Genomic DNA, 144,179 nt, shown 5'->3' with positions numbered 1-144,179 from the left:
AGACAGACAATTGTAATCCGGTTTGGAAAAAGAACATTTTATTTGTAAATCCCGGTCTGGCAACCAAACAGTAGGCTCCAGCTATACACATCAATGTGTAAAGCACAGAGAACAAAAGACAGGGATTGCAGCCCAAATAATAAACACACGTTATCTGCCCCACAATAATATTAGCCATGGTCACCAGTCTGGGTGCGTGCAGTAGTGCTCGTGGTGGGTGGTAATTTATTTATCCTGACTGTGGTGAAGTGCTGATCCGGCTTTGTGCTGGCCCAAGGCGACAGCTCCCGATACGTGTTAGCCATCTGGTAGTTTACAAATACAGACAATTACTAACAGACACAAACAAACAAAATACTCACGCATATTCTTAAAACACAGGTTTATTTCAGCAGTGGTTACTGCGTCTCTCCAGGTCCTTCAGGTTCAGGTTCACAAACCAATCAAAGGAACAGATTACAATTCTCTGCCCCCCTTATATGCTGTCACGTATGACCCCTTGGTAAACAAATGCAGCTGCATTACAATCTGCGGCTGCTACAATGCTTCCCTTCCGGGTCGATACTTTCTTGCAATGAAGTCTTGCCTTTTTCCAGACTGATGACTTCCCGACCTGGGGAAAGAACGGTCAAGTCAGCCCGTTTAAAGAACTCTGCCCTTGCTTAGTGCCCTCACAGGTCGGGAGGGAGATTTACAACTAAGGTTCATTATATTTCTGTCACAATCCTGTAGAAATTCATTATGATTAACTGTAGCCAAGCAACTGGAAAGCATTCTTATTGATAGGAGAAAGTTCCAGAGATGGAAGAAGCCAACAGTGCATTTAGGTAGTGAATACAACAAAGACAGTTTGCTTCTCAAATTGCGGACTGTTTGAATTCATAAATGACATGCAAGTATGAATGATAGCTCTTTCTAATGTTAAACAGAAAATAAATAACATTAAAACAATTCTCATCGTGAGCTAGTCAGTGTTTTACCATGTGGTTCTCATTCTGTTTTAGTGGATACCATTTTTAGCTGATAATCGTTCAAGCAACGAGTGGTATACATGCATGTTAAATATGTTTTTTTTTCCCCGGATGTACATCCTGATTGTAAAATCTGTTGTCTAATTTGCATTGTTTCTGCAGCAAAATAAAACCTTTTTAAGGATGAAATCCATCAGAGCTGCTGTGATAAGAATCCAGCTTACATACCTTCCAACAAAAAAACAACCTCCAAATATGCAGGCCCCAAAAATGATTTCTGGAGATATAAAGTATTCAAATATTGCACCCTGTGCACTGGATATATAAATATTAGAATGGGTGCTGCATGATACCAGCTGATATACGCTCCATGGGTGGGCTTACTCTGACCTTGAATGGATGTAAAGTAGTTGATATACTATATTGTTTAATATAAAGTTATAGAAGAATAAATAAACATTATGGTTAATGTACTGTGGCGTCATTTTTACACAATACAAACTATGATACAATCTGATAAAAACTGTATGATACAAAGAAAATAAATGTAGCTGTACCCCTGTACACTGAACAGCACCTTTTCTCTAACTAAACCTTATTAAAAAATAGATCATAAAAAACACCCTTACACTTTTCACAGAGGGGGTGTCTTGGGAAAAAGTTGTCTTCACTTTCACTAAAACCACCTATAATGTTAAAAACAACAGCGTGCAAAAATATCCTGAATGCACATTGGATGCTATTCTATAGACAATTAATCATGTGCACCTACTGGTTATGACAGTATGTACCAGATTTTCAAATTCCATCTTTTCTATCAAATTACCTCTTGAGCACAGCTGCTGGGAAGATGTTTTATAAACTAAGGGCCTCTCAGCAGCTTATCAGGCTCCTTCTCACCTTCAGCCTGCCACCCTTGATTTCACCTCAATCCCACCTGTGTGCAGGGAAAGGGGGGCCAGCCCGCTATGTTATCAGCCTGTCATCTGCATTCCTTCAGGCCCTGCGCTGATTGGGCTGTGGGATAAATAAATATAAATGAATGTTTATCGTTATCTGCTAGTTTACCCTCAGCTGCGCAATATCAGCCTCATCTGCTTTGTTTTGTTTTTTGTTTTTTTCTCGCTACGATGAGATTCTCTGTCAGCAGCGTCAGCAGAATGAAAGGTGAGGGGAAAAGAAATCATGAAATAATACGGCTCACTGCTGCTTCCTCGAAGAAGAAGAAGAAGAAGAAGAAGAAGAAGAAGAAGAAGAAGAAGAAGAAGAAAAAGTATCTAAAAAGGCAAGCTCCAAGCACAGGACAAAAAACTTAGGCAATCGTATCTTGCTGTTTCATTTGTTTTCACGCCCTCGGTTGAATCTCTCACCAATTTTTTGTACCAATTTAAACCATGTTTTACTTTAATGTAAAACAATGCAAAATAAAATTAGCATACGTAATTAATGGCTCATAAAAATTCCAGAGAACTGCTTTGAAAAAAACAAATAGTTTAAAGAGATTTAGCACATGGAAATTCATAAAAAAGCATAATAGTCCGTCGCGTATCAGACTGCGATGGTGCCAGACTAAGGGTGGATATGTAAAAAGCCAGGTGAATTAATCCTTTTTGAAATACCATTATACACAGCTAACAATTACTATATTCGCACAATTACTGTTTTGCGATTCAGCTTTTATTAGGGAGCTCTTCTTGTTGTCGTTTTCCTGTAGAGCAGACACTCTCTTTGATGTAAGCAAACCAAGCTTTTGCTCAGCGCCCATCTGTGTAGCCACAGCAGTGCAATTGCCTCGAGCGGTGACGCAGGCATTTTTTTGAGTGATCAGTGATCACCGGGTGAGCCTTTCTCCTCAACTGGTTGCTTAGCAACACGTCTCCTGTTACCCGTCCCAGCTGCTTTCACAAAGCAAGGCACACAGCCATGTAAGAATCAGTGATGGTTGCTTGGGGTCAGGAAAATATTTATTCAGAGTAAGAAGCATTGCACATCCATGTTTGATGAGGATATTGTGTTTAAAATAATGTTCATGCTAAAATTGTATATACAATCCTAAATGATTGAAATTACTGGAAATATTAAACAAAATGAAGATAAGCTCTGTTTTGTTAAACTTCCACACCTATGCATATTGCATATTCACTTTAAGAGGAGACAGACTTGTGACAGAGGGTAGGAGACTCTTAATTACACAGAGAGCGTTGAGGGTATGGAATGGGTTACCTTGTCATGTTGTTGATGCTGACTCACTTGGAAACTTTAAGACCTGACTTGACAAAGTTTTGAGATCAATCAGCTACTAGGTACTGGGCGAGCATGGCTGGGCTGAACGGCCTCCTCTCGTTTTGTTCTGAGAAACAGCTTTAAAATACAGTATTACAGAACACACGTCAGCGTGTTATTAGCCTAAATCAAGTGAGGGTTAACCTATTTGTGAGAAAACAGTCAGTTCTGTGAGTAAATCCATCAGAAGCGAGGATAGGGGCACTTTGACTTGCTTGAGCTCCTGGTGAGAAGAAACAGTCCAGCACGCAGGTAGATGATGTGCGTGTGCACCACAGTGAGGTCCAGGTGCTCACAATAAACACCTTGGCTTCGCTCTCAGGCTGCAGTTGGCTGCAGTTACGCCTCATGAACTCACAGCCACCTGCTATCAATAAACGACTTTTGTTTTCCTTTCTCTGAGCTCTTCTGATAGAGCTCAACGTGTTCTGACTCTGCCTATTAGGAAAACAATGCTGAAAGCTAACATCTAAGGAATTCTTAAAAATGTGTCCAAGTACTGAAATTCCCTTGCTGTCCACTGTACCTATAAGACACATGGGCAGCACATTGCATTCTGTGTCTCTATTTACATAGTAGTGTAGTTACTTAGTAAATACATGAGTATGTACACATAATTACAATGTTATTATGCATCGTTACAATGTACTTGATGTGTAAATGTTTTTGCATGGTACATGTAAGTACACAGTTGAATAAGAAAAGGGTTAGGGTTAGGGTTGGGGTTATAGCATGCAAAAAGATTTTCACATAAACTGCATAATGCATAATCACTCAATCAATCAATCAATCTTTAATATAACGCCTTTCAAGAATACAAATAAATATTACAAAAAAATAACAATAAGCAGTAAAAATGAACAACAGAATAAAAACTAAACACTACAACAGTAAAACAAGAAGAAAGGGTGCAAACATTTTAAGATATAGAACCTAGATTACAAAAATGTGTTTGTAATCTAGTTTTAAAGGCAGCAACAGTGGGAGCTTTCCTTACAGGGCTAGCCAGGTCATTCCATAATATAGAGCTTTTATAGCTGAATGCTCTACCACCTGTGGTTTTGGGAATAGTAAGTAAGAATTTGTCCTTCCTTTCAGGAAATAAACTGTGTGAACAATAAATATTAAAGTTAATAATAATTCACTTTTGGAGTGAAACGCTTTGGGAATGTAGCCCATGGTACTGTAATGATTATATATTGGAGCTCTGCGTTGAGTGTGGATTCTTACAGTGAGTGGGGTTGGACACACAATAAGTTGTTAATTAGCTTATGCAGTAATTTCAGAACCTTTTAAAAAGTATATATATATATATATATATATATATATATATATATATATATATATATATATATGAATGTATTGTATTTTCAGAGCTGGAACTAAATACCAGATGCTAAAGACCTCAAACGTATTGTGCTATACAGCAGGTTGCTGTAACTCTACAGCTATGGCCATGGATTTAAATTTTCGTAGAGGAGGGGAGCTCTGTGCTGTCAAAATGTATTATAATATCATGTCATAGGGACAGAGAGACAACAGTGACAGTAAGCAGAGTTGTCTGTATCAGAAGTTCACCAATAACCTGACAAAATAAGTACAGAAACATTGTGTTGATGTAATAAATATGCCTATTTTGCTGTAAAAAATATATTACTAGTACTGCAATGATTAGGGTTCGGGTTAGGATTAGGGTTGGGGTTGGGCTTTGGGCTATGGTTGAGGTTTGGGTTTGGGTTGGGGTTGGGACTGGGGTTGGGGTTACGGTTGGGGTTGAGGCTAGTGTTGGGGTTTTGGTTAGGGTTCAGGGTTGGGGTTGGGGTTTTGGGCATTCATTGCGTCTATGAGGGACATCTGGTCATGTGGATGGTAATCATAAACTTTCCACCTCCACACAGAGAAGAATTCCTCGAATGGATTGAGAAAAGGAGAGTACGGAGGGAGAAATTGCATCATCATTCGTGGGTGGGCTGCAAACCATTCAGTAACCAGACGGGAGTGGTGGAAAGCAACATTGTCCCATATGATGACAAAGCGGGACATGTCATGCCTCACCAGCCCTCTCTCTTCTGGTGGTACCACTCTCTGGTGCATCAAGAAATGTGAGGAGACATTCTGTGTTGTGTGGACCAACTGTAGGGATGTGGCAAAGAACACCATCGCTGGAGATAGCGGCACACATGGTGATGTTTGCATCCCTTTGCCCTGGCACATTTACAGTGGACCTCTTACCAATGAGGTTCCTCCCTCATCTCCTTACTTTTCAAAGGTTGAAGCTGGCTTCATCCACATAAATGAATGTATGGGGTGTTGCATTTGCTTCAAGCTCCATTATTCTCTAAGATAAAAATACAATAGAAACACAGTATTTATGTATACATAAAGTAAATACTTTATAAAATATTCCAGCTGCATGCAATGCAATGTTTTACTGTAAGAAAAGGAATTACAGTGACAAACCCTTACCTGTACATACTGGAGTCTCCTTCACGCTGTCACTGTTTCTTTGGAATTGGACCTTGTAAAGTTGTTTCATTCCCTCTTTGTGTCTTTTAAGGACCTGATCAATAGTGGCCAAACTCACACTGTTGACATTTGAGAACATGTTGTGATCGTGAAAGACTGCTATCTGGATCTCTCGGAATCTTATGGAATTGTTGGCAAAAACCATATCCACTATGGCAGCCTCCTGTGCCGCAGTGAAGACTTTACCTCTGCCACCAGCGTGTGGTTGTCTTTGAATTCTATCAATACAGTAAATATGTACAAACTGTGACATTTTGATGGTCACATGAAGGGCATTGACAGAACAACTGTTTTACACATACATTGTACTGTATACAGTAAAGTAATACTGAAATACAGTGTGGTATAGCATTGTAACTTACCTATTCTCATTCTTGAATATTCTTACTATTGATGCTACTGTTAATCTACTGAGATTGGGCTGGACCATGATTTGACATTAATTTCATCTGAAACATTAGGTCTTTGTATTCCCCTTTGAGCTACTCCACCACCATGCATCTGAAATCCTCTTCCTCTATTGGCCCCTCTACATCTCCTTTGTCCTTGCCCTCACCCTCGGCCTCTTACTTGGTTCATTCTTGCAAACAGCAACTCAGAGGTGACCTCTTTTATGCACGAATAAGGACTGATTGCTAATTTAACAATTGTGCAAAGAAGTTTTGCACATGTGCAGAAGAGCTTTACATTCATGGGAGTAATTTGTATCCGCTGTGACCAAATGTTTTAATTTTGTTTGACATGATTTACTCAACTGAGTTTTGCGTCTTTTGTAGAGAGTTGTGTTTACTGTTTTGCAAAAATGTGCTTAGCATTTGCATTATGTGTGAAAGCAATGAAAAATGACTTACTGTTTTGCAAAAAAAGAATTCTATTGTGCTCATTAGGTTATGATGGAGATCAAGTGGACCCCAATTTCATTAAATGTGTCTTAGCAATTGAGAAAAACTGTAATCACTTCTAGCAAATAAACCATACTATGTCTGATCTATCTGCTTAAATTTCCCATATGAATGTATGAGACAGTCACTTTGCGGTTTTCCATTGCTTTACCGTGGTTTGCCATGATTTTTCAATATGCAATATCATAGCTTATTATACTGATATGCGTTAACTACAATAAACTTTTATAAAAGATAAAACATCTTTATAGATGAGGTGCACTTGCTTTAAAAAAAGATTTGAATACCATTCATTGGCTTTATTTGTATTTTTACCCTTCCCCTGATCATTGTATAATTGGAAGATATTTTTATGTGCATGTCACAGCAGGTCATGCCCAGAATCTGCAAGCCTAAAATAGCATTAAAACAGAGAATTTACAAAATAAAATTAAAAAAGCGAGAGAAACAAAATTGGCAATTCTGATCCTCATGGTCATCTAAGAACAGAGCTAAAATCCAACACTTCACATTAATGATATAAAACAAATATCCAGTCAAAATGTTTAGCAGATTACATTTTCAAAATACTGGTAATACATCTACAATCGGCTACCCTACACGCCCACATTTCCCATACATAATGGTAGAAGAAGAAGAAGAAGAAGAAGAAGAAGAAGAAGAGAAGGTTTATGTCTTACCAATCCTTCTTCTTCTTCTTCCAGAATTCCAGTCCTAAATCTAAGAATACATACAATGCCTGTATATAAATATACACAGGTACATATGTATGTTGCCTGTATATAAATTCCACAGGGACAGTGCAAGGCTCTCTCCAGCAGAATGCTGTTGTATGTTTGTTATTGTGGATCTGGTGCACTGGTTCAATAAATTTCTCAGTAGATGCTTATCTACCTGGCAGCTTTGGAACTTTTCTGTAAGTTTTCTGCAAGCTGATGTTAAGCTCCTTGTTTGTCTTTGAACACATTTGTGGAACCAGCAGGTTTTTTTCTTATTTTTTCCTTTTGAATCAAATCTTGTCCTATGAATCAGGGTGAAGAGATTGTATTTCAACTCTATACACGGGCACTAAAGCCTGGTGGTGAGGTCAGTATCCTGAAGAAATAATATAGGAGACCACTGGCAAGAATTCCTTAGCTATGCTAATTGACTACATTTTGGGTCACAGATGTTCTTGGCAGGTACAGTACCAATGGTAGATGCTACTTAACACTAGTGTAACAAGATTATATCTGATCTTACTGCCAAGGGACTGAAAAGTCTAAGTTTAAAGCAATCAGCTATCCGATCACCAAACAGGAAGTTTACAAAAGTGCACAGGATAAAAATATCTTTCTGTGCTTTACAATTCTCTTTGTTATTATTATTATTATTATTATTATTATTGTTATTATTATTATATTTTTTTAAAGAGCTGTGTTTTTTTTTTACTCTGCTTATAAAATAATACCATTATAAAGTGTTATAATTTTAAGAGTCATCTGCAAATGTTAAATAAATGGAATCACGTTTAATAACACTGAATGAAGAGGTCTCTAACACGTCGTATGCTTTTTTTTAAAGAAGTTTTTAACCGTACTACGTTTTGGCCACGCACCTGCTACAGAGCGATGAATGTGCTTGATGTGTGCGTGCGGGAATTTGGAGTGTGTTTTGTACTGGGTTCATATAGCAGTAAACTGACACAAGAAAATGCTCATGAAATAGTGTGTGTGTGTGTGTGTGTATCTGTGTGTGTGTGCGTATGTGTGTGTGTGCATGTGTGTGTGTGTGTGTGCGTGTGTGCGTGTGTGTGTGTGTGTGATAAACACCCCGTGTCTCCTTCTAGCGTATCTTCCCGCACTGGATGTGTGATTACCAGGTTCAAGAAATAAACTTTATGGAAAGTAAGATGAAAGTAAGAAAATAAAATACCAGTAAAAGATTGTTTCAGGCAAAAACAATGAGAAAAATGTATTTCTTTCTCCCAAAAATATGTCATCTGTTATTGATTTTGTGTCTCCATAGTTTCCTAAGCCACATAAAAAAGTGGCAGAGAAAAGAATTTCCACGACTCGTGAGTAAGTGAATAAAGATGTAATAGATATTGTACGCCACACTTGGGTGGTTTGCTGCTCACAATTTGCTGTGGTTTTACCCCATGCTGTTGAAAGCCAATCAATCTCCAATTTATGCCACTGTCAGTCCACATTTCACAAAGATTTGGCAAAAGGAGGGATTATTGGATATAGGAGCAGGGATTCAGTGAGCCAGATGACACTGGTAAACAAGAAACACTGGCATGAGAATGACTCTGCTGGAACAGACACCATTGCACAGCACTGCTGAGCTAAAGAGAGGAAACACCGCGGTGAGGACGACCCTGCTGGAACAGACATCAGTGCACAGCACTGCTGAGCTAACGATAGGAAACATGGGGGGTGAGGACGACCCTGCTGGAACAGACACCAGCGCACAGCGCTGCTGAGCTAAAGAGAGGAAACACTGCGGTGAGGATGACCCTGCTGGAACAGACACCAGCGCACAGCACTGCTGAGCTAACGATAGGAAACACGGGGGTGAGGATGACCCTGCTGGAACAGACACCAGCGCACAGCACTGCTGAGCTAATGATAGGAAACACCGCAGTGAGGACGACCCTGCTGGAACAGACACAAGCGCACAGCACTGCTGAGCTAACGATAGGAAACACAGGCGAAAGGGGACGACCCTGCTGGAACAGACAACAGCGCACAGCACTGCTGAGCTAACGATGCATACTGTTGTGATGCTCAGTGACAGCTGTAAAGCATGTCAGCCATTACGGGGAGCAGCTAGTTTGGAAGAAAGGCCTAAGAGGGGTGGGGCAATTTTACTCTCCTGGTGAAATGACCAAGAAAGTGCAACAAGACTTTCTGAAAGCAAGGCATACAAACAGGGATTTATTTAACCTAGTGCAGTACCAGATATTATAAAATCAAACATTTGCTGTAACAGATTATTGTCAAAACTACACATTTCTGACCTGTACAATGAATGGATGCCAGTGGAATTTAAAACGTAGAGAACTATTTTGATAGCTATGTCATAGATGGACGAATTCCTGTCAGAAAAAAAAGGTCAAATAAAATTTAGTTGATGGAATAATATCCCAAGCTTGTCTGCAATTGAATTAAAAGCAAGAAAGAGTTGAGGTGAGGTAGGAACATATCTTAGTTTTACAACATTGGAATTTGTATGGGACATCTCACTCACTTTAACACAGAGATTCAATCAATGTATTTGGAAAACTGGGAAATGTACCTCCTAGCAGCCTGTGTGTCTCGTGTGATGCGTGACTCCTATTACCTTACTAAGAGGAATCAGAGGACGTCGAGGTCCAAGCTGAAAACACCACTACTTTGTATGTTTCCTAAAAACAATATGACTTCAAAAATCAAATGTACCTTTCCTACAAAGTGACACAAACAAAGTGAATACCCATGCATTTTGCTGGAGAATTCACAGGGAGCATTGGCTCTGGTGCTCCCATGTGTTATGGAGGGACTGGGTTACCTAACCAAGATACACTGGCTCCTACTGGCCAGAAGCTCAACGCAGAGACCTGCAGAGCTGGTTTTTATCCTCCAGGCGGCGGTAGCTCGTCGACAAAGGCTATGATCGGGTGGGATCAGAGGATGCCCGCTGACCTTCAGGTCTCCTGAGCTGTTGTGGGGATTGCTGTGAACATAATATGACACAAATTGGGAAGATAAAATGGGTAAAATAATTGGGTAAGTCAATCTTATTGTGATCTGATCTTAAATCATACTTACCACCACTACCCAATCATGGTCAGCCATTTTGATAACCCCCAGTTATAGCACAGGGATTTCATTGTCATAACCCCCAGTTATACCACAGGGATTTCATTGTCATAACCCCCAGTTATACCACAGGGATTTCATTGTCATAACCCCCAGTTATAGCACAGGGATTTCATTGTCATAACCCCCAGTTATACCACAGGGATCTCACTGTCATAACCCCCAGTTATAGCACAGGGATTTCATTGTCATAACCCCCAGTTATACCACAGGGATTTCATTGTCATAACCCCCAGTTATACCACAGGGATTTCATTGTCATAACCCCCAGTTATACCACAGGGATTTCATTGTCATAACCCCCAGTTATACCACAGGGATCTCACTGTCATAACCCCCAGTTATAGCACAGGGATTTCATTGTCATAACCCCCAGTTATACCACAGGGATTTCATTGTCATAACCCCCAGTTATACCACAGGGATTTCATTGTCATAACCCCCAGTTATACCACAGGGATCTCACTGTCATAACCCCCAGTTATACCACAGGGATTTCATTGTCATAACCCCCAGTTATACCACAGGGATCTCACTGTCATAACCCCCAGTTATAGCACAGGGATTTCATTGTCATAACCCCCAGTTATACCACAGGGATTTCATTGTCATAACCCCCAGTTATACCACAGGGATTTCATTGTCATAACCCCAAGTTATATCACAGGGATTTCATGCTTTTTAGGAGAAAGGTATTTTAGCCACGTTACTGGTTTTAGACCAACGGATGCCTGAAATCATGGTTATGCTTTTATTTAAATAAGACCAAATGAAAACCAAATGTACTGTAATATAAAGCTTTGCCATATGAATAATTATACTGTGTTGAAACGATAATACAGAAAAAAAAGAAATGTGTCCACCAGACCCAGTTTGTGCTACATAGATGAGAGATGTAGCCCCCCAAATCTACGGATATTGACAAAAAAAAAAAAAAAACTTCAGAACTCAGAGAACATATCTGCTCACACCAAACAGACCCTCAGAAGAAGGCTATATGCAACAGCCAAAGTTATAAATGGACACATACTGTAACGTGTGCACGTATAACTTCCCCTCACTGTATCTTATTTATATTGTTTTACCTTGGTCTAGGATGATAACACACAAGTCCTGCAATCGTATTGTTCCGTTTCATTTCTGTTCAGGTATAAGGTAGCCTGTAGTATTATAACATAGTAAATGGTACTGTACTATATTTTACAGTATTGCAACGTTAGTTCTTACAGTGTAGGTTTTGTTAACACACATCTAAGGTAATGTCAATGTTTCTCTGCAGGATCCAAACAGGATCAAGCAATGATTGATGTGCTCTTGTTTGTGAATTTCAGAGACTCGTTAGCAATATTCTTATAATTATGATTACTGTTACTTTTAATTAGACATGTTATAAACCTGGCAGGAGCATACCGAGACAGCAGGTGGTAAGTGAAATTTCTGGGGTATGGCAACAATATGCGTTTATTTATTTATTTATGCACTGTATTTAAACAGCGGTCAGAATATTTCCATGTGTATTTCCTTGTGTGGCACAGGGTAAGAGGAGTTAGAATGAGGTACTGCACGCAAAGGAAAAGTCACCAGCTCTGTAAGAGCTCATACAAGCAAAGCTGGCTCTTTTGTACAGGGGTTAAAGTAAACAAAGGCTACAAAACAATACCATACATGTCCTGCATTCACATCCGTTTTATAGTTCTCAAATGTGCAGTTTTGAAAGAAATCTATTTTAGCAAGTGGTTTTGAATAGCAGCAATGCGCACGTGTACAGCTTCAGTCACCAGCATGAGATTTGTTTAGAGCAGGGCTTAGCTGTGATGTATCATGTTTAACATCTGGCAGACATTTGCTGCCTTATTTTCCTGAAAATTAAGCATTAAAATACCAAATGTATTTGTTTATTCAAGAATATTTATTCAATGAGACACTGAGAGAGAATGGAGACATTTCAACATATTTACCTGATATCTAACTGACAAGCAACTTCTCTGTCAGGTGGTCGGGGAGAAGCGATTTGCTGATAGTAGCACACAGATTTGCTAGCCCACACCAAATATGAATCCTGCTTTATTTGCAATTCTATTTCCATGCCTGGATTTATTACTAACAAATCAAAAGTTTAGCATTGTATACCAGTGTAAAAACAGTGTAGTAAAGCACAGTAAAATGTTAGGAATCGCTTGGTTCTGTATTTCGGAGATTCTTTCCTAAACGTCATTGTCTAATTAAGATAAAAGTTTTGAAGGAAAGCTTTTGGAGTGTGAAGCGGTTCTTTGGTTTAAGTTGTATAGCCCAGGATTTGTGGAACTCCATTCCAATGAATTGTGTGAGCGGTCTCCCTGTATAAGTTTCCCATGGTAAACCTGTGTGCTAATGTTACAGTTTCCTCCCATGCTTTTCTCATGGCTATACTATGCATTTACCATTGTTGACATGTTTTTTTTTTATATTCTTTAACATATGTCTGCTACCTATGCTTAACTTTTGAAACGCTTCATTACAATCTGCTATGCTTTTATGGTGGGAAACTTTTATAAGGGCTGTCTCTAAGCAAAATGGAAACATGGCAAAGCACAGTTACATTCTCATGTCATAATTTGAGTTTGGGCTGTATTCAGATTTCAGTTTTTCCTGATCATATTTTGCAAACCTACATACATTGTTATGTTGGCTGATGTTCGGGTCATTCCATTTTAAATCATCCATTCTGCCCACCGACTTAAATATCACATTTTAAAATAAAAATACATGTCTGCTATAACATTTAGAAATACTGAAAGAAGGTGAAAAAATTATGTTTTGGATTATGTGTCAGCAGCGACCATTTCAAGAGCCACAAAGCAGGAATTACTGACTAGAAACTGGCCATCAGCAGACAATTATCTTGCAGGTAATAACCACTAATGACAGTATTAGTGGCACATCACTCATATAACATAAACACTGGTCCAACTTGTAAACAGACACAAGTTTTCAATTAAAAAGCACTTATTTATGTCGTTAGTCCATAAGGTTTGTCATAGGAGGTCATTTTGGCAAACGCTTAAACAAGCTAAATGAATATAACCGTAACCCCGACCCCGTTCACATGATCCCAAGTTACTGGGCCGGTGACCCCTCCACAAACTGATTCATTAATTACCTCATTCTTTACAAAAGCTGCCCAAGCCGTGCATTCCTCAGTGGAAACTACAACCCCCCAAATACCTGATAATGAATGATTATATCATTAACCCAATGTGTTTAAAGACATGAAGCAGAGAATCAAGCATGTGCATAATGTAATACAAATCCAGGGCTAAAAGAAATCAAAGTGTATGGCACTGCAAGAGCTATACTTTACAATGACCATGGCCCTGCTGTGTGTTTGATTTACACCAGGACCAGGTGTACAGAAACATCATTAGAGCACAAGCAGCAATGCAACTCCCACCTACCAACAAGGGCTGCAGGTCTGGAGTCAATCAAAATGATGGCACCACCATATCCATTACAAAGTACATGGCGCTATAAACTTTGCAAAAATCCCTTTGCTACACACCCCAAAATGCTAAGGTAATATTAAAAGAAACTAAAGAAGAACTGACAAAAACACATTCTGATAGGTGTATATTATATTTAACTGCATGCTAAATCCATGGATGAAAACGGTCTGGTTTGGCACAGGATCTTTTGAATGAGGAGAGCCTGCAATCGGTTGTGATCCCTCAACACCGTGCCCACACCTACCTGCAGAACCCCCCCCCAGCTCGGCTCACCTGTCAGCAGCACAGAGCTGATGACAGCGAGCATGCACCTTCACACAGCTCCTAATCAGGATGAAATTAAACCCTGATCTGTCATTACATTCTGAAGCCTTGGATTAAGTCACTGGCGAAAGGTGTTGCTTATCTCTCTGAAGCACATGTGCGAGAGGATAATCTGATCTCTATAGCTGATCTTTATGATTGCTTTTCAAATGTGCCTTTCTGTGCTTTTTTTTTTTTTTTTGCGGTTCTGGGATATTCTTCCAGCATGTTCAGTGTAGAACAGGCTGTGGTGACCTGAGTGTGTTGTAATAAATTCATGTACACACTGAAGAAGGTATTAGCCCGAAACACTAGTCCCTTTTGATGTTATGGATGATTTATGTACAGTCTTGAAAGAACTGCTCATTGCAAGAAAAAGCAGATCCTCCTAATATCTCTGACATGCTGCATTCTTATCCAATGTTAAGGAACACAATGTTATTCCAGTACCATCCATAACAATTAAACACTCAATAAAGCGACATTTAAGAAACACTAAAGGAAATCCAATAAATTCAATGACAAATGTTTCAACTAGAAGCCTTTCTCAATGCCTTCAATCTTTATATCCAATACACTGAAGAAGGCACTAGCAATTAATGTAGCAGTTAATGTAGGGTCTGCCCCTCATTCGAAATGTTCATCGTTGTGAGTCGCAGCACACTAGTAAACCTAAGTTGTTCATCTTGAAGGCTTATCCAAGTTTAATTGTGCCATCATCAGCAATACTGCAGCTTGCTCTAGAAGGCTGATAAGATGACTTGTTTTACTCGTGGAAGCCACTGTGCTTAGGCTCCATCATCCCCTCCTCTGATGCAGGGACCATGCTCTCCCGCCTACCCAAGCTGATTGGCTGTAGCCAGGCAATATTATACCAAGGATGGGGGATCCTATTGTAGATTTTATTGGCCTTCAAGAGTGAGTCATGTGGCTAGGAACCTTGGTGAGACAAAACATTTTAAAAATAAGTTTCAAGGGTGACGATAAACAGAAGGAAAACAGAACGGGGAACAACATGAATAGCATGTTGGTAAGAGAATAACTTATACCTGTAAACCAGAGATATTATACTTTTACTACTGCAGTAACATTTCTTTTGTTAGGCAGTATTACTGCCTACTGTAATTAAGGGTACTAAAAAGCTGATGTCTGCAAAAATATTCAAGTCCTTTTTGTTAAGGCAGACCGCCTCCATGTTTTTGAGTACAGGTAATGCAGTAATTCGTCCAGGTACTGTTTGATTTACCTGCCCTCAGGCCAGCCTGACACCAAACCATCTGCTTGTCTAAGGCTAGAGAACACACCCATAAATTCAGAGTAACCACAGATATGCACCAAGCCTGTTAGCACTGGAGTCTTAAAAAAGGACTCGTCTCAATTATGGGACTACATTTAAACTCTGGTACTTCCATTGAATCCAAAAACTAAAATACAACGAAATGACAAAATCCTTCTAAAATTCTGGCTAAAACATGAGTTCCAAATAGTTGACAGTCTTCCTCCACCCTGTTTATTAGTATAATGTATTCTTACTATGACCTCAGAGGAAATCTAATTTCATTAAGTAACGTATAGACAAAGAGAACGCCATCGCCAAAAACACCAGGAAAAGACTTGGATAAAACTCCTGTGGTTAACCACATCCTAGTCCAACCAGTTGACTTTAATAGTGCCTGCACTTTATTTTCAATGCATTGTAATTACTGGGTAATTATTGCCCTGATTTACCTTTAATTACAGGAAGGCTTGCTCTCTGCACACTGCGCGCCTATCTGGTTCTGATTAGACACTGTGCAAAGCTTTTTTCATTACTAGTTTTCTCACTCACATTAATGTGACATTTTATCTTTCTCGCAGGCAGCCATGGACAGGCCTGCGAGGTCTAAAATAGTCACTGGCGTTGTGAGACTTTACAGGAATGAGATAGAAGCCATACATTGAATGTCTAATAATAATAATAATAATAATAATAATAATAATAATAATAATAACTGAAGGACAAACCAAAGAATATACAGTACCCCTTGTTAAGTCACTCAGCTCAGGTTCACCACTAATCCCAGCAAGTTAGTGTCTAATCATAGTATAAACTTTCAGTAACTGTAATGCTGCAAAACATTTTAAAGTACTGTATTACAGTGTTTCAGACCGTACACCTAGTTATGAGATTTACCATTGTATTGAGTTAACCCAAAAGAAACATCAGCAATATAAGATGCTAAACTCAAATACAAAACAGACAAAATGTTTAAACAGTGATTGCTTTTGTAAATAGACTAGAAGATGAACACACATACCAGGGTTTTTTTTTTTTTTTTTTTACTGGTTCATCATTTGCAAACTATCGTTCTCGCCTGGAAGACAAAAAGGTACTGGATCTGGGATCCACTGGGTTTTTCAGCACTAAAACAAAACACTGCATTAGAATTCAACTTTGGTATCTTTTGCTAGGTATATTTAACAGTGTGTGAGCGTACTGATGCTGAGTGCCCTGGCTGTGTTGAGCACTGGCTTTGTATCCAAGCCATGCAAAATCTTTCAGAAACCCTGAGAGATAAAAGCCAGAGCCCTCGTAATGGTTTTTGGGCGCTTTTGTTTTTCTTATTAGACTAATTATGGGATTCCAGCACCTGTGTTTCCTATCTTTTAAACTGCCATTATCAGCTACAGGTCAAGGTAAGGTCACTGAGAGAGCAGAGGTGATGAGCGAGGGTGTGGCCTTAGGAAAGTGGGCTTTCTGTCAGACTCTTCTTGAAATCTCACATTGCACATCCTTGTCAGGTAACACTCCTTCCTATGTCTAGACTGTCTCCTTTTGTGAGGGACACCTTCCTCTAAGAATATGAATCATGACTGGATCCACAGATGCAGTCTGCTGTGTTATAGTCCTTATAAACACCTGGAGTGTCAGAGAATAAACGTGCCTGTCCTTTTTGGCGTGATATTTCTCTTCTGCAAGTTCATCAATTCCCTAGCCACTTAACTTCCAAACATTCCTAACAGAGTTGTCTCTCCAGTACCAAGCAACACTATTACAGAGTCATTCATCTGCACAGCCCCCAGATTCTACCATGCACTTTGTGTATTTTCATTCACTATGTACACATGCAGAGTTCTGTAAGAAGCACACGTTGCAGTGAGCACTTATATTAATTTTAAACAAGCATGCTAGGTTAAAGATAGTTTTAAGTTTGCTTTTCTTACTTTCCTACGTCAATTTTACTTTCCTCAGCAATGTCTTCGGGGTCACAGCATATCACTGGCTGCTAAGCAGTTATCAGGGGAAGCATTTGGCTGGTTAACGACAGGAAAGGTAGAACTATAAGAAGCAAAGTCAGGTTGACAACGGTCTCAGCCAGTGCCTTCTTCATTATGCTCTGTGATAGTCTTCATGTGCTCTGATTGAGCGTTTAGAAGTTATGCTCTCTTTTAAAACTGCACAAGCAAATGAAAGAGCAGGACAGGTAAGATTGTGGGAACATTTCATCAGCCAGAAACTGATGCTATTGTACAAAAACACGAAGATATTGCACGCAAACTGCAGTCAAAGCTGTTTGATATCACCTCTGTTAGTGTCACCCTCCCTTATGAACATACTGACGTGTGCCAGAATATAATGGGTGATAATATCACTTTGATTATTACCACAATCTGCCTACTGTGGAACTCATTTTTCAGTCACGTAACTAATTCCTGACTGCAACCCAGTTATTGATCAGGAGAACTGTCCACACAGCAACCCACTAACTGAACTGAAGATCAACAGGAGACCTCTGAGCATCGAATGTTACCGAGCTACTGAACCTCAGAGGCAAAGCACAGCCTGGGAACTCTGTGCCTGGAAGCCTCCAGATGATTTTCTTCCCTAACTCAAAGGCCAATGCAGCGCTCCCCATGGATCCCCAGTCAATACAGGCAACCCAACACGTGCAGAACTCTAACCCCTCTCACACGACTCACCCTGCACTCCGAGCAGCACTGCTTTTAGGTGATGATGACCCTTATTTAATTTCTTTTATTTAGTGACCATTTATTTTACCCCCTATTTTTGCCCCAGTTTAGAATGCTGTTCCCTCAGTAAAAAGGTTCAGGAGGCATCCTCTGATCCCACGACCAAGCCAATGCCCTCTTTACATCCAGGCTCAAGAGCAGATGTCCGTGAGGTACCAGCCTCTGGAGGACAAAGGCCAGGCCTGCAGGTATCCACTTCACACCCGGCCTACAAGGTTCAAACATATACATATTGTATATTGGATCATATAGGACGAATTATCTTATACCACTCGCTTTGCTTACTTAATAGCGAAAAAATAACATTCTAGTAAAAGAGAACGAGAATCATGTCATAAAACACTGACTAGCTCACAGTGAGAATTGTTTTCACATTATTTATTTTCTGTTTACTAGCAATGGCTGTAAACTTTGATTTGTATGGCTGGGTTGACTTGGCACTGGCTCCTTCCTCTGTTGAGGTTCCTTCCCTGAAATTTCCGACCATCAACGAGGACCGTTGCTGGTTGCCAGGTTATAGTTACTCAAAACAGCTTTCTCCAAAATAAACCAACTTAAATGAGTTTACATTTCTAAGATACATGTGGTATAAATAGGATAGCTGAGTCCAGGTTATTAGGTAAGATATTTATCTAATTCATTTTGTCATCGCTAGCATAATCCTATTTGGCGTAGACTGCCTAAAGGTTTCCCCCAGTAGAAACAGCACAGTGTAATAAAGCACAGTTAAAGCATAGGTAAGCATTGTAAAGTCCAGGGTGGTATGGTAAGCATGTTAAAAAACATGGCAAACCTTTATAAAGGCTGCAGTTAGTAGCTGTATCTGTTCCCCTGAATGATATGAGTTATTTGCACAGGGGTGCTGGATGGCTGCAGTGTGGAGAGCTCAAATTACAAGGGGGAGTCAGTGAGTGTGTGTGGATGTGCATCTCAGATGCTGGTTCCCTGGTATGCAGCCTTGTTCTCAGCATGAACCTCATTCTCTGATAACATCAGACCCAATTAGCCATACAAAAACAAGCAACTGATCCGATGAGCCTACTGGCAGGAATGGAGCTTTTGGCATCCTTACATATTTTTGGGTTGCAGCAAGTGCCTAATGGACTATTATATTTACATTGTAAGTAGCTTTCTGTCAAGTTCATCCCTTGTGTCCTGCGGATTAGAAAGGGGAGGGGGGGAGGGGGGAGAGAGACATGATCTCCACAGCTTTTTGGAGTCACGACATTGACAAAGTGTTGTATATCTGAGAAGGAATGAATAACACAGTACTCCAAGAGCATACAGGTTTTCTGCAGGGGGTTATAAAAGTTCTCGAGAAAGTGAAAGTTCAGGGCTACGTGTCTACAACAAGCAAGTGCAAGCTCTTTCCCATGCTGCTTGTTTCTGAGGGCATTTTTTTGGCCTAAGAATAGCATTGAGGACCTACCTGTGCGCCTCCAATTACAACCTCTACAAATACAGTAATATTGTTTCTGTTATTAAAATGTATGTATATATTTAAAGAGCCAGTATCTTGTCCATGGAAGTTATAACAATACCTGTAAGATGTATTGAACCTTGCTGTGGTGTCTCCTATCTTCTTGGACCACTTTCAGTACTTTTTCGGCATTATGAATTGTTTTGAGCACCTCCGTTTGATCCTGAAGCTTGGCTGACTTGGTCCTGTCCTGGAATTAGCATACTTATTCTTTCAGGTCAGGTAATAGCTGGCTCACCACACTCAGAAGTCAGTCCATGCACCTGTTCTTCTCATTCCAGAGTTCCCTCAAGCTCAGTTACACGCAGGAGCTGCTCAGGTTGCTAGGTTATGGTCTGCCTGGCGTTACATGCAACAGTGTCATCTGGGATGAATGAACTCAATGGCTTTTGGTTTTAGACATGTTTCATTAATGTATTTCAAACACCATTAAAATGTAATTTTTAAATGTATGTAAAATGCGCCCTGGAATGGTCATTGTAAGCAACAAATGAGACACCAAGACTGCTCTGGTTGTGATCTGATGTGTTTGGTTGTCCTCTCATGTTCTAATCATTCAGGCATTGTGTGTAGGCTGTTTGTTCATTCATTCATTCATTTTTTATTGTTTTACAGTAACATCACTGTAATAATAGAGGGTAAAAAAATTGAATTTTTAAAATATCAACAATCTGAAAAATGGCCCTAAAAGTATTTTTCTGTATATTGTGGCAGCAAGAAATAAAAAAGAACAGTGTTTCACTTTTCTTTATTGATAAATATGTATTATTATTATTATTATTATTATTATTATTATTATTATTATTATTATTATTATTATTATTATTAGGGCTACAACTTTATAATTAACTGTCACTTTGACTAGCATATATGTAGACTAGATATTATCATTTATATATTTTTTTGTCTTTTATTCTCGACTGTGATCAGGACCATGAGTATTGAAAACTCGTCACTTAATAAATAACTGGCAAATATTTCTAATAAACATGATTCAAAGAACTTATATGATTACTGGTATCATTTTAGAAATAAGCTAACATGAGTGTCATTCTTCTCCACTGACAAGGTGGCAGTATTTGAATGACAGGTTACTTGTATTGCAGTGAGCAGGTACATTGTGATTCCTGAAGTCTTTTAAAAGCAAGTCGGTGTTACTTCAAGTTGCACTTTGATTGCTGGGATTTTATTTCCAGGATGTAAGTTGAAAATGCACAAAGGATTCGCTCAGGTGTCTGTCTGTATACAGTATGTGTCAATCTGTAAGTCACATTTTAGCATACATCTGGAAACCTGTTCATTAAATTGTGGTGAAACTTGGTATTAACACAATTTAACCTAAATTATTGAGGTGCTCAAATTATTGTGATATATGGGAGGGGTCTGTCCGTGTCTCTGCCCGTCTGTATGTCACACTTACCTGTCTGCATTAATTTGGACAATTGCTTAACAAATCGTGTTGAAGCATTTTACAGCTGATTCCTATTCTATTCTGTACTTTCTGTTTGATGTTTGAATTAGGATGCAATCCGTGATATCTTTTTCACTGCTTCCCCTCACGTGAACTTGCCTCGTTTACATACATTTGTTGTTTTAAAATAGCGTGTCAGCTTTGGTGTTATGTTTAACATATCTTCCTCGCGATGACATTTTAGTTGTTGTGCTCTTTCTGCATATAGCGCTGCTCTCACACTTTCTTGGTGCCGCTCTGTCAGACATCGTCACTCACGTTCGCGCCGCGGCACAACTGGTACAAGTGGCACGTGACTTGATCGCAGGTCAAGTGAGTCACATAATCAGGCAGTCGCTGCTTCTCCAGTGCAATACGACTTGGTTAAACAGCCCTGTTGTTCCGATCCACACAGCCACACGCTGTTTATTTATTTTAGATATTGTATTATAAATTATATATTTTTTGGGGGGGGGCACCTCAGAATTTGAGGCCCTGGGCTGCAGCCCCTAAAGCCCTTGCTTTAACAAATCTGTCATCACATCTGTCACCGTACTGATAACTCTAATTTTGAATGTACAGCTGTAGCGGAAGGGATACTTTGTGTTGTGGTTTTATTTTCGATATACAGCTGTGTTTCTGTCTGCTCAAAGTGCCGGCCTTCAGACAACTGTGTTCGCAAGTCACTGAACCCCTTCACTGGTTTACATTTCCAGAGATCTTAACAATGCTGGCATTATGTTCATTTTTTTTCTCTTGAAAATTAAGTTTTGAAATTGTGCGGTAACGCAGTGTGCTTGGTAAAGGGTTTAAAGTTAATGAAAGTCATTTTGGGCACTTTTACTAAAACGTTTGAACATTTTTGATAGAATTTGATGGACTTTCCATTTCAATTTCAGTAACTAAGGTCCGGTAAGCAGATTTTCTTGACAGACTAGACTTTCAGGGTGTTCAAATAATGCCTAGGGGCGTGCCCACGAGGCGAAGCCAAGTTAAACCGCCTAGGTGTGCCGGTTTTGCACTACATTTGAACACCCTGGAGTGTATTATTGTGCTTATAAAATGGCACCATCCACACCCCCCTTAGTGTTGTGAAGTAAATCAGGCGGAGGGGCTCTGAAAGTTGCAAGCTCTGCTGGTGTGGTGCTGTTCGCACAGGTTGGAACACGTGTAACCCAATGAGATTTCTCCCTCTGTTCTTGCCATTTTATAAACTAGTATTCCATGGTCACATGTAGGGGTGTATTGTGTATCGATTTCTTTACAGGATATATAGTATTGCAATGGAGGTATGTATTGTAATGATCTGTATGTTTGTGTTGTACTGTAATTCCTGTTGTTGTACTGTGATTCCTGCTGTAATTGTGTTCCCTTCCCTCTCTGTATTTCCCGCTGCTTACTTTGTCTATGTAATCCTGGCCTGTGCAGGAGCATGTTCTGTGTATTCCCTGTGATTGGTCCTGTCTCTCTGTATTAGTCTTGTAGTGCATGGTCGGTTTCTCCCCTGTGATTGGTCCTCTGTTGTCTGTGTCAGTCGTGGTGTGTGTGGTCTCTTTCTTCCCTGTGATCGGTCCTATCTGTGAGTGACTGTGTGTGCACGTGTTCCACGTGTTCCCATTGGCTGAAAGTGTGCAGCTGAGAACCAATGGGAAGTGTAAGCTCCGGTACCCTATTAGAATAAAGGGGCGGGGCTAAAGTTATAGTAAGGCAGTGCACCGCCATTTTAGGGTTGTTGTTGTCGTTCTGGTTGCATGTGTGCTGAATAAAGCTTTGAAAAGTGTATCTCCTGTCTCTCATTTGTTTTATGAAAAAAGACAAAAAGCACAACATAGCTTATTGTAGTTCACCTAATGGTTCTTGAATGAAGAATACATTTTTATAGTGGGTATGAATACATACTCTCCCTTTCTCATTACATTTTTGTTTTTAAACAAAATAGTCCATCATTAAATGATTATTTAATCTTATAGGCATCATGCCTATCATGACTATCACATGTGAATACCTGAACAATGCAATGTGAATCATTACACCTCCAGTCACATATCCCTCACTATCAACTGAGACAGGCTTCCTGGCTGCCTATTGACAGTGCTGTGGTAGGGGGGGGTTATATTATTTTGTCCAATCCCTAAATGTAGACAAACAGAAAATGCATGAAACTGACATGGTAAAAGAGGTGCAAAGTTTGATGCATGAAGAGTTGAAGGGAGAGCCATCATTCTCAACTGATCCTCTTATCTCGCATGGTATAACCACCCTAATCTTATCTTCTCATCTCTTTTAATTCCTCTGGTTATCATTTCACCTTCCCCAAGAGCTCCCAGTCATAAATCAGCTTGTTTTCATCATTAGAGCAGTTTTAGAAACTCTTTTGGAGGCAGACAGGCTTGTGAAACAGGAAGTACTAGAAGGACAACTGTCTTCCGGGCATTAATGAAAAATAAGGTATCAAGTGATACGTCAGTGAATTTAATTACGATACCATTTTCACAAATATTTAAATTTGGAAACAATACCATACAATTTTAATACTGGAACGCTTGTTATTGATTTTTTGTAAAAATTAGAAAAAAAAACTACAGCTTTAAAGAGTAAATAGCGGGGCTCCGAAAAATACAACGTTACACATCCCCACGTGCTGCTAAAACTGTTTCAATATAGCGTTATACGTCCCCGCGTGCAGCTACAACTGTTTAAATATAGCGTTATACGTCCCCGCGTGCAGCTATAACTGTTTAAATAACGTGTCTGTCATTTTTCTTTTCATTAACATCCTGACAACTTTTTACACTTACCTTTTAAACTTTGTTTCAAGCTCTTTTCAAAATGTTATTGTTCAAATTATGTTTAATCGCTGTTCCAAATCGACCTTCCGGGAAATACGTTAACACAGTAGTCATGTACGTGACCCTTTTTATGCTTGAATGTTGTCTGTCAATCATCAACTATGGCCAAAAGACCGTCATTGACCTCCTACTGTCCTCAATGGCATCGCACACGATTTGCACTCATTTTGCTTCATAAAGTCGAATGAACCGTGTTGAATAATGTTACATTACCGCTTTGTAGTTTCCATATACTTAATGAAAAACTGACACCATTCAAAAATGGAGCATTTTAACATGGATTACTGTACTACTATTATGGCTTTTGGAAGACATTAGCAATATCATTTTCTTTGATTGCCTGATGTTAAATGAAATATCTATATTATGTTCAAAGAGTATTTTTAAAAATGTTTTTTTATGTCTCAATCCTAAAAGTGATGCAAAATCTTTGGCCATAGCTGTAGACTAAATGCAATGCAACAAGCGAAATGTGCAGGGATGCAACAAAATGAATAAAACCTATACGTTTGATAAGTACCTTTCACCTTGGGAGACACTGGAGCGACGCAAAGTAAATAGGATCGAATCCTATTTTTGGGAATTTTGTCACACAACAACTAGGGAATTGAGCAATTACAGAACAGCTTCAATGCACGGTGTCCACCAAGATGAAGCAGTGTCCAAAATGATGGAGGAAAAATAATACCCAGAGCTGTATGACAAAGATCATTGCAATTAAAAAGATACAGAGATGAAAGATAATATATGGGAGGCACTGGATAAGCCTGGTACGTATGATGTATTGCCATATATGTTGAAATACCGCTCGAGATGAAGCTCATAATTTCCACATCATATTGATGAATATGTACCAGTCTTGATCACAGTTTTGTCAATAGCAATTTTTTTTATTGTTTTATTGATCTGGCAGTTTTCCAATCTGTCACATCTTTAGATGTCTATGATCATGTATAAAGTATAAAAAATAGCATTGTGTCTATACGTTCAATCTATTTATTTAAATTTAGTAGAGCAAATAAAGTTAAAAAAACAGAGAATAGTTTTTGCGGCAACACAGCAGCCACAATATCAACTAGTCTCCTGTTTGAATGACGACTTGAAGAAATCAAACAACTGGATGCAGTCTGGTTACTTTCAGCAACGTTATTTCAGCATAACAACACAGAACGGTGCTCTCTTCTCTGCAAAGCCAGGAAGGAGGCTTTCAAAAAACGTTGTGAACACACACTGTGAACAACTTACTGAATAAACAGCACAATCGGGATTAACACATTTCTTTTTATTCTTTAAAATGTTTTACAAACAGTTCACAAACCATGTCCGCTTTTGTGTACAAGGCAGAACAGATTTTTTTTAGTATTGAGGTATTATTTAGGCTATTGGAAATACCTCAGGGATAATGAAGCCTGAAGGCTACCAGACCACAGATGGAATCCTGAGCATTACTTGTGGAATGTTGAGGAAAAAGTTTGTATTCATTAGCAATTCATTCTCTAATAGCAATAGAACCTCAAGCAGAGGGCTTTGCTGTCTGGTAAATCCCTTCTCATTATGTTAAGCCCTCGTCTTTGGCTCAGGACATTTATCAGAACTAGACGGGCCTATCCAGACGGTAAAGCCCTCTTCAGGTTCTATTGCGTAAATGGAATTCTATTTTAAAGCATTGATAAGTGATATGGATGACCTCCTTTATCCAACAGCACAAACTCTCACACTTCCAGCTCTAACAGCCTTCTTACCAGGGTGGGTCAAATCAGGTCAACAGGTCGTAAAATGTCACCTTCAAGGTTAATATGGACAGTAAATTTTACTGTAAACTCGCTGTGTGGGCGACTAAGTATTTACTGTACTTACAATAGACCTTTGTCTCCTACTCAGCCTGTACGTGTCCACTGTAAACTCATCTCCCTTTCTAGATTCGTCAGCCTGTGCATGTCCACTGTAAACTCATCTCCCTTTCTAGATTCGTCAGCCTGTGCATGTCCACTGTAAACTCATCTCCCTTTCTAGATTCGTCAGCCTGTGCATGTCCACTGTAAACTCATCTCCCTTTCTAGATTCGTCAGCCTGTGCATGTCCACTGTAAACTCATCTCCCTTTCTAGATTCGTCAGCCTGTGCATGTCCACTGTAAACTCATCTCCCTTTCTAGATTCGTCAGCCTGTGCATGTCCACTGTAAACTCATCTCCCTTTCTAGATTCGTCAGCCTGTGCATGTCCACTGTAAACTCATTTCCCTTTCTAGATTCGTCAGCCTGTGCATGTCCACTGTAAACTCATCTACATTGCAGCATCGCCAGCCAATGTGTGTCCATAAACTCATCTACATTGTTAGACAAGCGAATTGGCTATGCGGTGGTATTGGAGTATGAGCTTCTCCAGAGCTGTGTGGAGATGCTGCAGTGTAGAGGGGAATGGCTATGCAGTGGTATTGGAGTATGAGCTTCTCCAGAGCTGTGTGGAGATGCTGCAGTGTAGAGGGGAATGGCTATGCAGTGGTATTGGAGTATGAGCTTCTCCAGAGCTGTGTGGAGATGCTGCAGTGTAGAGGGGAATGGCTATGCAGTGGGGTTGGAGTATGAGCTTCTCCAGAGCTGTGTGGAGATGCTGCAGTGTAGAGGGGAATGGCTATGCGGTGGTATTGGAGTATGAGCTTCTCCAGAGCTGTGTGGAGATGCTGCAGTGTAGAGGGGAATGGCTATGCAGTGGTATTGGAGTATGAGCTTCTCCAGAGCTGTGTGGAGATGCTGCAGTGTAGAGGGGAATGGCTATGCGGTGGTATTGGAGTATGAGCTTCTCCAGAGCTGTGTGGAGATGCTGCAGTGTAGAGGGGAATGGCTATGCGGTGGTATTGGAGTATGAGCTTCTCCAGAGCTGTGTGGAGATGCTGCAGTGTAGAGGGGAATGGCTATGCAGTGGGGTTGGAGTATGAGCTTCTCCAGAGCTGTGTAGAGATGCTGCAGTGTAGAGGGGAATGGCTATGCAGTGGTATTGGAGTATGAGCTTCTCCAGAGCTGTGTAGAGATGCTGCAGTGTAGAGGGGAATGGCTATGCAGTGGTATTGGAGTATGAGCTTCTCCAGAGCTGTGTAGAGATGCTGCAGTGTAGAGGGGAATGGCTATGCAGTGGGGTTGGAGGATGAGCTTCTCCAGAGCTGTGTAGAGATGCTGCAGTGTAGAGGGGAATGGCTATGCAGTGGTATTGGAGTATGAGCTTCTCCAGAGCTGTGTGGAGATGCTGCAGTGTAGAGGGGAATGGCTATGCAGTGGGGTTGGAGTATGAGCTTCTCCAGAGCTGTGTGGAGATGCTGCAGTGTAGAGGGGAATGGCTATGCAGTGGTATTGGAGTATGAGCTTCTCCAGAGCTGTGTGGAGATGCTGCAGTGTAGAGGGGAATGGCTATGCAGTGGGGTTGGAGTATGAGCTTCTCCAGAGCTGTGTGGAGATGCTGCAGTGTAGAGGGGAATGGCTATGCAGTGGTATTGGAGTATGAGCTTCTCCAGAGCTGTGTGGAGATGCTGCAGTGTAGAGGGGAATGGCTATGCAGTGGTATTGGAGTATGAGCTTCTCCAGAGCTGTGTGGAGATGCTGCAGTGTAGAGGGGAATGGCTATGCAGTGGGGTTGGAGTATGAGCTTCTCCAGAGCTGTGTGGAGATGCTGCAGTGTAGAGGGGAATGGCTATGCAGTGGTATTGGAGTATGAGCTTTTCCAGAGCTGTGTGGAGATGTTGCAGTGTAGAGGGGAATGGCTATGCAGTGGGGTTGGAGTATGAGCTTCTCCAGAGCTGTGTGGAGATGCTGCAGTGTAGAGGGGAATGGCTATGCAGTGGTATTGGAGTATGAGCTTCTCCAGAGCTGTGTGGAGATGCTGCAGTGTAGAGGGGAATGGCTATGCAGTGGTATTGGAGTATGAGCTTCTCCAGAGCTGTGTGGAGATGCTGCAGTGTAGAGGGGAATGGCTATGCAGTGGTATTGGAGTATGAGCTTCTCCAGAGCTGTGTGGAGATGCTGCAGTGTAGAGGGGAATGGCTATGCAGTGGTATTGGAATATGAGCTTCTCCAGAGCTGTGTGGAGATGCTGCAGTGTAGAGGGGAATGGCTATGCAGTGGGGTTGGAGGATGAGCTTCTCCAGAGCTGTGTGGAGATGCTGCAGTGTAGAGGGGAATGACTATGCAGTGGGGTTGGAGTATGAGCTTCTCCAGAGCTGTGTGGAGATGCTGCAGTGTAGAGGGGAATGGTTATGCAGTGGTATTGGAGTATGAGCTTTTCCAGAGCTGTGTGGAGATGCTGCAGTGTAGAGGGGAATGGCTAGGCAGTGGGGTTGGAGTCTGAGCTCCTGAGCTGCTGCGGAAAGGGAACAATCGAAATTGAGGTGGAAAACAGGAGCAAATTCAAAACAAAGAACAATGAGCATTGCATTCTTCATTCCACAAATACAGAGATAGTTAACAGATCAATGTGTGAATGTGAAGACATTTTGTAACAACAGTGTATTTGACCCTCATTTTTTTATAGCGTAAATGAAATACCCATTTACTGACATGTTGTGGTTTTGCAAAGTAAATGCCGGTACATTAAGTCTTCACCATTTCGTAATAAGCTGCCAGAGGTAAGATGAAGAGCTGCCTTACACACCCGCATTAGCCTTGTAAGCAGCTGGCAGCCTGAAGCACCAAACCGACACCTGCTTTTAAATGTTTATAAAGATGCCCCTATACTCAGCTTGATAGCTGGCTGCCTCAATTTACAAAAATGAAAAAGATGATGTTGTTACATGAATCAATGGAGATTCTCAAGCTAAGTGTAATGTATTTGTTTCATAAGTGTCTGACAAAAGTTGAGCAGTGATCAACTGCAATCCCTGATAGATCAGGCATTTTATTCTACTTCTTGATTATTCGACTGTTTGCTAGCAATGGCCAAACCATACATTCAGAGTAATCACATATTATCAGACCATGGGGGTCCCCAAGTGAGTCATCTGGTTCAAGAGCAGCCGCATGGTGTGCTGGGTCTGTCATACAGTGCAGGTTTGCAAAGGGAGCGTCACATTGGCTTTGGCATTCCCGTTGGTTAGGGAGACAAAACCAGCAGGGACTGTTTCTCCTCATTGTGTTACAGTGAACCTTGCTGGCCAGACACCCAGTGAACTTAAAGGCAGACACCTGCAGGGCTGGCCTTTGTCCTCCAGATGTTGGTAGCTCGCTGTCATCCACTCCTGAGTTCCTGGGTGAAAAAAGGAGGCTTGGTGGTCCAGTGGTTAAAGAAAGGGGCTTGATACCAGGAGGTTCCTGGTTCAAATCCTGGCTCAGTTATTAACTCACTGTGTTTGACCCTGAGCAAGTCACTTAACCTCTTTGTACTCTGTCCTTCGGATGAGATGTAAAACCAAGGTCCTATTGTAAATGACTTGCATTTCGTGGGTCAGACTAGCACATTGACATTAAAACCTCCAGTCCTGAAACAGTCATTGTACACCCTGAAAATAAAACATACACTCCATTCATCGACGGGTTCTTAATTCAAGTTGTAAGTGATATCATTTTAAATGATGTTTTCTTTTTCTTTTATTGATTCGAAATGTAATTGTAACAATTTAGGTCAGATTAATCATTGTCCAAAATCCTCTTATGAAACCTAGGACCTATGTAAAAGAAAATAAAAACAGCTACATTGGTATCATTTAAAATGATATAATGTGCAACTTGAAATAAGAACCCATCAGTGAATGGAGTGTACTGTCCATGCAATCTGAACTATACAACAAGAGCGTCTTGTGCTGATAACTGCGCAGATGGGAGGACTCTAGTCTTGTGCTGATAACTGTGCAGATGTTGAGGACTCTAGTCCTATGCTGCACTGAGGCTGGGAACTAGACAAGATAGGCTTTAAATCCAATATTCCATATAGATTTTGTTTTGTGGGTTGTACAATGACAGTCACGGGTCTGTGGGTTGTAATGTTCATGTGTGGGTTGCTTGGGTGGTCTGTAATGGATCCTGTATTTATATTCTACTGCTTGATTATTCTACTGTTGACTAGCAACAGCTTGGCCAAACAAATTATATGTTCAGAGTAATTGCATAGTATATCTTTGTTGCATAACGCAGTCAGTAACTTTGTAAATTGCTAGTTAAACACTCAGTTTAAACAAAAAGGTTGCCATCAAAAAGGCTTCCTCGATTTTATGTATATTTACGTTAATAACTGTTTAGAAAATCTACAGCTATAAACAAACATGGAGGAGCTGACAGGTAAGACTCACGGCTGTGTTTGGCATTGCACTTCAGTCACATGCTGACTGAATGGAAGCCATTATTAGAAGCATACAACCCACGCACTCTACGCTTTGCACCACAGGCTGTATTTATTTGTAGTTTTTCAATGTAGTCTCCATTATGGAACTACAAGCTCCAGAATATATTGCATCTCAGGCTAAACTCTAGGCCGGTGTATTGTAAATATGGTGCCTCACTGTGTTCCAGGCCTTTTTAAAATAATTATTCTCAATTGTGTTTAGATAAGGAGGCATTTTATTTAAAGCTTTTGAATGATGAGAGGTTCTCCATAAAAAAAGCAGCATTATAAAGCTGAAGCAGTTTTGTGAAATACTTTACTGAATATCTTGGCATGCCTTAATAGATCCCCTCATCAAATATATGTCATTATTTTAATGGGCAAGCTGTCTCACAAGAGCAGTGATACCCCAACATGTTACACAGTTTCAAGAACGACTGTGTGAGGAACCTATTAGATCCCTTTATTTATTAAATATCTTGGTAACCCTCAATAGTATTTGCCTCATTTTCAAAAATAAACACATCCATACATTTGAGCGTGATAAGTCGATATGCCCTCCAATGATGGTTATCAAACAGCCAGAGCAACCTGAGTTTGGAATGCCATCTAGTGGACAAGCAGAACATTACAGATTCACTTTTGTCACACATATCATAAGAAAACATAGTACTCTATATTGCAGTTACAGAAATTCCAAAAAACACATGCAAAGATGATTTAGGATTGTGTTGTATACTTTGCATGTATGTATTTTGGTATTTATTTAATAAATCAAATTAGGTTTATCATTGGAAGATCCTCCCCAGTGTTACCCAGCTACCCTGCTAGGATGTGGGAGGGCAGTTCAGTCTCCATGCCCATCCAACCCTTGGCTTGTCTTAAGAGTGGATTTGATTGGACGCCAGGGTTGTCACTCCAGCCAAAGTTAGAATAAAGCCTAAAGGAAAGGAACTGCCCGTTACACAGAGTATTACCACAGCTATCACAGTGCAGTGTATCACACACTGCCCGTTACACAGAGTATTACCACAGCTATCACAGTGCAGTGTATCACACACTGCCCGTTACACAGAGTATTACCACAGCTATCACAGTGCAGTGTATCACACACTGCCCGTTACACAGAGTATTACCACAGCTATCACAGTGCAGTGTATCACACACTGCCCGTTACACAGAGTATTGCCACAGCTATCACAGTTACACAGAGTATCACACACTGCCCGTTACAGAGTATTGCCACAGCTATCACAGTTACACAGAGTATTACACACTGCCCGTTACACAGAGTATTACCACAGCTATCACAGTTACACAGAGTATCACACACTGCCCGTTACAGAGTATTGCCACAGCTATCACAGTTACACAGAGTATTACACACTGCCCGTTACACAGAGTATTACCACAGCTATCACAGTTACACAGAGTATCACACACTGCCCGTTACAGAGTATTGCCACAGCTATCACAGTTACACAGAGTATTACACACTGCCCGTTACAGAGTATTACCACAGCTATCACAGTGCAGTGTATCACACACTGCCCGTTACAGAGTATTGCCACAGCTATCACAGTTACACAGAGTATTACACACTGCCCGTTAACAGAGTATTACCACAGCTATCACAGTTACACAGAGTATTACACACTGCCCGTTACACAGAGTATTACCACAGCTATCACAGTTACACAGAGTATTACACACTGCCCGTTACACAGAGTATTACCACAGCTATCACAGTTACACAGAGTATTACACACTGCCCGTTACAGAGTATTGCCACAGCTATCACAGTTACACAGAGTATTACACACTGCCCGTTACAGAGTATTGCCACAGCTATCACAGTTACACAGAGTATTACACACTGCCCGTTACACAGAGTATTACCACAGCTATCACAGTTACACAGAGTATTACACACTGCCCGTTACAGAGTATTACCACAGCTATCACAGTGCAGTGTATCACACACTGCCCGTTACAGAGTATTGCCACAGCTATCACAGTTACACAGAGTATTACACACTGCCCGTTACACAGAGTATTACCACAGCTATCACAGTTGCTTCAGGCCATTCAAATTATTTTTCTAGACTGCACATACAAAACACGGTACCCACTTTTTTATTCATGTTGCTACGAAATAGAAACAGGAGGGCAAGTTTGTTCCAGTTGTGTCATGTTTTAATTTAATGAACATTATATTACATCTTTACAGTGATTTTTTGGACAGATTAATGAGCATAGCACCAGATTGCAACTTTGTTGAAACCAAATCCACACAGGTCCTAGGAACCCGTAATTGAAAATGGTATTTTGATTGTTTTTAAATAGACAAGCAGCCACTGAGGGTTATTGTAATGCTCTAAACAGAGGAGACCTAGATACTCCCTTTCCATCTTCAGGTTACTCATTCAAAACTGTCTGTCTGCCACACTCTACATGGTGAACGTGATAATTGCGTTGATTTTGCTCCAGACGTTTAGCACACACTTCCTGCCCCCTAGAGACGTTTCAGATATAATTTGGCTAGAATCTGATAAACTCTCGATTTTATACAGAGATGTGTAACCTTTCAGGTACTATGTGATTATTATGCAATTCCAAGGCCGCTCTGTATGTGTGTGCTCTGGTCATTGCATTTAGTTAATAAACTATCAGGGTACCAAGACATTTATCCTTATAAATGTTTACCACGATACATTTGCACAGTCATTTAACAGTTTTCCCATGTTTTTCCTATGGTTTACTATTGCATGAATTTATCATAGTTTACCATGGTTTGCCATGCTTTTTAATATGCTTTAACATACATGTACCTCTCTGGGCTTTACATTGTTTGACTATGCTTTACCATGATTTCAATGGGATTTATTACACTTTGTTGTGCTTTTACTGTGGGACACTTTTATAAGGGTATACTTGTCACAATATAGATCTGTAAATGACCTCTCCCCCCACCTCTCATCTACAGACATTATCTATCTAGAGACCCAAGCAGTGTATAATGTAATTTCTTTGTTTTAAGTCCTTTAAAGGTATAGTTCAATTCATTTCACATTTTGAAGCAATTTTAAATAGCTCAGTCCTCCTAAACCACACAGTGCTGCTGTTTTCAAGCCTGCCAGCTCCTCTGCCAGCTCTCCAAACCTGCCAGCGTACATTATACCCCAAGTCAAACCCTGGAGTAACTGGGGCGTCCACTTCAATTACGGTTGTTTGGTCTTTCAGCGCTCCCGTCGACGTCAATGCTCCTGGGACCTGCATTTGCAATGTTTTCGCTGTGTCAATAAATATGAGGTTAGCAGAGTTAGAGAGAGGGTATCTGCACTGGGCAGGAGGACGTGCAGCCCCTTGGGGAACCTTGTTGGAGGTACAGCTTCTGGGCTGTTTATCCAGTGAAGCAGGTGCTCCAGCCTCCAGCAGAGGTGCATACAAGCTCCATCTGAAGTGAATTGAGGCTCCATACAGGATGAAATATAGATCTGAATTTTATTGAGGCTCCCCGCAAGATGAAATACAGATCTGAAGTGAATTGAGGCTCCACACAAGATGAAATATAGATCTGTAGTAAATTGAGGCTCCATAAAATAAAAGGCTTTCTTTTATGTAGTTAAATAACACATAGGTTCAAATGCCATGGTAATTGCTTTTCCCCTTGCTGCTTCACGGTGTTGGCGATCATTCTGTGTGGTTCTGGGCTCTGTATACTCAGCTATTCTTATTTTCCTTTTACCTGGCTTTGAGACTGCATTGAGCCTGTCGAAACTGAGACTGAACACCCTTTCACATTTCATTCAAATCATGTGACACTATGACCTTTCAACTTTGCAAGCCCCACCTACTCTACATTAATATATACAAAGACAGCGGGCAGGGCTGGCAGTTGACAGGCCACAATCGCATCACTTGAGGAATGGTGTTCAGTGCCAGGCACCTAGAAAAAATGGTCAGAACTCAATATTGGACCACCAGCACCCAGAAGCACTCTGTATGATTGCAGGCATCCTAAAATAGTAAGAGAAATATCCCAATGACATTTGAAGATCCTTTCATTAAATCCATTAGATTAAAAGCACTACCTTATTACACTACCTTTCTGTGTGTAATGAGCTATATTATAATGGTAGGACACTGCAGGTATCAGTGTGATAATTCCACAGCAGCAAACACCTTGCTTGTCTTATAGCAATAAACATGTGCAAGGCAAACTTCATACTCTCATGCACATTTACTGTGGTAGCTTTTTCAAGAGGATAGAACTCTGCAATAGCATGCACTGTACAGTGTTCTATGTGCAGTTGGTTCTGCAGCTTTTACTACTGTGTGGTAGCACTATCCAGTTGGACAGAATGCATGCATTACAGCGCACAATCCTGCTCAATGAAATGTATGGGGGTAGTACAGGTACTGTGTTAACTGACAGGGCTTAGTAGAAATCAGTTTACAGAAACATAATTCGCCAACAGACAGGGTGCCACAGAACTGCCTCCAGTTGTTTGTCCTTAAGACTCATTTTTGTTTAAACATCTGAGCAATTATCACCTAACCTAGTGTCTGCGTCTTACAAACATTGCGTGTTGTCTGAGACATGTACACTACTGTGAGCTCCTAAGTGCTGCCCGGCCAGTGCCAAAAAAAACATAAATAATGAAAAGCAGCTCCTGGTTAGTTGCACAAAAGCCTGGGACTCGCCAACATGCACACACTGGACTCCTGTCATCCAGGGCTGAAAGAGCGCCTCTGTTCGTCCCCTTGTTCCCAGGGGACTGGAGGGGGAGGAGGAACATACCCAGCAAGTCATCTTGTATTTGAACACCAGCTCTGGGGAGCAAAACCGAAGAAATAACAGGTAAAGATTTATTGCTGGAGTGTTTATTTATGAAAAAAGATGCCGTATTGCTAGGTCGAGGAATATTTTCGCAAAATCTCTAAAATGAGAACCTTCTTTACCACACACACATACCTGCGAAACATCTGGCTTTTTAAAGAAGTGCAGATCTTGTAAGGTAATGCCCTGGCAGTCTCTGCACAGGGATTGTATTATCCAGCTCTCGGCAATAGGAAACACCTGTGTGGCAGTGCAAAAGCCCTGCTTGCGTAAATAAGTGTAAGGTTGGCAGTGATGGGGTTAAATCTGTCCCTGCTAACAATCACAGGTGTGGCCTTTGGGGAAGCACACACTTGTGAGTAAATGAGCAGTCAGTAATACGGCATCCCTGACATGCATTCAGTAATACAGTGCAGGGCTGCTTCTCCCTGTTTCAAGGCAGCATAGCGGACAGATTTGAAGGGTTGATAGTAGGCACTCAGTTAGCAGGTGTTTCTGGATCCAAGACTACACAAGTCCCCCAACTCCCCTGACGGACTGACACAACGTGGTAGATGCTATAAGGTGCCGGAAGGTTCATCCATTCAGTTATACAGTAAATATTTCGTCCAAGTTCATCTCAAACATGCTCAATCACATTCAGATCCGGGCATTGTGGTGCCCATAGAACTCTCTGTCAGTCTCCTCTAACTATGTGGTTATTGACAGGAAAGAAAACCAATGAAGCAGAGGGGACAATTTCATCCTCCCAATGAAATGACCCAGAAAATGCAAGACAGTCTAAAAGCATGGTTAGCAAACAGAGATCTCTTTAACTTAGTGTAGTACCAAGTGTCATGTTTTCAAAACTGCACATCTGAGACTATAATGAATGGATGAGCATGGCAGAAAAAATGCATGGCACTATCTTGTTGGCTATAATTATTTGAATTCAATCAGTGTTGGCAAATATTTTGTATTTCAGAGCCGTTCTTTATGCTGTGCTGTACATAATCATTAACTGAAACCAATGTGCATATTTCTCCTACCTGGTATGTATTTTAAATGTAAAAAATTAATCTAGTGTTGAAATCCGACCAAATAATTTAAATAATCCTGCCAACCATAACTTCAACACTAGTCTTGCTGTACAATCAATCATGTGCTGCTCTATGCTTCCCCCTGCTGCCAAATAAACTGTATTACATGCAATTGTTTTAATCTATGACTCTCTGCTTTCTGAACTGTTATATTCACTTTTAGTCATTTTATGTCTATTTCCTAACTTACTACACTTGCACCAATCAGAAAAATAAACATAAATACATTATTAACAAGTCTATTATGTAAAGTGAGGTATCATCTTTATCTTCAAATATATCGTTGCATGTCCCAATGCGTTTTAAACAACGGTTTACATAAAATACCTGTCATTTTTCTTTTCCTTAAGATCCTGGCAACTTTTTACACTTAGAACTTTAAACTCTTTCAAAGCTCTTTTCAGAATGGCTGCTCTAGTGCACTGATCGTGTCAGGATTAGTGCCCACATTGTCAAACAGGTAACACAGCAATAACAATCCTTGATGTAGTACAGAACAGAAAAGCCACGACATTTGTTGTTATATTTTGTTTTTGTTTTTTTTTGTTTTTTCGCTCTTACTGCAGTGATTTAGAGGTCAGATCTCAAAACAGAGTGCACTAGAGCAGACATTTTGAAAAGAGCATTGAAACAAATGTTAAAGTTATGAGTATGAGTTGTAGCAGCATGTGGAGATGTATAACGCTGTATTTAAACAGTTGTAGCAGTACGTGGGGACGTATAAAGTTGTATTTTGTGGAGCTCTGCTACTTACTCTTTAAGTTGAGTTCTGAGATCAATCAGCTCCTATGAACCGGATGAGCACTGATGGGCCAAATGGCCTCCGCTTGTCCTGCCTTTCCAGAAAGTGTTAGGTGTGTTCGTATCGCAGCTTGTAATGGATCTCCTCCTAGTGGCTGATGAGTTAACAACACTGACATCAGCATGAGACCCGTACTTACCTCTCGACTGCAGAGCTTGCTCTTTAGTTGAATGGCAAGCTGTCTGTCTTTGAACTGTATGGTTTGCCCATGCCTTTCCATTCAATTCAATGTACTGAGGTACCAATGCATTACAAGCTCCCTAGGCATATCTGCTCTTGTGGTTCTGTTTCACGGTGGAATCCCTTTTGCAAACATTAGGAAATGGCAAGGCCCCCATGGTAAATGGAAAGTGTCACATCATCGCTGGGTTGCTGTACTGGTTAAGAGGACTGTTGCCAACTCCTTCTTTAAAGCATTCTTTGTTGTGTGCATCTCCAATTTTTAACAACATTGTTGATCAAAAGTTATTGCAAACTATCCTCTGGGCAAAATGCATATCACGAGCATAAAGGAGATAATCTACCAAGGTAGGTTCAGTGGTCCAGAATATTCTTAATAAATTGAACCCATTTGCCCATTAATCCGCTTGGTGGATGCGCCACTGCCCGGCAATCTGGACAAAAGCAACAGGCTTAAATCTTGTTTAAATCAAGGGGTAGCTTCAAGCTGAACCAAAGCACAGTGGCTAATTCAGGAGGCCCGGGCCTGCTTGTTCAGCTTGCCCAGGCTCATGCGGTCAGCTGTGAGGATGAAGTCCTGCACACTGGCAGGTATTAGGTAGAGCCCTGGATTATTAAACTAACAATCCCCCCGCCGCAGTGCCACGAACTCTGCAGTGCAGCACGAGAAGGCCTCACTTCAGAGTTTATTTTGGGATTAGTTCAGGGCTATTTTTAGACAGCAACGCTCAATATTATGCTAGGTTTTGGCTGAGAAGGTTACACAGTTATGTACTGATTGAAATAACATTATAAAATATTCAGTGCAGCCCTGAGGAGAGAGTGGTAAAGGCACAGGACACACAGCTCACCTGACATGACCTCCAGCAGACATCTTCTAAATGGTGTTAGTCTTTTCTGGCGGTCTAGTAGAACTATCTCCAGACCAAGCTTTTATAAAATATGTTTTGTGACCTGCACCTGCCCAAGAGTATTAGATAAGTATCAGCAAAGCTGGCGAAATAAATACATATCAGAGTGAATGTAGCATTCAGAGGAATGGGATTGATCCAAACATGTGGAACTGATCTATAGATACTGCATGGCTCACCTAGTAAAAGCACCATCGCATGAAGAGCAGGGTGAGGAATGTGACTGTGGTTCGAGTCCTGTTTGCTTTGCCCAGGCGCCCACATTGAGCACTGGCCTCCGCTCTGTCGCGGGTTAGGGAGAGGAATTGGCCTCTGATAGTTCTCCAGTTCACCTCAAGTCAGGTGCCCGGCTGATCTTCATTTCTCACTTGATCCGCACATCAGTGCCAGTGCACACCTTTCACAGTACAACTTGATGTTTCCAGACCAGAGGCACAGCAGTACAGGATTCCACAATACAACTTGCTTTACCATCACTGATAAAGTTTTTAAAGAGAGGTTTTGCATTAAAAAGTTTGTGTTTAAATGATGTGTATTACACACACTGAAGCACCATGACACCCTTTGGCTGCATTTTACAGCACAGAAGTATTACACACAGTAGATAGCATGCAACTTAGAATGAAGAGTTGAATTGCAACACTCAGTCTGTGGGCACTTTCAATACAAACTGCAGGATCTTCCAATTCACCTCCAGCACCTACACGCAGCACGGCCTCAAGAAACCTTTACTGTTCAGGAGAAGATGAAGAAACACAGAGCAGGCAAGCTGGCCAAGAAGGATTAACTTGTAGTTTTTACTTTCTGACATTTCTCAATACTAAGCTCTGAGAATCTACGCCCCTATTTGTAAACCAATGTGAAATGTTGGTATTTGTAAACCTGTCATTTTTAATATAATTTCTCTCTCTCTCTCTCTCTCTCTCTCTCTCTCTCTCTCTCTCTCTCTCTCTCTCTCTCTCTCTCTCTCTCTATATATATATATATATATATATATATATATATATATATATAATTGTGACCTACAATCACTTTAACTATAGCATGGAGCATTGAAGACTTTGAGAAAAAGTCTCTGGTCGAAACATTTGTCATTACATGTGCTTCATTGTCAGCACTGTTAGGTGTTTAATAGTTATGGATGATATATCTACAGTAGGGCATCTCCCGATCCACTCAATAAAGACGAAACAACAGCTACCTGTAATACTGTACCTCTCACACACCGCTTTCTTTTCTCTCTGCAATCAACACAAAACTATTCTGAAGGGTTTACAGAGCAAACGGAAACCTCAGGTACCATGTGCACATGAAATAAAGGACTGAAGACTTGAGAAACACTTCTGGTTAATACTGTATGTTTGTCATTGGATTTATTCAGTATTTCTAAATAGCGATAGAGAAAGATGTGTATGCATTTTACACTGTGCTGCATATTCTACATAGGAGACTACACTACAGTGCAGGGCTCTGGTAAATATCATTGAGTGCTGTTTCCAAAGAAGACAGATCCCTCTGAACCCATCCTGACTGCTGGCTAGCTGCTCGTGTGTCTTTAGCTTGTCCTGCAGAGTTCACGTTGCTTGAGGCCGCTGTGCGAGCGGGGCGATGGATGGGAGGAGCTTCAGTCTGTTTTACTTAGGATCAGCAGTTCCTTTCTGGTTATCATTACAGAGCAAGTGCATCCTTACATGTTGAGAAGGAATCCAGTTCAGCACACTGGTATGTGACATAATACATTCCAAGCACATTGTTTTATAAAAAAAAAATAAAAAAAAAAAAAAACATTTTCTTTATAAAAAGAACATCAATTTTCCGGCTGCTATTTTTTTTTCTTTTTAAGTAAAACTGCTTCTATACATATTTCTTGAACGGCCTCAGAAATCAAATGACCATGTTTTTAATACGTCTCAAACAGAGCAAGCACTGTGCTTCTGTTTTGAGAAATCCAGGCTCCACCACATAGGTATGTTGTTTATTTAAACCTCGTTCTACAGGTCAAGAAAAAAAGAGTTTTTAAGGGAAATAAAATACACCAAAAATATATACATATAGCATTGGCCATCATCCCATCTGTATCTCATATCATAGGGGACACACAGATAATGAGATAATATCATGCAGCTGTGAGAGCTGTAGCTGCATATACAGGATAAGGACAGCATGCAAATTAAACCAAGAAGTGTGCAGATCTTGTGCCAGTCCCTTAACACTTAAGGCCTTATCTATATTTAAAAAACTTTCACTTTAATTACACTGGTATTTGTGAGGAATGTTCAAGTATAGTCCACTAGGAAACAAGTCCACTGTCCTAACTGCAGCAATTCCACACATCAGCTCCGGAGAACTAAAGGTCAGTGGGTGTCCTCCGATCCCACATCCAAGCCAACTGCCTCTTCACCCCCAAGAACTCTAGAGCAGATGCCAGCTACCGGCCCGTAGAGGAAAAAGGCCAGCCATGCATGTGTCCGCTTGAGCTCAGGGGAGCCAGGACAGTAAGGGTTGCTTCCCTCATCCAAGCCAATACAACTTTCTCTGAGAAACACCACAATGACCTGAAACCCCTCCCTGACTGTATGATTCCCCTGCACACCACACTGACCTGAAACCCCTCCCTGACTGTATGATTCCCCTGCACACAACACTGACCTGAAACCCCTCCCTCACTGTGATTCCCCTGCACACCACACTGACCTGAAACCCCTCCCTGACTGTATGATTCCCTGCACACCACACTGACCTGAAACCCCTCCCTGACTGTATGATTCCCCTGCACACCACTGCTGACCACCACGCTGACCTGAAACCCCCCCCTGACTGTATGATTCCCCTGCACACAACACTGACCTGAAACCCCTCCCTGACTGCATGATTCCCCTGCACACCACACTGACCTGAAACCCCTCCCTGACTGTATGATTCCCCTGCACACCACGCTGACCTGAAACCCCTCCCTGACTGTATGATTCCCCTGCACACCATGCTGACCTGAACCCCCCCCGAATGTACGATTCCCCTGCACACAACACTGACCTGAAACCCCTCCCTGACTGCATGATTCCCCTGCACACCATGCTGACCTGAAACCCCCCCCCAACTGTATGATTCGCCAGCACACCACACTGACCTCAAACCCCTCCCTGACTGTATGATTCCCCTGCACACCACACTGACCTGAAACCCCTCCCTGACTGTATGATTCCCCTGCACACCACACTGACCTGAAACCCCTCCCTCACTGTGATTCTCCTGCACACCACACTGACCTGAAACCCCTCCCTCACTGTATGATTCCCCTGCACACCACACTGACCTGAAACCCCTCCCTGACTGTATGATTCCCCTGCACACCACGCTGACCTGAACGCCTCCCTCACTGTATGATTCTCCTGCACACCACACTGACCTGAAACCCCACCCTGAATGTATGATTCCCCTGCACACCACACTGACCTGAAACACCTCCCTCGCTATGATTCCCCTACACATCACGTTGACCTGAAACCCCTCCTTCACTGTATGATTCCCCTGCACACCACGCTGACCTGAAACCCCCCCCTGACTGTATGATTCCCCTGCACACCACACTGACCTGAAACCCCTCCCTCACTGTGATTCTCCTGCACACCACACTGACCTGAAACCCCTCCCTCACTATGATTCTCCTGCACACCACGCTGACCTGAAATCCCTCCCTGGTATGATTCCCCTACACACCACACTGACCTGAAACCCCTCCCTGGCTGTATGATTCCCCTGCACACCAAAATGACCGTACCTTTACCAGGGGAGCCACTTGGGGAGCTGGAATAGAACCCTCCTTAATTAGATTTTAAAATAAATGCAGGTTGAATGGCTTCACCTATATCAAAACGTTTTACATGAATGTAATATCTTTTTGATTCGTCTGTGCTGTTTTAAATGAACATTGAAGCGCAGGACAGTCAAACATAAGACATTTGGGTCTAGCTTTCAGCACTCTGTTGATTTCCTCTCATTCATTTCCTGTTCTCTCACCCCCACTTGCTCATGTTGGTGCAGATCAGGTAAATATTAACATTTTTAACCAACCTGGAATGTGGAAGGGAAGGGAGTTGCAATAAACAGTTTGTTATTGGTATTACACATTTCGGTTACACTAGACTAAAAGATCATTTATTTTTAAAGTCTTGTAAGTGGGTAGGTTGCATGTGTGCCGATCATTTGGTTTCTCAGTAACACACATTTCCAATAGGGGATTAGTTTTGTTCACAAACTGTGTTTTATCATCGTGGTAGTGTAGCCCGGAACACTCTACACACCAGCCAGCAAACAGTCTGTATACTCCCCAGGCAACTTGTGTGGCAAGGGGGTCCTCTTGTGTTCAATAATGGAACTTCAATGGCTTCTGAGGCATCAAAACTGACCCAGCAATGTAAAAAACCCTGGAATCCAGACTGGGAATTTCAGCTGAGGGAAGGACTGCTCCTGGATCACAGATCTTCATTGCACTCCTGCACCCTCTGAATACGTTAATTACATACCGTGTGTGTCAGTCTCATGTTAATCCAGGCAGAACAAGGACAACAATGGTTCCTAATCCTTGCCTGGGGTCTGTGTCTGCACAGCAGAGGCCTCGTGCAAAGGGATTCTCCCCAATAGATCAATCTCTTCTGTCAAGCGACCACACAGAAAGTGCTATCACCAGTAGTGAAGCAGTGGCTCCAGGCATTGGGCTTTCACCTCAGGGTGCCAGGGCTGGAATCTGGTTTAGTTCTCAAGTGAAATTAGTTGAACAGTCTCAAAAAGAGAGGTCGGAGATTGAATGGACATGGAACTGAACTGCTTTCTCACCCCCTAAATGGAAGGCTGGTCTCTGCAAATAAAAATGTAAGGATATCATTGTTTATTATTGGTTATTTTTAGGCTCCTCATAACAAAATCAAGGTCCCTTATACACTGATCATGTCTGTCCGTCCTTCTGTCACACTCTGCATAGTGAACACGATAACTGCCTTGCTTTTGCAGGTCAGCTATAATACAATAAACTCTCAATTGTATACAATACCTTTTTTATGTCTTCATTGAAAAGGCTCCAGGTGGAATTTTTTTCATTGAGTTTAAGTTTCTTTTAATCTAAATTCAGCACGGTCGAGTTTTTACTAGTTATGGATACTTTCATTTTTTAACATTCAAGTAGACATTTCCCTAGTCCTTCGTATTGTAATCAATGTGATTCACCCAGTGTAAGGCGCACAGACGTAGACAGCCTACATTCAAAGTTTACTAGCAGTACTCTCAATAACATTGTTTCATCACAAACTAGCTTCAAATGTGATTTTATTTATTTATTCACCCTGCCTTTGTCTTTTTATGATGTTTGCATCATTGAGAGTAGTTACCAAGTTATTGCTCTTCTCTATAGCTGTCTTTACATTGCTTTGAACTTGTTTTGAGCTTGTCTAGAGAATCCTAACTGCCTGGTACTGGAGTCTTGGTTTGCTGGCCTAATCTACTCTATGGATATAGAGAGAGTGAACGATGGGAGTGGGGGCTGGAAGATGAATTGAGTAGAAGTCTGTCCAGTCCTAGCCAGTTAGAATAGTCTAGAAAGGTAAAGCCAGATACAAAGAAAATGATAAGAAGTCATTATTGGATCAGCAGAACCCACAATCTCAGCAGAATTACAAACATCCTAAACCAGCAAGGGAACGATGAACACACACATCAAATAACATTTGAAGCTCCCTGCTCTTAATTAGTAGTCAAACACCTGTTCTTTTTACAAAACTAGATCCAAACAACCAAACGATATCATTTTCTACTTTGCAAGAAAAAAAAATAATGAAATTCATTAAAGACTGGAGTAAACACACAATAAAATATAGTTTCAGAAACTGTGTTGTTAAAACATACAGTGAAACTAGATTTTTCAAATAAGCAGACCAGGAGTCAGCAGAGCCTCTTACTTGTTTACTGCAGATAGGGCCAGAAACACTGCTTACCTGTTTACAGAAGGGAAAGATAGTTTACTCCAGACAGTTCCAGAAACTTCTCCCAGAGACACTACTTAGACCAAAACAAAGATATCAGCACTTGAAATGTGTACAGTACATGTTTCTCTAAAGTATGAAACTGTAAGCATGCACACATTCCCTGGCTGTTTGTGTGGGGGGATGTTACAGAGTCCAGTGTCCAGGTGACAGGAGCGTCCAGCAAAGCGGTCTTATCTCCATCCAACACTCGTGCCTGGGAGAACCAAAGCTGTCTGTGTGCAGCCATCAATACTGTCATGGTAGTCAGCCTCTTGTGGGAGAGATTCGAGACGGCAGAGGTGGACCTCTTTACCTCACAGTAGTCGACACATTGTCCCCTATGGGTTTCCACACATGAAGAAGGAGGACCTCTGGGGATAGAGGCAACGGCACACCTGTGGCCAGCACGTCTACTGTATACATTTCCGCAGCTTGCGCTGCTCTGCTGTGCTTGAAGAAGATCAGACAAGACCAGGCCAGGATGCTCCTATAGCCCTTCTGGCCCAAGAGAGCCTCGTTCTCCTCTCTGATGCAGCTCCTGGGCGGCCAGCCGTGAGACCGGCTCAGCCAGGTGCAGAGCACTCTGTGGCACCCCAACCCATCAAGCCTGCAGCTCTGGGCTTGGCCCTGAACAGTTGCATTTGAGCCATCTAGGGTTATCAAACAAAGTGATTGATACCTTACAAAACGATAGGGCAGCCTCTATTCATTCCCAATATGGGTACAAGTGGGGTGTGTTCCAGACGTGTTGTTTGCCTCATGGGTTCGAACCCACAACATACTCTATGACAGTTATACTGCAATTTTTACAGGACATTTTTGACGAGGGTGAAATCCTCCTCTACCATAAAGGTCTATTTGGCAACCATTAGGCCACCAGTGAAGGATTTAATTCCTCGCTGGAGGTTAAATGCAGTGCTTAATGTATTCAGCTGAGCTAAAATTTTAGTTTTTAAAGACAGTTTTCTTGCTTGCAATCACCTCTTCTAAGCGGGTGAGTGAAATGCAAGCATTTTCAATTTCAAAAGCTTCTCTAATTTTTTCAGAGGCCAGAACGAAGGTCACCCTTCATACTAACCCATCTCGGTGTTCCACATAAATCAGGCTTTCCATTACCCTCCTTTCCACTCTGACAAGGAGCGCCAGCTCCATACGCTTTGCCCAGTGCGGGTGTTAGCATGTTATGTGGAGAGAACTAAAAGCTAGAGGCAGTCGGAACTGTTTGTTTGTTACAGGGCCCCGTCCCAGGAACAGGCTCTGTCTGAACAGGTTCTGTCCAGATGGTTAGCAGGCACAGTACAGACTGCATACGAACTGGGCAGAGATGCTTACTGGCCATTCCACCAGGGGTCAGGTGACTTCATGGGATTGCCACGGTGCTTCTATCCAGGACACATGCAGTGCAGCAATGTGGGCTTTCTCCCATATGTTTGCCAGGTTGAATGTCGTGGACCCGCAGAATCCTGGATTTGGCACAAGAGTACTGAGGGTGGCTTCCCAGTCTACCCTCACACAATGTAACATTAGAGATGAGTCCATCTTAATGTTTTGTTTTTTTTCAGTAAGGAACATTACTGTGACACAAGCTTGCAATTGGGATGTAAAACAAGTCCTTGCGACAGCTTGGGTATACTCATCCATTTGTGATGGTTAATATTCCCTACCTGAATGGGAACGTTATTATTATAACCATGGTTTCCTGAAATTTCTTGAGGTAATACAGCTGTAATTGGACACAACTACAACCAATCAAGTTCATACTTCAAGTTCTCTTAAGGACTCTCAAGATGATTTGTGTTTCATCATGTTTTAAAATTAAAAGGCATGTTTGCTATAATGTGTGTCTTTTGAAAGTGCATATTTGAGAGCTATATAGTGAATTAAAGTGCATGAAATAATTCTGTCAGCTGTAACCACTTTTAAAGCAGACAGAACTGAATACCTTCGGTGCTTAACTGGCTAAAGGGAAACACATTCCAAATCATTGTAATAAATATACCTTTAAATCAAAATAACTGACACATATTTTTTAAATACAATAATATTTTATAAAAAGGCTCAGTTTTAATGCTTTATTATTAAAGGGGTGTTTTAACAGACGTTGCCCTCTAGTCAAATCTGTCTTGGGCCACACAAGTGACTGAGATCATCTTCAGCACTAGGCAGCATGGTGATTTATCATGCCTGCAGTTACTGAGTCATTGCTGTACTACACATGCTATTGTGCTGTGATTACATCTTTGTGTAAAAAAAATGTGTAGGTTAAGATATATCATGTTTTTAGGTTACTTTTCTGGATTTTTTCATTTAATTCCCAATGAACCTCTTAATTTTTTAAACACATATATATTATATATATATTATTATATATATATATATATATATATATATATAGACAAATTATTGGCATTTTAAATTTGAAATATACTGATCAAAAATGTTTAAGAATATAACACGTAAATACATTTATGTAAATACAATATAGTGCTATATGGGAAACACCTGGGTGCATTTGGGGGTTGTGTAAATGGAATGATTGGGCAAGTGTTTGTAATTAGTGTCATGTGTGTGTGTATATAAGCCTGTTTGTGTGTGTTGGCGGTGGGTAAAGTAGCAGTCTGTTTGTGAGATCTGTGTGTTTAAACTGCGTTACTGGTTGCTTTTATTTATTGTGATGAACAGGTGAATCTTCATTTTTGCATTATCTCTTTGTGTTGCAGTTACGGCTTGTGTAACAGGTTGTGTTGTGTGATACACTGCCGGTATGGATTCTGTCTTGTCCCGTCGGTGAGATAAGATGAGGTTAAAAGTTCTTAAACAACGAATACAGAGGAGCCCGGCTCTTTTACCCTGTTACACTTGCCTATTAAAACCTGTGGGATCACTGGTGGGTTGGCTTTTGCAGCTACTTCTAAACTACACGCATACATCTGGGGGACACCAATCTTCCCAGAAAACTAGCTGGTTTTATTTTCCAGACTTCAATCCTACTGCTGAAATACAAAATGATAATTTAGGTATCCCTGCAGGGAATGAGAATACCAAAACACAGCACAAACACACGTTCAGGCAAGGGTTAATTGTCCTGAATAAAAATACAAGAACAGCCGCAGTAAGTTTAAATTATGGTTCTAGCTCTTTAAGACTTCCAGAATAAGGCGGAATTGAGATGTAATTTAATATAGCTAGTAAAACTGTCGCCAGTGTTTATCCAAAGGTACTTGACTGGTTGTTTTGGCTTTAAAGAGTAATAAAAGCAGGAATTTATGGAGTGCAAATAACCCTCTTCCTGTCAAGAGCTCTGATAGGAAGCAGGCTCTCTGTTTCCTTCTGTCTTCATCGCATGCTCTGTCTTTCTCCTTCCACCTGAATTCAGCTCATACAGGAACAGTACATATATCTCTGGCAAGCAACTGGAACTGAAGAGCAAGTCCTGAACAGAGGAGAGAGCAGCTTAACAGTGAGTGTAATTGACATTAGAACCACCCAGCCGTCTTAAAAAGGGACAGTTTAAAAATAAACGAATAAATAAATAAATCAAGCAACTTACACTACAAAACCAGAAATTAACAGGCATTTAGTCCTTTTGAGTTACGTTGTTTCACTCTTGCTGTTATTGATGTCACAGAACCCCTGGCTATGTATCACTAAGTGACTTTCTATCTGCTCTGCTGGGAGCTTGGCTCAGTTGTTAAGGCTCTTGCTTGGGGGAGAGTGAGGTAGGGTTGGTGCTTCAAGCCCAGCTGTTGCAGTGCTATCAGTGTCCTAAGCCTCAGCTCTCTGGTCTGTGGTTTGAACCTCGGTTCCTGCTGGATTGTTACAATAGAAATAGTATAACTTGGCCCAACTGTAACTCTGCAAGATTCTTTACTCAGCATATTTTAGCTTTCCACATGAACAGCAGTTATAGCTTATTGGTGTACTGGCTCTTCGATGTTGTAATCATATTTTTAAACAGAATATCATGCAATGTAAATCTACTGTTCATTGCGGTCTTGCAAGTGGTTTTTATGTATGACTTCTGGCTGCCAACCCCACAGCATTTGGCAGCTGGCCTTGTCCATTAGTCTGCCACCTTCTTCATTATCTTCTTCATCTGCAGCCTCTATGATTCAGACTTTGGCTAAAGAGCACAGCACCTTAGTCTTTACCACAGCTGTCATGATCCACAGACATGAGCCTCCTTGTTTCGCATACAAAATTTCGATGCTGCATTTGGCGAGACTGGGCAACTGCATAGCTGGCAATCTATACCCAAGAATCGTCCCTCTAGAAACAGTGGCTTTGGATGTGTCAGCATTGGATTACAGCAAAGAACCTTTAAAAGCAGTGCAGTACTGCAGGGGCTCCCAAACTTGCTGTCCAATGCGTTTCTTTGAGTTCAGCAGTGTGGCTTAAATTATGTTTTTCTCCCCAATTTATAATATCTACTTACGTTCCCTCTGCAATCCTCACAGTCGCTCAGGAAAACTGACACTCAGTGGACCTCCTCCAATCGCATCACAAAGCCAAAGACTCTTTACACCCAGTAACTTGAGTGCTGATGCCGACGAGCTACAGGCCCCTGGAGTACAAAGGCCAGCCCTGCAGGTATCTGCTTTGAGCTCACAGGATGCCTGGTCAGTAATGTCTACTGTAGTGTGGTGAAGAGAAACAATACCTGCCCGATTTGCCTCCCTAACCCAGAGGAGCACCAGTGCAATGCTCCCTCTGCATCCCCAGCGCGGAGCGGCTACATTACTCACCCTGCAATCCACACAGTCGTGTCTGTACCAGGTGACCCGGTCAGGAACCCCTTACAAATAAATTCTACTTCCTATCTACCTCCAGTCCAAGCCAGCAGAGTATAGACAGCATCTAAGAATGCACACTCTGCTACAGTCGTCCCATGTAAACAGCTTGGGGGAGTTGTATTTTTCTAATTGAAAAACCCAAGGGAACAGCAAACATCACTAGATAACCGCAAGTTAGTGATGTTGGCCATCAACTGCATGTTAAATAGCTCTAACTAGAAACACATGTGCTCGGCCCTCTGACTTTCTCATGCAATCAGCCCACAGTGCTGTGCCTTCAAACCCCAAGTTGACCTTTTATCCAAGTGGTGACATGAGCTCCCCCAGACCTCAAGCCAAACGTCTGCTCTGCCGAGTCCCAGATCCCTGCTTCTCACTCGCAGGACCAACATGTTGTTATCATTGTTACACTGAGTGCAAGTCAGATACAAAATAAAGAGAACAAACTATATTAATATTGGTATTAGTATCTGCAGCCTGTAAAGCAGGGAGCAGTATATTAAAAGATGCATCCATTGTCCATACTCCACAACTCCCAAACTCAGTAGGTTAGGGGCATTTTTAAACAGGTAGACTAAGGCACATTTTAATCATACTGCTTTTAAGTTTCATTTTCTTAAAACATCAATACAAGTTGCCATTATCTTGGCAGGCAATTAGAGGGTGATTTTATTTATTTATTTATTTATTACTCAAAACAACCATGATTTAAAATGTAGATCAATCCCAAACTAACTCACACAAATTCTGTAACAGTTATTTTGTTTTCTAATTTGATAACTTTTTTATCATTGTAAGTGACTTTACTGTACATGGAGTGCAAAGGAAATGTTTAGATTATAATTTATCCTTTATTTTCATTTCAATGTGGAACTATAGTGACACCTTGTGGATAATCCCTAGACATGTCACCATTATTTTAGGTTTAATTTAAAAACAACTAACAAAAAGGGAAAGATTTGTAGAAATAATGGTTTATACCATACTAGTAATTTCAGTTATACACCTTCAAAAACAAGCCAAACAGATTAGCAAAACTCTGGTTAGTTCATTATACATTTCTAAACCTAGACCAGGGATTAATATTTAGTATGATAAACATTTTGGTTACCATCATCATAATGACTATTACTTAATAAAACAGAAAGTAATGTTTTTGTGACTCCCTTGTTTCAGTTGCTCACTGGTAATTACAGAAGACATTAATGTGATAAGTTGTAGCTGGTGTGTAGGCTATTGAGAAAGAAACTTCTTCTAGAAATTCACATAAAGTAATGTGTCAAAACACTACTTGAAAAAATGGCTTTTTTGGAGAAACTGACATGGAGTTTTGGACTCTATCATTTCACTCTAATCAGTACATTAAATTTCCTTGCAGGGAAGAAAAGCAGATTGCAGTAAAAAGGGAATTGCATTCAATTGTTGGGTTCCCCAACACAATTGGTGCTATAGACTATACTCATGCACAATTAAAGCACCAAGACTGAATTAATTTAATTTCGTCAACAGAAAACAGTATCATTCAATTAATGTGCAGCTTATATCTGATGTAGCACTCCACAAAAGCCTGGACCAATCCATAACAAGTGAGAATAAGCATGAAGTGTAAGTCAGTTCTGTTGTTTACTGGAAGCCAGTGTAATGACCACTAAACTGGAGATGTGAACAGGTAGAATTGTTATGTTCAGAGATACTGGCTGCAGCACTTTTTAAATGCAACCTTTTTGAGTTTGATATCTGGAACACAATAACCAACCCTTAAGATTGATGTCTTCACGTAACAGCATTGGCACCAAGCCTGTTGAGCAAATTAAAGTGCTTGGTGGTTTAAGAGGAGTCTGCTGGACACAAGAGCGTCTTTGCAATTCTGCAAACATGAGCAAGTCAGATCTTGCTTCCCCTCACACTCGAGTTGCGTCTGTAGGACCAGCAAGTGTGCCAGTTATTTAGTGTGTGTTACCTCTCCCTCTCCAGAGGAACTCAATTACAGTACATGTAGAGCATGCTTCTTAAAGCAATGACTCAGAGGGGACATCAGCTCAAAAAGCAACAATATTGTATTGTAATATTTTAACAGGATCGACGCCTTGTTTTTTGTTCACCCTTCTTTAAACTCTGGTTTTATAAATTAGGAGACAATGACACTGGCTACAGTCAGGGGTGGTGCCAGAAAAGACATTCCATCACAAAACACCCAATCCTGACAGTCCTCTCCTCAAAACAGCCCTGTCCAGTAAAGGAGTTTTAGCCATTAGCAGATTTGCAAATGCTATAGTAGTTAGCTGTAAATTATATCTTCAACCCTTTTGGAGCAACAAAACAGAAGTACACAACAAATAATTAGTGAGACACTTTTTAGCTCCATGTTCACTAGCATGGTGTAGAAACAGGTGGCCAATGAGATCCAGGAGGATTCCCCAGCGCTGTAAACATTCCCTTAAAATCCAGCATTGGCTTATCCCAGGAAGGCATCTGTTGATTAAACTAACTCTGCCGTTTCAAGTTGCAGCTGCCTGTAACAGTTGGTGCAAGGACCTTTAATGTGTTTAAAAGTTTTCAGTTTGAAGCCCATCACGTTACCTAGCAGTGTTAGAACACTTTTCAAAGGGTAGGGCATCTGATGCTGTTGTATATTTTTCCTTTTTGCTCGACTAAGGGCTGATGCCCACTATAGCAGCTCAATGCAAGCTTAACCTCTTCTCACTGCAGTAAGGTGATGTTGGCTTCATACCGGGGTTAAACCTTCAGAGGAGGTTCAGCGCAATCTTGGAATATGTATGCACAGAGGATATTGTACTCTGGTTATTAATCTGCAGCATATCTAACAGATACCCGTTTAGCAAGAGGAAAGCCCTGCAGTGCATTCTCAGTGTGAACACACACACACACACACACACACAGAACCTGCTCTGCACTTACACAGGGAGTCACATAATCAATACTAATTACAGGGATATCGATTCATGGTTTACAATCTCAAAATCACAAATAACTCAAAAAAAAAAAAAAAAAAAAAACAGCAATGTTACCAATGGTTTCCTTGACTGGATTCAGCTTTGTCTTTTAAATACTAATACTTGCACACTTTACAATGAAAAGGCCATTAAGATAAGTTTAATATTTTTGAAAAGAATGCATATACAAGAACTGAGACAAAAAAACAACAAAGCTTTGGTTTAATACCAAAGAGGTTACAAGATAAAGTTTGTGAAAGGTGAAAGTTCCTTTATAAAATGGAAAACAGCTCAAAAGTAAAAATCTAAAGTTTTGGTAAAAATGCATAACACTGGAGTCTACAACAGCAACTTTACCTGTTTACATCATTATTATTATTAATATTAAAATGTAACCACAGGAACCGGAGGTTGCACGCATGCATTATAACAAGTACTGGCAAATCCCCATCTGGTCCCAGTTACCACATTAGAATACCACTTGTTGCATCAATACTGAAGTTTCACCGCTGTGCAAAATACATCCGATTCCCCCTCCCTCGTCAACTTAAATACTCTTTGTTATCGTTTCATTGCTTTTTTGTTAGGTTTGCAAAATTCTACAATAGTTTCACAGACGAACAAAAATAAACGGCATTCAAAATTTCCATGCACTTCATTAAAATCGTATTTATTCAGCAAGTAAAGGTAAGGAACTACTATAACTAAAACCCAAGCCTACACACCTCCTGGATCAGTTGAGGAATATAGAAGTGCTTATGCGCTTGCTGGGCACAGCACTATCCTGCAAGGGAAGACAGTGTTGAACACCACTGATCTGTTCTCAAGCTCAGCTTAACACTGTGCAAGCCTCCTTTACAGTGACTTGTTCCAATCTTACCACTGTTCAACAGTTGAATACCAATCAGTCTACAGGGTATCGAGCACAGAGGAGAGGCAGGCTAAGACCTCTTCAAAAAAAGCCAAACTTATATCAGATGGCAAGAATGGATTCACTACCCCACTTTTATTTTTCTTTTAAATCATCTCACTCTTAATTGGTCAAATTTAAAAGGCTAGTTTTCTGCTGTATATGCTTCAGTCCCTGGTCATTCCAATGTGGCACTTAGGATCAATATCACAAATTAAAAAAAACTGTTGCAAAGGATTGAATCACTGCAGGCGGCTCTTAAAATAAAAACTGAAAATAAAATAAAAATAGTTCAGATCAGTGTACCTGATATAAATCATTAACAAGAATATATCTGGACCACTACAATGTTACATTAAAAAGAAGAGGGTTGTATGGGTAGGCTAATTGTCACACTTCTTGTGCGTGAAGGGCAATTTTTCATCTTTATTGCAGAATAAATCTGAGTTGTTCATTTTTAAACATTGCTTAGATTAAAAAGCTGAGCACAGCTTCGCAGGGAAGGGAGAGGAGGAAGGGAGGCGCTCATAGCAGCACACACTTGCGCTTCTTCTTGGGCTCCGGCGGTTCCAGGGCTGCCAATATCGCCTCGTCAAACACATTCTTTAGTCCTTTCTGAAAACAAGCGGGAGAGAAAAAAGCGTGGACTCATTTGTTAAATTAAAAAAATCAAATAAAAAAAGGGGGAAACAAACTCAAAAGAAAATAAATTAAATAAAAATACTGCCTATTTAGATTTTCCTCATTCTTTCAATTTCCAGTTTTCAACACTCAGATATGGCATGTTGAAATACGGATGCAACTAAAGCACTCTAGAGGAGTAAAGAATTAATCCATTACTGCACTGATGAAGACTAAATTAGCCATTAGCTATAGTGGCATCTGGATCAGTGTGTAATTTATTTATATCATCTTAAATGAAATGGTTAATTCTGTATTTTAGATTAATCAATAAATCACATCAGATGGTTTTGCATGACCACCTGTTGCATAATATCAGATGCAGTATGTTTCTCTACATGCCATTAATGACACCTCATTTATCAAGACTTGATAATGATTACATCATGAGAATGTGCTTCGAGTGTGAATACACTACCTCTCGGTGCTTCTACTACTTTGCTGAAATAAGATGAACATTTCAAGGACAAGCATGCTAAACAGAAATAAATAATAAAGACAGACAGGTAGGTGATCATTGCAATTAAACAAACAAGAAAGTGGAGGTTCTGTAAACAATTACCGTCTGGGTTTCAAAATAAAATAGACGACAATCCAGCAATGTGAAAAGGAATCAAGATTAGCGCGTGCCCATTCAGAGATACACAGCAAGCATACTTTTCTACTGTTGTTGGTATGCAATTGTTGTACCTAGAATTCTGGAAATGTTTTAATTTGTCACAATGGTACAAAAATATTTAGAAATACTTCGTACTTCAAATGCCATTATGAACGGAAAACTAGCACTTTCCATATGCAGACTAAATGAACGTTTCTTTACCAGAAATTGCGTATTCCTTGAACCCATAACACCATGTACCTTTACACAAGCAGTTAGGGATGCAACACTTCATGGTTACAAAAGGCATGTGTACTACTAGCAGAGTGACCACCAGTACCCAGACTGGAGAAATTGTTTTTAATAATGCCATGTTCAGATCATCAATGAAAGTACAATGTGGATATTGCATTACTAAACACATAGAACATGAAATGATGCACAAAGTTGTTATTGGAACGCAGTGAACAGGATTTTTTTTATCTGTCAACATTTAAATGCAATTTATCAATAGCTACAAACTCGTTCGAAACACTGGTAATCTCAACACAAATGTTCAAACACATCTGGGGTTATAAATTGAGTGAGACAACCTAACATGCAGATAGAAATAGATATATTTGCAAAGGAGGCCAATGGCTCCTTTGGGTTCAAAGTCTATTTAATGCTGTGCAGCAGATATGAACAAGACAGTGGGAGTCGCAAAAATAACCCCTTTTATTCAAATCACTAAACACTTGCAGAGCAACAGAGTAACAAGAAAAAGAAGGATTTTTAGTTTTCCTTTATTCAGTTCACAAATAATTTCACAAGTTTAAACTGGCGTTTCACTGTTTGAGATCTCATTTTGAACCAAAAAAGCACCCAAGCCTATGGCAAGTTAAGCAGTCCAAGGTCCAGCAGGGATAGAAAGAACATTCTACGTAACATTAGTAGCAGTACAAAAAACAAACCGGGATATAAAGGTATCGGAAATAGTCTAGAAAAGTTTTCTCAGATGTAATCTGGTGCAGAATAAAGCTTCCCTTAGACCCCTGTCAAAGCTCTAAGAGAATATCCTCAGTTTTCTTCTAAAGTGAAACATTAACTCCCAAGTACTACTTTATGACACCTTCTTTAGACCAAAGACCATTAAAGCGCTGATGTAGAGAAGGTGTTTTCAAAGGGGAATAACGGCAAATGGCCATATCAGGGATGACGTACGAATGGAGATACTGGTCCTTAGAGAAAGACAAAAGTATACACATTTACATAAAGCAAGCTTGCTCATAAGGTTATGATAGCAGGACACAGGAATTTTAAAACGTCGTCATTTCGTTTTTATTGTACGTTAGTCATTTCTACAGAAGTAAAGGGAAAAGAAGAAGCAGCAGAGAGGGGAATGAGACACTGTTTTAGACTATACAGCACTTCCGCTTTCGCTGCGTTTCAGGCGGCTCGAGGGCAGCTAGGATAGCCTCGTCAAATACATTCTTCAGACCTCTCTACAAAGACAGAGGGGGAGAGAACAGCACCAAGGTTAGAGGTCAAAGCAAACAGGTTAGTGAGCAAGCAAATGCAACAAAGCACTTCATGATGCATCTGAATAACTGGGAGCAGACTACAGCTGGACAGCAGCAGCGACCAGATGGACTGGCTGCTTGGAGTGGGGGGGTGGGTACAACACGACAACAACACAAAACATGAAGGTGCTGCATCCCTTTTCAAGTGTAAAGCCCAATCACTATCTTTAACGTTTCACCATTAACTCTTAGCAGCTTAGAAAGAACAAAATCCAGAAGTACCGATATGGTTAGACTGGCAAGTTGTTACTTTAATTCATATAAAATATCACCTTCATTGTAAATGGCTTTGCAAACCTATTTCATACTGCATTACACAGGTTTCAATACAGTGCTTTGCTAGATCCAATATAATGGGTGGCTTGTTTAAGGAAACACCCTGGCTATTCATGTAATCTGTACTACATTTCCTAAACATTAACCCTTATGGATAAATGTGTCCAGCCGAAAAACACAAACCAAGAAGTAGTGATACAGCACCTTCAGACAATCCAGTATTTTATTGCCTTAGAGCAGTCTGGGCAGGAAGCCTTGCACTGGTATTTGAGTAAAAATTTCATTCAATACCCATTTGTTGCAAAGGACCAAAAAAATCCTGTGTTACAATCAATTTCAAGGCAACCAGAATACAATATTGCGAGAATTTACTGATGAGTCGCACCTACTTCCCAAAATGACTGTATTGTTATAAATTTAAATATACTAGATTTAGTTTAGATTTAGTGTCAAATATGGTTGCTCCCTCACCCAGTCTATTGTATGTTCACAGATGAATGTCTGGATCTATGCAACACATCAGCACCCAGTTATTCAGGCAGCACTACAAGTACCAAGCATGCCAGTTGACTAACTTGAAGGAATATTAGTTTAAAAATAATTTTAAAAAAAGAGGATTTCTCTAACCCCTAAAATTGCAAGTACACTTGTACTGTTAATTTATACATTGTATAAGTTGTCTGACAATTGGGAAAATTCAGGTCATTTGCTCCAAAATGTCGTTTTCTGTCCAACATGTCGTGCCCCACCCCATCGTAAATCAGAAAATAAAGGTGTTTGGAGAACTGATTTGTGAATTCCCCTCTGTCAATTATTATTAATTAGCAAACACCCTTACCCGAGGCGACTTACAATTGAATACAAAAAATGTATAAAGAATTATACTACAATTAAAAGCAAGAAACAAAATACAATGACTTCAGTCCTAATAAGAGCAATGTTCACATCTCCTACAGAGCAGAAATTAAGATTAACAAGGCTGTTATCCTTTTTAATGCAGACAGGTTTCTACTATAAAAAGGTTTGGATAGAAAAGTTCTCATTACAATCCTGGTTTATTTTAGAAGGGCTTGGCGTGTGATAAAGGCCATCCACGTTTAAACCAAGCTCCACCCAACTCTTAGTTCAATCATTTAGCTATCTCTGCAAATGAAAAGACTATTTGAGACTACTGATCCTATGAAGCACTTCCAGTTGCCACAGTGCTCACACATCAATGCCCTTTCCATGAAGCACTGAAATGAGTGACCAGTACAAAAAACATGCATTATCCTTGCAGATGAAAGTGGAGATGCTGAAAGTAGTGTATAATACACCACTGTACTAGAAAAAGAATGCTGTTGCTGTAGATTAACATTCCCGCAAATACTATCTAACTTTCTAAAAAAAAAAAAAAAAAAAAAAACAGAATACAGGTCTATAAACAGCAAAGTGTGGATGCAAGTCGTCAGTGTTTCTGATTTGCTCAATACCCTGAGGTTGCGGACGCCTTGCTTTTGCGGTTTAAAAATGCCTGTTATTTGAATGGGACATGCAGATTTTAAGTTGCAATGTATACTTACATGTATTTTCAATACAATGCACATTACTTTTAAATGTATAATACCTTCCACTGTACTATAATTTGATTTCAGGTGTTACTGTAACTTCAATAAAAACTGACACTATGAATTTGGCTAAGACTCCTGATGATTTTTTTTTTTGCCAGTCCCTTGAAATTCACATTAATGAGAGTTGACCATACAGAGAAACATTTAAATTTCAAAAAATACCAATATTTGGGTTAACACAACACATGCATAAAATAAACATGAAAGTAACCACATATCCGAATGGTCAAAACGAGGAAAATCCATGCAGTATATTGAAGTCTAGTAACACCAGGAAGTGAGTGTTACAGCACACATGCCTTTTTGTAACTCATGTTCCTTAAAATGTTATTACAGTTGCATCACCCAGCTTATCAATTACTATGACTCACCACAATAAACCAAATTAGAACTGCTAAAACTATATAGATAATAAAACTTACAAAATATTCCAGTGTGATGATATTGCCAAAGTAAATCAATGCAGTGTTTATTTGTGCGATGACATTTCCATTGTAAAGGCACGGAAAGCACCTTTCAATCTGATTTACTAGATGCTGGAATCAGAAGCAAGCAGAACGCTCATCTTCCATAGTGCCTGGGATTCACCGATTTATAGTCTAGTACTTTAACCCATGTAACTGTATTAGTGAATATAATGTTATACCTCCACTTTCTTGTTTTTCAACCAATGCACTTTTTCACAACTTAATGCTTAACTGCTTTACAGACAGATCTGTTACTGTGGCTTTGTATCAAGTTATATTTATCAAGTAAAGATTTTAAACCGGTTTTAGAGATGTTGTCAAGGTAGGCTAGTGGGTCTTCCAATTGTTCACTCAATTAAATTTGTCAGAAGCCAGTCTGCACATCATTTACTGTCTGAACCTCAAACCCCTCTGGACTCGAACGAGTTCTGGTTTAGCTTCAGGGAGTGTTTCTGCACAGAATGCTGGATGGAATATCCAGTTATCACATTCCATTAGTCAGGGCAAACAGATTCCAGCTCACTGGCTTGTTTCTCATGGCTGAGGAGCCACACTTCTCTACATGGCTTGTTTGGAGTTGCTTTGCAAGTAGCCACGCTTCCCCACTCACCTGCGTGAGGGCAGAGCACTCCACGTATTTGACTGCCTTCAGGTCCCGGGCCAGTTTCTCTGCAGTCTCGGGAGTGATGGGCTTCTGTTTGTTCTTGGCGAGTTTCTCGATTGTTGACGGGTCGTCTCTCAGGTCAATCTGCGTCCCAACCAGCAGGAATGGAGTCTTTGGACAGTGGTGAGTGATCTCTGGTACCCACTGTTACGGAGCAAAACAAAAAATCACATTTTTGACATTCCACTAAAAACGGGAAAATGCAAACAAGACTCAAACAAGACAAAAATTTGCTTGGGTAACTTTCTCTTTTGCAAATGCATTTCTGAAATACCATGGATGTGTCAATGGAAGTTTAAAACATACTACACAAGAAGCAATAGATACAAGTTGACATTTGCAATTTGATGGTTCAATACAGACAAAAAATATATGTACATTAAAATTGCAATACAATAGAGCACTGCCAAGTAACTCCTTGTCTAGTGATGCTTACACACTGAAATACATTAAAAGCAAAACAGAGAGACAAACCTTTTCTTTAACATTTTCAAAAGAAGAAGGTGAAACGACAGAGAAACAGACTAGAAACACATCTGTCTGAGGATAACTCAGAGGTCGCAACCTATCGTAATCCTCCTGACCTGAAAAAGAAAAGATAAAAGTAGTTGGTTTCTGGAGAGGTGCTATTTGGCCCCATCAATGTCCGGTTCCTAGAACATTGTGGAGGCTGGCCTGAGTTTTAGCTTTTGCTTACATAAACCTACACTAGCTGACATTACAAGATTAGAACGGTCTCATCAGAAACCATTTTAAAATACTGTCAAACAGCTGTCACTTTGAAGCCAACTTCATAAACCATGAGCTGCAGTACTACTCAGACGTGGGGCACCAGGACAATAAAATAAGTCTCTCAATACATATGAATCTTTCTACATTGTTTCTAATTGTGTAAGACAGGTATGAATGAGACAATAACACTATTGCTTATTTTTAACCCAGTTAAAAAGATGTGTGTAATAATGCATGTCCCGTTCCCTTGACTGCACAAATGCAGTTCAGTGGTACGTTTTTTTTTTTTTTTTATTTTGGTCAAAAACAGCCGAGAGTCAATATAAAACCAAACCGATCATAACAGACTTGCATCCCTACAAATAAAATACAAAACAAGCCAGATCTGTACCAATGGCAGCTGTGCTTTGCAGGGTTAGTGTATCCTTCAAGCTACTTTACATTTCTGGCATATCAACAAATTATGTCAACTACTCCATTGTCTTGCCCTTAGTCCACATTCGTAGTTTTATGCATTGAGATTATCAGCATCCACCAGCTGAGTTCTGAAATCCTGGAATAGAGGAATTTCCTGAACAGCTTGCAATAGTACAGGGTGGGACGAGGTGACGGGAAACTTACTCCACGGCTCGTAAAGACCTTTCTTTGCACATCAAAATCAAAACCACACTGAAAACGAGGATGCAGATAGCCTGAGAACACATGAAGACATTTGCTGCTTTGTTTTAACTTTTAAAGCTTTTAAGACTTCTTGAAAAATGTTTTTATTTAAATGTATTTAATACAGCTTTTAGTAGTGCTATAATTAAAAAGGCAAATTCTGTATGACCCTTTCCACTACTACTGATGGTGTTCCTTACAATCACCACTGATTATCAAACCTGACCAGGTAACGACCTCTACAAGAATGCAGAGCAAGGTGATCAAATATTTTGATCTTGTTTTGTTGAAAGATATCTTGTTTACAAGAGAAAGATTACAGGGAGTATCAGAGCTTATTTTATTTCATGTTACTCTCCATTTTCAACAATACAGCATGCCTTAAAAAGCTAATCAGACTCCCTGTAGTGAGCACACTTTAACTTTGCTGCAACAAATAAGTGGAGCACTGCTTTCCTGACATGGGCGTCTATGGAGAACCTCTTTGTAAACATCCCACAAAAAGGGAATACCCTTCCAGGATTCTGTATCCATTCCCTGACCCAGACTGCTTGTCTATCAATTAATATAGCAACGAAAGCTGTACAACTGGAAAAAAGCTGCTTCAAAACAGTGAGCGAGCGCCTGTCCAGTGCACTTCACTCTCTTCATCTCAAACCCAACAGGTTACACAGAATACGGTTAGTTCAAACATGCAGTTTCCACATTCCCTTGCTTGCACAAATCCAGCTCCGTTTCAAATTCTTTAATTTCTGCTTTAACAAAAAATTGCTTGCCAAAAACAGCTGAAAGAGTTGACAAAAACCTGAACCGATCATAAGCGACTTGCCTTCCTAAGCCACCGCGTTTCCTGATCAATGCATGTTCCCTTCCCTTATACAAGCCAGTTAATATTGCAACATACCTGCAGTATCAAATAATCCTAGGGTGTATGGTTCACCACCAATCATAACCGTTACAGCATAATTATCAAAGACCTAGAGAAGGGGAGAAAAAAATAACATTCAGATATAGGAGGGCCACTCGGCAAACCTAGGACAGCATGATAATTTTGGTCTACATAGTAACAAGTGGCCTTTAAGAACGATGTCTTGGGGGTACTTGACTAATAGCCTATACCACAAATCTCATTAAGACCACACACCATTAGCCTCCTGAAATGTGCTACAAGCCTACAAGATATCAACAGCTAAGGCTGGGAATAAAAGAATCTGCAACAAATGTTGCAATGCAAGTCTACTGCCCAATAACTGCTGGTCAGGCTCTTATACAGCAATGCCTCTCAATTACCAGTAACTGCTGGATGTAGAGCTTTTACTTGATGTCAGACATTTGCTTTGCAGGGGAGGAAGGAAATTAAACTGGCAAGTAGTGTCCCTCCCCCAGTCTTAAATTAAAAGTAGGTGTTCTATAATTTTAGGAGCACATTCTTAAAAGCAACCTAGTTTCAGGATGCAAGGTTTAGACTATTCTCACCAGAATACAAAATAAACCCCTTAAAGAATTAAAACAGACTTACCGTTGGTACGTATTCCGATGGGAATTTGTTGGTTGTATACGAAATTAAGAGACATGTTTTACCAACAGCACCATCCCCCACTACAACACACTTAATCGTCTGCATAGCTGCTCTCTGTTAGAATCCACTGTTCTCATTCAACAAGATCTGAAACAAAGAGAGGCAGTTTATTAACGTGACTCCATTTTCAGTTAACAAAACTGTGTGTTTCACATGGCAAGGCAGAGATTCTTGAGGATCTCAGTGTATTGGATATTCTGATATTAACCAGCATACTGTCAATGAAAAGTGCCCAAAAGAAAGAATGCAATTCATTACTCTATTATATGCTGGGGTGCCTGAGGGGACTGTCCCCCGCCTGCTGCACCCTTTCCTACGATAACTTTCCTTCTTCAGTCCGATAATCTCCCTAATAAAGACTTCCAAGTGATTTGAATAATGGCTTGTACTGAGAATTTTACACGCACACACAAATATACACGCACATTTTAAATACCTCAATTAGGAAGTACTACATTAGTTGCACATTTAGTTTTACATAACCACCTGACAAAAAAGGTTCCCCATTTAAAGTATTTACACATGTTCACTACTAGCCAGCACTCCAGATAAGGTTTTGGGAAAGATTTCCAGTCAGATTTCAAGGTGAATAAACCTGGCTTGTTTTGTGCTGATGTCATGTTCATACCTTCTGCAGATGCTAAGTCCGTCAGCTCAGCGACTGCCCAAACATTCGCAAAGTACCAGCTAGCGTGGGATGTGGCCTCAACTTGCAAAAATTGTGCTTCATCATCCAGGGACATTAAACTTAATCAGAAACCAGAACTGCTATGCATCATATTCCACATGTAAAGTGTGTATACCGAGAATTGTTTATGCTGATTTTTACTGATGTTTAAATTAAAAACACATTTATTTATATATATTTTATATATATTTTTTAATATATATATATATATATATATATATATATATATATATATATATATATATATATACACACACTTTAACAAAAGGCCTGCCTGCACATATTATATACTTTTAAAGAAACTATAATAGTTTTCCTGGATTGATCACCTTGCTATAGCAATATAAAAGCAACCAGACTCTCTCCAAACACAGAATATTGTATTTTATATAGATTTACCTTCCAAAAATTCAGTTGACAGATAGTTCAATTAGTAGGTTAGGTTGAGGGGGACTAAGACAGAACAGAGTAATCCAGTGGCTTCGTCACAAGCACGCACTGCAAGAATCAACTGTACCTTCCTTCTCCATTGTATTGAAACCCAGATGCATAGGTCACGTGTTTCTGGCAATTCCCAGGCAGGCTACAAGCTGTCCTGTCATTTCTCTAGCTACCGCATGCAGTTTCCTCATAATTGAGAAGCCGAGAACCACCAAAAGTAAAAGCTTGATAACATGCAAGCTGTGGAGCAAAATTGCCATGTGTACTCACTGTGCATTAAATTCAAATATCATACGTAATTCATATTTTTTCAGTGTGTAAAACACCCTTTAAAGCAGCTTATCTGGAGCCAAATATGGTCTATCAAAAGCATTGTTACACATTCAAAATAAACTGTGTAGTGTTCATACTCAAACTACACTGTGAATCAATTTCACGGACTTTAGTTTTACTTTCATTTTTGTTTCGCATCCAGTATAGATATCTCTAGCGCTCAGTAAAACTGCAGTTGATACAGAAAACACAAAATATTCCCCAAAAAACAAAATCACAACGTACCCGACTCTAAAGACATGCAGCACATGAAAAATGTTAGGGGTCATTTATTGTGCCCCCTAGCCGCTTCTCAAACTGCATGTTGAAATGTTGAGCCTTAAGCTCTTAATGTTCTGTACAGTGCAACTTAAACACTGCTGAATCAACTGGGCCCATTCAAAACAGCTTGACAACAGAGCAACTGCTTTAAGACTTGCTATTAACTGACACCCAGCGATGGCATTGGGTCAGTGGGTTTGACTTTCAACGGGTCAAGCAGCAGCAGATCAGAACATCAAGTTTCAGAAATTACAGCACCTTTACAGACAATTTCTAAAAAGAAATTACAATTTAAATAGTACATTTCTGTTTATTACTGACTACCATCATTGTCTAAGAAAATGAATGTGCTCTCTGTACTATACTGCAATTCATGAGTCACAACATCTCCAATGATCTGATCATTCCTGCTAAAGTAAAATACAGAATGCAATATATTAAATGTTTTTAAATAATGCTGTTATATATTGATAAAGGGATGGCAGATGTGTGGGGAGTGTATCTGAAATGACAGGCAGCTGCTGCAGAGGCGTGTCACACAAACACATGGAGGCAATCTGCATGCAAAACTATAAAAGTGAAAGTACCATAACTACTAGGATTTCATTTCAGGTTTAAAAATAAAACGAAGGACTGATCCATATTGCTGTTAAAAACACCACATAAGGGAGTGGAGATTTTGTTGCCTGGGGGCTGGATCAAGCACTTTAAAAATCCACATTTATACATTTAAAAAAGGTGTACAGGCCTACATATTCGGCTTTCATATCGTTTGGTTATTTTTTTTTAGATGCAAACCCCTATTCTGTATTTCAGCAGGTCTTTGCAGTTGACTTCTATGGTTTGCAGGATACTCGGAGAGTCAGTCTTGTTGCAACACTAACACCACTCCTGCAGAGCAGACACTACGTTCTGGTGTTGATGATATTAGCCAAGTCAATAATGCAGTGCCACTCAATCAGATTTCATTTTATACTGAATCTACATGTTTCCATTGCGTATCCTGCTGTGCACTACACAGTGCTTCTCAATCCTGGTCCTCGGGGACCCCTGTCTCTTCTGGTTTTAATTCCAGCTGAGCTCTCAGTTACTTAACTAAACCCTTCAATGAACTGATAATTTGCATAATTAGGCCTTTAATTGTTTTCTGCTATTAAACAGTTGGAGATTTCAGATCAACTATAAAATGTTTTAAGTAGTTTGAAATCTGCAACTTTTTAGGAGCTGAGCAATTAAAAAGAGCTTAAAAGGCTAAAAACTTGTTGAAATGAATACAAATTAAAACATAGATCCGTTAAGAAACTGCACCTGTAAACTCGCAGACACGAGACAGTCCACTGGAATTCCAAAAAACACAAACCTTTTAAGACAATGAAATGGTTTAAGGGTAGAAGGCCTCAGCCTGAGCAGCCTATTGTAAATACAAAGACAACAATGCAATACATTTAACCAGCTTGGGATATTAACACAGCTTTACACCACTTTATTCTGGAAATATACCGAAAGCCCAGTAGACCAGGAACTATGATTAATCTAAACAAACGCAAGCAAGCCATAGAAGCTGTCAGGATGTGACAATTGGGAGAAGTCCTAAATTCACAATGAAATGAACAGCTTGCAAACACCTTATGGTATTACAAACTCTCCCTTTAAAACCCAGAGGTCATAATCTCAGCAGGGAGGAAGGTTTCCATGAATCAAGCAGGAATTAATTAAAATCAATGTCGTAATCAGCATTAAATTAACAGAATCCATCATCATTCTCAAAGTGAGTGCATTACCTCAGCTATGCTTCCAGAGCTGGAGATCCTAGTCACATTCAACTTGGCAATTTCACAATAGTTACTTGGCATGAAAATCTCCTGCCAAAAACACAAGTTCCCTTTTAGACCGTATGCAGGAACCATTGGTAGACTGCACACATCTATCACTATTCAGCCAGTCTCTGCAGAGCTAGGAATCAGGTCCTAATCAGGGTACATCTTTAGAATGAAGGTTGATTAAATGTGGACTCAAGGCTACCTGGTGTTCTCCGTGAATAGTACAACGTGTGTAGCATGTAGGGATGGGAATTTTTAAACGTTTATAACTAAGGAAGTGATTAAACGTTGAATAATATGCTAGACGTATAACCGGTCATGTGACAAATGTCACCAAACGCACATTTTTTATGTATTAATTTTAGTAATTTCTCATCAGTGGTTCGTCATGTATCCAACTGCTCTAGTGCCAGCCACTGTAAGGGCAGATATTATAAAAAGGGGTTTGGCAATTGCCTCCTAGTAACTTCTAATTGGTGAAACACAGACTGACACTGGGGTGGGTTATACTCTTGGTCGATCTGGCGCTTCATTGCTACACTCATGCTGTAGTAGGCGTGGTACAGTATCAATTCCACAGCTTAGAAAGTTGATGACCAACTTTTTTTCGGAGTCTGTTATATATTTAATAAAATATATAAAAGGAACAAGGCAAAGCCATGTTTGGAAGCAGTTTGAGAAACTGGATGAGAAAACCATTGTATGTAAAACTATGCCAAATAAAACTGCCGTACCACAAAAACACAAGTTCAATGCTTCACCATTTGAAATGTAAACATTCAGAATTACCATGGATGGAGTTACTGATGGCAGTAAAAAGCAAACATCCACAACATTTGCTATAGATTGGGCCAAAGAGGGCGTGATCTTGTTATCCCCTATGAGGACAGTGCATGTGAATCGTGAATGCAGCAGTTTTGAAATCCGTGTAAGATTAGCCCAATACTGTACCTACACGTAAAACAATAACAGCATGATGCAGCTGTTCATACAACACTTTTAAAAGGGAGAAAAAGTTGCGATTACCACAGACTCATGAACCCCCCCCCCCCCCCCCCCCCCCCCCCCCAATTTTCCCGCAGGCAGAAGGCTTTTTTCACTTGAAATTGTTCTGTGTGATTTTGGACCGAATGGCCGTTTATGTTTAGTACGATTTTGAATACTGTACGTTATTCAGTAATTATTGACCATATACATTTAACTGCACAAGGTAGCAAACGTTACATTCATTACTTTATATCAGTGGTGGCGGCAGGATTTAATTCCTGGCTGGGCCCCAAATTTTCACAGACGGGCCGTTTATGACAACGACATAAACGTAATGATGTAATTACCAACATGCGCACTGAGGACACTCTATACTGTCAGAAATAGCACTGTGTTCTCCAACTTTTGACAGTCGGACATCCGATTTACCACCAACAGGCATAGCAGCACAAATTCCGTAACGTTAGCGAGCTAGAAGTCACTCTCACACAAAGAAAATGAGTTTCCGACAAAAGCTCTCAAATGTGTCTTCGTCTTTCAAAAGTGAGTTTAAATTTAAAAAGCTCTCACACAGTGACTAAAAGTGAATGTCAATACTTCCCTTTGAGCTTTAGAAAAGTGTCAATTATATGGGAACAAAAACAAAACAGGAATAGAGGCATGAGTTGAGCATAACATACATCTCAGCTGCATCAGTCAACCGAATTAAAATTGATAAAACTAAAACATAGGAACTTACGTTACTGGCGCATTTGTTGATCGTCGGTTCGTTTTTTTTTTTTACAAAAGTTGTCGGGACATAGCTAATGCGCAAGACAAAAACATAGCTCTGGTTTACTGCAAAGTTGGGTAAACGTTCTGTATTATATTTCTTAGCAGACACCCTTATCCAGGGCGACTTACAACTGTTACAAGATATCACATTATTTTGTACAAACAATTACCCATTTATACAGTATAAACAACTAAACCGCAGCTGCACAAGCTGGTTGCAATGAAAGAAAAGTTCCTGTACGTTTGCTGCTGATGCGCTTAACCTCGATACTATACTATCGAAGACGCAAGATCTCATATCTCAGCCGCCGAATCACCAATCTTTTTTTCATAACCATGACAACGGTACTGGGGTGGGTGGGACGGATATATATTTTTTTAACCACGAGGATGAACTAGGCTCACCGAAACTTTTTAATCGTCAAATCGCTCCATAATTGGGTAGGCTCATAGTAAAATGGGTGGGCCCAGGCCCCTCAGGCCCAAGCGTGGCACCGCCCCTGCTTCGTATATTACCTGACTGTGCGTTAGACTTGCATTTAAAATAGAACTTGTGGCAACGCTTGGGAGGTTTAGGAACACTAGCACAGTATGTAGAGGAGTGGCGTTTGATTAGAGTACTCAAATTTTCAAAATATCACCTCTACTATCAAAAGAGCAAACTTTTAAATCTGAGGCTGACTTTTTAATAAGTCACTGTGCTCTTTTACAATTCCAAAATATTGTGTTATTTTATTGCTGGTGAAGGAAAAGATTGGCAGTGGGGATGTGTGGCTGCTCCCACAGATGCAGTGGGAGAATGGAGAGACCCTGAGAGAGACTGCAGAGCGTGCCCTTACCACTCTCACAGGTAACAGCATCAAAGCCACGTTCCTTGGAAATGCTCCCTGTGCAGTTTACAAGTTCAGAATACAATATAAAGAGAGTGTGTGTGTGTATGTAGATATAGTTTAGACATTTAAACGTTCATAAAAATGAACCAAAAACACATCTCTGTTAGCGTGGTGGTATTTAGATAGAAGCAGAGAAGGTGGTACTTACAACTGTACAGTTACAGGGGAAGCAATCAAGTAAACAAATAGCATTTCCGATTTCCATCTCCATGCCCTCCCAGATCTATTCACTTACAATAGACTGTTTCCAAAACTATGCATGGTGGTCAAAAGCTATGCTTTGACTTGTTGTGCTCTTTTACATTGTTCCCATTCACAATTTTCACAGAGGCCTGATAAGAACTGATCTTAACCAGGGAATCTCCTTTGTTCCACATTGCCTACAGTGTCAAGCACATGCAGATTGAAGCCTCCATTCTAAACAAAGCGCCCACACCTCCTCCCTCTTCCTGGTTTCCTGTCACTAGCTGTGTTTGGTTTCCTTTCTGCTGCGCTGCCTAGAGATGCTCTGCAGACCTCTGCTGCAATGAGACAACAGCTCGCTAGAAACGGGGGAATCACACTGCTTCCTTCCACAATCAAACTGCACAAACACAAATCCAACCTCATCTGTGCATATAAACCGCACACCAAAAACACAAGCTTAAAGCAATTCAACAAACCAATGTCATTGCACATTTAAATAATGACAATAAAAAAAAAGCTGCAGGCCAATTAACAATTGAGATTCAAAACGCAATGATAACTATTTGAACAGCTTGACAAAGCGAAGGCAATCCTTCCACCACGTCAATTAAATCTGTTTTGATTTAATATTGAATAACGCTTAGACGGATTAGTACTCTGTTTCCTAGCCAGCAATAAAAAAATAAGCCCTTCAGTTTAACAGACTGCCATCAAATGCACAATTAGGCAAAAATGCAAGTAATGGCATCCAAACTGGCTGTCAGCCACCATGTTCACTTCTGGTCCCAATTCACCCCAAGTGTATATGCTCCATTAAGCTTAGAAAGAAAGAAAACAAAGTTAGATAGGGCACTGTTTTTAAAATAGACAAGTTAACCTACAAAATTGGGACAAACATGTTCTATTTTCACTATTTGGCCTGAATGCACCAAATCTCAGAGCTGAAGTACAGTGATTGGTTCGGTCTAACATTGGATAATGGTACTTTAAATCAGGCTAGATTACTTCTGTTGACTGTGCTGTCTGCTAAGGGACATCCGAAGCAGTACAATGTATGAACTAAGCTTTAATGTCTGATGTGGACGTCATTCATTACATGCTACATAATTAGAGCTGTGACAAAATATCCACAGCCAAAGGCAAGGGGCAGGGTAGTGTTGTAACATTTCCTATCATTGATTACTGGCTGAATAAATCAAATATGTAACATTTCTTAATGTGTCTATGAAAGTGGACTTCTTTATCTCCATATCAATATGTTCTACCACAAGCCTTAGAACTTTATAAATGTCTAAACTACAGGTCAGGTGAACGGGAGGAGGCTGTTTAGCCTATCTCAGCATGTCAGCTTGTTAATTGCGGATGTCAAAATTGTCTTAAAGGATCCAAATGATTCTACTGTGTGAAGGAGTGTTTTCTTCCCTCTGTCCCAAGTCTATCTCCACTTAATTTTGAACTGTGTCCTAGGATCCTGATTTCCAACTCCTTTTAGGATTTTAAGGCTTTCAAAATCATGTCCTCCCTAATTCTTTATTCTAGGCCAAAAAGATGAAGTTATTCAGCCCACCTTCAATCCTTTAAGCCTAGGGATTAGTCTGATTGCTTTGACTCTCTCCAGGGTCATAAAGTCCCTTTGGTACCGACAAAAACTGAAAGCAGTATTCCAAGTATGGTCTCAGTAGTGCATTATACAGCCTCACCATAATTTCACTGAATATATCCAAGCATTCCGTTTGCCTTTTTGATTGCTTTCCTGCACTATCTGGTTGACGAAAGCTATGAGTCTATTACAACACCACTGCCTTTTTGATAAGCCTGTTCTAGTTGACACAGAGTTTAATTTGCCACATTTCTGCCCAGTTCTCTATGCAGTCTAGATCTTTTTTGGATTTGACTGAAAGTGTGTCACTCACCCCAAGCTTTGAGTCTTCAAATTTGACAAGTAATCTCATTCAAAAACACACACCACAATCTTCAACAATCCCAAAGCATGAGTATACAAAACACTAATACACAAACAATAGTGCAGAAATGTCAGCAAACCCATAAGCCTATACAGCCTCTTCTCAGACCATAAAATAAGTTAACAGAATCTGTCAACCCCTTTGCAACCAACATGAGAAGGCTAAAAAAACAACCACAAGGATTGTTACTTCCTTTCTAAACCACATTATATTCTTGACCACAATTTTAACAGGGAGACCCATTTCCCCCACAGTGTTGTGTGCTTCCTCTAAATTTAATCCAAGCAAAAAAAACACAAGCTTCTTTAGATCCTTAACCTCCAAAAAAGAAATAACTGACCGTTTCATTTCAGGCAAGCAAATACAGTACTGCCCCTTTGTCAGGCACAATGGGTTAGAAAGCATGGTCCTAGCTCCCATTTGCCCCATAAAGCCATTACAGGAGCACTTTTACGCTTGTTAGAAGGAGCAACACAAATAGCATGGTCCTGTAACTACAGCATTATAGGGGATAGCCTATATCTCCAGCAAAGGGCACTGTAATAAGGGGCAGTTGCTTCTTGTTCCTCAGTATCGATGAGAGGAAATAAAACTATTACAGGAGAATGTCACAGTGCACACTTTCACAATCAACTTATAACTGACTGGTTACCAACTAAACTCACTGCCTTTTTTAATCTCTCATATGTATGAAATATGTACTTTAAATATTTTATATGTGAAAAACGTTGAGGACTTGAATGTTTTTAATATGTATTTAAACAAAATGTTGAAAATAGAAATTAACAGGAATAAAAAAAAAGACTTAAAAGTTCAAAACATGTTTCATTGTGACATTTCTGCTGGTAAAAAATCATCAAAAAATGAAACAAACTATTGAAAAAAGGACTAACAAAAAACCCCCACAAAAACAGCTGTTAGAAAAAGAGGCTTGAGGGAGTTCACCTTAATTACAATACCACTTTCAGCAACAGGACTATTTCTGTGCAGCATTGCACAACATAAGCAACTTCATCGTTGCCCATTGCAGAAATAGGACATCGCAGTCTGACACCACTTTGTGCAATGGGCGTGCAATGCATTGGGATTTCACACTTCATCCAGGATAAAGGGGTGAATCCAGGGCTGAAACACACACTGCCAACATGTCTCTTGCTGTAGGTATGCCTGTCGTGGTACTACTGTGTTAGGTATGCAGTATTATAAAAACATAGGCAAAAGTTGAGCATGTTAGAGAAATTTGATAAATTCATCATCCCCCCCAAAAAATCTTCATAACTAAGGTTTAAAGCAGACAATTATTGTTACATATTTTTAATTTAAATGTCATCAAAATTGGCAAGCAACATTTTGACAACTACCTGCCCACCGATGTGTCTGCACTTCCAAACCAGTGACATTCTTCCCCTGCCAGGGCACTTCACTGAAAATGACAAAGCCTGATCCTCATTCCCTGTCTTCACCGGACGTTAGGGACAGTGCGATATGGCAGGTATAATTATTGCCGATAACTGCATTAGGGCTGTGTTATATTACTAAGGCTGTAATGGGCAATGTTGTAACGGAAGTAATAAAGTAAGTTTTAATAAAGTTGTTTTCACTAGTGATACTGCAAGTTATCATTCAGCTGCATCTGCTTTATAGCCTGAATATTAATTGTATTATTATTTCCAATACATTTGAATTTATTTCTATCACATATCGATACTTAAATTCCAGCTACAGTTTTTTAAAAATCTATGGACTACTGCATTCATTTTTATATTGCTGTGTGTTCATGGTAGGGAGGGAGGAGAAACGCTAGGGCTTTATGTAGGTGCTCAATTAATTGTACCTTGGGCTCAAGGCTTGGCTGGTACTCCTATTGTTCTGTGCTGTAGATACCTGTTGGCAACAGACTGTGGCTTTAGCAACAGGATTACTTCTTCTGCTGCTGTATTCACACAAACAATAAAGAAGTCTGGATTAATTTAAAATGTGTCAACCTACTTTAAGTCTATTACAAAAATTAGACCACTTTTTACGTGGTGGTTTGTTTGGCACTGCAGCATATACTAGGGCTACTGATTTTCCTTTCACGGACAGAATCGCAGAATTAGGTATCTTGAATGGAATTTTGCTAAATTCTCCTCGCAACTCAAATTTTTCTGCTGCTTTTTTTTTTGTTTGTTTGTTTTATTTTTCACTACATCCAGACAAGTTGAGTTTACTCATCATGTGACTTCACTCTCGTGTTCAGCTGAAACTCAACATGGCAGCTGCACCAAAGAAAAAAAAAAAAAAAGCTATATTTTAACCAAAAAAAAAGGTAAACATTTTCTGATTATCTACATGAGGACGGTGGGATACTATACTGCACGTTCTGCTGTCATTCGATTGATCATGTACAAGTCAATACCATTAAAGATCATATTGACAGTCAAACACAGAACAAGAAAGCAAAAAAAGACGACAATAATAAAATGGCAAAGCGCTGCATTCTTATATACTGAAACATCTAAAAAAAGGAGCGCTACTTCAATCACAATTGGGTGATACACAGCAGTGAACCTGTGTAGCAAGGAGTCATTCAACACATCTTTTTTTATCAAAGTGTTTCATATTTTATCCTGGTTCTTGTAATACCAGTAAAACGCTAAACTTCATTTGTGGAGTAATGCAAACAGGATTACTCTCACATGACATTGCTAACTGTTACTAAACTGTTTCATATTTATTGTAATGCCAGAAATAAACTAAACACCTTTGTAGACTGTACTGCAGTGTTAGTGGAAGACTGTACATGCAATTCTCATCTGGACATTTGTTTTCTGAACTTCCGTAACATTAAGTTTTCCTGGTTATTTTAATACCAGCAATGAGCCAAGCTTGGTTTACAAACATTGACATGTTTGAAGTGTCTTCAGGTGCTTTACTTACTATTACAGCAACAACACTGATTCAAAATCTTGACTAATACAAAATAAATTGTGGCAATATTTATTTATTTACTTATTTTAACAATCAATTCTGGGGAAAAAACGTGATTGGTCATTTTTGAAAATGTTATTCCCCCAGAATGGAAAATCAGTTGCTCTATACACCTACATTATGTTTTAGATGTAGGACAGCAGTATTTAATTTAAAAATCACCCTTTCCATCAGTCCAGCTACTAGTTCACATGTTACTCTGCACCCATTAGCCCCCCCCCCCCCCAATACCTTCTCAGTGCCAGACAGAATACAATTAATTCTCCCAATTCCACTGTACTTCCTAATTGAAAACACTGCTGCAAATATACAAACGAGAGAAAGAAAACACACTTTCATTTAGCCGATTTGAGAAAAATAAATAAGTAATAATTCCCCACATGAGCAATTTAGTCCATGTGTAGTTAACGTGCTTAAGCGAGTTTTACTGAAAATGCAGTCAAGAAAAAACAAGGAAGAACAGCGATTCCAGCTAATGTAAAACATGAGATTTGTCTTTATCACAAGAAAAATGCGAACGCTTCCAGGGATTGCATAATTCAGCGTGTGTTTAAAAGGCATACACTGTCTCTTGGTCGTTCAACTACTTATCTTTCTTTTAAGACAGTGGAAGTCCCCAGTCAGTTTATCCACTGACACAGCAACACAGGAGAGGAAACTACAGAGATTTAAATGTCGCAAAATCAATTTTAATAAATGTCACGGGGAAGGCTGCGAGTGTGGATGATGCAGTTGTGACTGATGGTCGTAGAGTTTTAAAAATGGTTCTCAGTAGCTATGATCTGTATACTATTTACAGCATGGACGAGTCGGGACTTTTTTTTTTTTTTTTTTTTTTTTTAGAACGGAACCGAATGCAACCCTCGCTACCGGTCCAGTTTCCAGAAAGAAGAAAAACAAGCAAAGCCTTACAGTAGCTTTGTGTGTGAATGCAGGGAGCGAAAAATAACCGACGGTACCGGCCACAGTGCCCAAGCTGCTTGAGGCAATGCCTCTCAAACTACAGTAAAAGTTGCCTGCAAACTCACCCATCATTGCCGCTGGAGTCCGTCGGCACCAGCACATCTGATCTACAACCCATTCACAAACTTGCTCAGCACCATCTGGCCCGTTCTGTCACAATTCAATTTAATTCTGTCTAATTCTCTTAATTCTTAATTCTCTTGACCTGCGAGAAAATGACTCAATCATAATGTATTATTGCCATTCTTTTTACTGTGAACCTCCCAGCACTAAGCCCCGAGAAAGACGTACTGTATCATTGGTTAATGAAGTACAAACAGGAGAGAGGGATGCCGTTAGACTGAGATCAATATGACAGCGGTTCCAGGAATTTAATCACTTGTGTTCACTAGCAGTGTCACTGTGACTTTTTCCATCTGTGAGCACCATGCCAACTAAAAAACAAACGAAAGGAGGAAGAAAAGCCGTCTTAAGCAGCCCTTTTCACCCTGGAAGAAAATGGTGAAAACAGGAAAATTCATCAAATATCATCTAACATATTGTTAGATGAGAAAAAGGACCTATGTGGTACACTGGAAAGCATAGACAGGTATTTAAAGCAACATAAATATGAAAGTTCAATTTATACAGACTTTTTCAAGCTATTCTAAACAGCTACAACTGATGACACAAAAATCTACACCAAAGCGTGCATAAGAAGCCAGTAATCATATTTCAGTTTCTGGCGACATGGATAAATGACTCAACATCCTCTATCTTGCCATCAGAATCCTCAATACAATCAGAGGCTTATTATGCACACTTCGGTGTAGTTTATACCTTATATTATTCAATTGTATCTATAATAATATATGCACCTATATATACACACATTTACATTTAAGTCTGTTTGAAAACAGACTTAAAACTTAAAAACTTAAAACTTGTCCAGCATTCTACTCAATATTCAGAGAGTGAGGCTATGGACATGGAAATACTTCAAACAGTAACAATATACTGCAGTGAACTTGTACACAGTTTAATAAACAGTTTCAAATCTCTCTCTCTCTCTTTTATACCGTTTCAATTCTGGATACTGTTTTTTCTGGATCCTTTGCCAACATTGTATTAATTTTGCTGTTGGGTTGAATTGTGTATAACGCTACTGTATAGAAATAATGTTCTGAATTAAAATACTTCTGGTAAAATAGCGTAGTACTGACAAAACCAGCTACAGTGCATCTAAGTGGTAGCCTGCTTATTTTAAAACACAGTATTTCAGCTATGTATTTTTTCCTGGAAACAATCACATTTACGCAACATTCTTCACTGCCACATTAGTCAAAACTTTACAGGTTTGTATATGCAAGTGCTGACTATTGCTATATTATGAAAGAGAAGGATCACAATTATCACACCGGAAATGTCCAATAGTTTAATCTAGGGTGGGACAATATTGAACATACTGAAAAACCCCAGGGTGCGGGATAAAAAACTAAAATCGCAACACTGCAATTATGGCAGTGTTTAAAATACAGCAGAACCTCGCTAAACCGAGGACAGGTTACCTGGGATAAAGTTTACACTGCTCGGTTTTAAATGCATTTCCCTTTTCACTAAAATACCAATTTCTGCAAAGTGTTCTTTGTACACATTACAAATGACTGTACAGTACACAAATAGTAAACTCAAATCTGGTGCATTTATCTATAGGCTACTGTAAATAACAGTAACACAATAAATCACTCTGTACACATTTACTGTAGAATTTGAAAATACGATTTTTAAAAAGATACTGCACACAGAAATAATAAATCAATCAATAGAAGTTTACAGTGTACGCGTGGCTGCAAGAAAGAACACATCACAACAAAGCAATTGGGACAATTGGACAAGCGGTTCTAAGTGTACATACATGCACATGGCACGCCTGCCTGCGCATTGTGCGGGACACACACTCACAGCACAGGATAACTAGCAGGCCAAGACGTGCACTAGAAAAACACACGCATATTCCTGTTGAGAACCGAGGCTTGCCTCTGACTCGTGTTCTTACAAAGCAGCACCAAGAACAATGGACGTCAAACAAATACATCATTATCCAAGGGATGAAATCACCAGAGATGGGGATAACCAGTAACAGAAGTGGAAAAACGTGATGAAACTTAGCTTTAACATTATATAGATAAGTGACTCATTGTATTGGATTGTGAGGATAAAGGGAGGTGTCCATCTGTATGTCACACTACATTTTCACATCACTCTTGAGAAGGCAAGTTTTTTCCACATTTTAATATACTTTAGGAAGACAAACTGTTTTTAATATTTAGAGCAAGGTGACAATACAGCATTCATGCATACAGTTCTGATTGCATTTTTTTTTTTTCTGGTAGCAAAGATCTGTGGAAACATTGTTGCTGTCCACTCATGTGGCAAGCAGTCTATTTCCATCCCCATCACTTCTGGAGGAAGGGAAGTTAATGATGGCCAAATGGGTAACGTGCATTAATAATCCAAATCAAAAGAACAATAAGGTCCTTGTTGGAAAACATGGACTGAGAATGGATTAGCAGTTTGCTACGCATGTGGACTGGCAGAGCTATAGTGGTGTTCTTTTCTGAAAAGAGACTAATATTGCAGATAGCAGACTGTTTGGTTCAAATTGCATGTACTGCTAACAATTGATACAGACGTTGCGTCTACAAGCTTCTTGCCCAGCACTGACTGCAAGCTAACAAGACACACACAATAAATTTAATATATGGTAACAGAATAATGTGTTGTACCTTTGCTATTGGTTAAGTGTCAGAGAAAGAGGAGGTGGACCATTGATACAGAAGGGTATTTAATGTCATGCAAAAATTGTAAGGACGAGTATTCTGTTTGTCCTGTACCTGGAACCAGACTCCCTGCATATTTCAACAAACCTAACAATTGATTGAAGAAAAGGACTCTGTGCATTTTCTTGAATCTACTTACTCACCATCCTTTTTTTTCAAGTTACATCAGTCCGCCTGTGGGAAACAACTGGCTTATAAAAGCCCTATCCAAGGCTTTTAACAACATAAGGGGATAATCTCTTGTCGGTACTAAAGGAAGAGATGGAAAGAGAGTAAAGAATGAGCAGCAATGAAACAAAGCCTAAAGAGAAGCAGAGTTTGAGGTCCCTTTCAACTGCTCACATGCTGTCCCTGCTAGTGGCAGAAACTGGCACTCCTACCTGGGTCCTGACCCAGGTTCTGGCTACCCGGGTCACAATCCTGCAGTGTGAAACCACATACCTATGTCATACATCAGGATGTGGGTCGACACACTTTGATGCGGGTTGAGCAAGACAAAATGCATGATGGTGGTTCGTAAGTCGCCGAAATAAACAGCCAAGTCTGCGTGAAGGTTTCACTTCCGCAAGTATCATCGGTTTATTCTGTTCAGCCATATTTTTGTTGCTTGACACAGCATGTGTCAGATTGCAGCAGGGATGAAGAAAGATTTGCTCTAATCAACATTTGGGTCGATGGTTCAATCAATTGAAGCTTGGATGGAAGAACCATAACAAGCTGCTTCCAGGGCATTGACACGCGCATTGTGTACTTGCATCTGTCATCCAGGTCAGCCCTGCTTTATCAAAAGCCATGTGCAAATCACGTAGCAGACCCGGGCAGAGCATTCCAGCGTGAAAGGGGCTTTAGAATGTTTGTGTTTGGAGGTCCAGAAAACCCTTCCAATATTAATCCTTTGTTGGAAGTGCCACAGAAAGAGAAATGGAAAAAAAAAACCTGCATACTATTTCCAATAAACCTATCCTGGGAATTCCAAATAAGGAACACAAATTGACCTACCAGTACCAACTCTTTGAATAAAGATGAAGGGCCCTTTCTTTCTGTACTGTAAGCAATACAAGCTCTGAGGTTACTGCCAAGGGACTTAAACAAGGTCAAGGCAATTCAGCAGTTACAAAACAAAACAGTACACTATTTTGGATAAACAGAAGCTATCCCATTACAATGTACATGTTAAATGTTTCAGGGAGTAAATCTTGGTCAAATTTGCTTAGTTAACCAACAGCAGTGGTAGATATTTTTACTCCTCACTAACCACAATGTTTTGCCAATAACCATGTTTTCCACTTTCACACAGACTTGCCGCTCTCAACACGTTACACTAAAACTGGCACAAAAAACAAAAAAAATGGCAAATAAATACAAACAGCTATGTTACAAAGCACCCATGGGCTCAAAGTCTCAAACATGTTGTATATGTGATATTAGAAACCCAAGTGACTAGAGATAAAACAAGGAACTTTCCTCGCTGCACACCAAAATTAAAAAAGAGAGGCGCAGAAAGATATCGCTATTTTACCACACTGCAATGAAAAGTAGTCACTCTGATCTGATAACTGTACTCTTTACTGCGAACAGACTTTGAAACAAGGTGTCCATCATAATCACAACACAGTAATTACCGGTATATATGTTATTTAGGCATACGTTGTTTAATTAATAGTTAGTGTATCCTCATATTCCACGCATCCTAAAATCATTGCCCTTAAATTCTGTACAAAAAATATCCCAACACTAATACAGTGAAAAGACTGTAATAAACCTACAGGAAGGGAAGTTGCGAAATGCTTGGATGACAACAGCCGTTATAATGACAGGTCAGCAAAATGACTCGCCCCAATTACTTAGCAATAAAACATAAAATATAACACTAAGAAACATTACGTAAAGATTTAGTCCTTGCGACACTCCCCCTTTCTTACTGTTCAAGCAAAGTAACACCTTGAAATGGCTTGTCATTGTACACAGCTGAACTGAATTACTACCAGGATTACCAGACCCCTTTTCAATGTGATCGGTTAGCTACCTACATTGATTATCCTTCACATGCTCGGGCTGCAGCAGTTGCACTATATGCAGCAGACCGACAGTGACATGTCGTGCAATTCCTTTTTTCAATACCACCATCTTCTCACCGGATGCTCAGTGGTTTCATGAGATATACATTCATTACACTACATAGTCCTCCACTGATTAGTAAAAAAAAAAAATGATGAATTCTTGCATTGCATTTCACATATTGCATTTGCCGTTTTGTGGTACAATTTCAATTTCTCGGCAGTTTGTGAGTGTTGTGCTAGTCTGTGCTCCTTCCTCCCATCCTCTCTACTCAGCGCAGTAATAGACTCGCCATTCCGTCTGTACCGAGAGACAAAACAGACTGCATCGGATATAAAAAAAACTATAAACAAACTTCACTATAATCATTAGCAGGCCATTGACAAGCCAATGAACTCCTTTGTAACAGCTATTCCATTCAATGTTGAAATGCACTTCCTCCCAGTCATACACATTTACAACAGGGGACTCCGACTCGAACCAAAAACACAACCAACCCCACCTCGGGTCACATCGCAAGCAAACCGTACAGCGGCGAACGCCTTCTGCATTGATATACGCTAAGACGCGTGATTACGGTAAGCAGGGTGTGAAACCGAGCATTATTCTCAGAATATTTGCATTGATTTTCCACCCCGGTTTTCTTACCGTATCGTTCCGCTGTTTGGGTGTCTGTGCCGGGCGTTGGCAGCTTGGCGCTCGGGGTTTCTCAATCAGAACTACAGGGGCACGCAAAGCTCGCACGTTGCGTCAGATTTCCGCGCATCATATGCTCGTCCACGTAGTTTGGGTACTGGCTATATGTGTTTGTTTTTTTTTAATCTATCTATAAAGCTTTAATCTGTGTGTGTTTTTATGATTAACACAGTTTGAACAAAACCCGCAAACATTTTTGGCACGAAGTCAAATTCCAGTAATAATACATACTTCGTATATTGCAACAGGTCACCAACATTTCTGGAGCAAAATGGGTTTTATGGGTCTGATTAGGCAAATATTTTGGTCCCAAATATTTATGGCTTTACAGTATTTACAATGTAATCCAAGTGACAACCCGCTGTTATTTTTCTAACATTATATAATTAAATACTGTATAGAATTATATTTTTAAAAAAATACAGTACATTAAAACCTTTTTTTTTTTTAGTTGGGATCGCCAGTAAAGAAAAATACAATTTGAATGTATACACATGAACATGAAGAATAAAGGAAACAGACTGTATTCTTAATAGGACCATTCTGAAATGTCTACTTTCTGCTACACTGCTCTTATTTATTACAGGTGATGTATTCTTTACATTAAAGGGAAAGAAATAGCAGGTTTTACTGTGAGTGAGACACGCTTAAGCATGTCATCTAATTACAGTCACAGTAACCACTTGCAATGGATCTATTTGCATCTGGGAGCCATATTCCTGTGTAAAATGATAATTATGTCACAATCATGTCACATTTCTGTATACAGTAAGAATACTCTGGTTCTTCATGGTTTAGTTTAGCCTTCTGTGAACTTAGCTATATCAGAAAGCAGCCTTGTTTAACAGTTCAGTTTGTTTACAGTCCCCAAAGATTGTTTTAGTATTAGCAACAGAAGCTATCTCTCCACTTCAAAACAGCTGAGTCTGTGAGAAAAACAGACACAAATACAGCAGCTGATTACAGAGACTCGCAAGCTGGATTTGAACTCGGAAGCAAATAGACACTCAACATTTTTGGCAAAATTGAAAGTTTGGTACGTTGCCTACCAATTTTTCAAAATTATAAACACTTGAACTGAAATGTATTTAAATATTTCAGGGGGCAAACTGCTTTTTCCAAATGGTGTTATATGGTGGAACTCACACTTAGTTTGCTGCCTGTACAGAGTGCAGCTCTGAAGACACGAGTCTCTGTCTGTTAGGTTTGCACAACTCCAGTGTGATAATACAGGAGACACCTAGAGATGAGATGAGCTGATATATATATATATATATATATATATATATATATATATATATATATATGTGTGTGTGTGTGTATATATATATATATATATATATATATATATATATATATATATATATATATATATATATATATATATATAAATATATCATAGACCAGCTTGTCATTTTCTAATGCTGTCACTTTGTATTATAACAAATAAGCTACATCCACTGTACATATAGGCATGTAATTGTATACAGTATGTTGGCAGAAACCCTCAAAAGAATTACAGTCTTATTAAGTGCAGTTGGGTGTACATGATTCCCTATATTATCATTTGTAATGTTTTTTTATTACTTGAGTAGGGACCTTAAATGTAATCTTCACATTTACTGGCCTCTAAGCATTAATGTTTCCAAGGATTTTGTGTGGTTCAGTTTAAATATTGTATTATTTCCAAAAGCTGCTCTTCAGGACTGTTACCAGCTAGACTTTTACCAGAGATTTAACATTGGCTAAGAGCAAGCACCATCTTGTGAACTAGTACTGTGTATTGACAGTAATGCCACACTAGATAGCGCTGTCTCTTAACCCTGTACAGACACTTTACTGATCCAGCCTGTGTTACTATAGTGAAAAATAATCTGGCAACGACAATTTCAGAGCTGCACCTGGAAAATTAAACAAAGCACAATATTGAAATTGCTATAAGAATTGCTCAGACTGAGGTCAGTGATAGAAATCTACATCCATGTAATTTGAAGCTGTTCTAAAAAAACATACTTAAGATTTCTATAGAACAAAGTGCTATTCTAGGATTGTGTATTTTTGGGTATGACATCTAAAGAACAACGAAGAATCCTGTTAGGCAGCAGTAATATACCTAGTATATTGCAGGATGTATCATTTACAGCTCATGAGCAAGTCATACATCAACATCGCAAATGTTACTGTATACAGTACGTCAACCTATGTAAATAATAGTATACTGCAGAAAACGTCATACATCTTTTAAATAGCTTCAGAGAAGCACGGTATAAACATGTATAGTACACTATTTATACGCGTATTGACCTACTTTCTGTTTCAGTCATCTTTAGATTTGACCCCACTGGAGGGCGTTCAGGAGCAATGTGGAAACATAGCGACAGGGTACTGGTCATGTGACACGGTTTTGTCATCACATGACCGCGAATGGAGGAACTAAAGAATGTAACAAAATATTAATAAGGTAAAGTGACAATAAAATATTTAAATAATACCGCATATTGCTATATTATATGTAACTTTTATCATGTATATTTTGTGACGATATTTTATAAGCAAAAATTCACAGCGGCATAATGTAAAAGGAGCAGGAAAAACGTACATTGCTTGTTTTTCGGTGCTGTAGAAAAGTAAACACTTTTAACAAGTCATGCATGGCTTTTGAAAAGTACATTTTGTAGGAATCATAATGTAAATATTACAGGGTCTAGGGTTGTACAAAAAACCGTGACCTCTGAACGGAATGGCCTTGCTAAAAGTTTAAACCCTCTTTAGAAATCCCTATATTCATCCAATAGGAAACACTGACAATGAATCACTATATTGACAATCAATTCATATTATGCGCCTATTGCAGTAATATTTGGACTTTACCACGGAAATACTTTAAATAGAAAGGAATATTAGTAGCTAACCAGTGTACAACCAGTGAAGACTCAGTCCATGCACTCAGGCCATGCATCACAATCATCCACAATGTATTAATTGGTTTAATTTTGCGGTTGATAACGCAAGTCATGATAATACACTGCTGCTATCTGACCTCGGTAGCACTGTGCACAGACACACAGGTGCATTGAGGGATGACAGAACTAGTAATACCGTTATGAATTTCACCCCCAAAAGTTGCAAAGTGCAAAGAATTTGGGGCATATGAACTCTCTATAGCTAAATATGAATGAAAACAGATATTGTGGTTCTTGAGAAAACCTTGCTTAGCAGGAAACCAATATTTTATACAGAAAAAAAACCCAGCTGTCATCATTGATTCATTGTCCATATTGTGTTTTTATTTTTATTTTTTTACAAACTGTGCTTTGAGAAGTAAAGCAGTTTGATTGCCTCTTTGCAGGGAGACTCAGCAATGGCAGCACCAAACCCTGAAGGCTGGCCCCAGAGAGTAGCAGCGTTCTCCTGCAGCCCCAGCCATTTCCTCTCCAGCACCACTCCAGAGGACTTCCTCTCTGACCTGCTCCAGGACCTCAAGGATGACAAGGTTGGCGAGAGCACAAAGGTAACGAGGCCCTTTCAGACTCACCTGACACCTAACAGAACATCAGCCTATAAGATGTCTCCAGATTCATCACAAAGTTCACTAGAATCGGGCGTGCACAGATAACAACAAAAAACTGTGCTTGAGAGGCTGGAGTTGTTTTTCTTGTTTTTTACCATGGTCTAAAAACCTATATACACAGAACACATTCTATCACATTTGTGTCATTTGAAGAATGCTGACTGTAGCCCTATAAAAAGTGCAATATTTGTCTTTTTGAGTCCTATTAATTTCACCAATCTGCTATGGCAAGCCGCGCAGTTAGGGTTACCATATGAATCCATGTACACTAGAACAGTTCAGGCTTTTCAGCTCACATCGCCATGGAATCTGGTATGTTTTACTTGTCTCAGGTATGGGTGCTTTGTTAAATTCATCAGTGCTCTGCATCGCTGAGTTGGAAGTGTTGTCACTTGGTGCTCATCGGTGCGGGGAATTTAACAGCAGTTTGATGAATCAGCTTAGCTGATAATAATATAGAAAGGTTGCTGCTGCGGCATACAAGGCTGTGGTTGACCTGTGAGAGCTGAACGCTTATTGGGACGAAGGTTTAGTTATCTTTAACAGACTAATTAGGAGCTAGCTTGCTGTTACATTAAAATGTAGAAAGCAGTTTGCCTGCAACTGTAAGTAGTTATAAATATGAATTTATTAATGGATACACTTTCAAATACAGTTCGCCCACTTTTCGTTAGCTTTGTAACATATTTGTTTGAAGTATAAAAGGACAGATAACATACACGATAAAAATAATAATCTGTTCTCTCTCTCATATCGAATTCTTGTACGACACCAGCTCAGTCGGCTACTCTGGATAAGTTGGCAAATGTGATATTGTTTATCAATATGTTTATTAGCGCTGTTATATATTTATTAAAAATACACAACTCCATACCCATTTGCAAAAGATTTGGCGTCTATGAATCTACAATTGCATTGATAGTAGTATCTCTGTACAAGACAAACTTCCACAGTGGGAGCAGGCATTCTGGTTTTGCTGCAGTTTACAGACTCTCTACCCCAATGTATCTGCTGCTTCAGCGATGATGCACCGGTGAATTTAACAGCAGTTAATTGAGAAGCACCTGGTGAATTTAGCAACGTTTTGGTGAATCCACTTTACATCGGTGCATGCAGCAGAATTTAACAATGCACCCTACCTTTCACAGCAGGACTACACTTACCAGAATGCACTGGGGTGTGAGTTGAAAAGCCTGAACTGACCTTTTTTACTTGGAGTCCAATGATACCCGTATGTGCAGTTCCTCTCACATTTTTACCTAGAGGTAATATCAAAGAACACATCCATTGTTTTCCAGAACCCCAGTGTAAAATCCCACACTTGTTGATACCTTATTACAGTAATGGAAAGGCTGTAGTTTGCAGATGAAAACCTGCACATCCCACCCTGCCAATAACAATAAACGCGCAAAATGAGCCCAATGAAAAAACTGAGCTGGCTTTATTTCATCAACATAAGCACTGTTTGAGTGTTTTACATTTGAAATAAATATTAAACAGCTAATACAACTACTATGCTATCCTGGTATAGCAATACCGTAAGAACTCCAAGCTCTCAATGTATTTTAATTTTGAACAATACCTTGCCACGAAGAAACTGGGGCATACATTAACAAATTAAGATTCTTGTCTGTGGCCGTGGCAGTTGTGGTTAATGTATAATGTCTCCTAAAGCAATGCCTTGTCTGACCCATGTCAATATGTCCAATGAAATTAGGAAACAGCAGTATTGTAGTTTAGACTTTTCTAGTTAACTTTAGCCAAAATGTATAATTAACAACCTAATGAAAACATCAGTAAACTGTCTATACATTATACGAAATCGTGAGATTAAAAAAAACTCATGTACGCTTGCAGAGACATGCTTTTTATTGCTAATATTGCTAAAAATACAAACACAAGTTTATTTTATATTATGATACAACAAACCCTTTACCAATCATTGTCAGTCTCACCCTATTCCATTGATTGGCGTTTAGGTACCAAGTGCTATTTGCATGCTACATTTAGATAGATTAAGATTGGCCACCCGTTTTGCATTATTTTGAGATTTGCGTCAGAGGATCATTGCATTTTGACTGTGTGATTACTTACACTATTATTAATGCATTTTTAAAATGGAAACTCTAGCTTTGACCAATCAGATGAGTGGTTTGGGATTGCATAATACGTCATGTGGATGAAAACTTGATGAGTGTGATTAATCTCTTCTACTACTTCATCACACACATAAGCAACAAGAAAACATGTTAATCCCAAATTACATTAAAACATTTTAGCCTGGTTTTATTTGGTGCATGTTAGGCGTAACACAGTTACCTTGATATTTAATTCTGTAAGGGGAAAAATAAAGCTTTCAGAAACATAAGCTAATTTTTTTTAAAGCATAATAAAGGGTTGCAGTACTAAATTACCACATCTTTCATTGGCGTTTATTTAAAATGTAACTAAGAAATCTCAAACACAGAGTGAAGCAACACATGTCCCTTTCAATTGTGTGACCTTTAAATCAGCTCACTATTCATGAATGACAAGGTAGCGTTGAGATGATGGGAAACACACTGTTGCACAGCACAATTCTTCCTGTTTCTTTCCAGGTCCGTAAATAATAATATTTTCTTTAATAATTGAACTGCATATCATTTAGTTTGAAATTCTTCCTCTTTGTCTCATAATCACTGGAATTCCAATCCATAATTGATGGCCAGTTTGGCTGTATTGGTAGGGCCATGATTTACTGTAGAAACCAGTGCCGCTTACACTGTTTTATGTGTGTCCACCAATTTTGCGGTATCGCCCCTCACCGCTCCCCGCTAGCAGTGCCGCGCCGCTCGGGTGTGTCCTAGGCTTAACTCAAGCAGTGAGCAGCAATGTCAAGTGCGCGTCGCTCTTCCAATCAAAGCTATAGCACCACATTAGTTGAGCAGTTCACAACAGAGTACCATTATCTTTGCTGTATTCAGAATAAAATGACACATCAAATAGCAACCTAAATATTCTACATTTGTTTAATTCTAACAAATAATAGCATTAATAAAATAATCTGAATATAATCAGTTCATGATGTTATGTTGTTATTTTATAATTATTTCTACAGTCACACTTAAATATTCTCTATCACACTTTTCTCTCTTTTTATATTGCAGGTATTAATGCTAGGCCCACTGCAGGAGCATCCAACTATCCTGTGCCCATCCCAGCAAGTGGGAGAGCAGACAGCAGCCACTTTACTGGGCGTGTTCTCTCAAATGGCTCACACGCCCAAATATGTGAATCTCAAGTGCCACCTGATGCTATCCATCGCCACCGTGATAATATCCACCTCTGTTGTGAAGCAAGGGGTTAAAGTCGCTGAGGGCTTTCTAGATCTCTTGTTTCAGACAGCACAGGATACAAATGATCAAAAGCATGGTGGGATGTTTAGACCCTTGAGAGCCATGGCGTGTGATTGCCTTAGAGAAGTGGAAACCTGCTGCCCAGGGCTGCTTTCCCATAAGCTGGAGGCTCTTTATTCCCTGAAGCAGCAGGAGATTACACCTTTGCACCAAGCATACACCCTCCTGTATGGAGTGGCCCTAAGGAATGCGGTGCATTGCCTGACTTTGCAGAAAGATGTGATGGATGGAGATCTAAAGAAGCTATTAGCAAGCAATGAAGGGTTTGCCTGGAAGACAACAGAAAAACCGCTGGAGCTGGTTCCATTGACAACAATGAGTCGGATCCCTGTTCTTCCTTCCAACGTGGAAACCAAAGAGTTGAAATCAGTTGTTTCCTTGCTCTTAGAGGAGTGCTATCTGCTCACCCCAGTGACACAGGCCGCTTTGCTTCGGGAACTGACTCAGGTGGTCTCCATGGTCCAGTCCTTGTCTCCGGCCATCTTCAAGTCTCAGCTTCTTCGTCTCTTTGGGACCATGGAGATCTCCCTTCTGCACTCCACGTTGCAGATGAAAGGGACCTTCACAGACAGCCTCTTCACAGCCGAGGATGAGAACTTTCTTCTGAAGCGGCTCGTGGGCATGGCCCAACACCCACTGCTGTCCACCCCACAGAAGCTCTTTTATATTGAATGTATCCTCCACTTCCCAGAGAACCGTCCTATCTCCTCCAATGGGGAGGAGAGCTTGCCTGTGTTGGTGACCCCTCGAATGGCTGCCTCCCTTTTCCCCACCGTCTTTAATGACAGCAGGACCATGCTGTCCCGCTTAAACATCCTCAGTCTGGTCTACCTAGAAGCTGATGAAGAGGAAGGAATCGACTACATCTTTGACCACCTAATGGCTCTCCATAAAATTGTTGACCACCATGGCACCAGAGAAATGACCACCACCTTTTTCAGAGCAGTCTACATCTTTATGCAGAATTTTTACCTCAATGAAAGGTACACAAGAGACTTGATAGAAAGTCTTTCTGAGCTCTACCGAAGGCACTACACCTTAGCCCCTAACCTGATCAACCTGGTGGACTCTACCCAGAAGCTTTTGGAGGACTCCAGCTGGCCAACTGACTTGCTGAAGGCCCTACAAGTGTTGATTGTTGAGCTCCCTCTACAGCAGTTGATCCACCAAAGCCTGTACTGGCACCTGAAGGTCTTAGGCAGGGTGGCCAAAGAGGAACAGGCTTCTCAGAGGAGCACTGTGCGCTTCCTGCTCAATCTTCTCATTAACTCCAGTCTTTGTGGATTGGGAGACTGGAGGATTGGCAATGCTCTTCTCTCGGTCTGCCGAAACTTGCTTCAGCACCCTAACCTGGATCATGTCTTTATCGAGTTGGCAGACCTTCTTCAATTCATGATGCACAGCTTCGAGGATGTAGACATCCAAGATCATGCTCGCTTCTATTACACCCTGCTGACAAACCTTTCCAAGGAGAAGCTCTCAGGGGTTCTGAATATGGGAACAGTTGGGAGTCAAGCAAAAATTAGGTCCTTGTCATCTATCATGGCTGAAAGCGAAGAGCTGTCCAGCTGTTTAACTGTCCATAGAACCAGGCAGCCAGTGCTGAAGCTTGTCAAACTTTCTGAAGATAATATTAGTAAATTTGTTCATTTGAACAGTGGACCAGAGGACAGTACTCCTGATGTAGACCTATTGAAGGTTTATCAAAACCAGTTCTTGAACCCTGACTTTGCCTCTGTGGTAATTTTGAAATATAATCTAACTTTTGCAGGTGAAGTTGATGCATTATACCATAAACTGTTTTGTATATGTTTGCATTTTGAGCAGACAGACTCTAATTACGAGCGAGTTAGCGATGTCAGTGTGCCGTGCCTCATCTACGACAGGAAGCCTTGTGTGGTTTCCTTGACTCTCAAGCCTTGGAGGCCCTATCCAACAGTTCTTCACGCCAGTGCAATATTTACCACGGAGGATGGTCTTTCTTGGCACACCCAGCTGGATCCAATTCCTATAGGCTTCCCAGACTTGTTTCTGCCCCTCCCTGTGCCTGTCCACTGGTCTCAGGGTTCCAGAGAGCAGCTCTTTCACCAACTCTGGAATTCTCTGAGTCCAGAAGAGTCCAGCCCATCTGCCACAAGCTTGTTCTGCTTTGAAGTAGGCGAGAGGTCTCTGAAGGAGGTGATCGAGTCCAGTTTTCATCAATACCTGGTTTCTAAGGAAGCGAATCCTGAATCTTACAAGGTTCTGCTGTTCCTACCCCCTCAGTTTTATGTTTTGCTGAAGATCGAAAATTCAGAGGATGCAGCCAGTGTCAGTATCATAACTGACAACTGGAAGCTTTTGCCTTTTATAAACTCCTACATTAAGTGCATCACAGATTATAGTGCTGACAGTACACAATAATTAGACGTGTAACAATACACTGATGTCACAATATGTATCACAATATGCAGTTTGCAGTACGATGTATCACATATATATCGTGATGTATCACGATATATATGATGGGCTACTTGTATGATGCTTAATAAGATTAAATGAGCATTTAATGATGGACTCTTGTTAAAATACAAAAATGTAATAATTTAGCACGGATGTAGTCATATCAACTAAAAAACACACTTGTTCTTCATTCAAGAACCACTTGTTGAAATACAATGAACTATGTTGTTGCTTTTTTGGTCTTGCATTTCTGTTGTGGTACAGCATATCATGTAAATAAAGTATCACCATTTATCAATACAAAATTAGTCATTACATCCCTAACAATAACCAGTTCTGATCATGTGGTAACATCTGCACTTGTGGACCTCACTGGTGGGCTGAAAATTGAGCACCGTTTTAAAAGGAGAATTCACATGACTACACAGAGTCGATTCTGTGATATTGGCTATGCTTGTTGGATAGTAACAGGGCTAGGATGCATTTGTGAATTGTAAAAATTAATGTAAAAAAATTAAATGCTTCTCCGTATAAATAAAGGAAATCAATTTACCTGCAAAACTAGAAATCTTGTGTTTTAAGTAGCCATCTACAATTTATGTCACCTTTACATTCACGCTAAAGAATCAAGAAGTGCAGTTAACATTTATTGACTGATGAAATACAATTTTAAGTTGCGGCAGTATGTCCACTGTTTTGTCATTTCAAATATTTTCACAAAACAAATGTTAAACTTTAAAGCTAGTGTTCAGTGCAAATGCATGTCATGAAAAACCACGTGTAGGTGAAAAACGCTATTAAGTCGTTATTAAAAAATATATAAACTTGACATTTTCAGTCCAGTAAAATAAAGGGCTTTACATTATCTTTGTAAGTAAGAAATTGCAATGTCCAGTGTGAGAAAACAACACCAAATAAAATCCAAAAGCAGCAGTATAGCGTTCAAATCTTCAATACAAAGAAAGGCCTGAGTTACAAGCTCTTGCTGTGTCAGACTGCAGAGTCATTATCATCTGATCCGAAATCGCTGAACTCCACGTCTTCGTCGTCTGAATCTTCAGCATTGATGATGCAGGAATTGTCTGAATCATTAATGCACAGAGCAGCTACTTCTAAGCAGTTCTTACAGGTGAGCTGCGATATTTCCCCTCAGGTATTTTAAGTTGGAAGTTGGGAGGGGGCGTGATTGTTCAAACCAGGGCGTTGACTCGGCAGAATCAGGTATATATTTCTTTCTACATGGCTGTTTTTTTTAATCATTTAAACCATATGTGTTGAGCAAGACTTGCTATTTTTATTATCCAATTATATGGACTGTCTAAGATGGGTTGGTGATAAGTGTACACAGTTGAAGTGGAGACTACTTTGACCAGATTGCAGAGATTATTTGTTATAATTTACTAGTTGTTTTTTATATTATTGTGATATGGGGTGCTTGGGTACAGTATAATGAGATCAGCTAAGTCTCGCCACTAATCTTTAACTACCTAATATTACCTTAGGTAAGGTAGCTCCAGATCAGTGCTAATCAGGGTTTATGAAACCAGCCTGTAATTCGTGTTTAAACTGAACCAGTCCTCTTTACCATGCCACACACTACCTTTGTAGAAAACACTGATGGGTTTGTTTTCTTTTCTGCTTACAAGAGCAAACTGAAAAAGACACCTTATGCAATGCCGCTGTGTCAATATGACAGACTGTAATGCTACTGTGTCAATGTGACACCTTGTAATGCTACTGTGTCAATGTGCCATCTTGCAATACTACTGTGTCAATATGACACCTTGCAATGCTACTGCACCAGTGTGACACATTGTAAAGCAACTTGGTAGAGGGAGGCAACAAGACTGTGGGACTACTGCCACATGCCATTAAGGTAAAGACTGAGTATACTGTACGTCCCCACGTGTTGCTACAACTGTTTAAATAACATACCTGTCATTTTTCTTTTCATTGTTAACATCCTGACAATTTTTTACACTTACAACGATAGTTTGTTTCAAAGCTCTTTTCAAAATGTCTGCTCTAGTGCACTGGGGTTTGAGATCTGTCTTCTAAATCACTGCAGGAAGAGCGATTTACTTTAAAATCATGGATCGTTATTGCTGTGTTACCTGTTTTACAATGTGGGCAACAATCCTGACGCTATAAGTGCACTAGAGCTGACATTTTGAAGTATAACAAAATTGTCAGGATGTTAACAATGAAAAGAAATGACAGGTACGTTTTTTAAACAGCTGTAGCAAAACGTGTAACGCTACATTTTATTGAACCCCGCTATTTACTCTTTAATTAAAGCTTAATAAGAACCTTTTTCAATAGGAATAAATCGACAAGAAAACATTAAAAACAACAGAATGTAGTCAACCTTCAACTCAGCCACTCTTTATTTTTCACATCTGTACTTTAAAGCATAAGGAACGTATTTATTATTAATTATTAATTATTAGGCATTCCTCTGCATTTAGTTATAAGACTTTCTGTGAGAAGCATTTATAATATGTTTTTAAACTGTTTATTTTAATTACTTAAAATATACTTGGTATCTTAATTACTACATTTAAAAACATTTAACAATACAGTAACCCCCACAAAAAAATATGGACTTCTTTTCTGTCATATTTATAATAATAATTTGAATAGATTATTTCATAAATCCATTGCACACATTGCAAAAAAATGTGGTACAGTAAACTGGCATGTGTGCTTGTACCTATGGATAAAAAGAAATACAATAAAAGGTAAAGTAAGAACCATTCCTTCTGTATCCAGTTGAATCCATTGCAAAGTCTGTCTGTTCTTGGTGCCCGGGGGAGGTTCACTGTGTGAGCCCCTGGAAGTTGGGCTCATTACAGGAGGGCAGGGCTGTCTGCTGGCTCAGCAGCTTGTCTAGGATGCTGATCTCAGAGTCCCTTTTCTCAACCTCATCAGAGGGGGTCCAGGACATGTCAAACTGCAGCTTATAAGCACCAAGGAATTTGTGTGGGCAGCTGGAACCCCAATCCTAGAGAGAAATACAAACACAGCACATGGAAAAAAATAAACCTCTGTGTAACGTAAAGCTTGAAAAATCATTAATGAGATCAAGAGAACGTGTGCATGACTGAAATGGATTGAAGTTGAAACTCATAGCTGAAATGCAACACATGGGAAGACAAAAGCACCTTTCATACACCAGTAACAGCTAAAACTAGAGAACGTGTCAAGTGAGAAATCCTAGATTTTGTCTCAATTTGATTCACTTTTTTCAATAACATACATATCTCTCTGCCAAGGACATAAATTACACATGACACACTTTATCATCATGTAGTAGATAGAAAACAACAAATATGACTGCATAATTTTAACTCGTTTTGTTGACATGGTCTTTAATGTATAGCTTTCAATAATCCACAATGGGAAGACCAATTCCAAAAATACAGCTACAAGTTACACTATAGATGGACCTTTATTTACCTTCGGGGAGAGGATGGAGAAATATCGTTGACCGGACTCCCGCATGTACAGATAATACATGTTTCCTGGTTTCTTGACAACATTGCAGGCAGCATGGTGAAGTTCAGCATCTTTCTTAGCATCTTCTAGAACCTGTAACACACACACACAATTGGTTTGGTGTGTAAAGACCTGACCACACATGAAATGTACTCAGAGGGATGGTACAATGTTCAGAGGATTCTGCTAAAGCAGCTTTGCAAGACTGCTCTCAATTGATCTCAACGATGGTGGAACACAATACCACCCTTGTTTAAATAATAAAGGCTAATTTTGTTGTTGAAAATATTTTAGGTACATTTGTACATCATTTTAAAAGAATACAGAAATGGCTTTTGATTTGTTGCATCATGGATCCGCAACTCCTTTGAATGTGAAATCTGACTACAAACTCTATGAGTTTTCAGTCATGTACTTGCTTGGTTTACTACTGTATCATCCACATCTCCAAATAGTGAAATGTTTATAGTGCTGATCCCTTATAAAAGTGTACCACAGTGAAAACATAGCAAAGTATAATATAGCACAGTAAAGGTATAGTAAAGCGCAGAGAGGTATGCTAAAGCATATTGTAAAACATTACGGTAAATGCAGATTATTACAATGGGAAAACTGCACAGTTACTGTGGTAATCTTTGATAAATGGTGCATTGATGGATCAGCTGTTTTGAAAAAAGATGCATCAGTGGTAACAAAGCAAGCATTGCTCCAGCCCTACATGCAACTGAATTCAGTGCACTCCACCTGTGAACAGGTAAACACCTACTGAAAGAGCAGCCCCTCCCAGCAGCAGGACCCCAGAAGAACGTTGCTTCATCTCTTAATCCCACACTGCTGTAAATCTGGATGCAAGACACATATAACTGGAGGAAATAGCACCTCTTACATAAAGCCAACAACAGAATAGTACTTTTTAAAACAGCAGACCCCATACCTTCCTAGCTTGCTCCTGCAAGTACTGAATTTGTTCAGCTATTACTGTCAGTCTGTTGCTTGCATTGGCTCGAATAAATTCATCTGCCTGCAAAACAGGAACAGAGAGATCAGTCAAGCATTATAAGAAACAGAAAGTCACTCATGTGTCCAGCAAAGTTACACACTTATATCCGAGTCGATTTAATTTAGTAATTCATAATATGTCCCGTACCCAGTCCTGTCTTGTTATTGTGTTATGAGCAAGTGATCAAGCCCGTGCTAAATCTGCTCTGAACTCGATGAGCTAAACTGTTTTGCCTCCTTGTTGCCTGGATCTCTCCCAGCAGGCAGTTTCAGATCCAGGGAGATTTACTGGTTACTGGTTGGACAACTTGTGTAATAACTCTGACCTGTAGCCAGATTACTGGTACCTGATAGCTTTCATTAAGCTCCCACATATAATTGCAAAAATGATGCACACAAAAAAAAAAAAAACACACACATGAAAAAGTCAAGGTTAACTGTATTTTTAGGCTGTATTTGACTGCGTATGTAACTATGGGTCACACATAAATCCCACCTAGGTCATATATTTATAAAGACTTTCTGAAATTAATTTATCAGTTGCCTACAAGGGTGTTAGTTTACTTTTAACGTCCAAAACGTTTAACCTTTAGTATTAAACATGTAAGCTTAGTAACCAATCAGAAACGTCATAATAAGAAGCCCTCTATCACGCTGTATACATTTCTGCAACGTGTGTTTGGGTATAACAAAGACACAGCATTGAATTGTATATGAAAAAAAGTGAAGAAATATAGAATGTGAAAGTGACAGTGTACACTTAATACTTGTTAACACCAAGGCAAAATTATAAATGTTTAATACTCTTAAACCCTAAACTATTCCACCCCTGCTTTCAGTGAGTGTGGCTCACAGTCTGGTCGGTGCTCCTACCTTCTGTACTTGTTGTGCCAGTGCCACCAGGTCCATTGGGTCCCCCACCCGGTTGGTTTGGTAAGAGCTCACCAGCTGAAGACCCGATGGATTGGCATTGCTCTCCACCAGGGCAACTTCAAGAAGAATCAGAGACAGGCAGGACACAGTGGGTTAACAGAAGGGTATGCAAACCTGTTTTTAAACAGAAGACTTTCTCGTCCCCAGAGCTGCAGGCTGTGCAATGGTTAACCCAGGCACACATCCATACACATGGAATCTCTGACCTGACACCAATGCAATGCACCCCAGGCATGCAGACTGTGCTTTTGGGTTTCGGTAAGGTAGGAAACCACAAATCCCATTAATGTAAGTGTAAAGAATTACACAGTATCTACAGTGACAATCAACCACCGTTTTTTATTAAATAAATATCTATCTTGGTCTTCAAATAATAAATATATACAAACTGCTGTGGAAAAGTCTTAGACATGTTGCACTTTTCTACTCTGATGCATTATAAGCACCAACAATTTACTCAAAGCATCCACTAGTGTTTTCTACTATTATAGCAACCTTGACTTGCATAAAGAAGGAAAAACACTTGAGTGAAGAAATAGCTCGTATCACTTGATTTTCAATCTGTGGTATCCGAAGCATAAATCAACAAGTACAGAGAAACATCATCTGTAATTGACAAATCCTGAACTGCAAGACCCAAAAAGCTGTCTAACAAGGATGAGAAATACTTGAAAAGAACATCCTAAAGAAACAGAGCTTTGACAAGCGTTGAACTGACAACAGAACTGGCAGAAGGCACAGGCGTTGTTGTCCATTCATCAACAGTCCAAAACACCTTTGACCATCGTTCCACAGTCCAATTCTGTGTTCTTGTGCATGTTGTAGCCTTTTAGTCTTGTTCCCCTTTCTTAACAGAGGTATTCTTACTGCAACACATCCTTTAAGTCCTGATTTCAAGAGTGATTTTCATATGGTTGATTTGATGGACAACAACACCTGTGCCTTCTGCCAGTTCTGTTGTCAATTCAACACTTGTCTTCTTTCTGTTCCTTAAGGATATTATCTTCAAGTATTGCTCATCCTTGTTAGACAGCTTTTTGGGTCTTCCATTCCTGGGTTTGTCAATTACAGGTGATGATTCTCTGTACTTGCTGATTATGCTTCAAATTCCACAGATTGAAAATCAAGTGATGCAAGCCTATATATATATATATATATATATATATATATATATATATATAATATATATATATATATATATATATATATATATATATATATGTGTGTGTGTGTGTGTGTGTGTGTGTGTGTGTGTGTGTGTGTGTGTGTATTTGATTTACAGTGTTAAAAGTTTGTTTTTGTTTGTTTTTTAACCTGACCAGGGAATACCATGACTCCATGTTCACAGGGACAGTTCGGGCTTTTCAAGTCACACCGCAATGCATTATGGTATGTTTTACCGGTCTCGGACCCGACTAAGCAGCAGTACTACACTTACCAGAATGCATTGCGCGTTAAAAAGCCTGAACTGTGCCAGAGAACGTCATAGGGTAACCCTAAACATGTCTGTGGCATGAAAAAAACCGGACATGGATTCGGACCCAGCTAATAAACGCAGACATTTGAAAAAGTTTTTCATAATACACTTCATAGTTTACCCATTTTCATTTCTCTAAACTAATTTATACTAATATGTCATGAAATCTAGCGCACCAACATGTGCCAAAATACCCCCGAATGCAGGTAATGTCTGTCGGGATTGAAACAATAAAAGCCTCCAACGGTTCACTCACTCACTCTCTCATTCCTTGCGTTTAGAAACTGATACTAAGAGTGAAAACACAGCACTAACCAGCTGATAGATAATGAAAGACACAATCGTGAATACCAAATCGTACTTAAATATTCAAAACAGTACTTAATTCAACAATATCGACTGCCTTTAAAAACTGATCAGCGTTGACCTCGTCCCCGGTCGATCCGCGTTTGCTAGACTGAGGGTGCCACGGCACGATTGCATAACCAGAATTCACTTCCATTAGCTAATCTCACCTCAACACTGCACTACAGTATAGCCAAGATCAGTAAAACATGCATTTTGCATTACCAGTCGTAGTATGTGTTGTCGACTTCTTTGGTACACTAACGTTGTTGTCCTTGTCCGTTTCCATGTTCATCGTTACAGAACTTGAAATAAATATACAAAAAGTAAAAATCTTCTTATACCAGCACTGGTGAGCAGCGATGTAATGACAGCTGCCAAAATACTGTACACATTTCTCACATGGGCGTTATTACAGGGGTCCTTCGCGAAGACGTTCTTCGTTTTGCCTGAAGACAAACCAATGTTCGTCTGTATAGTAATGTTCTATTATGATTTTATATTGCACGTATAATTCAAGTTATTAATCTGAACTTGGCATTAACTTGCACAGCTCTAATCCAAGTGTATGTTGTTGGCATAGGTCGGGGTTCTGGGTGAAGTGTTACCCTGGACACCTATACCTGTGAACAATTGTTAGAAAGTTACACAAGCGCTTATTTAATGCAATGCACCGTACTTAATGCGAGGGCTACACTGGGCAAGTATGTGAAAGTACTGAGACGTTGAAAAAAACAGACACTAAAATAATACTGTACCAACCCAGTATTATTTCAATACAATCTGACTGCCAAGAAAAAGAACACTGTGTTGATGTTGTTTGCTATAAAGTACTGGGATGGTCAGTGTTCGGAGCAGGTTTAAATACTAATACAGGTGTTAAGAGCAGGTTAGATGTCCAATGGTCGTTCTGTTTTGATGGGAGAATATGTGCACTTATCATGTCACTTAACTTGATTTGCCGGCATATTATAGGAGATTCAATAGCGCGCCACCTGGTGGGGAAACCAGCGATAGCACGCTTCAGTAAAATCACAGAAGCGGACTGTAAATAGGGGCTAAATTGAGACAACGAATCTCATTTGTTCTAGTCGTGAATGGCAAATTCCCACAAACTGTGATGTGACTAATCTAAAGCAGCAAACGTGTAACTTTTTTCAAAGCTGATTTAAGTCCAAGGCCAAGCCTAAATGCTGTGCAAGAAGTTTAACTTTACATACATATTTCAAAGAATGTCAAAGTCCTGTATAAGATAGACTTAGCAACTCCCAACTCTAAATCAGTGTTTGGTGTGAATCCCCATTATTAACAGTGGATAATAGCAATGTATTACAGGTATATGCATGAGTTACACACAGTGGCATCCTGATTACTATTATTATTATTATTATTATTATTATTATTATTATTATTATTATTATTTGGCTGACGCCCTATTTCGCTTTGAGTGAAAGGGAGGTAACACTGTTGTAATATTATTGCAAGTGTTTTACATAGTTATTCAGTTTGCATAGTTATATAAATAAACCAGTTTCTGTTACATTGTGTATTTTATCTCTAAACTGAAGACATTTTCTTGCTTCACGTGCTGGCTATACTTATTCATATATAAACAAATACACATCGTTGAGTGCAGTTCAGATTAGTTTAGTAGCTTGTTTGTGTTTTGCGTTGCACAGAAGTTTAAAGGGAGTGTTCGGAGGGTCTCCGCTAACTCCACCTCCTGCAATCGGAGCGTGTCCCACGGCAGGGCTGAGAGTTTAGGATTCCTCCACAGTGTAGACGATACTAACCCAGTGGAACGCTGCAGATCTCTCACCAGCGCGGCCCGATTCATCACCATGTTCTGGTTCCTTGGCACACTCCTTCTCGCCGTCTCCCAGCTTCCAAAGTCCGCTGCCGACATACAGCTGAACAGCAATGCCCCGTTAGAGCCCTATGATTTGCTGTACGACAACGCGATCGAGGCTTATTACACCGGAGACTGGAAATCGGTCATCTTGAACATGGAGCGAGCACTGCGAAACAAGGGGGCACTCCGCCGGGCGAAGGCACACTGTTGTCTCCTTTGCGCCAACCAGACCAGCTTCGGTGAACCTCTCCCGGGCTTGGGCATGGCTCTGCCAGGGATGGGACCAGTTGAAGACCTCGGCTTTTTCCAAAAAGTGGTCAGAAGGGCCGCGTGCATACATGAGTGTGAGATGGAGAAAGTGGGGCCCGCATCTCTCCACAAAGTCAGCGAGGAAGTGGCCCTGGAGTTTAGGAAGAGGAGCCCTTATAATTACCTCCAAGTGGCTTATTTTAAGGTAGGTAACTTAAAACCAAGTCAAAATGCATTTATTATGCAATAAATGCAACCCAGTGTACATTTTAAATAAAAATGTACCAGCCTGGTGTTTCACAGATAACTTTATTTAAAGCATTATTAATTTCAGTATGCAAGCTGCAAAATCAGTTCCAGGCATATTCTCACTCCACACCGTTTGACGCAGATGCTATTGTTATCTCGATCCAACGAGATTACAAATGAAAAAGTATCATTTTAAATTAAAATGTAACTTTCTTTTCAATGAAACGTTTCCACAGTTTTATTGTTAATGCAACTGTACAGCACGGATTATTTGTGCCACAGACACTAAAAAGATACAAGAGTTGTAGGAAATAAAAGTGCACACGGTTAACTTGTTCAGATGCACTGCAGCAAAGGGCTCTTCTTGGAAGAGTGCAATAGTGATGTTTCCAGATATATGACGTGCAGTTTCGGCCCTGGGTTATATATATTTGCCGAATGTCTGCTAACTGTACGAGTACAGTAATATGTTTACACTGTACAGGAAGACACTCAAAGTTGTGAAAATACACAAGTACATTATGAAAACAATGGTATGCACTGGTGTTTGTATAATAAAACAAAAAAAATAAATAACAAAAATATCCTTCTGCATGGTAGCATATTTTACACTACAATAAGCTTGCAGTTTTATGCATAAACGGTTCGTTTTCCAATTTCTTTACCATTATTAAAAGTTTAAACGCGTTTGTCACACTATGTCGAGCTGGTAAACACTGAGATAACACCCCAACCCCCACACCTATGATTTTAAAGAGTCCTTCCCCCGCGAGTCCGCTGCCACGTAGTGAGCGCAACACTGCTGGCTGCTCGTTTTCCCAGTCTTCCAAGGAGGAGACAGCTGCTCCTTTGTGTCCATCAATGCATGCAGGCAGGGCACTATATTACAGTACAGTACAGTACCTATATTTTAATTAACTGCATGTCCAAAAATAACGTGAACAAACATTTTACAGATGTTCGGGTTGTTTTGTTAGTGGTTTGCATGAAAACGTTTTACTTACAGCTGTGACCAAAAGTTCCACCTCTGATAATTATCGAATTTAGCTTCATAAAGTTACATTAACATATCGAACTACACACCGCTACCACATACATAGCGGACACCTGTCAAAAATGAAGAACAAAAAAAACACATTTTGAAATCTAACATGAAATACTGTATTACTATTATGGCTTCTAGTAGACTTTTGCGGTATAAATTTGTCTTCCATTACATGATGTTAAATAAAATATCCAAATTATGTTTAAGTAGTTATTTTCAAAGTATGCCACAATCCTAAATTTCTATGTGATGCAAAACTTTTAGCCACAGCTGTGGTAGACTTAAAAACCAAAACTTTAAAATCCAAACACCCCCATGTAATGAGGGAACCATATGACCTTTGACCTTATGTCAACTGTAAAATATGTTTTTAAGTGGATGGAGTGCACCACACCATGCTTCAGACCCATTCATCTGACAAAGATGATATACAGCATTGACACTCCTTTGCATTATTCAAACAGGCTGTGTTTATCGACTGGTCTTGTGTGATGATAATAAACATCCTGTATATTAACCTGTGTTGAGAATGGTTTGTCAGGTGACATGACTTCCGAGGGATATAAATAGGGGCTCATCTCATGAGCATTGAGCTGATAATGGAGTTGCCTGTTTGGGTGTTGGGGAGAATCTAGAATTCTATTAAACAAGACTGCATTGAAGGACTTGTCTCTGAGACCTTTCCTACATTATGAGAATAATTGAGAGTGAACCAATTGAAATAACCAGAAAGTTCAAACCCTGTTAAGTATAGCTGATCTGGGTAACTAAGGCAGAAACAAACAGATCTCTAACAGGTAGCATATATGTATAGGGCATCACACCTTTATAAAAAAGCTTTGACACTCCAATAAAAGAGCATTAAACTCAGTAACAGAACTGCATCCTTTAATATTTGGCAACAGACAATGCACAACTCTGTAGCAGAGAGATGATCCAACTGGTCTCTAATAGAAGCAGAACTCAGTGCATGCCCTCTTCCCTCAGATTAACAAGCTGGAGAAGGCTGTCGCTGCTGCCAACACGTTCTACATTGCTAACCCCGAGCACGAGGAGATGAGGCAGAACCTGGAGTACTACAAGATGATGGCAGGAGTGCAGGAGTCCAACTTCAAGGACCTGGAAGCAAAGCCACACATGGTGAGACACAAAGGCAACAAGACAGAGACCTGGAACGTGATCACAGCTGTAAGCCGCGAGGTTACGTGTTCACGTCCAGCCCTTGCCTCTTACAGCCACAGAATGAATCTGTCTGGGTAAATCAGTGTCTTCACATTCTATCCCCGAAGTTCAGGATCTGCTCCTCAGTTCTAGTGTCTTTGTCATTTTTATATCTAAAGAAGGCTGTATCTATCAGTCAGCATTTTAAAATGTAAGAGCCAGCACCATCTAGTGGTCTACCACTTTGTTATTGGTTTGCTGGCAAGGACCAAGCTGTAGGTAAAAATAAAATAAAAAAGACATCAAAGGCAAATGAAGACACCTTTTAGATGCGATACGCTGCCCCAGTGATCAGTTTTACTGGCACATTCCTATACATTTCCACTGGACTCCAGTATCCTATGAAACACTTGGCTGCCTTCCTGCTGCTCGTGCTTGAAGCTGGTGTGGGTGTTTAATGATGCTTGCCTACGTTTGGAATTGCCTTGGCTAGTATTGACACACAAGAGGACAGGACACAGTAAAAAAAAAAAAAACTTAACATACTGCTTGAAATGAATTATAAGTTGATCAAACTAACTTCCCTGCAGCGTAGTCCTGAAACTTTCCTCAAACTTACCGGGCAAATTGAACCATGGCTATCCCTAATGTTCAGACTCACGGATAGCCACTGTAACCCCACCCTTACCTCAGTGAGTGCACTGTACTGATGTGCAGTACAATAATACAGTACAGTGGCACAATGGCTAGCCTCCCCCCAATCAAATCTGTATTCGGTATAATAGTGATTAGGGCTGTGCTGAAACCTTTTACGAGCAGTTACCTTTAAGAAATTTGAAGTTGTTAGGTATTAATTAAATGGAATAAAATGTGTTAATTTCTCTACAGAAAACAATGCGATCCCTCGCTGTCCCTTTTTTGCACAATTATTGTGTATCAATCAATAACACTGGCAGTGTTATTTAATATAGAACCTGTCGTGATCAAACTCATTTATATTCTATAAGCGATTATTTGTCTTACCTTTTTTATCCTTTTGATCTGAAATTTTTTTTTCCCCCACTTTCCTTTGTTTCCTTAGGCCCGTGTCATTTCTGCAGTGAATTGTGGGATTGTATTCCTGGGCAAGGTTTTATCTCTGATTAAACATGAGAAAGAAATGCATATCCCAGTTTCCACAGCGGTAGCTCAGCTAGGGTGAAGTCATGGTTACGTGACGAATCAGTTGCATTTGCTAGTTTTGCAACATATCTTCATTGTAAATTTATGGCCTTGGTAGGGAGAAAAAATGTCAGTGCCCCGGATGAGAGGAACATGTGCTTCCGATGGGCAGCTTTTCCTGTTCTGAAATCAATGCATTAATAAATAGGTGTGTTTTAATTTATTTAATACCTGCTGACACATACTTCTTAAAGGTAACTCTGTGTAAAGTACGAGTATCAGCACAGCTCTAGTACTGACTCCCTTTCTTTCAAGTTGCATTTGTGTAGAGTTGGACATTGTGAATCTTGTAATAGATGAATTTTGCTCCAAGCCGTCTTTATTATTTCGATTAAACACCAGTAACCCCACGCTTTGGCAGATATAGTGTACTGTACACAACTATAGCAGTGTGATTGTGCTTGCAGTCCGTGCCCCAAGATTTTGGACATTTTGCTACCGTCCAAAAGTTTGCAAACTTCATCATTTCCAAACAAGTGTTGGATCGACCTGCCCCCCTAAATTCTATTACTGAATTGTTTGATTCAAGTTTTATACAATTAACGATTTTCTGTGGGTTTTTTCTTTAAAAATAACAGACTTAAGCTAACTCAGTTCCTTATTTTTGTATAGTTTGCGCTGAAATATTTTGTGCTGGGGCCAATCTTAAATAACGCATAAAAAAAATAATAAAAAAAGTCAAAGTTACTGAATAGATGAATGTGAAATCAGCAGTCATTGTTGTCGGTACTTCTTTTGCTGCAGTGCCACTCGATGCCTCTGTCTGTCTTCAATCACAGTTGATTTTTGTGTTTTCACATGCAGGAGGAGTTCCGGCAGGGGGTGAAGCTTTACAGTGACGATCAGTTCCAGCCCGCGATCGAGCCCTTCGAGAGGGCCCTGGAGGCCTACTTCTCAGCTGACCTGGAGTGCCGTGCGATCTGCGAGGGGGCCTACGACTATGACGGCTACAACTACCTGGAGTACAGTGCAGACCTGTTCCAGGCAATCACAGGTACACAGTGCAGACCTGTTCCAGGCAATCACAGGTACACAGTGCAGACATCTTCTACACAATCACAGGTACACAGTGCAGACCTCTTCTACACAATCACAGGTACACAGTGCAGACCTCTTCTACACAATCACAGGTACACAGTGCAGACCTCTTCTACGCAATCACAGGTACACAGTGCAGACCTCTTCTACGCAATCACAGGTACACAGTGCAGACCTCTTCTACGCAATCACAGGTACACAGTACAGACCTCTTCTACACAATCACAGGTACACAGTGTTCAATGTGTTGATAATTAATTACGCACGACATTTATACATAACTACAATGTTGATACTTAAAATAAGTAAATTAATAAATAGTACCTCTTTTTTAAAATGTGTTTTTATTAAAGTCTAGGTTTTTAATCAGACTCTTGTTCTTGTAATAGTAAGTAAAGCACATGAAGACACTTGCTGGCATTACAATAAATCATATTAAACAGTTTACCAGTTGGTGAAACTTGGTATTGACATTAATAAGCCTAAGTTAATGGATTGTATTCAAGTCTGGGGCTCTGGGAATGTCTGTCCGTACGATTGTTCATCTGTATGTCACACTTTCATTATTGCATATATCTGTAAAGTGGCTTGTTAAATTGTGATCAATAAAATTAGAAGCTGGAAAAAGCATAGCAATCTCTCTCTCTCTCTCTCTCTCTCTCTCTCTCTCTCTCTCTCTCTCTCTCTCTCTCTCTCTCTCAGATCACTACATTCAGGTGCTGAACTGCAAACAGAACTGTGCTGTGGAGCTGGCTACCAGGCCCGGCCAGGACAAACCCATTGAGGACTTCCTCCCTGCACACTTCAACTACCTGCAGTTTGCCTATTACAACAGTGAGTGGCCATTCCTGTACAGTAACACAATGGGACTGCCCTGCTGCTCCATAGTCTTGTCAAAATATATTTTCTAGTGGTAATGTAAAATCTGACCCTACACACATATTCAGTTATATTATACTATTACACTTCTGTGTAATTTTCAATTAATATTGGAGACTGCATTTCTTTATAGGCAGAATACAAATGAGACATGCACACATCTTTAATTCATTTAATTCTACAATCTGACAGGTTGAGACAGGAGTGATAGCTGTGGAATAACCTCTATCTGCATACGTTCCCTGTTCTTTCATGCATTCCTAATTGAACTGCTCTCTTGAACTGACCTCTATAGACAAGATAAGATGTTTTTTCATACATGATTTAGAATGTGATTTCTTTGATCTGAATGTTTTGCAATAAAGTGTTTGTGAAAACTAGTCCGTGCACATGCAGAGGGTCCTCAAAACACTTAAAACACAGTACCTGAAACCATCAAATAGAATCGCTTAATCAAATATCTGTGGAAAAGTTTATCGGAATACAGCAAAGTGCAATCCGACACGTCTTATAAATTTTAGTGAAGACTGGTGCAAAATCAAGGCTGTTGTCATATTCACCATGCAGTGTGTGACAGACAGACAGATACACGGACACAGTCAGCACATAAGCATCCCCAGGTTTGCATGAGGAGCCTAAAAACTACAAATTTGAACCAAGTCCCCATTGGTTTGGCTGAAACGTATCCATTCCTGTTTCAGGTGAGAAGTATGAAAAAGCCATTGAATGTGCAAAAACCTACCTCCTCTTCCGACCCAATGATGATGTGATGATTCAGAACCTGGCTTACTACTCGGCAGTGCTGGGGGAGCAGAGGGCTGCAACAATCGCTGCTAGAGAGGTAGGCTGTTCATAGCAACCAGGGCAAGACCAAGAGCTCTGCTGAGCAATGCTGCAGAACCAACTCCACCTGCACCACAGTGCAGCACTGTGACAATGTTACTGTAACCTTCATTATTACATCTGGGTAATATCTTTCCATTTATTTATATTGCATTATTTCAAGCAAAGTTACTGATTTTTTAAATGTATTTTTATAAACCCTGTCTAGTTACTACTATATATTTTATTTGGGCCTGAAAAACTTGAAATAAAATGTTTTGGGGCAAGGTCATGAAAACTATGAAGCCCTTGGAATTGTACTGTAGTCTGTAACACACGTTAACCTCCTCTTTCCCTCCCCCGTCCCTCCCAGAATATCCAGCAATACATGAAGCAGTCTCTCCTGGAGAAAGAACTGCTGTACTTCGCCTATGACATCTTTGGAATGGCTTTTGTTGACCCGGTACGTGAAGCATTTTGACTTCTTCTCTTTTCTCCCCCTCATGATAAATATCACTTGCAACAGGGGCATCCTGAGGAGGTAAATTCAGCACTAGAATGGCCCCTGAAATAGTAACCTGTCTCTAGGAAAGCAGTGCAACTAGGGATGTTACTTACATTACTTATTTTAAACAGGTAAAAGTGCTACTTGAAAATAGATTCAATTCATTTATCCACAAGAACAGTTTATTTGATCATTTTAAGCTTGTCAAGTTAGAAACTCATTTGACTGGAATAGCCTCCAGTTCCCACAGTAAAAGCATAACAAAGTGTAGTCTTGTAAGCACAGGTAAGCATTGTAAAGCCCAGAGAGGTATGGTAAAGCATAAAAAAAAAAAAAAAAAACTTTGCAAACCGTGGGAAACTATGGTACATGCATAGCATAACAATGGGAAAAACATGGGGAAAATGCAAAATAACTGTGGAAAGTTACTGTGGTAACTTTTGTAAGGGTAGATGAATCATTTCCATGAAGGAGTTCAGATAATGCATCTTAAGAATATCTCTTTCTAGAGAACTTTATGATGGCGCCCATAACTGCCAACCAAAAGCTTGTGATCTTTACTCTAGTAATCATTTGGCAGATGCTAATGAATGGTTAATAATAATAATAATAATAATAATAATAATAATAATAATAATAATAATAATTTTAATTTAAATATAGTACCTTTCACACAGTGTCCCAAGGCGCTGCACAATAGCATCTAAACATTGTAAACGTAAGTACAAACAAGATAAAAGCTGAATTTCCCAAGTACATTGGTAAAAAACAAGATACAAAATCTTAGTTTCAAAATCTAGGAAGCAAAGAAGAGAAGACCGCAAAAATGAGGTATGTTTGAGAGAAGATTTAAACTGAAAAACTGAAGTACAATTTCAAATGCAGCTGGGCAGACTTCCATAAGAAAGGGACAGTGCAACTAAAGCTGTGCCCAACAATAGGAATACGCTCGGGTGACATGCTGTCTCCCAGGGATGTATGTAAGTTCTGATAATGACCGATTTCTCTTTGTTTCCACTTCTAGGACACGTGGACTCCTGAAGAAATCATGCCTCAGAGGCTGCGAGACAAACAAAAGTAAGAATGAAATCAGTAGAAGTGTTCAAACTGGGCAATACAATACAATACAATACAGTACAATACAATCCAGCTGCAGCTGCCAGTCACTATCCGGCTGCTCTTCAGTTCTGGAGGACTGCCATAGATTGCACTGTATATGTAACACAGACTAGACCTGCCTGGTGTCTTCTAGAAGAAAGAGCCGGCGCCATTTGCGTTCTGCCACTTTGGATCAAGCTTCCTTTAGTTTTGCTGGCAGTATCCTGCTGTGCACTAGAGGGTGCTGGCGCTTGCTAAATAAAGACACCCTGGCTGATCTACAGTAGCCTACATTACACATGGCAGTCAACTGGAACTGGAGAGCAGCTCTCAAGCTCGTAATTGTTAATCTGCTCATTGACAGTGGAAGTTTTGCATTCTGTATATTTAATGTATTGAAATGTTGTGTCAGTGCGAGCGGCCAAGTTCAGAGCCCTGCAGTCCGGTTCATGACCTGGTCTGAAGGCCTGTATAAGTGCGTCTCTGTGGCTGTAACCCAACCCCCTCTCTGCAGGACGGAACGGGAGACAGCAGCCCGGATCTCTGAGGAGATTGGGAACCTGATGAAGGAGATAGAGAACCTGGTGGAGGAGAAGAGCAAGGAGTCGAACGAAATCACCCAGCTGGTCAGAGAAGGTGAGGAGGAGTGGCCTGGTCTTCCAGGGAAAAGCTGGTGCCTTCAGGTTAAAACAGGGATGCCCACACTGTGGCCTGTGGACAGGTGGCATACAAATTCATTATAAAAAGCGCACTTTGTGTTTAATTTCCATATGTTAAATATGTTAGCAGTTAAATATTTCAGAAAGCACAGACTGTTATTGAGTTATTTTAATTCTATCAGTCCACTGCAAGTCACCCACCCTTGAAGCACAGATCACATGTCCTCTGTGCGTGAGGAAGTACTGGTAGTGTGAATTGCACTATTGCACTATTAGAGGCAATATTGTAAAAATGGAACGTGGGTCCAAAAAAAAAAGAAATGCAGTACAGGGAACAGGCAATTTCAGGATAAATGGAGTGAAACTTTTTTTTCACAGAAGTTAAAGACAGCGATGGCTTGAGTTAGGTCAAAGAAAAGGTCATGCTTACATGATGAATCAGCTGCATTTGCTAGTTTTGTAACATATTTTCATTGTCGGTTTACTGGCTCGGAACAGCAGTAGCAATGTCATGCCTGGGATGAGAGGAACTGCTTTTAAAATGCTCAGTGAGCTAGTTCACCATCCACACAGCCCTAGCAGAATGAAGAGGGCATTCCTGGAGTGTGTCCTGTTTCAGCCCAGTGGATCTGGTGTGTTAGTAGAAGGTGATTAAAGGAGTGAGCTGTCTGTCATGGAACACCTAGCTTCTGTAACACCCTTTTCCCTAACGATTGCAGGTGGCAATGTGCTGTTCGATGGTATCACCGTCAGCATGACCTCCAAGGAGCTGAACGGGTCCCAGAGGGCGGTGCTGGATGGGGTGGGGACAGAAGAGGAGTGCAGGGAGCTCCACCATCTGTCCAATGTGAGTGCCTTGAAAGATTAACCATTAGCGGTCCATTTATTCAGCGCCTGACAGGCACGTCAGGTCCAATTTATTTTTACACGCTTTTTATTTTACTGTTTTAAAAGTTTTTTTTTTTCACAGTAAAACAAGTTTAAAAGGCAGTGCATATCAACAAGACACTCAGTACTGCATCTCCAGCCCCGTCCCGCCCCTTGTTCGCTGTATTTATCACATAACTCTTCGTAGTCGTGCATACTGATAACTCATCTTCTGATGACTCATTTTGTCACCAAACTCCTCAATAATGTGACCCAAGTCATTATTTTATTAGTATAACATCTCAAAAAGCTCTGCAGATGTCTGATGTTCTTTGACCGCTGGATGCGGAAGCAGCTATCTTGTTTGTTTATGTCCGTGTTAGCTCTGTGGTGCAGGGGCTATGTGTATTGCTCAGATCAGCCCCCCCCCCCCCCCCCCCCCCTTTTTTTCTGGCTTCTCTCGGCTTGTTTCAGTTTCACTCGGCCATTGAAAGGTTTTCTCTGCTTTTTCCGGAGAAAAAAAAAAACGTATTTTGGTGATGTCAGACAGGGTCCGACGTTGGACCAGAAAGGGAAAACTGTAATGTCAGACCTGGCCTGACAGGGTCGCAAAGGGTTAAACACAAGCACAAGTAAGATACAGTGAGATGGGGTCCTCGAGTGGCACACCTGGTAAGGCAGGGCCACATGGTGTGCAGGATGAGGCAGACAGTCAGGGGAGCACAGGTTTGTGTCTTGGATGTGCAAAGTTGCCAGTCTTTGCTGGGGATTTCAAAGGGAGCATTGGCCCTGGTGCTCCAGTGGGTCAAAGAGACAAAATCGCCAGGGACTGTTTCTCCTCACCCTGCTACAGCTGCTCTATGGGCCAGGCTGCTCCCCTGCTGAGGAGCGTTTAATGCAAACAGATGATGGCCACCCCATTTCTATGTAACATAACTGAAACCCTATACGTTACAGGGTATAAACAGACCAAGGAGCATTTCACACAGTAGTCACTTCCCTCTGTCAGTGAGTTATTTCCAGCATGCAGTGATTTCACAGGTGTGTTTTAGGAAGCATTACCTATCCAGTCATGTGTTCAGCCCTCCAAATGCAACGCAGTTCGGAGAAAATAATGCAAGTGTGCTTTTTCAGCATGTAATATGACACTTGTAAGACAGCAACACATGCCATAATAGCTAAGACAAAGGGGATGATGATGCTGTTTGTCGTAACATTCAAAACTCCCATTGCATAACATTTTAATGAAGGTATATGTTAATTAGGCCAGCCGTTTTGAACTTTGTGTTGTGCTGAGTCGTTGCTGTGTCTCCCCAGGCAGCCGCTCTGCAGGGGGATGGGTACAGAGGGACTCCCTCTCCGCACACACCCAACGAGAAGTTCCACGGAGTCACTGTCCTCAAAGCACTGAAGGCAAGCTGCTTTATTCCGATCATTTCAATTAGTTTCTTGTGTTTTATTTTATTTTTATTCCTTCTTTACTTTTATCCTAAACATTACACGGCAGCACAGGCTACCCTCTGACTCCTTCATGGGAGTTGGGAAGAGAAGCGCCCTCTATTGTCTTTCCAGTCATGATTGAAACACACTTGAGACTAGGATATATTACAGCATGCACACCAGAGTTACCATTGCATAACAGATTAGTCAGTCATGTGAGGAACCACCCATTTACACAAAAGAGTGTACTAGGTACAGCAGGTGTTTGTATGCATTTGTACGTGTTGATTCATTTATTAAAAAAATGCTGTGGCAGATACAGTATATACAATCCTAGACGAGGTTTCCAGAAAAGATTCATTTCTGTGTGGGGATTAATAGAAGCTTACCCTGCTCCACAGCCAGCATAGTTGTCCTGAACCCTTGATGATTCTGATGTTCAATAACAAAACTATTAGCTTTCTGTAAAATATAGTGAGCTTAACAGTTCTGTTATAGAGTGTGAAGATGCAATGTATAACCCTATTTTGTTCACAATGTGACAAAGAAACAAGCAGGTTTCCAGGGGGGAGAACTTTTGTGTCTTTATAAACTACTTATGGGGCATGTAAACAAACTGGACTGCCAACCAGCTATACTTTCTGATAAAGCCGAATGCATACAAAGCTAAACTATCGTTGAAAGTGTAAAACTAATATTACTCATTACAGCACCCTGCAGCTTGAGCTTGTGTGTTCAGTATTTTTTGTCTCTGGAGTTGCAGCTGGCACAGGAGGGCAAGGTTCCCCTGAAGAGCGCCCGGCTGTATCATGACCTCAGCGAGAAGGTGCGGAAGGTTCTCGAGTCGTATTTCCATCTGGAGACGCCGCTGTACTTCTCCTACACACACCTCGTCTGTCGCTCCGCCATCGACGGTGAGGAAACAGAGCCTCACCATCTGCAACACTTAACTAAAGAAAGAGTGAATGTTAACAGGGTCCCTTTGCTGTCCAGGGGCTGACTCACTGTTGGGTGACAGTGTGCCACTTGTGGAAAATAATCATTTGACACCTAACTCGTGAAACTTGACAAGCTGCCATGTTGCTGTGTTTGTTAGCACAGGGCATGCTGACAACACAGAATAATCTGCTGTCCGTGGAAGGCATCTTCAACTCTCAGCTCTGAGTTATGAAAGAGCTGCAGAAAATGATTCTTTAGTGTGCAGGAATGTTGTCAACAACCAAGTGACAGAAAACGTGTAAGAGTTACAGAAATGCCTTTCAAACGGCCCAGCGTCTTAGCCAGTGTATTTGAAATGATCAGCTCCATGTCCTGTGCTAGGAAACCTCAAGAACCAAGATTCCTGCCTTGCTGACTGTCTGCAGGGTGGCTGCTGTCCTCTGCTCTTCTGTCTGTTACTATCCCTGCAGCTTAGCCAATATAAAAGCAATGACCTGGAGGGCTGTCCGGATCCCACAATATCCTGGTCTCTACTGGGAACTCAAAATATGCCTCCATCCCATTGTAAAGTCATACAGAAATGGGCAACAAAATAAATGATAAAGTAATGTATTACATATACAGCTTATCCAGGCAGTGTTAGTTTCGATGCTGTGTTGTCTTTGATATCAAGACAGAACTGCAGCAGCAGCAGGAGTAGGCCATATTCTCATTTCCCTGCAAGTTTGAGGCTTCATTTTGTAAATAAAGGAGGGGGGGGGGGTGAATGAGAGCCGCAGTGAGGACAGTCTGAGCCTGTCTGGGGGTGAATGAGAGCCGCAGTGAGGACAGTCTGAGCCTGTGTCTGGAACCTTGTGCTTTGTGAATGAGAGCCGCAGTGAGGACAGTCTAAGCCTGCGTCTGGAACCTTGTGCTTTGTGAATGAGAGCCGCAGTGAGGACAGTCTGAGCCTGTGTCTGGAACCTTGTGCTTTGTGAATGAGAGCCGCAGTGAGGACAGTCTGAGCCTGTGTCTGGAACCTTGTGCTTTGTGAATGAGAGCCGCAGTGAGGACAGTCTAAGCCTGCGTCTGGAACCTTGTGCTTTGCGAATGAGAGCCGCAGTGAGGACAGTCTGAGCCTGCGTCTGCAACCTTGTGCTTTGTGAATGAGAGCCACAGTGAGGACAGTCTGACCCTGTGTCTGGAACTTTGTGCTTCGTGAATGAGAGCCGCAGTGAGGACAGTCTGAGCCTGTGTCTGGAACCTTGTGCTTCTTGTATTTCAGAGAAACAGGAGGGCCGGGAAGATCTCAGTCACTCCGTGCACGTGGATAACTGCTTACTGAACTCCGAGGCCATGGAGTGCATTAAAGAGACCCCCGCCTACACCTACCGGGACTACAGGTACAAGAGCAAGGCTTGGGCTGCGCAAAGCCTCAAGTGTTAAATACTGTCCACACGTGCATTCACTGTACGGAACTCAAATGTGCAGTATCAAAAAAACACATGTTACAGCACATTTTCATTTTAAATATCTGGTACTGTGCTAGGGTTAGAGACAGTTCTCAGTTTGCTTGCTTTACAGAAAATCTGTTACACTTCCTAGGACATTTCTCTTCAGCCGTGTCTGTGGCATCAAGCATCTTAATGGCTGCAAAGCATATCAGTCATTGGGGCAAGCTGCTGATTGGTTACTGACAGGAAAGAAGGATGGGTTCAATTTCAATCTCCAGGTGGCATGAGCATAGAAGTGCATGAGTTTCCTTTATCCTAGTTTAGTACCAGATGTTTCAAAATGAAAGTACATGTCTGCTAGATGTCTTTCAAAACTACACTTTAAAGACGCATACAGTGAATAGAAAATATATGGGATTATTTAGTTATCCACATTCACTCTAAGGCCAATGGCAAAAGATCTAGGGACCTTGTGTAGGCAAGTCAAAGACAGAAGTATAGTTAGCAGGGAAGTTTAGAAATTCCCAATGGGGCTCTGCTTTTAGTTCCAACATTGTCCACTGGATGGCATGTGTTCTGTTTTAAAACAGGCCCATTCAAAGACACCTGCAACCTCTGTCCACCAGGGGGTGCAAAATCCTATTATATTTTGTTACACTGAGCAATAACACCTAAGCATTTTAGTTTGTGTGTACTGATTTTATTCTTCTGTGATTTCAGTGCAATCCTTTATCTGAATGATGACTTTGAAGGTGGCAACTTCATCTTCACAGAGCTAGACGCGAAAACAGTTACAGTAAGTTGTGTTGAAATACACAGTGTTAATTGCTTTAAGTCTGTCTCAGCCATACTCCCTAATAATGTGCTACATTTCATGAGATTGTGAACGGATCTCTGCGACAGACCGCACCGCAAATACATTCTATTGCTAAGCAAACTGTGTATCATTTAAAACAAACACTGTTTACAACACTGATATTCACAAAACACCAGACATTTTCAAAAAGACCAGACACTGGCTGTGAAGAATGCCTTTCTTACTGAAAACTTGAACGCATTACCCCAAATAGCAAAACCATTTAAAAAAATGACCAGTAAGAATGATGGTACTGGATTTCTGTGTGCAGTTCACATGACATTGCACAAGAAAGCTTCCAGTGTTGTTATTACACATCTAGAGTATACAGAAAACATTTCTTCCCTTCCATAAACATTTTAAAAACTATAAATAACTTGTTGCAAACTACTTTTGAGAATAAATAGGCTATCCCTCTGCAGTAACTTGTCTCTGCTCATAAATTGGACATTTTGTGTTGCTACCAGTTTCCTCCAAAACCATAATCAAAATACAGTACACAGTTCACACTAGATTAAAATAAACTGACTTCTCAGCCTATGTATCTTTAATGAACGAGAGACGCTGGGGTACAGCATGGTGTCTCATATCTTGGGAACTGCTCCTCTGAGATGTAGTGTGCATTTCAATGGATTTGTTTGTTGAAATGATTACATATACCGTAAATGTAGATTCGTGATGATACTTTGTTTTATAGACACCTGTGGAAGGCTATATCGAGGAAACCACCTCTCAAAGTTATTATAATACTCTGAATAGAAGGAGCAAGCTGTCACTTTCAGAACACACACACACACACACACAGAGATGCTTTCACAAGTGCAAAATGCAAGCCTTTCACCAGACCTGCACGTCTGTCATTAAGTGACTCGACGCTTTTCCTTTGTAACTGCAGGCGGAGGTCAGGCCGAAGTGTGGTCGAGTTGTTGGATTTGGAGCTGGCAAGGAGAACCCTCACGGAGTGAGGGCCGTGACGAAGGGACAGCGCTGCGCTGTGGCAATCTGGTTCACCCTGGACCCCAGGCACAATGAAAAGGTACAGCCTGCTCAACCCTATCTGGGGTTGGGAATCTCATCAGACATTTGGTTTGACAAGGAACTATCTTGTGCTTACTGTGTGACATTGTAGTTTTGACCAAATAGTTCTTTAAACTGAATAAGATTAAACTGCCAGTCCTGAGTGTCAGATCAGACAAGTCACTCTGAGTCTGTAGCTTTACTAACAGGAGTTGCTCAGGCAGCTATAAGGGAGGAACCATTTATTTAACATCAAACTCCTGGCTGCTGATCATTTAAATAAATTATGTAATTGTATAGTAGTTCTGAAACCCAGGACTGGGTGCAGGGCTGGTGAATTTCAAGTCATGTACTAAATTCAAGAATAATCTAATGTGTGTGTATATTAGGTATACAGTGCAATTCTTAGAAAATGTAGATTTATGTCTCAAACATAAGAAATGTAATAAATGCCAATCAGTCAATAGGAAGCTCCTACAGGCATCCCTAAAGCACCATGGTCAACTCTGGAGAGATTCTGGAGGCGCTACTGGCTCTGGAGAGTCTAGAAGAGTGACTGTCTGCACCAGTTGTACGAAGATCCTCAGTCTAGCTTTTTCCACTGTGTGAAACAGTTTAATTGCATTTGTCAACTAGGAAGGGCAAAACAATATAATTTCCTCAGTAACAACATTGCTTAACAATAACATTTCATCAATATTTGAACACAAACATGTTTGTTTATTGGACAGGAGAGAATCCAAGCAGAAGAGCTGTTGAAAATGCTCTCTAGCCCAGTTGATGCAGAATTTCAAGGGGTTGCTAAAGAAAGCCCAGCAGAATCAAAACAGACTGCCGAGACGCCAGGGAACGCACAGACAGACGTCAAAGAGGAAACAGACTCTATTTCAGAGAAACAGGCTCCAGTAACAGAGGTCCAGACAGACTCAGAATCTGGACTTGTATCAGACTCCTCCACAATTAATGCCTCCGTCTCCTCTGCAGAGACTGAGCAGAAAGTTTCAGAAAGCAGAGATCCCACTTCTACCACCAGCTCAGCTCTGGACTCAAGAGACAGAAAAGAGGAGTTATAAGTTTAATTTGCAGCAGTTTTAATTTGATATTGTTTTTATATATATATAAATGTGTTTGACTTTGTGGTCAATAAAGTATTTTGTGGGGGTGATTTACATGTGTGCTATTTTGTTTTAGATTTTCTTGAATGGGGCAACACTGGATATAATATATCTGCTCTGTAGACAGTGTCTCTCTTATTCTAGGGAAAGACAGGATTGGCTATCTGTAATTATGAAGTTTTAAATCAATATGTGTAAATGCAAAATCAATTGTTTATTTGAAATGCTAACTTTCCCCTGCCTCATCACTTGAACGTGATAAAAGGGCTTTACATGAATTTAGATTAGCAAGCTGTTTCTCATGACGCAATGCAAATAAGGGAGGTAAGTTTTACATTTTTAAATGAACCAATAAAGGGTGCTTTATAATGGCAATCGGAGTCATTATGACCAACAGACCCTGAAAAATAAAGAGAATATTATGAGGGAATGCTGTCTTTGTATCCTTTCCTCCTCTGATCCATCATCTCTGTAATATATCCATTGTGCATTCAAAATAGAAGGCTTCAGTTTTGTGCTTTACTATGGGAAAAGCACAGTAACATTGTTAAGCAGTGATACAAGTTTTAGTTGGTGCATTCATCAGTTATTTGTCTGCAAATGGCATTTTAGAGTTTTGCATATACAGTATGTAACAGAAATGCAGTTCTGTGTAAGGTTTACCTTTAATTCTGTCTGTGTTTAGAAGTTATGAATAATTTACACAATAGAGACCAGTGATTGGAATAGAGCTTTGTCAAGACTATCCAAAGACATAGACAACTTTGAATTACATTTTGAATATGTTTTTTAATCAGTCCTTGTGCTCCAATATTGATATACCACATGTCTTCAGCAATAGCAAAATTAACTTGCTCTGTGTCATCCCATTTAGAAACGAAATTAGAATGTATCTGTAGTTTGGGAAATAAACTGGGAAGTCAACAAGGTCTAATATCTGAAGAATAAAAATGTCACCTAGGAATAAGTAACCCAATCAAGCCAAGTTGTAATAAAATTCAGTGATAGATATACAACTAAATGAGACATTTTAATTAAGGCATTTGATCAGTTTAATCTTGTTATTTTTCTTCTCTGCTTTAATTTTGCATTCCAGTCCCACGTCTGTCTGTTGTGAACGTTCGTTCAACCCAACCCCTGCTTTCCCATGTGTCCTTGTATATTACTAATACTGCCTCACTATTCATATCACAGCCATCCATTAGAACCATCTCCCTAAAACATTCCAAACTAACTGGTAAAGCAGGCACTGTAACACAAGCACGAGGATCAGAGTAAACGATCATGCTTTTTAATTGCAGTCTATAAACTTCCTCGTTCAACAGATAACTACCCTACTCAATGGATTGCAGAGGTGAAAAGCCAATCAGGTTGTCTGATTTAAAACTATGTCCTAAATTTGGTGATGTTCTGTACATGTTAACTGAGACCAAGAATTCTGTGGTCCCTAGATTGGAGGACCACCTACATAAAAATCCACAAATTGGAAAGACTAAGAGCCTCCATCAATGGAGCATGGAGAATCCAGATGATACTAACAATATAATGGCACAGAGGCAAACAATTATCAATTATATATGCAACAAAGCAATGCATTAATTTAACAATAAGCACATCCCATGAAAATACTAATCTATTCTCCATGACAATATATATATATATATATATTGTCATGGAGAATAGATTAGTATTTTCATGGGATGTGCTTATTGTTAAATTAATGCATTGCTTTGTTGCATATATAATTGATAATTGTTTGCCTCTGTGCCATTATATTGTTAGTATCATCTGGATTCTCCATGCTCCATTGATGGAGGCTCTTAGTCTTTCCAATTTGTGGATTTTTATGTAGGTGGTCCTCCAATCTAGGGACCACAGAATTCTTGGTCTCAGTTAACATGTACAGAACATCACCAAATTTAGGACATAGTTTTAAATCAGACAACCTGTATATACACACACACACACACACACACACACATGTCACCTTACAGTAATTGATTTTGAGTTTAAGTGTTTTAAAATAAAATATTGAACAGAATGAAATTTCAATGTACCATTTGTAATTCAGTAATATGAGAGAATTGGTCAGGGGCCTGAATAGTTTTGCAAGCCACTGTGTGTGTGTGTGTGTGTGTGTGTGTGTGTGTGTGTGTGTGTGTGTGTGTGTGTGTGTGTGTATATATAGTTAATAAAAAAAACCAGTAGTAATATGTCACTATATTAGGTATTAACCAATAATACTGTTTTAATAACAATTGATAAAACCAGGAGTTTTTCTTTTCAATACATACATCACCTATGTAGATTTGTAATCACATTTTAATACAAAATGTATTTGCTAATAAGGAAAACCAACAAGTTACATTTTTAAAAAATCCACAAGTACTAGAATGCAACCTGTATAGTTTTAAAATATTACTTTACAGTTATACTGCATTAAATCATGAGCTACAATTATTTAAAGAATGTTTGATAGCGTGTTTTGATTCATTTAAATCAAGTTCATAGACCTTTACGAACCTTTTCTGAACCTTTGTGATTTTGAAAGAGTTTATTAAAAATACAACTTTATTTAAATAATCAAAAACCAAAAAGGACTTGAACAGGTTTTGGTCAGATTTACAAAAACCCTACTGGTTCCATTTTATCAGCAAAACTACTGCAGTAGTTCACAGATCAGGGAATTAAACTTGTACTTCCTGCAATAAACACTAGATGGCAGTATTGACCGACTCATCTGCGTGTGAGTTACTCAATGCTTATCATAAAGTTGCACTGCCTGGACATAGAGTTTCATAATAAAACTATAATCAGTGGTCACAAGCTTTTTGACAATTTACTCCAAGGAGTGCTTGGTTCAAATAAAGCCTTTTCAAATATCTTTCTGTCTAGCTGGTACTATATGCAGCAATTAAATCAAACATAAATAACATTAACGTCATTAATTTAATATATTTACAAATGGATGCTGCAGATAATATGCAGAAATACTGAAGGAACCCTAAAACATATTCTAAAACATTCCGATAACAATGAATGTTTTAGTAATGAACTACACAGATATTGGAAGCGGTTCATTGGTGCTAGATCGTCCCAGATCCGGTGGGGTGTTATTTTGCGCTATGTGTTAAAACGTCAGACTCTGTACTGCTCTTGCCGGGGCATGTAACCTTAATTAGAGCCCTGCATGTATGTCTGGAGATTTCATTTTAAAAGGTGTCAATGTAACTTTAAATTATTATCCTAAGAGCTGTGTATTATAAGTGCAGGAGGCTAAAGGTATTGGGCTATACTAAGATCACAATGATAAATCTAAGCAGTATTTTTGTCTGTTTGTTTTTGCCGACCGCTTACAGCCCTGTGTTTGTTAGCTAGTTAATAAATGCCTTGATTGTTCTACCCCTGCATGTCTTGGATGGGACCAACAAAGGGGTTTATTTTTATTGTTTATTTATTGTACTTATTATACTGAAAAATAACCGGATACAAACGCAATGTGCTCTGAGTGTATTGAACCGAACGTTGTTTAAACAAAAGTCCAAGCCAGGGGAAAAAATAATAATCTGCTGAAAATATTACTAGTTTTATATTTATTTAAATTTTTAAACAATGGCAATTACCGTGTATCTATTCGTGGCATGCTGTTTTCATTCCGATGAGGAGACTCTCTCAGCCTGTATGGAGTCGCGTAGTTCCCAGCAATTGTGCAAGCGGAGTCCACACGGGTTTGTTTGTTTGATAGTCTTTTGTATCATAGGGATGCAGTACAGTATACTGTAGTGCAAACGTTTTAATATTCTGTATATTTTTCCTTTTTTGTTACGCATTTCATGCATCAATATTAGCACTATACTCTTGAACAATTAAAATAATTCTCACAACTGATACTGCCTTTGGTTTTATGGGGTATATTATTAATGTGTGTAATGGAAATATTTTGTAGAGGTGTTTGGTGTCAAATTTCGATACCCACTAGACTTCTCCGATGAAAAACGAATGACACGTCATCACACTAAATGACACTCTGCTACCATTAGAGCCAGGGTCAACTGTACATATTAATGGAGCTTGCATCTACATGCTAACATTCCTGTATAGAGTGAATAGGTATACTACAAACACAATTGCATCTCCCAACCTTATTATCAAGCTGTAACCAACATAACACATCCAATGCTGAGTCCTTGGTATACAGTACACACAGGCTGATTAATACAAGTAATATATATTCTGTCCATCTCTTTAAATTAGGGAACACAATCAGGTGTAAAAATGTGAAAATAATGTAGATTCCATGAGCTGAAATGCATACATTAGTAGCCTATTCATTACTTTCTTGCTTCACATTGTACTGTAGGCTATACCGCTATCAATGTATAGACTGAAAAAAAGAAAGAACTGGTATATAAACTGGACATGCATTGAAAGACTTGAAATACAAACATACCCCTTTTTGACAGTCTACCATTGTCTGACCTTGCACGGGTCACATTTTGGTATGCCTGCCACATTCTGACAATGTACCACTTTCTAGCCCTACACCCGCACCTTTTTGTCTGACAAGAATTATAGTTTGCAAATGAATCTGCTCCATGAATTGTAAGAAGAAACAGTACGTACACGCCAAACAATGACAAAGAAAATTAATGAAACAAATGAACCCCTGGATACTGGGTTTGAAAAGACTCTTTTTTAAATGCTACTATTCAGTCAGCCGTTTAATAAACAGAATGTCTTTTTTTTTTGCCAGTAATATAAATGCGTGTAATATAATTTTGTGTATGGCTCTTTCAGAAGTCCTTGCTCATTGCTCATCAGTATTGCTCTGTTAATGGATGGCTTGGTTTTAAGGTTTAGCTGTTTGGTCGATTTTAAATCAGCTGTTATTTTCTATCTGGTTGGGGGCTACTTTATTCTTGACTTGTACAGTGCAATGTGACCTCCGGACCTAGATCTGTGTTCATATTTAATTAATGCATGCTGTACCCACACAGTCCCACCAAATACCATAGATGGAGTGAAATCATACAACTGGCATATCTGAAATGTAAATAACGTGGACAAACAATTTCATACATTTTGAATTTAAGAAGCGAGGGTTTGTTATACGATATTGACTTTGCATAAATGCCTGTGAAATGCAAATCTGTTTGTAGAATCTGGGTTCTATGTATGACCGGCATAACATTATTCAAGCAGAGCACACAAACTGGTGTATCACAATCAATGAACAATCCTTACAGAATGGCATGTTAGTAATTTGCATGCCTTACTTTCAGGTTCCTGTTACACTTCCCTGGTCATTTCTCTACTTGTAACACATTCTGAGGTTCTTACGTTCATAAATTCTAAGGTAAAACGTACGCCAAAGCAATTCAGATCCTCCCATACCCTCTCCTTTTCATTCCATTGCCCTACAACCACTCAATTAGACTATTTCTTTATTTTATTTGAATCATATTTGCATGAAATTTGCATGCGTTTGACTGCACTGAACTTAAAGCTGCAGTGAATATACACCATTCTGAAACATTGATGCCAGGTACACTTTGTAATGGTCACAGAGGTGTTAGAGTGTTGATTTAATCAAGACCCCAGTAGTACAGATAAGGGTCTAATGCATACAGTAAATACATTACACAATCCATAGAACTACAAAACAACTTGTTAGAAGGCATTTTATCAATGTGTCTTTTCACCGCTGGGTTGTTTGGCTTTAGTTTTGTAGAATAGACATGCATGTTTTTTTGTGCCTTTTTGTAGACATTCGTGGAAATAGCTTTGAAGAGGTGGTGCAGCTTATTAGATTCACTGTGATATGAACACTAGCTTTCAAGACCTCACAAAATGTCCTCTTACACCTGAAGAAGAGATTTTTGAGGTCTTGAATATGTGGAGGTCACAGTTAATCTAATTAAGCGATGGATAATGAAGGCTCTACCGTGTGGTTGTTGGACAGTGCCAGATATCTGAATAGAGCACTATTACTAGGTTGTATCTGTGCTTTTTGGAAATAAATCTGCTTTTGTATACTCTTGATTTTTGAGTAGATGTTAACAACCCCCACAAAGTCATTTAATAAAAAAATCTGCTGACCAACGACTGTTTCTTGGAGTGTCTGAACTAAGCTACCCCCCTGCATAGAAAGTGATGCAGATTACTGGGAAGCAGGACTGTAGTTTATGAAGGCCACAGTGCTGTCACTGACCTGCTGTGATTGGGATTGACTATACAGTTAAAAATATAGATGATAATACATTTCTATAGATTACAGCTAAGTTGTTAAGAAAAGTTTTTTTTTTTTTTTTTTTTTTTTTAATGAACAACAGTCAACTCCAAACATTGTTAGAAGTAAGATTATTGTTTTATTATTATTGTAAATATACTTTACTTAGTTATGAAGTCCATGTAAAATATTGTCAAAAAAACAACAGTAGAATTGTACTGCACAGCCTGTGGCTCTTGTCTAGATCTATAGAAATCATGTTTGTACTGTCAGTGCTGTATAGCTTCAAATCTCACTTCAAAGTTATGCCCTATGAACCAATGTTGAAACCAGGGTGCCTGGTCAGGTTTCAGGAGCAATGCTACAGAGCAGAGCTACAGCCAACAGGCATCACATTACAAAGCTGTGAGCCATTCAGTCATCCTTTAACAAAACTAATCACTGCAGTTTTATTTTATTTTGATGGCAAATGGTGTAAATTAACCAATGTGGCCAATATTTCCCTGTCACACCCAGAAAAACCCTGAGAGTAACATTGTAAAGCCTATTTACAGGTATACATATTTCTACAGGTTTCTATATTGTTAAATCCGCCTTTAATACGTTATAAATTCTGTGCCTGAAGTTTCAGCGTGCCTCTGAATTCCAGTGGATCGCCATCCCCTTGCCCTCCTTGCAGAAACAGCCCCTTTGTGTTTGTCCTCCCACAGCAGCCACACTGAGTGGGAGCGAGCAGCTACGACCAGAATCCCAGAACAGGGCTGGAATTGAGTTAGGACACCTTCAACACTGGGGCAAAATAAATACATAAAACATTTCAAGCTTCAAAGATTTTATAATAAAACGTGCATTTTTGTTAGCCAGGGAATAAAGCAGGCTTTCTAAACAAAATGTATTCATGCAGTATATTTATATAGTTTTCTGATTCTGCAGTGCAAGTCTTATAAGTGAAGATTTCTTGAAGGCTAGTTGTGCCACATAGCTTGGTATCATACTAATCTCGTTTTGGAGTCTGTCTTGCATTCATTCACATCCAATGACAGAATGAGCAGGCGAATCGCACTGTCCTAAATTACGACGTGTTGCTAGCAGAATGCGCTGAGGGAAGTAATTCTCTAAATTCAGCTATGAGCTTTCACTGTGTATCCTCTGTTCATAAGTGTAAACAGAATATGACACACAATATCATATTAATATAATTTATTCTTCAGCTGACACTCAAGACTAATAAATATGAAACTATTAATCAAAATGATTCCACGGGAATTTGTTTCTAAGTGTGACCAAAATCCTGTAATTATGCTTACTGCACCAAAGGTAGATACTGTATCGTATCTTCTTACAAATTTACAATTCTGTCCTATAAAACCAGCCTGCACTCTTAGTGTAACTGGGCATGGGTTAACTCAATATGAAGAGGGAGTATAAGAAAGATGCCCTTTAGTGATTCACAGTAATGTACTTTAAAACATTTTTGAAACTGTTAATTTTTATCAACAAAACTTCCCACCTCAATTCTGACCCCAACCCTTACGCTGAGACTAAGAAAACAACATTAGAATTCCAGTAGCATAGTTGTTTTGCTGCAAGGACACGGCTAAAAGTTTACATTTTATATGCCAAGAGGAAAAGGATAAATCGGGGAGTATTGCATTAGGTATGCTTGCTAGCGTGTTGTTTCTCGCTGGTTCTGTGCCAGTATGATTGATACATTCCTCTCACTACACACACTTCAGTGCCCTTGTGCCTTGCATTTGAGTCTTGCAATGCATTTTGCTATCATTATTCAACATGTTTAGTGCAGTCTGTCCTGAATCGTGCTATGGCTCTGAGACCTGAGGCCTGCCCCTCCTGGTCCAGTACAGTATGCAACTGTTCATGCTGTGTGTTCCAGTGGCATTGTGATGCCAGCTATGTAGTTTGAAATTGACCACAATTAATTTAAAACTCTTAGCAGATTTGTACAGGTTCAAATGCAATGGCCCCTGAAGAGATTACTCACAGTGTAAGAAGGTATTTGCCTGTGTTAACATGCAGCGTATACTAAACTCTCCTGTTCTGAGCACCGCATTAGGTGAAACCTTCAAGGGAGGTGTGAGGAGATTACTAATGGGCTCTGTATTGTGTTCACATGTTTTCAGGTCTTGTTTACAGGGCTATAGCACCTTTGTCTTACCAGAAGGTTTGAACTAAACCCTTCAGGAATGCAGGTATTTACCTTCCCTTGTAAAACGTGTGTGACTACACCTTTACACTGCAGATTCCATTATATTTTTTCACCTCAGTGCATTTTATTCACAAGATGCCATCTTGTCCATAGTCCGATTCTACATGTTGCAACTGATCTGTTCTGAAAATAGATAGACAAGGCCACCATAATCTATGTTACCCCTGTTTGCTACACAATTTGAACTGCCTAATTCCAATTTTGCCTCAATGGGTGCCCTATGTTCCCAGTGTCAAGCCAAGGACCTCTTTTCACACACCGATCCTAAACAATGACCGTTGCCGAGCTCTGAGGCAAGGCCCAGTCTGTGCACTGGTAGGCAGTGTCAGGGAAGTTACTTTTAAAAAGTAATCTGTTACAGTTACAAGTTGCTTTTAGAAAGTAATTTGATACAGTTACAAGTTACTTTTAGGCTGTTTGGGCATCACATATTGGAATTCCAAAGTTTATGGTATCGATTCCCATAAACTGAGCAGCTGAAAGCCTTTGCTCCAGCTGGTTTCTGGTGACTTTTTGGGAGGACTAACAGATCAGCATTCTGTGATCTTAAAGGGTGGCTGGAAACATAAGGTGAAGCCACTGATCTTGAAAAAAACCCTGACAAAGCTCAGTTAGAAAGGCATACAACAAAACCTTTGTGCAACATTGACTGAGCACCTGCTGGGGGAAGGGGGGTGAGTTATTGCATTGCTTGTCATATCCGAAATTGAAATAAACAGAATTGAAGCACACATGCTTTGTTAGTTTTGCACACAAATGTAAATACTGTATAGAGCCGCATGATGGTCACAGTGGAAGGATCCTGTGGCAGTGACAGGTCCTCTTTGTTCCAGAAGAAGAGCCCCAGAAAATCCTTCACACTCTTCCATCATAATACCGGAACCTTTGACACTGGACAGCAGTGTTCCACACAATCAAAGCACTTATGTCACTTAACATCTGCAGATGCTACTGCAGTGCCTCAATGCATTTGTGGTGTATTTACCAACCAGACAAAAACACCAGGGACACACACAATGCATGCTGGGATTGTCTCAGCCAGTGAGAAGCTTGTGAGACGTTATAAGATTTGTTAGACTTTATCAGATTTGTTGTCAGATGTATAGAGAAGCAAAAAGTAAATCATGGCTTTAGCAACTCAAGCTGTATGAGTTTAGTTAAAGTTATTAGGCAATGAATTGGCTATCAGCACTACGTTCAGTGTCTCCTGTATACAGGATACAAAATAAAATAACGTTCATCTTCTTATTTAATTAAAGCATATGTTTGATATCCTCATATCTAACTGAGTATGTGAAAGAACCCTTCTGACCCTCAGTTCAAACCTGTTTATTGCTATTTAGCACAAGTCTTGGATAGACAGTATTTACAGATCTGTAATCCCCCCTCTCTTAAACAGCTGCTTGCCCGTAACAGGTTTTGACCCTGAAGACATTGCTGAGATGAAATGAATCAGGATGTGTTTAAGAATTTTCTTCAACCTGGATACTATGTTTTAAAATACAAGTGTTTGCTAAAACGTGTTTCTTTCCAAACTGCACGTGTGAGACCTATGCAGCTAATGGAGGTGCAGCACAGAGAAGATGCATGAAATTATTTCATTATCTACATTTCAGTCACTTTAAGCTTAGGATAGAGTAACTCCTATTTCCTATTTGCCAGTGAATAGAATACAATGATTTGCCAGGACAATTATAACAGCTTTGCTAGTATTTATTAGAGTTGTTCAGAATCTACTTGGTTTACCAGGTTCTTACTTTCTTCATACTGCCCATTGCACTGAATAGCTGTTTATTGTACTTGTCTGTTTGTAGACAGAAAGAGAATTATTGAGAGGCGTTTTTTGGCACTCTTATTTTCAAAACCAAAACCCTGTAAAATGTAACCTTTGAGGGTGGATTATTCTCTCTACTCAGACCCACGCTTACAGATGAAAGCAGCCATTACTGGTTACCACAGAAACCAGCCCAACATGCGAGTTCACTCCCAGGATTAGACCAAACTCAGCATGCCCCAGTCTAGACTCATTCTAGCTTGTCAACTGTGGAATGTAGTGGAAAAAAAAACAACACAAAAAAAAAAAAAATACATGAGTATTAAAGGTAAAAACCGGACTGTATCAACCAGATCTTTGTCACCTTTGTCTTATTTGATTGCTAGTTTTTATTTTTGAGTGTTGCATATATATATATTGGTAGGTTTTTCTGAGAATCTGCACAACCCTGGGGTCAAGCAAGTTGTAACGTGTGAGGTCTGATCAGAGAACACCCTTCATTTCGTAGTCTAACGAAAAACTGCAGTTTCCCTTTTAAACACAATGACAGCCACTTGAAATGGAGGAATTGATGTGTGGATCATGACTCTGCCAGGCACTGGAATGATCTGTCTTGTTATTTCGACCGGTGTAGATCATTTTAGTGCCTGGTGGTGTCATGGACCAGATGTCAAGTCACTGTGCTCAAGGGGCTGTCATCGCTGGATGAGAGCGTCCCGGCACAGGCAGCGCAAGGAACAGCTAACCATGTGAGAGAGGAGCCCAGCCCCTAATAGGGATTAGAGATTAACAGTTTCAAAATGTAAAACTTTAAGCAGTATGCACTTCAGTCACATAGCAGAACCTGTATCTACTGTTTTGCTGAGCATGTCTGTGTGTCATTTATGACTGTCTATTGTCTTTCATTATGCTTGTGAATACATATGTACACACCACTAGGGACTGATAATCAATTAATCAATTAGAACCTGGCCACACTTCACACCTGGATTAGCAGGGATGGGAGTCTAACTCTATCCCTGGTATATTTTACAAAGCTTTTCTAAAACAAAAACAAAACCAAACAAGATACTCTATTTATGTGTGCAGGGCCTCTGCCCTAGAGCCATTCGTTCAAATGCATTTCAATACGAACACATTATTATGTCCTATTGAATTCCGAGCACTGTACATAGTTAAAAACATGTTTTTATCACAAATCTTTTGCGAATCACAACACTGAAGTATGGCATAGAATTGCATTGCCGTAGCAACACAGCAGGGCATAGTGAACTCTGTAAGCCAGTCACTTTTTAAACTTCTTTTGCATTGTGTGTCTGTCAAATAAAGATGTGTTTATGTGTTGTCATAGAGATGGCTGTGTAAAGACGTCTCTGCGCCACTTGCTTCTGACTCAGTGTTCTAGGGTCTGTCCAGCTGTATTTAAATGCTGGCAGTAAGAATATGTCATCGCTAACAGTTTCAAGATAGAATTCACAAGTTTGTAAATTCTTTCAGCTCTACTTCTAAGAGAACCCTAACAACAGTTACAATGTAGAGGCCACGGGAAGCATGCTGGAGCTGCTGCCGAACACAGAAAGGCACTAAGGCAGGTTAGATTTTGAATGTGAGGCCACGCCTGACCTTGGCCTAGTTATTTCTAGTCAAAATCATCATTTTTTATACAGTAAAAAAAACTGTTCATTATTCAACAACAGCAACGTTTTATTTATATAGCGCCTTTCATAGCAAGTATCCCAAGACATAAATTTATGTAATTTAAAAGAAACTTTAACCAAAATAAAAACACTGTAATAGCAGATTTAATTTAAAAAATCAGCTGATAAGAGTGTTTTAATGTAATATTTTCCATGTAATGTAAATGTTCTGTCAAAGTGTCATTTGCCTGCAATTGTAAAATTAGCTTCTAAATTTAAAAGAAAATACATCCATTGTGCTGATCCATTGTGTACAGTTCTGTCAACATCACACCATGGTGAGTAATCAATTGCAATTTATTACATAAATAAATGGATAAATGAAAATGTTTTGTATCCTCATAACTTCATCCAACCGAGTTACTGGCTGCATTCTGAACTCTGAATGCAAGTGTTTAATTAAAATAACATTTAACATTTAATATTTAGAGATGGAAACATTGTTACTGCACAATAGAAACAGTTATTTCAGTTTGTACCTATTTGTTTTATCATAGCAACTGTATTCTGGGTTATTGTACAGAACATTATAGTTTTTCAAGTTATTAATAATAGAACAAGTTTATGTTAATGCAGCAGCATTATTCTGTTTCAATGAACAAATAGTTGCTGGTACTGCACTTACAGTAATTGCATATTTTCTATTAAGCCAGACATCTAGTTATTTCTGCATACAGCATGTTTATTGTCTGAAGATTTGACGGAAGTAAAGCTGGGGTGATAGGGGGTGCTTAGAGCTGGAGAAACAGTGTGGCAGAGTTAACCCCACACTTATATTTTAGTTAGGTTGTATGCAGCATGCATCAGTGAAAACAAAACCAAACCCTGCGCTCCCCTGACTGTATGTCTCACCCTGCGCACCGTGGACAGTGCCATTACCAGGTGAGCTTCTCGGGGGGGGGGGGGAGTGGCCCTAAAACAATATCCCACACCAAAACTGACAAGCAAAATCACTGCACAGTACAATGAGAAAGGGCCTTCCTGTAGAGTGATGCAAGGCTTGGTGGGTTCACAGGTTGGCCAATGAAGAAGCAGCCAATACCCAGGTCAGCACTTGCAGGGTTAAGGAGGATTGCATGATGTTTTCGAGGCAGAACGTTCAAGTGCAAGATGACTGTTTTGCTTTTGATGCAGCTGCGTTTGTGCAGAACGAATGTGTTCAAGGTTGCTATATTTGTGTGAGAGTGTAAAACTGTTTTCCTGAGCTTTGAGCAAGAAACAACTTCTTATAGGGAGGACTTCGAGACTGTTCTATGATATTGTTGACGTATTACTCTGCTCAATGTTGCTATGCTGAACATGTATAAGTATTGGGCCACCTGGTCTTAAACTAAGAGAGGGTGTGTTCATGTAATTGCTGCTGGGTGTTCATGTAACTGCTTCTATTCCCTTGTGTGCATTGTAATAAAACTTCTTGAACTGCTGATTAAAAACTCTAACCTCTGCAAGAGAGGGCTAGCTGGTACCTTCTTTCTAAATGTCAAGTGTTGCCTGTGCGTGCTAACACTGCCTGCCCCTGGATTCCTTCAGCATGCCATTGAAAGGAACGTACTTTGTGGTGCCATGATCCCAAACTGGATGAGGTTCCCGAGGAGCACAATCCACCCCTCCAGGCTGGTGAAGGTTTTTTTGAAAACGTGTAATCTAGATTGAGAGCAAGTCTCCAGTACATCCCAAGCACGAGTCTCAGGGTATTCATTTGGCAGGAAATTGATAGAGCCCTGTCAGGTGCATTTTGTTGGTCTGTAGTTTCTTAATAGGTTCCTGCATAGATATACCAGAGTCGGGTTGGCAAGCATATATAAACGACTACATGACATGTACAGGCAATTGTTGATGAAACAAGGCCAAGTTGTTTAATAATGGATCGGATTGTCATTGAGTCAGTATGCGATTGCAATGCAACACAAAAACAAAACGGAGAGAGTCAGTTGCTCAGTGTTTTATTTTTATAGCTTATGGACTTGCTAAACGTTTATTAAGTGTAAACGGTTTACATGTGGGCAGCCTTAGTCACCACTATAGTCACAATTGCAAAATTACCTTATAACCAAAGTAATTCTGCTCCCACTAAAATCATTTCTTTATAATAAAGTGCATATTTAGTCCCACGCAGATATGTCCCAGGCAGCACGAGGCCTGTTAACGGTTAGACAGTTAACAAGTTGACAGACTTTTTATACAGCACTGTGAACGTGTGCGTGGCAGTGCATAGGTGTAGGGGTGATGCAGGTGCTCCAGACAACGACAAACACAAAGTTCACCGTTCAGGGTCTTTTATTTTTCTTTTTAATGGTCTCCTTGACCGTATGAAATAATAATAGTGGATCTTCACAACTATGGGTATTGCCAGCGTATAAACCAAGAGGTTTCAGTCCGAAATAATAATACAAAAACACAGACACAAAACACAGATACAGACACGTCTCTGGACAGTGCGTGCTCTAGGTGCAGGTGTGGTGCTTGAAACAGTGTTGCTCGTTTGTATACAGGTGCAGTGCAGTCCAGGCTTATCGCTGGCTTGAAGCGGCAGCTCCCAGATTCATATTAGCCGTCTGGTCAAAGACAAATATTCACAGTTACAAAACAAACAAAAACACTTCACTCACAATCTCACAGTCCTCGTTTCCTCTCATTAACCACGACAAATGAACCAATTACGGCGTCACATCCCCCTAAAGTACCCTAAGCCCCGCCCCTTCCTATTGCTAGTTCAATCACGTCTCCTGCAATTCATGACTGAAACTTCGCTCACCGTACTAGGGCGAGGACTCCTGGTACTGTGCCACCGCCCCCTTCCTGACTTGCCGGTTTCCGACTGACCCTGGAATGACCTGCCTAACCATTCAGTACGAGGCACACAGTTCCAGTTGTACAGTGCCCTCACAGGTCGAGAAGGAGATTGTTGATTAGGATTAATTTTCTCTCTGTCACAAGTACGTACCTCTACAGCTTAAAGGGATTAGGCCCCTTCACGTGTGTTATAAAGAAGAAAGTCACAGACTGTGGGGTTAATAATTTCAATAATCATGACCTCTCCAGTGTTCCAGTGGGAAGTCTCTGCATTTACAATAAGCAGCTGCTCACTCAACTCAACAAAGCTCCATACTGTGAATGACTGAGCAATGAGTCTTTTTACTCTCTTCTGTGGATTAAAATAGCTTGCAATCCTGCCTCAGAGTAGGCAGTGAGACAGAACCTAGAGGAACCTGTAGGTGGTCATGCCTATTTATCCACTCCTCGATCGTTTCCTCTCTCTCTAGCCGAACTCATTTGCAGTCGTGGTCAAAGAGCTTTAACTTCATCTCGTCTCGTCTACTAGGGCACCAAATCCATAACGGCTGTGCATTATGCAACACAGCCTGTTACAATATGCTTAATGAATTCTTATTAATTCTGCAGCACAATAATGCTTAATTTGAAAGTTTGCATAAATGGCAATGTGTCGTTTCAAAGAGCCTGCATACCTAGAAAAAGACTGCTACAATCTTTAACAAAACTGCACCAAAGGGCTGAAACCTGCCCAGATTAATGACCTGTAGATACCCATATTAACACACTGGCCTTCTAAACATATAAGGTTCCTCAGTCTGCAGTATTTTATGATGGACATCTACCCAGAATTGAGCACTTACTGTATGGGATGGGATGCACCAGGTGTAACTCCCTGAGGGCTGAGGCAGGGCTTTTTCTTTGATTTATTTTTTGTTCATGTTTTGTGTTTGGCTGCTGTGAAAAACAGCTGCGGATCCTGAACCAGCAGGAGTTGAGGGGGGGGGGCTTGGTTCCCAGCAGAGCATCTCATGATAAGAGTACAGCTGAAAGGTCATGATTCAAGGACCAGAACCGTCCACACTGACCGGACAGCAAAGACTAAGAACTTGCGTGCTTAACTGGGATCGGAGCGGATCATTTATTGTATCAAAACCACGGGGGCACTGTGTGTGGAACCAGGGTCAAGGCTTGAATTGCTATAGGAACAGGGGTTAGTATAGTGAGGGGCTTCAACAGGACATCCTTTGTAGAAGAGTAGCGCTCACCAAATTTGGTTTGTAGTTTGTTTTCCAGGGGTGTATTTTCCCATTTTTTGTTCCCGTTTGTTTTGTTACATGTGTGCCGTGCTCTGCCATTGCTGATAGCGTCACATGGTTTTCTTTGGTTTATTTTAAACAAATCCTGCATGCCTGATCCTGTCAACGTCACCTCCGGCTCCCCTAATCTAGCAGCAGATAAGCCAAGCCCCCTATCAAACACTCAGTCGTGTGGACAGCATCCTGTTTGGTTACTCAAGGCTTTAACCTGGCATATGACTTGGAAAAATAAATCAGAAAACGAAACAAAGAACTCACTTTTATTGTGGAAAGTCTGGACTGGTTCTCCTAGCAACGGCAAGTAAGCTGACTCCAGCAGATCCTGCAGTTGTCATTTGCAGCTGCCCTTGAGGCCTACGCCTGTGGATGTTTAGCTCTTTAATGGCTTGTTTCTCACACTCATGTTAGTCATTAACACGTTTGTCAAGGTTAAAAAGCTGTTTCATTAGCATTGCAGCTCTATACCTGGACCTTAGTCATTTGTGTGCATTAATATACAGGACTGTATTCAGAAAATGATGTTAAAACAGCCAGTGCCGTCTGTGTCATGATGTTAACAGATTGTGCAACACCACTGTTAACAAAGTCCTTACCGGCAGGCTTATAAAGTGTAGCTCCTTACTCAGAGCATCGCCAATGCTGTCCTCATTCTAATACATTGGCTTAACCTCACAGCTGATTAACCCCTTTCAACCCTCATATTAACTAGCTGGTAAATTGTCTAACCCCACAATAATGCTTGCCAACATTTGGACAATCATTGAAATTACTTCCTTGGCTCTTGTAATAACAATAATAATTATTATTGATTTTGTTTGGTGCTCAGTTTAGACGAAACAATCACAGTGACGTAACCATTTGCTTAATCAGAAGCATTACTGACTTGATTGAAGTTTTTTTAAATCTTAAAGAGAGCTGACAAAGATAACACTGACTAATACATTAAGCTAAGCACAATACCCAGGGCCAGAAGACAGCTGGATATTTAGTGGCTAACTGGGACAAAGGGCAGGAGACATTTCTTTGCATAGAGAGTGGTGAGGGGATGGAATGGGTTACCTAGCTGTGAGTCACTGGAATCCTTTAAGATCCAACTTGACAAAGTTTTGAGATCAATCAGCTACAAGGAACCAGGCAGGCATTGGTGGGATAAATAGCCTCCACTTGTTTGTAAACAGTCTTGCGTTCTTTCGTATGTTCTTAACACTGATCTTAGTGAAGAGACTGCAAGCAGATTGTAGACCAGTGTAAAAGCAAATGTGTCTCAGTGGATAAATTTATCTTTATTTGATTAGCCTCACAATGAAGTGTTCTTCCTCCAGTCTCAGTGCACTGAAAGACAGGTAGCTGAAATACCGCAACAAAAAACAGCTGACAGTGCCTATAAATAGGGTGTTTTGTCATACAGACAAAATCTTGTAGCTCCTCACCGGTAGAAGATATTTGAATTTTTTTTATTTGAAATCCTCACAAAATTTCACAACTGTAACGTCCTGATTTTTTTTTTCTATATCTAACTTAGAAAGGGGTCAAAACTGGCAGTTTTTTCAAATATTATTGGCCAGTTTATGTAAGCCACAGAACAAAATAATCTTGACAATCATTGCGATCAGTGATGAAGCAGGAGTACCTGCTGCATTGGATACTAATGCTTATACCTGAATGGGGTGTCACAGCATCATAATGTTGGAGAGATAGTCAACGACCCAACAATGGTTAGTGAATGTGCATCCTTTGCAGTCTTTGCAAGACCTGCCTGTTTATGCAATGGAAAAAAAAAGTGTTCCTTGCCTAAAGTCCCCCTGCCTGGCACCAGTTAAGTCCGGCTGTCGGATGGATTAGCTCTGAGATAACTAACGTGCATACAGCCATAGACAGGAGCCGAAAGAACCCCACTTGAGAGCCAGGGCTCCAGGGGAGAGCTGCTGTGTTGGGCAAAGGAGCTGAAAATGGGGGATTAGAGTTGGAATGTGCCCCACTAATCCACTTTATGTTTAAATCCTCGATTCCAGTCTTTAGCTGCATGAAATAAAAAAGAGGACATTCTTTGGAAAGACAAAAACCCACTTGAAGTCAGTCAGTAAACAATGTTTAATGTGCTCATTTCAAATTCATTACACACTTGGTTTTAAACAAACAAACAAACAAAGAAACAGTCCAGTTTTATTTTTCCCTGGATGAATGCTGCATTGTTTTTCATCTTTTTTTTCTTATAGTTTAATAATATTGATAAGAGATTAACCCTTGGAAGAGGGGTGCTCAGGGGTACAGCCACAATTCTAAACCTAATAGAACGTTGGACAGCCTTAGCAGCATGAGGGTTGACAACTATAGGGAGGGCCTCTTTTAAAACAACATTTTATAATTTGTAATAGCGTTAATAAGCTCCATGACATTAAGAACCTGAGGGTTGTTCATTGTCTGCCAGTTAAGGACCTCCATGTCGGTCATCTACTTTTCAGGTATTTTATAGCACACTTCCTGACTCATCTTAAAGCATTGACATTTATTTAGAAATATAAATTACAAATCTAGTATATTGTCGACATATAGACACCTCCACACTGTTCCAGATAAAAACACTGAAATCTCATCAGCAAGCAGAGCGGTCTGTCTAGCATTTCTGCAACGCCTCATAGCTTTGAATCCCATTGCTGGAAAGTATTATGATACAAAAGCAATTCTCTTAATATAGCAGCGATTGACTTACTTTAAAATGACATTGGGTTGAAATTAAGAATCTCAAACCCTTTCTCTGAATTTTTTTTTAATGTAATATTGATAGTCATTGGTTGAGAGAGGATGGGTAGCCCCAATCATTTTTATAAATCAATAAACTTCAATGGAATTAGTATTATTGGCACAGCAGTGCTATGAGGGAATCTTAAGGGAACATTTTCATAAATAATTACAAATAGGACACTCCAGTTGCATCTGTTGTGGACTCATGTGGCCTGTATTACGGAAATAGAATATAATTCTAAAAGTTGTTGTGAACACCCTTTTAAACATAGGCGTGAATTACATGGGGGATGCGGGGGCCATGCCCTCCCCCACTTTATCATTATTTCAGATAGGATAATCTTTATGCATGCATCAGCTACAGAAACACCTCCACTTTTGAAACCAAAGTTACGCCACTGCTTTTAAAGCAATGCTTGTTTCATTGTATGTTCTTATTGGGAGTGATGACCAAAATACTAGCATAGCTCCTCCTTAATTACCACACAACAACACCCACTGGCACGGCACTCTGAGATTGGTTGTATGTCATGCTAAAAAAACACTACAGGGTAAGTGGATTTGTTCAGCAATAAAAGCACTGCTAGCATAGCAAGTTACCTCTGTTTTCGTTCTACTGTAAGTAGAGCCCTGTTTTTTTCCCAAATACAAAATAACACGAAATGTAACATATAAAACGAAATGCAAATATAAAAAGAAATAACACGAAAAACCATTATAAAGCATAGAGTGAAATTAAATTGTGATGTTTATACAGAAAATACTTTAAATAAACACTTGCAAGGCTCACTGTTACCATGGACACGGTGTGAGAGAAACGGAAGCTCTGTCTAGCACTTGCGCAGATGTGTAATTTGGAGCGAGTCATTTGGGAATTAAAATTGTGATGGAAGAGTAGAGGCATTTATTTCTAAAATGCCTAAACCGCGCATAACAACTAAACAACGCTGCAAAGAATTTGAGCATGTGAGGATGCATGCAGCTGACAGTGACAAAATAATGATGTGCAGATTCTGCAACTGTCAGCTGGAGTGGGAGTCTTTAAACATCATTAGCTGTTCATTCCTTTTGGGGAAAATATGGCTTGTTTGCTTGTGCACTATTTTGTATTAGTATGCTAATTATTTGTTTTATTTCAAGTGGTGCAAACTTTACACTGGAGCAAATGCTGTTCTGGTTTTTAATGGATTTGAATTAATGGACCTTATTGAATTTTTATAGAGGGCATGGACAGTATTTACTGTAAATAGGCAGTTAGTTAAAAAGAGTGGGGGACTGTACGTTACCGTTACTGCCGCTAATGAGAACTAAATTATGGTAACTAAATAATGTGCGAGGTCTGTTTGTTAAAATGTTAAAAAAATATATGCATGCAGTTAAAGCATGATGTATACTATACTATTATTGACCCATTTCAGTTGTTTTATTAATGTTTATCTGTAATAAAATGACATTTGTGAAAAACAAAATGAAATAAAATGACTGTGGCAGAGCAAAGCTCTGCCCTTTTAAATTGGCAGGGATGGGGTTAACTTCCCCTGCCTGCCTGGGTTTATTATGTTCAGGTGGCTGGGGTTGATTAGTTGATTAGGTTGATTAACGATCAATCAGCGCCCAGCCACCTGATATAAAAGGAGGCCTCAGCTTCTCATTTGGGAGGAGGGAGCTGAGGAAGCAGGTTGGTTTTTTTTTGGTTGTTTGGAAAACTTGAATCCAGTGAAGGCATTGCCCAGCCTGGAAACTGTTATTTTTGTGAGTTTTGTTTTTGCTTTATTTGTGTTTGAGTATTTGTTATTTTGCCCGTGTGCACTTTATTTTTGTTTATTTATAATAAAATAGTTATTTTTTTGAACTGCAGTCTGTCTCTGGGCCTCTATCCACTCGCCAGCCTGCCACATTTGGTGTCAGAAGTGGGATAGCGCCACCTAGAGGCTCAGAGCAGTATTTATTTATTTATTTATTTTTTTTTTTTTTTGGAAAAAAAAAAAAACCAACCTGCTTCCTCAGCTCCCTCCTCCCAAATGAGAAGCTGAGGCCTCCTTTTATATCAGGTGGCTGGGCGCTGATTGATCGTTAATCAACCTAATCAACTAATCAACCCCAGCCACCTGAACATAATAAACCCAGGCAGGCAGGGGAAGTTAACCCCATCCCTGCCAATTTAAAAAGGGCAGAGCTTTGCTCTGCCACAATGACATTTGTGAAAAATAAAATGAAAAATTATACAAAATAAAAATTAATTTCACTAGTTATAAGAAATGATACAAAGTCACACGATACACAAACAGTAAGTATATGGTAATCAGAATATGTTTTGCTAGTTATGATAGTCAAATTGTATCTTTACTTTGATAAATAAGTGTTCAGTGATGATTATGTTAGAAAGTGCTTAATGCATTTGGCACAATAACAAGAAGACTTTGAAAAAGCCCTGACTGACCAAAAAAATAAATAAATGTAAAACTGCTTGTGCTAAAACCAGGAAAAGCAAACGGTACAGTATGTTCTCTTTATTGAATTCAATTAGCCCTGCTGCACCAAGCAAATGTGTCTTTTCCCCAGGAACACAAGCCTCATTATTGTGAGAGGCTGCATCAGGATCCGTTTTCACCCAGCCTTTGTGTTTGTGTCGTTCTCTACTTTTTTGCTGGTAAATTATGAGAATTAAACATTAATAGACTCATGTTTTACAATAATGTAAAAAAAAATTATTAAAACACATTTTAAATAACAAGCAGCCTAAAATGTACTACATGAAGTTTATAAACTAAAGCTTGGGAGGAGGGACAGCCGCTGCACATTTTAGCATCTCAACATATAAATACCCATGCAGCTCACCCCTCTCTAGCGCTTGATTGATTTGTATCCCTCCACCTCCCCATCTCCACCCCAGTAGCTTCTCTGAGTACTATCTATTAGGGGGGTCTCCTGCTTGCGCAGACTGCCTGGTGAGACCCACAAAAACCAAGCAGGTTTGATGCCAATTTTGTTTCTTCCATTCCCCGCTAATCATCAATAAAACATTTCTTTAAACTCAAACTTCTGCGTTGTGGGGTTTGTCCTGAACTACTGAAACATTACTTTTCAGCAAACATGTTTTTTGTTGTTGTTTTTTTTTGACATATGTACTGGATTAAAGAGCATTTGGAAAATTAGTACAGATAACTCGCATGGCTAATTTGAAAGCATGCAATGTTAGGCAACATTTGTACACAAGTAATGGTGGTTGAACACTGTTTTGTCTATAAAACTGCTCTAGATTTCCAGTAAATGGTCAGATCGCTACACACAGGTTATAGATCATCATTAAGACTAACAGAGAAAGAAACAATGAAGCAATAGAACCTGAAGAAGGTTTTACTGTCTGGTAAGGTCCGTCTCGTGTCGTTAAATGTCCTGAGCCGAATGTTCTATTGCTATTAGAAAATGGATAATTACATTTTGTTTTATAATAAATCTATTTTTCAGATTTATGCAGCACTAGTTTTTGTTTTTGTTTACTCAATATTCCATGAGTAATGCGGTTTGATCAGAATTCCGTCTGTGGTCTAGTAGCCTTCAGGCTTCATTCTCCCAGCGGTGGACTATATTGAGTGGCCTAATTAGTACCTCGATACTAAAAAAAAAAAAAAAACCTTCTACTTACATGGAGCTGTTCTACCTCGTGCAAGAAAGTGAACACGGTTTGTGAACTGTTTGTACAACATTTAAAAGAACAAAAGTACATATAACTAATTAGGATTTGAGTGCAGGTTTGTGTAAGTTTCAGTATTTAAATTAGGCCCTAAAATGTATTGGTGTATCTAGTAGCCCAGTGTGTTAATGCTGATCGTGCTGTTTGTTCATGCAGTGTATTGTTAGAGAAGAGAGCACAGTGCCTGTTGTTATTACAATATGCTAAAAGTACTCAGTGTGCATCCAGTTGTTTGATTTCTACAATTTGTCATTCAAACCGAAGACTAGCTGCCATGCTGTTATGGTTATGTATTGCCACTGACAGAAAACGCTATTCACAATGTATTTATTTTTAAAACTTTATTTGCTATACTAAATTTAAATAGATTGAACGTACAGGACAGCGAGGAAGCAGACTTGGTCTACACTGACAGACAACGTTCAGAGGGCGTGTTCTAGAACAGAGATTTTCTGTTTATGGTTTGTTTTGTTTTTTGAATTCATCTACACAGTAAGTAGGTTGTACCAGTGGAGGCTCTTTAGAGGAGGCAAGGAAGTCAGAGGAGGACAGTGTGTGTTTGTCTTCGTCGCTCCCGAGTCAGCGTGGGAGTGGTAGCGGTGAGCTGAGCCTAAAAACAATTGGATATGCCAAATTGGGTGAAAATGATAAAATAATTGGTGATTACTATATTAAAAAAAAGACTTGCCATGCTAGATTATACTGAACAACTTAAGATAAAATCTGAAGGGAGGCCACAACCAAAGATTGAAATTGTTACTAACAACAAGTAATTTCATAGTGGTTGGTATGACAGAGTTTATTGCTGCCTTTAATAATTTTAAAAATCTGGATTGGGCTATAAAGCGTCACAGCAAATCAAGAGACCATGTCAGTTGTGAAGTTTAGTGTGTGTGTATAAAACTTATTTTTTTCTTTTTATTGAATAACACTATTTATCCACAAAGAAAGGATAGAGGGGAATTCTCTGTGTGCATCTTCTGTGTCAGTCAGTCACATAGACGACACTGGGAGCAGCGGGGACGTTTATTTTTAATTTTTATAAATATAGATAACCTCAGAAGGTTCGCAAAATGACAATAAATACTTTAAATTAAAATTACTGTTTCTTTTTGGTCTTTTTCATTCCTTTTGGGAGGAGGTTTTCCATCAGCCACCTTTGCTTCAAGAACTGAACCTGGCTCCAGAACTGAAGTCAGTCTGAATTGCTTCTTTTATATTAAATAGATACATTTTGTATGTACAGAAGGGCATCTAATTATTTTGCTGGTCATTTATTAAGTTTAATAAATGAAGTCGATAGGGTGTGCTTGATTTTTGTCTGACTTTCACCTGCTTTAACAACTTTGTTAAGAAAATATTTTCTACAAAGTATGTTATAGAGGAGTGGTCTTGAAATCTAAATGCTATATTAATGTTGTATTTTAAACATATGTTGCCAGTCAGAACAGAATAATTAAATTCTTCTGCTGCTGAGGGCTTAAGGGGACCCTTTTTTGACCACCAGTCGCCACTGGTTGAAACAATAAAGGAACAATGAGCGCAGTATCTATTGTTCATAAAACCAATTAAACAATAGTTATTTATATAAACCATTTTTTAAACCTCATTTTTTATATACATACAATCTATTTATATACCAGTGAGTATCTTTCTAGATGGAAATGATGTCCCTTCAGAAGTAGAAAACCCAGTTAACCTGCTGCTCCATGCTCTAGATTAGACCACACAATTGGTTTAAATTAGGAATATACTTTGAAGTTGAAAAAGCCTCTTGACACCTTGTGGTCTAAATTGCTCCGTTGCAATTGAACTCGTAGGCCGGCCTTTTTTGAGACTCGTTTTCAGGTTTAAACCTCAGTAAAACAGTTTAAGGAGAACGTTTAACCCTAGCAATGCCTCAATTCTAAAGTTTCCATGGTGATACCAAGATTTCAGGCAGCCAGTTGTTTTTAAATCTCCATTGGTTTCAGTGTTTCATGGCCATTAAAATGTCTTTCCTCAGGTCAGGGGTGTGGAATGATTTACAGTACGCTCAGTTCATGAGCCTTGCTTTTTGTTCTACTTGTCATTGAGACACAATATTTATTGTAACAAGGCAAGCAGAGCATAAATAACCAGAGTTTAGTTACTGTGTCAGCCACACCTGATTGTTGTCTTATACTCTTAATCATTTCATTGAAACTCAAACACAGACCCAGATTAACACTAGTGTTGGACTACCTTACCTACATGAATCCAAAACAAGTGCTTACCGGGGTTTGTGAAGACGTCGTTAGTGTTAGTGTCTTAAATTTCGGACAGCCTACTTTACTAGGACAAACAAATATTAAGATGGAGCTTCGTGTTGACAAGCGTGACTTTGAAAATGTATAATATATAAAACGCATTAACAAAATATTTACTGTGGACATTTAAAAAAAAAAAAATACAACAAAATTACCTTTGTAGGCCCACTTGTGCAGTTTTACAAATTTTAAGGTAATTTTTGGGTACTTTGTATCCATTTTTCAATCTTTAAACAACGTCAGTCTTGTTGTTTAGCATATGAGATGAGATAAATATTAAAAGATTGTACTGTTTTAAAAAGGCGCTCACATTGAAAAATGGATGAAAAGTAGCCTTGAATTCAAGAAAATTGCAGATATCAATAGATTTCTGCAAATATTCCCTGTGTTCCACTCATGTTATAGACCTTGTCTTTTCGAAATAAAGGACAATTTGGTTAAAATATAATGAGACCCAGATCAGGACAGAAAAGATTTTACTTCTTCTCAGTCTTGGGCAGAGTGCTTGTCCTGCTGAAACGAAAGTGCTGCAGTACAGGACTATGGAAGCTGTAGTTTACTCCAGCATCACCATTGAAAAGGAGCACATAGAAGAGGCATTCAGAAAAACAAAAAATCATGCCTTAGCTTTGGCATGCTGTCAACACTAAAGTTAGGTGCTCGCAGTGTTGTTTTTAAAACTGAGCTCATTTAGAGTGTATAGCAACCCTCTCAACGTTAACTTAAAGAAGTACGACCCTTAAATAACCAATTCAGTCCTTTCAATGTCTTGTTTTATTTTATTAAACTGTTACATGTGGGATAACTCACTTGTCCAGTGGGTAGAAGAGTCTTTTATGCTGTGTGTTGAGTGGAGTTATCTTTCTACCACTGTGTAGGTTGTAAAAAGTAAACTTTGAATTTGCTGGAAACACTACATTTTATTCATGGTATTGAAAAACTTAATCGAATATAATTAAAAAATATATTTTTAAAAATACCAACAGTGGCAGAGCTAAACACCCCAGGGATGATTAAATAAATGGAAGAGGTTAGCGAGAGTATGATTACATGTTTCAGCACTGTTTACAGATATGCAATAATCTCCTTGTGTTACCTGCACCTAAACCACACTGCCCACATGATCAGTTGAAGATGACAGTCAACGAAACACAAACACACACTGTTAACATTTACTGCAGGTGTTTCCAACACACTGGTCTTGTAGACACACAATGGCTGTGCCACAATATCCACCTGCACACAACTGATTCAGCTATAGTATGACAATATCATTTGGTGAGTCAAACAGACCCCGATATGTTTAACAAATATGTATTACTTAAATAAATATCACTTCATAGGCCATTTTCCCATCTGAAAGACAAATGCAATCAGCTGGTTTCAGAATCTCGATTACACTAATCTCGGACGATCTTACACCTAAAGTAACATTGGATAGTCCAAGATTGGTGCTAGCTAGGGTCTGTGAAACCAGACGCTCATGATAAATGTGTAACTGACAACATTATTAATACTGAAGACTCTCATTGGTCACATTGAGATTACATTCTGGTAATAATTATTAGAATAAATTGCAAGCATCTGTAGCTTTTTTATGTTTTATTACAACATTAACACTGCCTTGACAGTAAGACTATAATACCCCAGGCCCACTTGAAAGCCTCTAGAATCCCTCCCTGCCGTGCCCCTCATTACAATATTCCTGGCATCTCAGTTTAGTAAAGGGTCCATCATGATAAATTGGATACAGTCTCTTTAATAATTCCGCTGTGTGGAATTTCTAATTCTTTCAGTGGGCGTATCTTTTCAGAGCTGCTGGCCAATCAGACATCTCTTTAGCATTCTGCAGCTGTGGAGCACATCAAGGCTGTTTTGTTTGCAGTGAAGTTTTTATTGCTGTTCAGCCCCCTGAGTTCCCTCCAGAGCCATTGGAGTGTGACAAGGAAGCTATGCAGGCACTACACAGCCTTCTCCCCAATCCAGGCTGCCTCTGCAAACATTAAGCACCTTCCAGCAAGCTACCAGCCTGCAGGTAGGGGGCTTCTTAAAGGGCCAGTCGAGGGTTAGGGTTGATTCTAAATGAGGGGGAATACTCTGGTTTGCAGCCTTCTGAATTGCACTGGAAAAAACAAGTTCTCCAAATGACAGACAGTGGCTTAACAACAGGTTGTTTAAAAAAGGGACTAGAAACCTACTGGAAATAAGAGGTGCAGTGCTATTTTTTTTTTTGTTCAAATCTTTGGTGTTTTAAAAAAAAAAACTGGAAAAGAGATAACAAATAGCAACCGGAGTGTAACACCACAAAGACACAGAACAGAGCAGAGCAGTGGATTTGCAAATCACCACTTTTCTCTGCAGCTGAACTTGAAGGAAGGTGGATTCCTAGTGGGGCTAATCCCAAGCACCTTTTTAAAACCGCGAGGATCAGAACCAAGACACAAAGAACAACATTCTGCTTCGAAAAGAAAGAAAATGGCCAACTCTGGTTTCCAGCTGCTGGGGTACTTCTTGGCACTTGGTGGGTGGATTGGCATTATCTCCACCACAGCCCTGCCCCAGTGGAAGCAGTCGTCCTACGCTGGCGATGCCATCATCACCGCGGTGGGTCTGTATGAAGGCCTGTGGATGTCTTGTGCTTCTCAGAGTACAGGGCAGGTGCAGTGCAAGGTGTACGACTCTCTGCTGTCGCTGGATGGTGAGTAGCAGTGATGAGGTGTTTGACATTCGCATGTATGAAATCATTCCACGAGACACGTATAGTTGTCTATCTGCCTGTCTTAAAATGTCACTGTTAAAGTCACACATTGGTTATCCAGCCCAAAATGGGTCAATGTTGGAATTATCCAGCAAGCTCATTACAATGAGCTGGATAACCTGTTATAACCATTAAGATTATCCATAACTAATAAACACTCTATAGTGCTGACTTTTTAAATTGAAAAAGACTTAGTCAAAATGTTTGCTGTTGCATTTATTAAGTTTCACTATTAAGAAATGCATTAGCCTATACAGGGTGATTCAAAAGACACTGGACGAATGGAAAACTATCAACAGTGTCTGTAACTTCTGTGTTTATCATTAATAAATATGTTCATTTCATCTGTCCAGTGAATAATCCTGTATATCCCACATATAGATGTGCGTTCAGTGGAAATATATTACTTTTCTGATAGTACTTTAAACATTTCCACACCATCTTGTAACTATATTTCTAAATGTGAGACTTTGAGAAAAACATCATCTTTAAAGAAAACCCCACACCCTGCCTATATCCCTTTAAACCCTCCCTTGCCTTGCTGCACAGAGTATCCCACAGGTGTAGAGCAGGCTCCTCATTGGCCAGTATCTGAAACTTCCAGTGTGGCGATGGATATTTATTTGTTTATTTGCTGATTGGAAGTTGTTGATGTCGGATAGAAAGAGAGAGGCGGTATTTTATATGTCTCAAAATATCCACAGCGATACTAGATTTACATTTAAAATATTCTGCACCTATGTATGCTACATAGAAGATATGCCGACATATGCAAGTGTATGCATATTCTGCAGTCACAAAAGAACCAGTTCATTCAATTTCCAGTCCTGAATTCCTCCTCTCACAACACCAGTTATTGCACTCCATTCAGTGCTGAAAGTGGAAGCTCTGTGTTCAGTCCCTGTTTATGATCCCTCAAAAGCTACCCACTCAAACAACCTGACAAATATATATTTTAATATAGTGGCTTTTTCTGTACTGACAATGCAGTACGAATTTACTACCATCTATTGCAGAAAGGAAAAACACACCCAATAAAGTTACTACACCAGACACAAAACAACTCAGACTTTAGTGGTTTGTAAGCTGTTTCTCATTTGTTTTAGAATCATAATTGTGTTCTTTCCTTTCAGGAACAAATGTGCTAATGACGATTTAATAGCTTAAATGGCCTTGAGAGGCGACTGACACCCTAATAAACCGGTTATTATTCAACACCTTATTTACAGTTAATTATTGGTGAGAGGTGTTACATTAACTGTGGTTTTGCATAACTTGATTGAAGGTAATGATATTCATTCACAGCATCCTGCAAAAGCTATTTATACAAAAGCGAGGTTAACTCTCTACAGGAAATGTAACTGAACCATAACAATGGACTGGTTTCAGAAGTGGAAAGTTGAAAGATGATTAAGACTGCATTCAGGCAGGGTCTGTTATGGAGGGGAATTGTGAGCAATGGTTACACAGAACAGAGAAGGTTCATACTTCAATATACAATAGACTGTGTGTGTGTGTGTGTGTGGATTCTGATATGTATCCCAATAGACTATATATATATATATATATAATATATATATAATATATATTCACCTGTCCTGTTTCTGATTAGCTGTGTTTCAATCCTGGTGCACATGTCCTGTTTCTGATCAGCTGTGTTTCAACCCTGATGCACCTATCCTGTTTCTGATCAGCTGTGTTTCAACCCTGGTGCACCTGTCCTGTTTCTGATCAGCTGTGTTTCAACCCTGGTGCACCTGTCCTGTTTCTGATCAGCTGTGTTTCAACCCTGGTGCACCTGTCCTGTTTCTGATCAGCTGTGTTTCAACCCTGGTGCACCTGTCCTGTTTCTGATCAGCTGTGTTTCAACCCTGGTGCACCTGTCCTGTTTCTGATCAGCTGTGTTTCAACCCTGGTGCACCTGTCCTGTTTCTGATCAGCTGTGTTTCAACCCTGGTGCACCTGTCCTGTTTCTGATCAGCTGTGTTTCAATCTTGGTGCACC

At 39.8% G+C, this 144,179-nt stretch overlaps 5 protein-coding genes across 8 annotated transcripts in view; 3 read left to right on the top strand and 2 right to left on the bottom strand.

Moving 5' to 3' along the window:
• Positions 1-52,122: 52,122 nt before the first annotated feature.
• Positions 52,123-79,618, bottom strand: cdc42 (cell division cycle 42). Of its 2 annotated transcripts, none has more exons than XM_041273456.1 (6): positions 79,523-79,617; positions 61,658-61,804; positions 61,043-61,115; positions 59,221-59,330; positions 58,693-58,890; positions 52,123-53,503 (listed from the first exon to the last, which is right to left on the bottom strand). In XM_041273456.1, the coding sequence occupies exons 2-6, from the start codon at positions 61,760-61,762 to the stop codon at positions 53,414-53,416; spliced, it is 576 nt and encodes a 191-aa protein (XP_041129390.1). In that variant the 5' UTR covers positions 61,763-61,804; positions 79,523-79,617; the 3' UTR covers positions 52,123-53,413. The 2 variants fall into 2 exon arrangements, with proteins under 2 accessions (XP_041129390.1, XP_041129391.1); XM_041273457.1 differs by lacking the exon at positions 52,123-53,503 and adding an exon at positions 54,937-55,651 and having other exon boundaries at positions 79,523-79,618.
• Positions 79,619-81,961: 2,343 nt separating this feature from the next.
• Positions 81,962-89,528, top strand: ap5b1 (adaptor related protein complex 5 subunit beta 1). Its single transcript, XM_041272874.1, has 3 exons — positions 81,962-82,031; positions 82,920-83,081; positions 86,288-89,528. Exons 2-3 carry the CDS (start codon positions 82,932-82,934, stop codon positions 88,937-88,939), a joined length of 2,802 nt encoding a protein of 933 aa, XP_041128808.1. The 5' UTR covers positions 81,962-82,031; positions 82,920-82,931; the 3' UTR covers positions 88,940-89,528.
• Positions 89,529-91,331: 1,803 nt separating this feature from the next.
• c16h1orf50 (chromosome 16 C1orf50 homolog) lies at positions 91,332-96,637 on the bottom strand. Its single transcript, XM_041273010.1, has 5 exons — positions 96,456-96,637; positions 94,349-94,464; positions 93,411-93,497; positions 92,438-92,569; positions 91,332-91,982 (listed from the first exon to the last, which is right to left on the bottom strand). The coding sequence occupies exons 1-5, from the start codon at positions 96,523-96,525 to the stop codon at positions 91,797-91,799; spliced, it is 591 nt and encodes a 196-aa protein (XP_041128944.1). The 5' UTR covers positions 96,526-96,637; the 3' UTR covers positions 91,332-91,796.
• A 1,262-nt stretch (positions 96,638-97,899) lies between these two features.
• Positions 97,900-115,123, top strand: LOC121329236 (prolyl 3-hydroxylase 1-like). Its single transcript, XM_041274726.1, has 15 exons — positions 97,900-98,536; positions 100,613-100,765; positions 102,812-103,001; positions 103,748-103,879; positions 104,626-104,765; positions 105,120-105,209; positions 106,276-106,328; positions 106,864-106,985; positions 107,728-107,855; positions 109,193-109,288; positions 110,079-110,229; positions 111,519-111,636; positions 112,408-112,483; positions 113,439-113,579; positions 114,292-115,123. Exons 1-15 carry the CDS (start codon positions 98,072-98,074, stop codon positions 114,631-114,633), a joined length of 2,397 nt encoding a protein of 798 aa, XP_041130660.1. The 5' UTR covers positions 97,900-98,071; the 3' UTR covers positions 114,634-115,123.
• Positions 115,124-141,294: 26,171 nt separating this feature from the next.
• Positions 141,295-144,179, top strand: part of LOC121329083 (claudin-19-like) — a 16,750-nt gene continuing 13,865 nt past the window's right edge. For all 3 annotated transcript variants that reach the window (XM_041274402.1, XM_041274401.1, XM_041274403.1), the window contains exon 1: positions 141,295-142,115. In XM_041274402.1, the coding sequence (XP_041130336.1) occupies positions 141,893-142,115 (223 nt within the window). In that variant the 5' untranslated portion in view covers positions 141,295-141,892. The remainder of the gene's footprint in view (positions 142,116-144,179) is intronic.

Source organism: Polyodon spathula, chromosome 16, assembly GCF_017654505.1.
Source record: "Polyodon spathula isolate WHYD16114869_AA chromosome 16, ASM1765450v1, whole genome shotgun sequence".
NCBI classification, from domain to species: Eukaryota; Metazoa; Chordata; class Actinopteri; order Acipenseriformes; family Polyodontidae; genus Polyodon; species Polyodon spathula.
Note: the sequence above shows the minus strand (reverse complement) of the source record. Positions and strands in the feature narration are given on the sequence as shown.

What these genes read in the sequence shown, in the direction of transcription:
- c16h1orf50 (XM_041273010.1), bottom strand. Translation starts at nt 96,525, where the DNA reads ATGAACATGGAAACGGACAAGGACAACAACGTTAGTGTACCAAAGAAG. An exon ending in TGGCACAACAAGTACAGAAG is followed by an intron (nt 93,498 to 94,348) that starts GTAGGAGCACCG and finishes CCTGTTTTGCAG; the next exon opens with GCAGATGAATTTATTCGAGC. An exon ending in TGCAGGAGCAAGCTAGGAAG is followed by an intron (nt 92,570 to 93,410) that starts GTATGGGGTCTG and finishes TGTGTGTTACAG; the next exon opens with GTTCTAGAAGATGCTAAGAA.
- cdc42 (XM_041273457.1), bottom strand. Translation starts at nt 61,762, where the DNA reads ATGCAGACGATTAAGTGTGTTGTAGTGGGGGATGGTGCTGTTGGTAAA. An exon ending in CATCGGAATACGTACCAACG is followed by an intron (nt 61,116 to 61,657) that starts GTAAGTCTGTTT and finishes CCCCTTCTCTAG; the next exon opens with GTCTTTGATAATTATGCTGT. An exon ending in TTGAAAATGTTAAAGAAAAG is followed by an intron (nt 58,891 to 59,220) that starts GTTTGTCTCTCT and finishes GCTCCGTAACAG; the next exon opens with TGGGTACCAGAGATCACTCA.
- ap5b1 (XM_041272874.1), top strand. Translation starts at nt 82,932, where the DNA reads ATGGCAGCACCAAACCCTGAAGGCTGGCCCCAGAGAGTAGCAGCGTTC. An exon ending in AGGTTGGCGAGAGCACAAAG is followed by an intron (nt 83,082 to 86,287) that starts GTAACGAGGCCC and finishes TTTATATTGCAG; the next exon opens with GTATTAATGCTAGGCCCACT.
- LOC121329236 (XM_041274726.1), top strand. Translation starts at nt 98,072, where the DNA reads ATGTTCTGGTTCCTTGGCACACTCCTTCTCGCCGTCTCCCAGCTTCCA. An exon ending in CCTGTTCCAGGCAATCACAG is followed by an intron (nt 103,002 to 103,747) that starts GTACACAGTGCA and finishes TCTCTCTCTCAG; the next exon opens with ATCACTACATTCAGGTGCTG. An exon ending in GAATGGCTTTTGTTGACCCG is followed by an intron (nt 105,210 to 106,275) that starts GTACGTGAAGCA and finishes TTCCACTTCTAG; the next exon opens with GACACGTGGACTCCTGAAGA.